At 32.7% G+C, this 114,130-nt stretch overlaps 3 protein-coding genes across 10 annotated transcripts; 2 read left to right on the forward strand and 1 right to left on the reverse strand.

The window, feature by feature from the left end:
- Positions 1 to 21,926: 21,926 nt before the first annotated feature.
- On the reverse strand, positions 21,927 to 102,899 carry LOC132727883 (uncharacterized). Of its 8 annotated transcripts, none has more exons than XM_060713474.1 (46): positions 102,740 to 102,899; positions 82,503 to 82,648; positions 82,035 to 82,106; positions 81,480 to 81,545; positions 80,932 to 80,991; positions 80,399 to 80,557; positions 79,584 to 79,646; positions 78,468 to 78,527; positions 78,015 to 78,116; positions 76,552 to 76,644; positions 76,239 to 76,301; positions 69,664 to 69,729; positions 68,538 to 68,642; positions 67,660 to 67,746; positions 67,339 to 67,401; positions 64,169 to 64,234; positions 63,100 to 63,204; positions 62,346 to 62,441; positions 61,448 to 61,510; positions 61,057 to 61,116; positions 60,315 to 60,503; positions 59,549 to 59,711; positions 59,097 to 59,185; positions 49,970 to 50,177; positions 49,254 to 49,342; positions 47,969 to 48,215; positions 46,635 to 46,723; positions 45,424 to 45,676; positions 44,832 to 44,914; positions 42,742 to 42,973; positions 41,694 to 41,785; positions 40,168 to 40,387; positions 38,512 to 38,597; positions 38,008 to 38,191; positions 36,675 to 36,760; positions 35,954 to 36,164; positions 34,109 to 34,194; positions 33,388 to 33,598; positions 31,004 to 31,098; positions 29,708 to 29,927; positions 28,247 to 28,338; positions 27,692 to 27,911; positions 26,504 to 26,643; positions 25,403 to 25,483; positions 24,811 to 24,957; positions 21,927 to 24,248 (listed from the first exon to the last, which is right to left on the reverse strand). In XM_060713474.1, exons 1-46 carry the CDS (start codon positions 102,774 to 102,776, stop codon positions 24,213 to 24,215), a joined length of 5,481 nt encoding a protein of 1,826 aa, XP_060569457.1. In that variant the 5' UTR covers positions 102,777 to 102,899; the 3' UTR covers positions 21,927 to 24,212. The 8 variants fall into 8 exon arrangements, with proteins under 8 accessions (XP_060569457.1, XP_060569458.1, XP_060569460.1 ...); XM_060713475.1 differs by lacking the exon at positions 69,664 to 69,729 and adding an exon at positions 71,149 to 71,214; XM_060713477.1 differs by lacking the exons at positions 29,708 to 29,927; positions 31,004 to 31,098.
- LOC132727885 (FMRFamide receptor-like) lies at positions 53,603 to 57,269 on the forward strand. Its single transcript, XM_060713482.1, has 5 exons — positions 53,603 to 53,909; positions 54,753 to 55,205; positions 55,625 to 55,899; positions 56,259 to 56,415; positions 56,743 to 57,269. The coding sequence occupies exons 2-5, from the start codon at positions 54,759 to 54,761 to the stop codon at positions 57,028 to 57,030; spliced, it is 1,167 nt and encodes a 388-aa protein (XP_060569465.1). The 5' UTR covers positions 53,603 to 53,909; positions 54,753 to 54,758; the 3' UTR covers positions 57,031 to 57,269.
- LOC132727864 (uncharacterized) lies at positions 91,501 to 96,992 on the forward strand. Its single transcript, XM_060713453.1, has 4 exons — positions 91,501 to 92,293; positions 92,846 to 92,905; positions 93,352 to 93,535; positions 96,265 to 96,992. The coding sequence occupies exons 1-4, from the start codon at positions 92,243 to 92,245 to the stop codon at positions 96,294 to 96,296; spliced, it is 327 nt and encodes a 108-aa protein (XP_060569436.1). The 5' UTR covers positions 91,501 to 92,242; the 3' UTR covers positions 96,297 to 96,992.
- Positions 102,900 to 114,130: the final 11,231 nt, after the last annotated feature.

Here is a 114,130-nt window from a genome sequence, read left to right on the forward strand (position 1 = left end):
AGTTTGTAGAAATCTTGATGAAAGATCAATCGCTTGTTCAAGCAGAGAGCCCGGCCATGTCACCAAATTTGCCTTTAAATAATTTTGAATCCGTAGATTTAATAATCTAGTTGAAGAAGTTTGTCGGTTACGTTGCTTTTTACACAGACCGCTGTTAATTCTGTCGCCATGAAGGAACTTCACCTTCGTCCCAGTGATGTCAATATATCTATGGCCATTCTCTTGAACGTTAACAATGGCATCGGTAGCTTCCAGGAACTGTGGAACGCGCATATAACGAAATTCAGGAAGGAAAATAGAAATCCTTTCTAAAATGCTGCAAATCTTATATCGCTGACCGATGTCTTCTAAAAAGCTCAGAGAGAATATGATTTATAAATAGATAATTAAGAAAAGTATTTTTCTCTGTTTCTTTTATGGACAGAACAAGCAATTAAGCTTGTATGTTATACAATTAGTAACTAGAGGTGAATCAATAAATCAAACTGTAAACGGTAAGGTACATGCATCTTTCGCATGTAACATTTCTTTATGTTTATAAACAGTTCGACACTTTCAAAACAGCAGTAAGTTAATCAATTTAACGCTGTCTAGCTTTTCAATAAAATATTTTCTTTCATGTTTTTAAATCTATTCAACCACACAGACTTATATCTGAATTAAAGTATTATACATTTTAATGATAGGGTGGTTAATTACACACAAAATATGAAAAGATACAAATCAACATATTACTTTAAAGTGTTTTCCACACAAGTATTAGACGTATAATTAAGAATGAGATGTAACTTGTCAACAGATATTTGAGCCGTATCACGACAAAACCAACATAATGGGTTTGCGACCAGCATGGATCCAGACCAGCCTGCGCATCCGCGCAGTCTGATCAGGATCCATGCTGTTCGCTTATAAAGTGTTCCAGACAAGTATTACGAACGTATAATTAAGAATGAGATGTACCATCTGTCAAACATTATGATTTGTGATAGTATTTACACTTTTAAAAATGCGTATGACGTATTATCATACATCGACTGTTTTGTGCACACTTCATCATTTTGTACAGTCTAGACAAGTGGGTGTCGTTAATAAATATTGATACGTTATAATGATTTAGATATTATTTGCGGTAATGAAATACATGTAGATATAGATGTATGAATGTGTATTCTGATTAATGCGGATCTATCCTCCGTTTAAGACACGAAAGTCTTATCCTTAATTGGCATTTTTGAGCAAATGTATGCGATTTCAATACAGTACACTACAGTAAGCCAAAAGTATGTTTTATACCAAAGTAGGTCATTTTGTAGCGGACTTAGGAAAGTGTTATTATAAAGGAATTTCCTACTATAAAAAGTAAGACCTTACAAGGGCTGTCGGCACTCTAGACAATTTCGGGACTCTGGTAATAAATCATTAGGCAACTACTATAGAGCGTAATTTATTCTGCTTATTAATTCCCTACAGTTGTCCCTGTGACGCACAATCTTTTAATGCTATGAAAAGTTTAGTGTGATATACGTTTATTTAAATGGCATACGGGTGATTCGCTTCAGAATAGTTAAATTATTTTAGGATGTTAATGTAGCCGTTCCAGTTGTGGCCAATCATAAATGTTAATCACAAATACACGGGACCTCGGTTTATATTCTCATCAGATAGACTGTAAGAAGTTTTGGCTGATGAAGCGACCGATTTTACTGGCCATCCCTGGATATGTAGTCCAACATTGTTACCACTTATTATTTAATGTGCATAGATGTTAACCACCACCGATAAACTGTTTGAAGTTTTGGCTGATGTAGAGGCCGATTTTAATGGCCATCCCTGGATATGTAGTGCAACACCGGACCATTGCATTGCACCCTCTTTGAGCATGTTTTACGTACATTGTTTACAACTTCGCATTATCCAATCACTTAATTCAAAAAGCTTCCGAAATAAAGGCACTCTATTGACGGATGCTTTCAGTCGACAAAATAATGACATGTGAATATGTCACTGGAATTAATTGAAAATAACATCGGAAATAAAAAAATGGAAATTGCAGTACAAAATACGACACTAGTTCTAAATAGAATGTATTATTCTTCATAGCTATCAATTTTCGATTGATACACTTGTCTACGTTCCTCGATACACAGTCAAATCAAACAATTATGCTATTAGCCGATTACTAGAATGTCAAAAAATGTGGACTATACAGCTTTAAAATACGTGTGTTATATTTATTCCATTACTGACAATTAAATTAAGTTCGAAAAAGCACATTAACCTCTGTGATTTAGTCTGAGGTTTTGTGTATAGAGCTACATGTGCAGTTCAATTTAACTATTTAGAGCCCATGTTCTCATTGATAAAGCTGTCAGAATCTGTCACATGCTCCACTACACCACATACAGCATCTTTCACAGTTTCTTTAACATATTAAAAAGTCGTTTATTTATTACATCAGCGCCGCTGACTATATTATACTTTAAAATGCGTTTGAATGTATAAATACATAATAGCTACCCGTATGTCGTACAATTAAACTGAGCTTAACATCAAAAATCAATGTAATAGAGGTAGTATATAGGAGATATCTCACCACGGCCCATCATCTTGTCAATGTGTTAAAAGCACAGAAATATGTTTGAATTTCAAATCTTTAAATTGGTTTAACACATGTAACTAAATTTCAAACTGAAATGAAATGTCTGAGGAAAATAACAAAAATCACATAAATATAATATATACGTCTTGCATACATTTGGATGCAAGAAACTGTTTCTCATAAATATATACATGGCGTTTCAGTTATACCATTGTTAAACCTGTGCGAGAGACATACTGGAGGTATTTAATCACATTATACATGTATATTAGATATGCATGTACTTAGTTTGTTTTGGACTACATTTTTAATTCAAAGCTACATTATAAATATAAAGAAAGTAAAAAGGACGTTTTATTTAAGCAACTTGTTTGTGGTCGGAGATTATCAGGGTCGACACTGCCTATACAGCATCTTAAAGCAGGTACAGTATTACAATATTCAAATGAAATAAGACACGTTATGTCGGTGAATGGAAATAAATTACTTCACTACGGTTGATAACCGCACATAGCTATATATAAATCAGTTTTATGTGTTTTATTCGTTATGAAATCAATTCAAATTAAATACGACCCGGATGCACGTAACTTAGGCAGTGGTTCCTCTTACCGCGCTGTTACGTTATCATCGCCGGAAACCGCCGGTACACATTCCGTATACACACCATTAGTATTGGTGATGAGTTATAGCCTGGGTTACCGTGGCTGTTACGTTACTCGCCGACGCGCTTACGTATGTTCTAAAACATTATTCTACAATTACAAAACCAATATAACTGAAATGTATCAAATAAATGTCTAGTTCAAAACATTTTAGCACTTAATGTGGGCCACCATTTGTCGTGATTATATTGAATTACATTAATTAGACGGTGGCTCATGCTATATGCATTCCAACCGAGTTTCCTCCATTGTTTTAGAACATATTTTATAATTTCTTGTCATATGAAACATCATTAGATTCTATATATGATTTAGTCTTACGTTAGTTTTAAGTGTGACTGATGCCTTTGATAATGAGTCTTTATACATGTAAGTCTTATATGACTTTTGAGAATTCAGCAATAAGTATAGCTTGTAAAATCTTCATAACTTTGTTTGTGTATTAAAAATTGATATTATGGTTTAATATACCACACGAAACATTGGCTTATTGTAATTGTCTAAATAATTTTGAGTTTTATCTTATCTGTAGCAAAATATGTACTTTTAGTCTAGTATACGCTAACAAAGTGTATTTTATCGTATTATATCTTGTATTCTATTGCATTTTAATTTGTATCTTATCGTACTTTAACTTGTTTCTTTATCTATTTTAACTTGTATTTTATCTATTTTAACTTATATCTTATCGTATTTTAACTTGTATTTCATCCAATGATAATAAATGTTCAAACTCGTCATCCCGACATATCATAATGTATTCAAACTGAGATTTGCAAATGTTTTTTTTATAACTCTATCATTGTTTAATCTGGCGAGATATCATCATTTATAAAGATAAGGGATAATTGATATGCTGTTCATTACCGCTCGAAATTATCATTTAATGTATAATTCTATACGCTAATGTAAAAGTACTTATTTTCTAACAGTCATGTGATATTTGTCAGTGAAAAAAAAAAATAAAACATGGAACTTTGAAGGTGTCAATACGTATTATAAGAAACGTATAATTTTACAGTATATGAAAAGAACGATTTACTACATATACAATTTACTGGTAGTTACTATTAACTTCTCTGCAATGAAAAATACGTTGTCAAAGAAGGTACCCTCGTAGTGGAAACATCATGAGATTGTCAGTACGGTCCCAGGTCCTAGTATAATTATATGAGAGAGATTATGTTTGTACATACAGCTAGCAAAAGCGTAAATGTCCAGTGCTCCTGAGCTTGTGTCCGACATTTTCAAATGAATGTTAAATCTTTTTAATGGACAACAGTGTAATGCTGTAACTCAGATACTTTAAGGCAATAATTGAGCCGCGTCACGACAAAACCAACATAATGGGTTTGCGACCAGCATGGATCCAGACCAGCCTGCGCATCCGCGCAGTCTGATCAGGATCCATGCTGTTCGCTATCAGTTTCTTTACTTGTTATAGGGTCTGTAAGCGAACAGCATGGATCCTGATCAGACTGCGCGGATGCGCAGGCTGGTCTGGATCCATGCTGGTCGCAAACCTATTATGTTGGTTTTGTCGTGACGCGGCTCAATTATAGGTATATCACAAGATGAAAAGTTCACAAATATCACTACAGCTCTATCGTATACTCTCGTAAATGGGAAGAAACTCCTCACTCTTTTCTTTTAAATTCCGTTAGTTATTGAAATTTTAAGCAATTTTATTCTCTTCAATGAACATCCATTCTAGATCAGTTTAATACATTTTCTTACCAACTTTTCTGACAGACATGCAACCACATATAAATTGGACACCAAGGTTTAATGTTAGTAGTAGTGAAGAACTTTGCATAATAGTTAAAAACATTTCACTTTTCTATTGTTTTTACCAAACACAAATATATCACTTTTCCTCAAGTGAATTAATCTTACCATATACTCTTTCCGTTTCTGTATAGAGCTGGAACACGAGCAGAGTAAAACATAGGAGTAGCAAAGTCCTGTGAAATTGAGTTGTGATAACATAGAACAGAACAGAACAGAACAGAGTATTTATTTTGACATACGCATATAAAGCTTATCAACAATTTATCAACAATCGAGAAAATATGATACATACAATCGCATGCAAATGAAAATGGCAAAATGTGTTATAAGCTGCATAGAAGGCAAAACATAGGATATGTAAACATCAAATAAAATTTTCCAAATATATGGTACATGTACACACCAGATAACATAATTATGTCACCATATGTAATATAACATTCACCAATACGCTTACAATGGTGTTGTTTCTTGAGATGGAAAAGGCCTGTATATTAGACTTTATTTTCTTAAAGAAATATTAACTCAGACATTCACTACATCGACTGAAATAACAACAACATTTGTGATGTTTTTGGTATATGCCATTGGGTGCTTTTTACAATATACATAAAGCATATAGCATAACCCAATCACATAACCAGGAACTAAACAAAGTATCTAACATGTTAGATGATTACCATGTCTCTATAAAGTATACTTACTGATTATTTGGTAAGTCCCATCTATTGTATAGATAAACAATAAGCTGCTTGGTGTGGTCGGGTACAAATTTTAAGGTTCACGAAAAATCAGTGGTTTCAAAAACGACACATTTCAAGAGTACACGTTACAAAATGAAATAAATGTTCATCAAAAGTAACATACACACGTATAAGTTGCTGAGTATTGTAAGGAGCGATGCCATACAGGCAACACCCGATGGGAACGTGCTTCTTTAAGTCGAAGGCGCTTATGGACATGTGAAGGAGTACATTTTAATGACGTCAGTGTCTTATGGATATGACATGAACCGGTAATTTTGTACCAATAATCATGACCTCATGGCACTGAGTACTTCCCTGTCATTAATGTAGTAACGACACAGTGAAAATGGTCCGGAACAAAAGGTGTTTCACGTGTTTATTCAAGTAATGCTTGTGCAATGTTATGTTACACCAATGGTTATATTTTTATAGTAGAGTCTTTGTGTTACATATCTGTGACAATGAAATATCATAACTCTCATCTTTGTCTCGTCATATAACATTGAAACTAATGCAAACGTTTGTTTCCTGAAACTCGAGTGCGCCTCATCCGTTTAGATGTCTGGTGATGGTAAAAATAGTTTGTTGACATATGGCCATACCTAAATGTGCAATCTTTTTCTTGAAAGCACAGCGAGATCTAAATGCAATCTATCCATTTTGCCGCATTAAAACGTCTCATATTTTTCAAATAGTTCGCTAAATGAGCGATCAGATCACTAGAACATGTCTGACCTTTGATGCGAGCCTGCAAGAGAACTGCAACTTGGAAGAACTCGAACACAAAGCAGCAAAGAGCGTTTGACTTGTCAAGCATAAGGCATGCTCTTGAACTTTAGACCTCAGTTAGCGCACATTGAAGTTGATTATAGCCCTTAACAGCAGGTATTAGTTGCACAAGGTCTGCGAGCTTTGTTGCTTATCAGCAGTGATTGGCAGGTTGGCTTCATTTTAGGCGTCTGAGAGGCTACGCGCTGCGTTTGTCGGCAACGCACGTGCGCATGTCGTGCATTCACGTCTGCACGATTCTTATCTAACAAGAACTCTTATAAATTGATTGCAAACGCACTATGGAGCATCGAGTAGTTGTAGAAAAATATCCAAGGTTAATAAATTTGTCTCACAAACAGCGTTAACATTGTAAAATGTCTTCTTTTTTCATGCAGGTGGGCATGGCAAAGCGCCTCTGAAGCCAGACCTTGCATGATTAATTCATCAGTTTCATCTCAATTACGTATAGAATTTAATAGATGGGCATATTGAACTTCGAAAGCTTTGAAACAAATGTGAAAAATTGAACCAGGTGTCGGTTTTTAGAGAAACAAACACATAAAAGAATCCTGATGCTAGCTAGATCAGCTTCGCCTGCATATGCTGCGCTTTTCACAGAAAATTCAGCGAAATAAATTAGTACAAACCACAATGGTGCACGCAAATAAGACCCTTTGTGTTTAAAATTAACAAATTTATGACAAAATGCATTTATAGGGCTAATTAAACGAACGAAAATCGCTTTGAAATGCAGAAAACGCACTTGCGTTATTTCAAATTTCCCGCCGCAGAGAGTTTTTCACGCATGCGCAGATTCATCGATATTTTCTCGACATAGTGCAAAGAGCGTTTGAATAAAGCGAATGCACGCAGATGCACCACTTTGCATAACTCAGTTGTGAATAGTATACTTTTTGTAGTTGCAAATTGAAGAAAATCAAATACTGATATGATATTTTAATCATTTGTATACAAAATAAACAGAAAAAAGTCAATAAAGGCGCGTTTAAGCTATAGAAATTTTAATGTCATAATATTTGTGCAGTCTTGTTGAGCGCCTAAACGCGGTGAATGCACACTGTGCAGATGTATTTAGCAAAGACATTTACCTTGGGTTGCAATCGGAGACTTGCCTTTTATTGTCAACAACACATTGTCAAAATGGTTTTCAGTTTATACATACTTCCTTTAAACATTCTCTAAGTAATTAATCTGTTATCACAAAAATTTCAGAAAGTACATTGTTAAACATTTACCATGTATTATTAAAGTACATATGAAACCTAGAAAACTTCCACGTGGTAATACTTAGTTTTTAAATGTAAAAAAATTCCAAAATAATGACCAAATCTCTAACAAAAAGTGCACAATGTGTTTAATGTAATCCTTCACTAAAATACAAAAATATCTACATCAAATTGATTTATGAAAGTGTTTGGGAAAAGTTAAAAATGATATATACATAAAAGGTGCACACTTTTACTTTGACAAATGTGTACTTTCACTTGTAGTCTTATTTGCATTGTTGTTGTTTTCTTATTTCAAATACGTCTATGGATAAAAAAGTCATTATTCTTTTTGTTATATTCATGCATATTAACCCACTATTTGATATAAAATATATGTGTATGTTGCTATTGGTTATAGCTATTATACTATATGGACTGACTACCTTGTAAATATAGACCATTTAAGTAGGCAGCATTTTGAAAAAATGTTATATAAAATTATGAAATCTTTATTCACAGTCTATTGAGCATATAAAGCAATAGATATTCAAAATTGAACAAAAAAAACTAGTGAAATATCCATTTACTTTCAAATCACAGTTACCATTAGTGGTGGTGTGCGCCTTCACGTGGTGAGCTTCATTTTTTATTTTTATTTCTTTATTTATCTCCACAATACCGGTTATACTGCTTAGTATTAGTGAAAATATTTGTTCCGTTTGTATCTATGGAAAAGGTTTATTATCTCCATAGAAACCGTTTCACCAACTGTATAACCATATGTTTCTTTTATTTCCGTTGCTTGCTACTTTATACCATTTTCACTCAAGAAATCTTAAAACTGAGGACACGATCTGGTTGTTTTGGTTAAGAACAGAGATGTTGTCGAACTAAATATTTTCACTACATGTAAACAGTAAAGCGAAACGTCTCTTTTGCTAATTAGCTATCAACATTAACTTTTAACACGTCTATGATTTTAAAACAACATTCTAACTTTATGTTATACTAACATCGTGTAAACATAAACATGCATGTATACCTCGATAGCTGCACGTGATTTATATTGTAAATAAAACATTGAAATATTAATCAACAAATCAAAAAGAAATGTTTTTGTTGCTCACGGATAAAACCTTTGTATAATTGCTTCTCTATAATGTTTTATCCACATGCATAGTTATTTGAACCAACACACGCATTTATATGTTTTGATAAGAAAATAGGCAAAATCTATCGTAGATTTTGAATATCTTCAAAAATGAAGATATTGACTTCATCTCCTGTGCACGTGATGTGAATATTGTTTATTAAACATACAATATTGGGTGTGAAATAAAAACATTAGTTGTAATGCATACATGATGACTAGTGACTCATTTAGTGTGTAGGCAGCATTGCACGAGGATAAACTTATGTTTTTAGTTTTATAACTATATTTCTTGTAAATCTTTTCTGTTATTTAAACAATAACCGTTATAAACATATGTATATATTCACTGTAATTATTACAAAATGATACTTATGATGTTTACTTGATGGAAATAAATTTCGAAGTTTGAAGGTTAAATTTAAAAGAAGAAGAAACCCCTGATAAGAAAGACTCATCACCCCGCACTTCCCGCCCACAAAAATATTTAATAATAAAATGAAAAAGTGATAAACAGAAGATAATATACGGAAGGTAAAATCAGAAAGAAAATAACAAAATCACATCTCTCATTCATCTATCAACGGACAACAGCACAATACAAACATTATAATATTATCAAAATGTCAATATAATTTTCCGCTATTTATAGAAAGGAGTTATTATTTCATGATTTCACACAGGTAACACTTTGAATACAAGTTTTAAATCGGTCATAATTAAACACCCACTCAATCCTTTTTTGTTAATTTTTATTGTAAATAAAGAGATTTTACTGGATATTTTGAGAGAAAATGTATTTTTTTAATGACGTTTACATTAACCGTGCGCAAATAGAACAGAGAGATCTCCGTACATCAACAATGATAAAATATCTCTTTAAAGTCAGCCTCATATAGTATTATTTTTGTTCCATTTTAAAACATAATTCAAGACAAATTTAAAGATGTAATCTGAAACACAATTTCTCCTTTTAACACTGGCTTAGCATTGTGTGCATTTTTTTATTGGGATAATAAAACATGATAAAAATGCTCACGTGAGCCGGGTGAGGCAATAAAAATACGACATTTGACTTTTATTCTGTTTTCATATTTGCAATAATATCATATACCATTTTCCGTATGCCGCCTTTTGTCAAAATTCTTTAAAATGGCGAACTTTCCGGGGTTAGCTAATTAATAAAGATTTCTTGAAAAATTATCAACATTTTTAATTGTTCACCTGTCACGTGTTTAGGTAAAGTCCTCAGTTTCGTTACTAGGATTAATTTTTTCATAAATTTACGATCACTTTTTATAAAAAATATGCCAATCATCGACTCATATATCATAATAGCAGGGACACAAAAAATATCGTTGAATAGTAATTTATTACTCGCTATAAAAACATCTATTAAAAATGTCACACGCTTCTTCTTTAAAAAAATCAATTAAAATTACTTCTAATAAAAAAAGGTTACGACATCGCGTATGTGACGGTAGCGGACGGGTTCACGTCTTGTAACCGGATCTTACGCAGATAACAGGATAGCAACGGGGTTTTTGTGACGTGCAACAGAAGATATCGAAATAAAAATTAAAGACACGCGTGACCTGGGCGAGATGAAAAATATTTCCCTACTGGTGTTACAGGTCTCCACACGTTAAAGTATTCACCAGAAACAATCGTAAAAAATTGCTTTTCAATCCTCATATTAAATGAATAGTTTCAATTTCTTTATTTCCTCGTCAAAAAACAAAGAATATTTGTAATTAATGGAGAAAAAACTTCTGCTAGCGTTATATGAGGCCGATTTTTCAGACTGCTAGACAATATCAAACTTGTCACGTGACTGCTAAATTATAATATTACAAAAACGCTAAAATTTCTTCGCAAAGGGACACAGCATTTTGCAAAACTACATGGCATATTCAAAACTGTATAACGTTTATGACAGATCAACTTTCTACTATTCTTCATACTCAACCCTTTTGTCCAAGCTATTATCCTATATATTACTGTATTTTATAATTATATATTTTAAAATATGTAGAGGGCACTGATTTTGTCATAAATGACAGTTTAAGAATAACATGTATTCAGATCAGTAACTTTATTTAAGCCGCGCAATGACAAAACCAACATAATATGTTTGCGACCAGCATGGATCCAGACCAGTCTGCGCAAACCGTATAACAAGTAGAGAAACTTCTAGCGGACAGCATGGATCTTGATCAGACTGCGCGGACGCGCAGGCTGGTCTGAATCCATGCTGTTCGCAAACCCGTTATTTTGGTTTTGTCATGGCGCGGCCTCAAAATTTTGATGACTTTTAGTTTCATTAACCTCCTCGAGAAAAATATCATTATAAAACTGCATCATTTGTAACTTCGATTTTCAAACGTGACGTTAAATATTTCCTATATACCATGTATACAACGCTACTGGCAATTTAATTCAACATTTTTTATTTTAAACAGTGAAACCAGGCAGTACTATACATTCGTTATAAAAATTCCTGGCAAGTTACATGGCTGTGTAAAACTGGTTGTTTTCTGTATATTCAAATTATTATACTTAGAACCATTAATTATACTGGGCCTAGCCTGGGTTCCAGTCTGTCGATTTTTATGTGCTTCTGTTCGGCAAATCGTATAAACTGTCAAAACTAATATAACGTAGCGATGGGAAATTCTTCTGGCCTCAAAACAGTTTTTAGGCTCTTGAAATAATTTCACACTAAAGGGATCTCGACTTGAGAGTTTTTCATTCTTGACAAAATTGACAGTTTATGTTTAATTCAATTAGTTTAAGAAGGAACAAATCTGGCCTGTTAATGTTCAAATGTTTTGTTAATTTGACATTTTCAATACATTAAATGAAGCTAATTTGGTGTCAGAACACCAAGACTTGACCACAGGTTACAGTTACCATTTTTTAAAAAGGTGACATAAAGAAGCTCTTGTGTTCACAGTCAAGTGGTTATTATGATTAGTTAATTGTATGAGGTGCACCGCCCAGTTGCACAACTGCGCATGACACCCGGGCAATTAACATTTTGGCGTTTCAAGGGTCACTCATATTCACGTGTCAGACGGTGTCGATTTCTGGACTGGACAAACTCTTTTAATTGAAAAATCAACTAATTTCAAGTATCCATTTGAATTTTGTTTGTTATGTTTTGTAACTTTGACAACGTGTCGGTTTGTGTGCAAATATGGCGTGCATGTCATGCCAATACGTGAACAAAACTAGCCATCAAGATGGCAATATTCTTAACCAAGATGATAGAAAATTAGAATAACTCCAGGGCTTACAAGACCTTCTGCTGTTCAACAATTAATGCATGTATGACTAATCCAAGTTTGTCTCAAATGATTATATCCCCCCTGCCTATATTAATCGAAAGCTATGAAAGATTTTAGACAAATAAATGAAAAAAAAGTGTTACGAGTGTCATATTCTGTTAGACTCCGGTAGGTGAGAACTATGACAGTTTTATGGATATATCATACAAACACTATTATCATTAATCTTCATATTTTATAAAACTAAAATTATCACTTTGAACGACATATACCAGCTATATTTGTAATCGGAAATATCAGAGATTCGTATCACAGAAATGTATCTCTATGGAAATATGCGAAAGTACTTTACGCCTTATTATGAATGTGACGATAATGGTTTTTAAATTTTTCTAAATGTAAAATCTTAACCCCCCTGAACTATTTACCATGACAATCTTCTTCTCTACATCGAGTATAAGCTTCTGGAAATTTTCTTTAAGAAAAATTATTTTCTATGAATACAGAAGGAATGTAACAAAGATGGGGTCTTCTCTTATACCATCAGAGCGTACACGTCGGAGAGAGGTACATGGCATCGACATTTGATTTGCAGCACTTAATTTAGATCCTCCGAGCTCTGGTATCAACCAAACTTCGTGACCTGAGAATAACCGAGATGTTCTGACTGATGTCGTGTAATGGTGTTTTACACGTTATAGAACCAGTCGTTTCTCCTGGAAGGAAAAATTTATGTATCTCTCGTACTAGTCAAAAATAATTATAATATACAATACAATAAAAAAGAATGACATACTAAGTCTTCTGGAATGAATAACTCCTAGGTTTTGTGTCTAAATTACGACATGTCGCCTTTTTGCTTTATTTCCACGAAAAAGCGAAAACATAAAGTTTGCTTACTGTATTTTCGTATTTTTGTATTTTCGCATTGTTTGTTTTCATGCAAAATGTTACACATATGTATGGTGGCTGATTAACGCCATATCTTCTCGACTTTTCGCCTCGCATTTTCACCAGCTTGAAGCGAAAAAAGCGTTTTCGCCTCCTTTCTTTGTGTCGTGTTCGCATTTATTTTGTAAAGGTGCTTTTAAGAAAGCAAATATTACCTCCCAAATTCGCCATTTTGTGGGTTAATCCCAATATATTACTAGTATATGCCTAAGATAAGATAAATATCTTTCATAAATTCATAATTCTATCATAAAAAAACTGATAATAATCGTTTACATATTGTTACTCTTTTAACATTTTTCCTTCATTCACCTAAATGGCAACCAGCATGGGAGGTGGAAATTGTAAAAATCGGGAACTGTCTATTCCCTTTTTTTTCTCATAAATGCATTTTTACATTTTCGCATTGTATTTTTCTATGCGTTCCGCTTACGCATGTGCATATTTATTACACATATGCATTATGCCACGGCACGGGAACATTTGAGTCAAATTTAACGTTGGTTAAAGTAATATAAACATTTTTTAACAATTAAATGTTATGACAATTTGAAGCTCTCTCCAATTTTATTGATGCGCATGCAATGTGACAATTCAAAGCGAAAATGCAATAATGCAAAAAAGTGACAATGCAAAAATGCGAAAATACAACAATCCATAAAAGCGAAAAGACGACAGAATTTCACTATTTCGTTTCCCGGTGTTTTCGTTTCTTTTCTTCTTGTTGTTGTTGTTGCTGTGTGTGTATATTTTATTTGTTTTGTATTTTCGCCGCGAAACTGTGTACGAAACACGACCAAATTATATGTACTACTGAACTTAATGCACTTCTCATAACTAAATAACACATTAATATAGGACATTGTAAGGCAATAACGAATAAGATATACAATATACTTTAAGACCACAATTTCTAAATTTCGAATAATTTGTACAAGATACTAAAATCAGGAGTATGCATACGACTGTAACAACTCATCCATTGCAACAAGTCCGTTAATTTAGCATGCACATGTTACAATGCACCGAGATTCTTTATACTTCATACAGGAAATTAATTCCTCACATAATGCATAGCGGTTTCCCTTTATTTTTCTCCTCATTTAATAGCATAATTAGGTGTGATTAAATTGATAATATCTTTTGATTTTTTTTGTCCATGATTTTGTCATTAATATTATGTCATTTTAAGTTTTGATATTTTAGTATTGATTTTTTTCAAACAGTTTTTCCATATCAGGAGTATTTTTGAGAGAACAAAACTGGTCGCGCAATGAGATCAAACATAAATTACAAATTAGATCACACAAAAATCAGGCGTGAACAGTCAAATGATCATCTGCTGATTTTTTTGTTTGGGTCCGCGGAAATTCTGCTACCCGACTGTAGTAGTCCGATTTCATAAACGGCTAAACTGTCATACATAATACTTATAGATATACGAGAACGAAACTTATACGTGCACTTAAAGAAATAACTGTAGTCGAAAATTTACAAAAGTTACGCATTCAAAATAAATGGCGGCAAACTGGACAAATCTCTATCAAAATTTTAAAGCAATCATTCAAAATAAGACTGCGTCCATGCACTTTGCATATCTCGACAAGTGCACACTTTAAGTGTCACATTTTCAATTGCAAAATACACAGCATGCTAGTTTTATTACAGTAATTAAGTTTAAAGTGTAATTTAATGAACGCCATTATTTCTGCCAGTTTTAAGGACAAATTGACCGCAGTGGCCTCGCAGGAAACATGACACCTGCAGAAAGCGTCCATCATTATATTTCTTTTTTTCTTTTCACTTTATAATTTCAATGATTCTGTTATCATCGGTATTAAGTTTAGAACTTAACTTCATGTATCTTGAGAAGTTTTTTTTAACAGGAAGGCTTTCTACTATTTATTAAGTCTGTAAGGATGATTCATACGGCAAGAAACGTATACTCATATATACCTACATATTCTGAGACGACCGACTTAGGATGTAAGCTAGGAGAAGTGACTCTTTATTCTTGTCATTTAGAAGAGCCAATAGATAGGAGCTCCCCAGTTGTAAGTCAACTACACTGGTGACAATGGGATAGGTGCATGTGTGTAATGTGGGGTTCAAATAAGCAACTGTATGAAAATAAGCAAAAGAATCCAAGCAACCACTTCCATTAAAGCTTCATGCCTCCTAAAAATATTTAAAGGACAATCAAACATGAAAAAATATACTGAGATTTTAAGAAAAAGTAAAAAGATTCTGAGAGATAAAATTAAACACTTACATGTTATGTGCGATTTATGACCGATTTTGCAGTATTTTCACCGTTACTTACGCAGTTAGGACTATTTTTTTGTGTGCATATTTTGACCTCATTTTGGTAATTTACATGGGTAGTAAAAATTAATGATGTTTGCAATGTGATAAGTACTTTCTTTGTTCACTTCACAATATTTTACTCTATAATACATTTTCAAAAGTTTCATGAAAATAAGCATGAATCTGGAGGCGTGCTGCTTTAAAAGAAATACCCATGCAATTATAAGTGCCATATCTATATACACATATAGTTTAATCATAATTTCAAACATGCCTTGATGGCTCGTACGATAAATACAAATATGACCGTTGTTTTTCTGTTCAATTAGTTGTTATAACCAGTTGCCTTGGTTTAATAAAAATTGAAACTGAACGTATCGTCCCCTAGCGCAGTAGCGTGTTAATAAAACAATTGTCCAAATCAGTTAACTTTTGTTATGTCATATTATAATGGTTTCAAGCGAAAATTTCCCTTTCTCTTAAAAATCACAAATACAGATATTTCTTTGCAACGGTAGATGCACATTATGCAAACCATGTTCACTGCATTAGTTAGGAAGAAAGATATTTTTTAATCTAAAAATAAATGCATTTTTCTTCTTAAAAAACATTGTTTTTATGACTGACATGATGTATTTTATTTGAACAATAATCGTATGTGTATTTATTTATTTATTCATATATTCAATCATCTAGTGACGACGGTTAAAAATACGATGAAAAAGGAAAGAAAGTCATCTGTCCGTGTTATGTAAGCACGTGCTTTTATTATAGAGAAAAATTTTTTATTTCATTAGATACGAGCGTTGTGGAAGTATTTGAAATATCGGGAAAGTGTCAGATAATTTACACTAAAACGAGAAGAGTTAAATTATGCAATATGATATATGCGCTTGTATCAATTCAGTTATAAAACACTTAAATTATTAATATTTAAACATGTCTAACATTGTTTACCATGCACGTGCAATATTCTATATACCATTCATTTATTTTAGTACGTTTCCTTTCTTCTTTCTTTTTTGAATTAAGATAAAAAATTAATTCAGCGATTTACAGTCTGAAAGAGACGAACAGAAGACTATCAAAGCATGCTTCAAATTAATTTTTCACAATTTCCATTTTGTTCCAGTTTTATTTTGGGCCTATTTTACGGTGCGACATTTTTAATAAACACATATCCGTTTACTTTGCCTTATTTACACACCCATGCGCGTGCCAATTTATAATTATATTTTGTAAGTGACCTTAAGGTCACTGCTTCACAAAAGGGTCCATATTTGGCCGGAGTTGACCACATCTGGACGTTGGGTCAATCGGACATACGAGGTGGACACAACCTAGAAATCGTTTAACCCTAAATGACTTCACATGGCGCGTACTATACAAGTTGAGCCTATTTATTTGAAAAATTAATAATTAAAGGGAATAAAAAGGTTTTATAAAAACTAAATTTAATTGAGCGAAAACAGCATTGCTATTAAAAATTACTAAAATGACTAGTGCTCAACAACTTGAGGGATAATTTTTACCACGTGATCTTTATTTACAAAAACCGAAGACCCCGTTATCGTTAGATGTTAAAAGTCCTTGTATATAATTATTAAAAAAACAGCACATGTCTTTTAATTATGAACTTCGAACTTCAGCTACTTTTTCAGATCATGTACACAGGCTTAAAAAATGGGACAACAACAAAGTTCGCTGTTACGTTAAATAATATGAATTAACAGAAACTCATGGAAAATTTTCTTTCAAGTTTTTCATTTCAAAACTCGAGTACATGTATAATAATATATTATGAAATATGGAGAATATAAACAACATCATCTGGTTTTACAATAGAAACGGGGCAGGTTTAATTTCAAAATAAAGAAATCTCCCACACTTAATAGATCATACCATGCGATCCCCTATCTTTAAAGGACTTTGACATAGGGATTATACTTGGTTGCTCAGTTTTGTTTACATAGAAAACAAAAAAGTCATTTATGATGGTGATCCACTGTTATTGTGCCCCGGGGTGACAATTTATGAACAAGAAGCCGTTGAATTTTCTATCTAATTATATTCATATTGGCGCGTGTATTCTGACCCTGGTTAACAAAACGTTATCATACTGGCTGTATGTAACACTATCCTGATGCGACCTTATGAATAAAATTGAATTTTTATCTTCAAAGAATGACAACAGTTATTCTAGTCCTTGAATCAATGGACACATTTGACACGTGATACAGGGTAATCAAATCTCCTTGTCTTTCAATTAAGGATTTTATATTGACCTCGAGCGACCAGTTTAGAACCTTGACCGCGGATTGGTCGTGTGTCCAAAATTAAATAGCCGTATAAAATAAAGCGGTAACAATTGTTTCAACGCAAATTGCCATGCAGTATTAGCATACAGTGATTGTTGAAAATACAATCAATTGTCGTTTATATTAATTTAGTGTCATTTACGACACCATGGCAAACTATGGCGCAACTTCACTTGCCCGTGAGCGTGGACATTACATCTTGTCCGTACTGAAAGCACGGCGGTCACTCTAGGCTATAAACGTGTTGCTTTTTGCAACATTTTATCTGGAATATTTCTAGATAAAAACGATAGCAAGACGACAAAAGAAAGAACAGCCGTGGTCCAGCGTATGAATACATCGCACATGCTCGTGGTGAATGGTTTTCATGTTAAGCGCGTGTGGTAAAAAAGGAACATATTTATTATCTCCATAAAATTGAGCAGGTCCTCATTTGAGATAAGATAAATAAAACTAAAATTGATAAGAGCTAGTTTTGTAAATGTTAGACACATCAAGTGAATCATGTATCCTGAACAACAAAGGAAACACCAAGGAAAACACATTTTTGTGTTAAAACCGAAAAAAAGGAAAATACACAACTTCATTCTAAATTTCTGTTTGTTGAATGACATTCTAGTAAGCTAGTAAATAAAAGTAGCTTCTTTGTTGAAGCTATTACATAAACAGTCTTCACGTCTACTTTCTGGACTGACAAAACTTTGCTCCTGAATGGTGTTCGAACCCACGATCCCGGGTTGACGGACACTTTAACCAATAGGAAACTGCTTATTGTAAGTACAGCATGTGTATATTTGAAAGGCCCTGACGATATCAATTACGATATTATTAGCGACAAAAATTTGTAAGCTTGTATTAAAAAGTATTCACTGCAATTTTACAGACATTGTATTGAAACTTTACCATGCTCCACATTGGGCGGGAAGTATACGCCCAGTGGTAAATTTACAATAAGGCATCAAGGACAAAAATGCACCATGGCTGAGATTATGACTTTTCCATAAAATGTAAAAGAAAAATATAATATATTTTTCCTAGGTAACAAGTTATATAAACACATTTAAACCTATACACATAATTTCAGTTTTTCCTGGGAAAAATGTAACGAGCCATTTGTTAAATCGTCCAAAACTTGTGTTTTGATATACATGTAACATAAAATTATTATTTGCATGTCAGATATCAACAGTGTGATTGAAATCCACTCTGCTAAAACCAATATTATTCTATTGATAATGAGTTGACTACATCAAATGCTTCCATTTTAATTTCATATTTCCAAAAAATGATATTCAATAAGAGATTTCACACCGAGAGCGTTAGAAAGGCAAAATATGTCCATATTGACAGGCGGGATCTTGGTATTTCATATGTATAACTATTTTGATGGAATATTAATACACAAGTACTCCTGTTAAAATTCAACAATATACACTGGTTCAGATGAATGCTTTGTTTCTGATATTGTGAGTTCTTTAGAAATTGCATCTAGAGGAGTTTCTAAAATTCCGCTAATAGATTCATCTGACTGCAAAAGCACAAACATTGAAATATTTCAGAAGTTATTCTGTGGAAACTAATATCTCAACCATAAATTTGCTTTAAAAGGAGCATAACTTTATACTTGTTGATTTCAGCCAAAATCGAACTTTACCAGAGCTTCGACATCACAAACTTTAAAGCCAAATATAAACACAGTTACTGAAATCCTTCAAAAGTTATGCTGCGGAAACCAATAATTTCACTTAAAATTTACCTAAGAAGGGGCATAACTCTATTAACAATAAGTTGATTACTTATTGATATAGCATACTTACATGCCAAATATAAACACACTCACTGACATTCTTCAGAATTTATGCTGCGGAATTCAAATGTCTACGGACAGAAGGACGGACAACGCCATACTACTATATACGTCCCAAAGGTCTTCGGCGTTTAATAAAGCAAAGTAGAACAAAAAAATGTTAAGAAAATATTTTTATTAATGAAAAGAAGCAAACAACGAAGCTGAAAAATATATACATATAAAAAGTGGACAACAATTTGTTTCGGTGCAACTTTTGTGACATCATACAAATGACGTCATACTGGATATTGATAATGTTGTTATCATAATGTTTCAAGCTTTAATACCATTATAAATATATTTAGAAAGGTAAACGTCATGAAGCTTGACAGAAAGTTAAAAAAGAACTCTTTCATTATCACTTCAAAACTACACATAAAAATCTTTCCTTTTTTCCGGATTTCTTTAATAATACATGTTTATTTTATAAGGCAAGAGTAGAGTAAAACAGTATCCACCACCTAGCTACTGGACAATACTTTACTCCTTATGTCGGAGGTTTATTCTCTTTTATTTCATATTTGACCTTGCCTGAAAACACTGTACACATGTTTATAGATATAAACAGTATCATATAACAGTATGCAAATATTTTTTAATTTTTTTTTATACAAAATACACTCACACATTCCCATTACACTTACTTTCACCAGGGACATAAATATATATAAATCATGTTCCTGCAATTACTCTTGATCTAACCTAGGACATACTATAATATCACAATATAGTATGATCCAGTCCGAACCAGCCATGTAAGAAGCGAACCTTATCCTCACAGCCAAACCTTTCATCAATAAATCAATCTTGCATACACAATCTATCAGTCAACATTCCTTCAATATTTAATCGTTTTTTCATGGTTTTGATATAATAACTTATAATAAAAACAAGAAACATGGCAATGCCATGAAACCAGGTTTTCAATTATCACCATTGTAGATAAATATGTTGTATTTGAAATACAAATACAAGCAACAAACAATGTAACTATGTGCAATGTAAAACATGAATAATGTAGGAGGAATTGCCACTGAAGAAGTGTTCATATAAATATTAGTATAAGGAAAAAAACAAAGTGCCATAATTAGGTCAAAAAACTATCCAATCACAAAACCCCGACAATATGTGCCAGGGTGCTTGATGACAAAGCTTCTGTGAAAGTTTGAACAAAATCCGTTGAGAAATGTAGGACGAGTTCAGCACAGAAGAATTTGTTCACTATAATTATATTGATAATTCTGTATAATGAAAAACAAGTTACAAAGTAGACATGAAATAATATATCATATCTTTTTTAAATTACCTCCAAAGATGATATGACCTTTGACTGCCAAATCAAGTTAAAATCATGTAAACAGGATTTTCAATGTTAATGTCACTGTGACCTTGACCTTGGAGCCAGCCATGCGGAACATGCGTTCTGCACGTCATCTTGATGTGGTAAAAACATTTGTCTGAAGTTTCATCAAAATTCTTCAAAGGGTTGAAGAGTTACAGAGCGGACAGGATTTTCAATGTTAATGTCACTGTGACCTTGACCTTGGAGCCAGCCATGCGGAACATGCGTTCTGCACGTCATCTTGATGTGGTAAACATTTGTCTGAAGTTTCATCAAAATTCTTCAAAGGGTTGAAGAGTTACAGAGCGGACACAATTTCAAGTTAAAATCATGTAAACAGGATTTTTAAAATGTTAATGTCACTGTGACCTTGACCTTGGAGCCAGCCATGCGGAACATGCGTTCCTGCACGTCATCTTGATGTGGTAAACATTTGTCTGAAGTTTTTTTCATCAAAATTCTTCAAAGGGTTGAAGAGTTACAGAGCGGACAGGATTTTCAATGTTAATGTCACTGTGACCTTGACTTGGAGCCAGCCATGCGGAACATGCGTTCTGCACGTCATCTTGATGTGGTAAACATTTGTCTGAAGTTTCATAAAATTCTTCAAAGGGTTGAAGAGTTACAGAGCGGACAGGATTTTCAATTGTTAATGTCACTGTGACCTTGACCTTGGAGCCAGCCATGCGGAACATGCGTTCTGCACGTCATCTTGATGTGGTAAACATTTGTCTGAAGTTTCATCAAAATTCTTCAAAGGGTTGAAGAGTTACAGAGCGGACACAATTTCGTTTGACGCCCGCCCATCCGCCCATCCGCCCGCCATACCCCAATCTAATAACCAGGATTTTCAAAATTGAAAACCTGGTTAAAAATCTTAAACCATTTAAATATAATTATTTACAATTGTCATTAAAGAAATTTTACACAGCTATTTTACATATTAATCTCTTCTTGGTTATCTATATTGTAATCAAAGAGTTTATTGAACTCCATGTACAAAAATCTGAGAAAAGGAACAAAATATACAAAAAGAAAAAAAAATGAGAGAAAAGATCGTCAATGTACCGGTTATAAATTGTAAAATAATTTTAACACCCATACCTCTGCAAAGCTGTTAACTTGATCATATTACATGTTTAATTCCCTTTATTTGTAACTTCTATATAAATCTTAAAACCACACTGTTACACAGGGTTAAAATTTAGAAAATGAACATGTTTCCATACAGACTAACATTTTAACATCAGATGTATTAATGCAACATTGTCTTTCTTCATCATAAATACAAAGAAATAAAAAATGAACAACAACAAAGATACATTAGTATTTTTTTCATCTCGAATCTTCAGATCCCATCAGCTGTTTACATGCTTATAAATTCTAATGCCATTTTATAAACTCAGAAAACAAAGTCTGCAAGCTTTTGACACAATCAATTAAAATTTACAAAAAAAATCAACAAATTTTCATCTTGATCTATTTTTGTCATGTCATATTGAGCAGTTTAATGTGTTAATGTTTATCTAATTAACATTATAACTGAACATAACAGGTTCCTATTCTCATATCATACGTTTTTAATTAAAATATTTTCAAAACTCTCGCTATTATTTTTTTACAACATTTAAATGGTATTGCCCATTATCGTTTAAAGAGAATAAAATTTATAATTCAATATGACAATGCTATTAAACTTTGACGTACATTAGCAAATTTACAAAAGCAAATGACATTATAAATATTTAATGTCAATTTTAAAGATTATTTTAATAGCATGTAAAGAAAGAGTGTTTAATACATTATCATCTTGTTTCATGATTTGCGAAAATTTCAGCTACATTTCTTGCTATTTAATGTGTTCTGCCAATTATGATAACTACATTAGCCGTATAAATGAAACTGGAAAAAATATCTACGTCTTATAAACTTAAATGAGGTATTTTGAACTGTGATTCTGAAAATAATATTTCAATATTTTTTTTTGAAATTTTTCTTTAAAAAAAATTGTTGTAGTAGAAAAAAGAGCAAAAAATCATGCTGGTTCTATCAATTCAATAACAACATAAATGTTACATAACATGTATTACAGACAACATAGAACATTACATGTATATATCATGAACTTATATTAGTCATACAAGTTATCTCAGTAAAATATCACATATATGCCTATATGTTCAAACACAATATCAAATATATCATTTAACCATTTACTGTTAATATCCAATTTTGAAGTATGTTAGAATAAACTGTGCACATATATCACATACCAGTTTTAAACTATTTTTAACTACTATAAATAAAACAAGCTAGTGACATATATAAATCAAATATTTCATTTTTCAAAAAATTATGCAGAACAAAATGTATACAGCTCATGAGGAAACTAAAATAAAATATTCAAATTGCACATTTAGAAGCTTTTCTATAAGGAATCAAATTAAATTATCCCTTGATACTTCTTTTTTTTTTAGACATAGTAAGTAGTTAAACACTAAATTTCATACAACAATCTTACAACTAAGCAGACATAAAATCATTTCTAAGTCAGACCTAAAATTTCTGATTGAACATTCATTACAGTATGTCTTTAAACAAGTATCAAGGTTTAACTGGTGCCAATTGTTCCACTTTATCAATATTATAAAGAATCAAAGCTATTTAAAACTAAATTTCTCTAAATCACACTTGGCTAACTTTGATGGCAATAACCTGATGTTTAAATTGAATGTCTACATTTCAATCAAGAAAATGATGCCATGAAACCCTAAAGATTTTTTGTTTGTTTTCTAATGTTGACATACAAACTAATATTCTGCATTGAAAATAAATCAAAGCATACTTATGTATCCTATCTACATGATGATATATAACAAACCTTTACAATCAACCTTTATATTGCTTCATGAGAATTGTAATATAAATATTTTGTACACTTATGGAATGATAATAAAACACAATCCTGACAAATGAAACAAAAAATGAAGAAAAAATCAAACTTGTCTTTTTTTCTGATAAATCATTGGTTACCATATACTTTTATTATTTAGGAACATAAATATTTTGATAACAATTTTTATTCTATGTTTTATTTTGCTTTTTCCCTTTCATATAATGTGACAACCTAGGTGAATACTTCAAAGTAAGTTAGTTATGCTGGAATAATGTGGAGAATCTTCAAAATACAAATATTGATGGACTTTAGTTCCACACATGTCTCAAACAGTGCTCCATTGCCTGCAAGAAAAAACGCAAACATTTCTATACAAGTAAAAAATACTGATATAAATTTTGCTAAAAATATTTAACACTCTACCCACTTTACCTGCTGGATTTCTTAAATGGACTTGTCCAGCTTCCCTTTTGGGAATAGTCCATTATCAATATTGTATTCGACACAATCAATTTCGGATATGTATATGTCAAAGAGATATATTGGAACAAATGTTGTAAAAACAAATATTTGAATATGGAAAACGAATATGGTAAAAGAATATTCAAACATCAAATTACTTATTCGTTCCCAGCCCTAATTTGTATCGACCCTTCACATACTGAATTTATGTAATACATTTGCCATCTGTTTTTTTTGGAACTGTCCATTTGTATTTTCATGAATAACATCAACAAAATACTAAAATTGAGCTACAAGGTTGGACTGGATCTATACAGATGGCAAGGGCTCATCATTTTCTGTTCCAGCAGAGTAATAGTTCAACAAAAGGACAATATGGCTCATTATGTTCTGTTCCATAAGATTAGAAATTAAACAAAAGGACAATATATACATTATACTTACATTACATTCGGCAGCATTGTCTTTATTAGCACACCAATAGGCAGGTCCGTATGTGCATTTGTTTGTCCCAACCAGTTTGTGAGATTTAAAGAACAAAGTTTTGTCATCCTTCTTCTGGGCTACTGTGGCATTACAGAATCCAAGTTGCTGTAAAATAGTTAATCATTAGCATGCTAACATTTTTTTTATATTTACACCAGCTTTACTGTTGGACAAGGACCTCAGGCACTCATCCATGAAATATTTTAGGCAAAAGCAGACTTCAAAGTAGTGCCATATTCCCGTGATTAAAAAGCTTGCAAGCTTGGCCCAAGAATTCTTAACCATATAACAGACCACTAACCATCTTCTTTAACTTCATCTTTCTTTACCCTCAACTTGCAACAAACTGTTACTTACTACTTTAAAGTATTTAATGCATTTATTTCATTGTATCAGATCGTGATTTATGTTTTTATAAAAATCTAAGCTTAAGTTATTAAAATGTTCTAAATATCTAAATTTCCGTATCTCTCTCCTTTAAATTTTGAAAACAATTTATAACATAATATTTGTATAATTATCGTTTAAACAAAAGTATACAATATTTTACCTTGCATATTTCTTCTGGTTTAAGATTTTGTCCAATGAGATCCAGTATGGCTGGAATGTACTGGTCTACAACATCATGGCACTGTAAAATTGTTAGCAGTTATGTACGTAAAAGCAATGTTTTGTTAATGTTAGTTCACATACCATACTGACATTCAAGACCTCTTGAATACAACTATATTCAACAGACAGAATTGATAGATCCCTACTTTGACCTTTTATTTGAATAACGATAGATTTAACCACAAATATGTAAATGTGCTCTTTTGTTAACAAATATGTTGTGGTGAAATATTTATTGAGTCCACTAATCTGATAATCAGAATCAGACAGGATCTATACATAATCAAACTTAAAGAGAATAAAAATGAAGGGTACTATCTTAATTCAAAATATAAAAATCAAACATTTGTCTCCATTTTTTCTTATCCTTTATGCATATATACACATTTATTTAATTTTACCCATGAAATATGGTGCTATATCAGTCAAATATATTTCATATTTTTTAAAAATAAATATGAAATATAAATATGAAAGTGGGTGGAGTCAAAACTCATATTTATTTTAAGGGACTTCTTTCGCCGTTTTGTTTGAAAAATCTGATAAATACAAAACAACTTTTTCTTGAATATTGTTTTGAAAACTATCTAGCATGATAGAAAATGGTCTAACTAAGAAAATTAATCTGAACACCAATATCTTTAATTCAGTAATTAACGCTGTACAGACGTGTAAAGAGTTGTTTACATGACATCACAATGTAGCCCCAAACAGCGCGTGCTTACGCATAAATTACTGCGCGCTGTACAATTGCAGTTGGTAGCAAGCAAGGGGATTCGTTACCATTTTCTTTGATAATGAAATTAAATAAAAAGGTTATTTTTTTGTTTTTTTGTGAAATATGGTATATATTTTCACTCAACATGATAAAATGCCACAAATTTTCACTCGCCGTACCGGCTCGTGAAAATATGTGGCATTTTATCATGTTTCATGAAAATATATTCCATATTTCACGCAAACGAAAAAATATCCTCTTAATATTTATAGCAAAATAACAAACATAAACCTTGATGTATATATAAAACAAGAATTTTACCTGTGCTGTAACAGTATCTGGTAATATATCACAAAGTTTACGCATATATTCTTCAATTTCTTTAGCTGTTCTATTCTCCTTCAAAAACTCTTGCAATTGATCCACCAAAAACTTACATGGCCCACAAAAATCTGACTTTGCTGCAAGTATATTCAATTTTGTATCAAAGGGAGACAAATCAATTTATGTTACTGCAACAACTTAACTGAGAGTTGTCTAAACATAAAAAGAGTACAGGCATATAACATTGTATAAAATCACGATTTCAAACTAATGAGGAAATTAAAGAAATGACAAAACTCTTAATGTCATATTCAAAACTAATGAGGAAATTAAAGAAATGACAAAACTTTAATGTCATATTCAAAGTTTTAATGCATCAAAGCTGTATTACATTGTTGAAAAGATCAATGAAATTTTCGTTTTCTTAGTATAAGTCATGTACATATATAAAGACTTTAAATATTGTACTAATTTATAACAGAGGAACTATTCTCCATCTTTTGTATCATGTTTATGTGACACAGACCTTGGTCAAACTTTTATTTTCCAATTGGGAAAATGTTACTGCACAGTAATTTCAAAAGCCATCAAATTTTACTTTGAAGATCAGTCAACATAAATACACCCATATTTTATCAATGTGACCTTTGACCTGCAGTCTTGTGTGTAACATAAAATTTAGATTGTTAGCACCAAAACATTCATACACATAGACTGGGAAAAAACTGTATTATTATAAAGGTTAATACTAAAATTACCTCCTGAAGTTTTAATAAAATATAGTATAATCAACTGTTTTCATGCTTTTTTTCACTGACTTCGGATATATAATTAGTTAAAAAGATTTATGACAGGTTATATGACCCTACATAAATGGCCATTTGGAAATACATGTATAACCCAATACACTAGACGAGGGTTATATCGCAAACAACCGTTTATATATGAATTAATAACAAATTTATAATACACCAAACTGCCTTTTTCAAAGTAAAGACTGAGTTTTTTTTAATAAATTGACAGCAGCCATGTGTATATCAATCTATATAAACATCACGATTATCCAATGAAAAGTAATGTCACAAACATGCAGTATTATAAGAACGTTAAAACCCATGACCTTATGTGTTGCCCACATCAGGTTTGTAAAATCAAAATTAAATCTCTACAATAAAGATACCATACCTTTCTGTTTATCAGGAAGAATTTTAACAAATGCTCCCCAATGGGATTTTTTCCCCGATGAACACAGTCCAATAACAGTGCATACTTGGTCTGGGGAGACATCATTGGCTATAAGCTTAACAACTAGATCTGTGTACTCGTTCACAAAAGATGTACACTCATTTGTAATTGATGCAGGGAGATAACTGCATACTTTGTCCAGAGCTTCTTGAACTGCAGCCTGTCAAATAAATAAATTGAGCCATGTCACGAAAAAACCAACATAGTGTGTTTGCAACCAGCATGGATCCAGACCAGCCTGTGCATCCGTGCAGTCTGATCAGAATCCATGCTGTTCGCTTTTAGTTTCTCTACTTGTAATAGGGTTTGTAAGCGAACAGCATGGATCCTGATCAGACTGCGCGGATGCCAAGTGCTTGGATATATCCCCAGCACTGCTGACTTCTCAAATTTCAATATTTTAATATAGTATCCCTTAAAATTGCTAATAAGAATTCAAAGCAGAACAAAGGCTTTAAATATTTTAAAATATTGTATTTTATACTTCATACAAACCTCAGTCTTGTTGTCTTTTAGTATATCCTTCAACTTGGACATCACAAACTCACAGATCACACATTTTATACTTGACTGCAGCTTTCCATTTTCTAAATTAACAAATACATGTATCAATCTATATATTAAATATTCTAATTTTGTATAGTTACATTATCAAAGGTCATATGATCAGATTCTAGCTACAATAAACGAAAGATATCCTGTTAGCCAATCTTAAATCTAGCCATGTTAAAAAGTGGTTAGACCTATAATATATTTTAGTCATATCCAATACCTAGGTAGACTGCTTCAGGCCCTATAAATACTTAGGTAGATTGTTTCAGGCCGTATAAAATACCTCGTGAGACTGTTTCAGGCCATATAAAATACCTTGATAGACTGTTTCAGGCCATATAAAAAAAATACTTTGATAGACTGTTTCAGGCCATATAAAATACCTTGATAGACTGTTTCAGGCCGTATAAGATACCTAAGTAGACTGTTTCAGACCATATAAAATACCTTGGTAGACTGTTTCAGGCCGTATAAAATACCTTGATAGACTGTTTAAGGCCCTATAAAATACCTAAGTAGACTGTTTCAGGCCCTATAAAATACCTAAGTAGACTGTTTCAGGCTGGATCAATGACCTTTTGTAACAAGCTCAGGCCATATAAACATCTGGGTAAAATTAATGACCTTCCATAACCATTTCAGGCCATAAAGTACCTGGATAGTCTAAGTGACCTTTCATAACCATGTCAAGCCATTATCAACAGCTAGGTAAATTCCTTACCTTCTCATAATTATTTCAAGCCACAATAATATGAAGGTAGAATAAATGACGTCAAATAACTATTTCAGGCTATATAAAACACCTGGGTAGAATTCATGACTTACCATTAACATTTCAAGACATATTAGTAATAAGGTAGAATAAATGATCTTCCAGAAACTAACTGGATAACATCCCATAAAGCCATATGGGAGATTTAGACATACAGTGGTTATGGCAAGTTACACATGGTAGATGGCAATAACTAAATGGTAATTTAATTTTGCTTCTCCTTTAAATAATTAAACCAGTTAACAATACTACAAATGTTACCTAGTTATTAAGTATTATAAATATGCTACTGTATTATTAGTTATAAAGGCCATACAGTATAACGAAATATATACAAAAGAAAACAAAAAAATTGTTCTCTTCAGATTACCCATTAACCTGCATATACTGAGAACAAATTTCCCATGTATGCCCCAAACCTTCTTTCAATTTTACTACATTGTATATCTCAAGTTTTTGTTCATGGACCAAGTTTGAATGAGGGTAATCTATGGCACATTTCAATGAAGTTTTGATCATAATCACCCAGTGTAAAATTTATATGGAGAAGTCATTTAAAGAACAGTGTAGAGGAGTGTACTGCAATAAAGACCAGTGTTGTGCTCTTGTCAGCTAAAACAAAGATACCATACCTTTCTGTTTATCAGGAAGGATTTTAACAAATGCTCCCCACTGAGATTTTTTCCCTGATGAACACAGTCCAATAGCAGTGCACACTTGGTCAGGGGAGACATCATTGGCTATAAGCTGAACAACCATATCTGTGTACTCGTTCACAAAAGCTGTACACTGATCTGATATTTGTGCAGGGAGATAACTGCATACTTTGTCCAGAGCTTCTTGAACTGCAGCCTGCCAAACAAAGGAATACGTTTTACTATAAACTGAGCCACGTCAAGACAAAACCAACATAGTGGGTTTGCGCCAGCATGGATCCAGACCAGCCTGCGCATCTGTGCAGTCTGATCAGGATCCATGCTGTTCGCTTACAAACCCTATAACAAGTAGAGAAACTAATAACGAACAGCATGGATCCTGATCAGACTGTGCTGATGCTGGTCGCAAACCCATTATGCTGCTTTTGTTGTGACCTGGCTCATATGTATAACAATTGCATTTATACATGATATATTTACAAATAAAGAGCTATGTCTCACACGCACAGAATGATGTTATATAATAAACAATGCCAATTCTTGGAATATATGCGAAAATTGTTTTTAAGACTTTTAAGCATTTTTGGACCAATGTGTGAAAAAAGAAGAAGAAAAAAATCTCTCTATGGTTTTCTTGCAAACTGTTTCATACTTACATGTAAAGAAAGTGATCATATTCTCAAAATATTTTTGTTATCAGTTTTTTCCCGGCAAGATTCCAATGAAACAATAATTTCTATGTTGAATCTCTATCACAGATATATTAACTATATTGCTTTTTCAAGTAAAACAAATGTTTAGTTTGAAATTAGAACATGACTGCATATATTACAATCAGTACTGAATATTACATTTTTGTTGGAATTTCTATTTTAATAATTATAATAACACCATTGAGTATATTTATAAAATCAGGTGTTTAGTCAAACAAACACATTTCAAGTACATGTATACAAAGTTTTCACATATAAAACAATTTTTGTATTTAGACTAGCTACATGAAACAGGTTGTGCTCAATCTTAACCCTGAACATGCTGAATATCTTAAATGGACTTGTCCCACTTCCATTTTTGGGACTGTCCATTATCAATTTTAGGGATATCAATTTGAATATTTAAAATTTGTAAGCCAACAGTATAGAGCCTGGTCAGACTGCACGGAAGCGCAGGCTGGCCTGGCTCTATACTGGTCGCAAAGACTTAATGCTTTCGGGTCCAGCACTTAAAGGGTTAATCACAAATATATAAACAATATCACTATTAAATACACACCTCTGTTTTGTTGTCCTTCAGTAAAGTCTTCACATAGCTCATAATATATTTACATGTTTCACATGTAACTACACTTGATTTCAGGTTGCCCAGCACTAAATTAATAACAAATAATATTCATCATTTACATTTGACAAATATATTGAATATAAAATTAAGAAAAACAAGATATGTTTGTAAAACATGTATGCCCCCTATCTGCAGCCAGTTTAGTCATGTGATAAGGTTATTATGCATGACTTCTGACCCAGTGATCAAACAATTAATAAGGGTTATCAAGTATCTACTGGTCATGACCTTAACCTTTGACCCCTTGACCCAAAACTCAATAGGGGTCATCTGCTGGTCATGACCAATCACCATAACAAGTTTGAAGTTCCTAGGCCTAAGGGTCCTTTAGTTATTGATCAGAAACTGTTTTAACATACAAGGTCAATGTGACCTTGACCTTTGACCCCAAAATCAATAGGGGTCATCTGCTGGTCATGACCAATCACCATGCCAAGTTTGAAGTTCCTAGGCCGAAGCGTTCTTAAGTTATTGATCAGAAACCGTTTTTACTTACAATGTCAATGTGACCTTGACCTTTGACCCCTTGATCCCAAAATCAATAGGGGTAATCTGCTGGTCATGACAAATCACCATACCAAGTTTGAAGTTCCTAGGCCTAAGCGTTCTTAAGTTTTTAATCAGAAACCATTTTTACTTTCAAGGTCAATGTGACCTTGACCTTTGACCCCTTGACCCAAAACTCAATAGGGGTCATCTGCTGGTCACGACCAATCATCATACAAAGTTTGAAGTTCCTAGGCCTAAGCGTTTTTAGTTAATTGATCGGAAACCATTTTTACCTACAAGGTCAATGTGACCTTGACCTTTGACCCCTTGACCCCAAAATCAATAGGTCATCTGCTGGTCATGACCAATCACCATACCAAGTTTGAAGTTCCTTAGCAGAAGGGTTCTTAAGTTATTGATTGTAAAGCATTTTTACCTACAAGGTCAATATAACCTTGCCCTTTGACCCCTTAACCCCAAAATCAATAGGGGTCATCTGCTGGTCATGACCAATCACCATACCAAGTTTGAAGTTCATAGGCCTAAGGGTTCTTTAGTTATTGATCGGAAACCGTTTTAACCTAAGAGGTCAATGTGACCTTGACCTTTGACCCCTTGACCCCAAAATCAATAGGGGTCATCTACTGATCATGATCAATCACCATATCAAGTTTGAAGTTCCTAGGCCTAACGGTTCTTTCGTTTTTGATCGGAAACCTTTTTACCTACAAGGTCAATGTGACCTTGACCTTTGACCCCTTAACCCCAAAATCAATAGGGGTCATCTGCTGGTCATAACCAATCACCATACCAAGTTTGAAGTTCCTAGGCCTAAGGGTTCTTTTGTTATTTGTCAGAAACCGTTTTTACCCAAGAGGTCAATGTGACCTTGACCTTTGACCCCTTGACCCCAAAATCAATAGGGGTCATCTACTGATCATGACCAATCACCATACCAAGTTTGAAGTTCCTAGGCCTTAAGGTTCTTTAGTTATTGATCGGAAACCGTTTTTGCTTACAAGGTCAATGTGACCTTGACCTTTGACCCCTTGACCCCAAAATCAAAAGGGGTCATCTACTGATCATGACCAATCACCATACCAAGTTTGAAGTTCCTAGGCCTTATGGTTCTTTAGTTATTGATTGGAAACCGTTTTTGCTTACAAGGTCAATGTGACCTTGACCTTTGACCCCTTGACCCCAAAATCAATAGGGGTCATCTACTGGTCATGACCAATCACCATACCAAGTTTGAAGTTCCTAGGCCTAAGGGTTCTTTAGTTATCACTCGGAAACCATTTGGTCTACGGACCGACGGACCGACAGACCGACGGACCGACGGACCGACAAGTGCAAAGCAATATACCCCCTTTTCTTCAAAATGGGGGCATAATAAATAATTATACATTAAGAAAAGTTACCAGAGGGACAGCACAATTCTTGGTGCTTGATTATAAAACAAGAGCATTGATAATTATGCATTCAAACATAGAAAATGTACATCTAAGAGAAAGATTTCAATAAAAATACACACAAGAGTCATACATTTCTATGTTCACAAAGCACTTAACATTGTTTCACCCAGTTTCAATTGAATACACTCAGCAGTTTTGGAAAATGATCTTGCTATGAGGAATTTTTCCAAGTTAATAAAGGGAAATAATTAAACCATATTTTGGGCTAGAGTTACGGATCTTTGACAGTGAACTGTAATAACCTTTATAAGATGTGTGAAGTTTAAAGTGAATTATAAGCACTAGTTGCCAAGTAGAATATAAGATACTGATATACCTAAAAGAAACAAAAAAATCGTTTCTAATACCTACCCTTTGTTTTCAGTGGTATTATATTCTCTAACGAAGAGACAGATTTTCCTGTACACAGTCCAATTCTAGTACAGATTGTTGTAGGATCTATATTCTGTACAAGCAGACTGATGATTACTTTACTGTATTTTTCAACAAATTCTTTACATTCTGTCGTTATAGTGTCAGGCATCAATGAGCACACTTCCTCTAAAGCTGTTGTTATAGCAGCCTGAAATTATAACAAGTTCCTTACTTTTTATTAAAATACTGAGTATGCTATTTTGTTTAAACAACTTTTTCTTGAATAAGAAAATCTCAATAACTATTCTTTACAATCTTTTAGAGGGGAGTGTTCAAAGTCTCATCAATTTTCATTATTCACTGCTTAATTAAAGAAGACTGTACATGCCTGGTTGTGCAATATTAAAGGCATGCCCATGGAATAACTGAGTGACCTTATGTAAACAAGATGGATAGCCTATGTTTAATATCTTTATGTACAATCAATCAGCATAGGGGTCTGTTAGTAAATACAATAATAGAGTTAAAGCTACAGTGAGTATATAACAACTTTTAAGTAATTTAGAAATCAGTAGCCTTCTAATAAATGACATGACTTTTGTATTCTCTTCAGAATTTACACCTTCTAATGTAACACATATATCACATTTAACAACAAAATTATAGCAGATACAAGTTATTAAAACATGTCAGCATTTATAATTTATTCTATACTCACCACAGATCTGTTCCCTTTGAGATAATCATCTATTTCTTTGAGAGCAAATTCACATATCACACATGTAACACTTGCTTTTATAGTGCCTAAAAATAAAATAAAGTAATTAAAATAGTATGTATAACATGTCATCTTCTTTGTTTGTTTTTACAACAGATTTACCCACTCAGTGCCTTGTTTTAGGTACATTACACAGGGAAAAACTATGAGCTGCATAAAGTAGGAAAGAATCAATTTCCCTGGTGGGTAAATTTTATGTCATATTTGCCACATATTTCTTGTCAGTAGTGCATGAACTAAGGCACCGAGAGTGCATGACCTCTGACCTTTTGGTTTGACCACCAACTTTCTGTAATGACACAGGATAGCTCCATAAAATGTAACAATTCAATACAAACTGGATACAAACCCACACAAAAATGTGTGACAGTTGTTTGTTTTAAATCAGCAACCTTGTTAATATGTGGCAGTTGTTTGTTTTGAATCAGTAACATTGTTAATACAGATTTGAATATATATAGTGATTGATTTAATATCTTTGTCATATATGAAGGGTGTTTCAGTGAGTATAATAATGCTTACCTGTATGAATACATAAAATTGTCGGAAAAGGTACAAACCCTTCAGTAGTTATGGAGATGCCAGCTTACAAGCAAAAATTTACATAGAATTTCTAAGTAGAAAAGGGGCATAATTATGCAAAAAAGCAAATCAGATTTATGGGATTTGTGCCAATCATCTTAGATAATCACAGAGAACAAGTGTGTGAAGATTCAATCCTTTCCCTACAGTACTTATGGAGATACCAGCTTACAAGCAAAAACATAACCAAGAATTTCTTAGTCGAAAAAGGGGCATAATTATGTAAAAAAGCAAATCAGAGTTATGGGACTTGTGCCAATCATCTAAGATAATCACAGAGAACAAATGTGTTAAGTTTCAATCCATTCCCTTTAGTAGTTATGGAGATACCAGTTTACACGCAAAAACTTAACCAAGAATTTCTAAGTCGAAAAAGGGGCATAATTATGTAAAAAAGCAATCAGAGTTATGGGACTTGTGCCAATCATCCTAGATAATCACAGAGAACAAGTGTGTGAAGTTTCAATCCATTCCCTTCAGTAGTTATGGAGAAACCAGCTTACACACAAACACTTAACCAAGAATTTCTAAGTCGAAAAAGGGGCATAATTATGTAAATAAGCAAATCAGAGTTATGACATTTGTGCCAATCATCTTAGATAATCACAGAGAACAAATGTGTGAAGTTTCAATCCATTCCCTTCAGTACTTATGGAGATACCAGCTTACACACAAAAACTTAACCAAGAATTTCTAAGTCGAAAAAGGGGCATAATTATGTAAAAAAGCAAATCAGAGTTATGGGACTTGTGCCAATCATCTTAGATAATCACAGAGAACAAGTGTGTGAAGTTTCAATCCATTCCCTTCAGTACTTATGGAGATACCAGCTTACATGCAAAAACTTAACCACAGGGACGCCGACAAATGGGTGACTGCATTAGCTTGATTATTCTGCGAATAGTCGAGCTAAAAATACACACAGAGTCATAAATGTCTATGTTCACAAAGCAAGTTTTGGAAACTGATCTTGCTGAAAATAAATTAATCAGGAATTTTTCCAAGTTTATAAAGGAAAATAATTTAACCATATTCTGGGCTAGAGTTAGGGATCTTTGGCAGTGAACTGTAATAACCTTTATAAGATGTGTGAAGTTTAAAGTGAATTATTAGCACTAGTTGCAAAGTTCAAAGAAAATGTATTAGAAGGATATAAGATACTATGTACCTAAAAGAAACAAAAAAATCGTTTCTAATACCTACCCTTTGTTTTCAGTGGTATTATATTCTCTAACGAAGAGACAGATTTTCCTGTACACAGTCCAATTCTAGTACAGATTGTTGTAGGATCTATATTCTGTACAAGCAGACTGATGATTACTTTACTGTATTTGTCAACAAATTCTTTACATTCTGTCGTTATAGTGTCAGGCATCAATGAGCACACTTCCTCTAAAGCTGTTGTAATAGCAGCCTGAAATTATAACAAGTTCCTTACTTTTTATTAAAATACTGAGTATGCTATTTTGTTTAAACAACTTTTTCTTGAATAAGAAAATCTCAATAACTATTCTTTACAATCTTTTAGAGGGGAATATTCAAAGTCTCATCAATTTTCATTATTCACTGCTTAATTAAAGAAGACTGTACATGCCTGGTTGTGCAATATTAAAGGCATGTCCATGGAATAACTGAGTGACCTTATGTAAACTAGATGGATAGCCTATGTTTAATATCTTTATGTACAATCAATCAGCATAGGGATCTGTTAGTAAATACAATAATAGAGTTAAAGCTACAGTGAGTATATAACAACTTTTAAGTAATTTAGAAATCAGTAGCCTTCTAATAAATGACATGATTTTTGTATACTCTTCAGAATTTACACCTTCTAATGTAACACATATATCACATTTAACAACAAAATTATAGCAGATACATGTTATTAAAACATGTCAGCATTTATAATTTATTCTATACTCACCACAGATCTGTTCCCTTTGAGATAATCATCTATTTCTTTGAGAGCAAATTCACATATCACACATGTAACACTTGCTTTTATAGTGCCTAAAAAATAAAATAAAGTAATTAAAATAGTACATGTATGTATAACATGTCATCTTCTTTGTTTGTCTTTACAACAGATTTACCCACTCAGTGCCTTGTTTTAGGTACATTACACAGGGAAAAACTATGAGCTGCATAAAGTAGGAAAGAATCAATTTCCCTGGTGGGTAAATTTTATGTCATATTTGCCACATATTTCTTGTCAGTAGTGCAGGAACTAAGGCACTGAGAGTGCATGACCTCTGACCTTTTGGTTTGACCACCAACTTTCTGTAATATATCTCTGGATACTGCCAACCCCTCTTACAAGTGTTAAAGGCAGGAATTTAGTGCACGTCGGATTGTCAGTAAAAGGTAAAAAGAAAAGCTAAAAAGAAAAGTCCAAACATTGACATGCTTGGAAGGTGAGACTGAAAATGTATTCTAGTCATGGTTAAAATGTTAATAGTGAAACAAGATGATAAGAGATAAAATAGTTTTAAAACACTGGGAGTAAGACTAGTACTGCAAACCCACCACTGCCTGTTTGAACTGACTCAGGTTGGGCAGGGTGGCAATGTTACTAGGAAGTTTATCCCATAGTATAATGCTATGAGGGAAGAAAGAGTACTTCTGGTAGTCAGAGGATACCTGTATTTGGCGTAGGGATAAGGGATGCATATGTCTGGTTAATCTATGTGGGGTTTGAACATAAGTTGGGAGATTTATTGCAACTAGGTTATGGTATATCTTATAAAACATTATCAGTCTACAGTCCAATCTGCGATGTTCAAGTGATCACCTGTAATGACACAGGATAGCTCCATAAAATGTAACAATTCAATACAAACTGGATACAAACCCATACAAAAATGTGTGACAGTTGTTTGATTTAAATCAGCAACCTTGTTAATATGTGGCAGTTGTTTGTTTTGAATCAGTAACATTGTTAATACAGATTTGAATATATATAGTGATTGATTTTATATCTTTGTCCATCTTTAAAGATGTTAAATATTTAGAAATGCAACACAGTTTTCATTTTATACTTATGACAAACATCTTTTTATCTGTTTATCTATATGACAATGCTATTAGCATTAGCAACATATACAGCAAGTTTATCTACCTTAACAAGTCTTGTACATAAAATGCATGACAGCATTCAACTCATAAACCCATTGTTTGTAGAACTAATTCTCGTTCTGTTTAAATTAAGCAGGCATACCGATATACATGACAAAATCAAAGTGACTGACTGTGTTTACCTTCTGTTTTCCTTGTCTGTGCTGTACATAGTTTTATCTGTTTACAGATGGTTTCAGGGTCTAAGTTTTGTAACAACAATTTAATCAACACATCACTATATGTGTTCACTAGTTGTTCACATTCACTGCTGATTGTATCTGGGAGAGCACTACATACTCTGTCAAGTACTTCTTTGATAGATGCCTGAAATTTAAAGCCTGTTTATAAGACAATTGAATAAAATAGTTTAGTTTTTTTTAAGTTCAATAGTTCATTTAATCTACTACCATGGAAGTACCTTTTAGTGATTAATAAAAGATAAGTTATTTTTTCATGAATCAAATACAACCAGTGTTAGATTTACTTGCACAAAATAATAAAAAAATAACCAGTGTTAGATTTACTTGCACAAGATATATATTTTAATTTTCTTCACACCTTTCAAACTACCCAGACTATGCTATAGTTTGTTTTGCTTTTTTGGAAAATAAATACACAGATCAATAAAACAATTTTTTTTTTACCTCTGTTCGATTTTCTCCAAGGAAGGTGTCAACAACTTTCAAAACAATTTTACAAACTTCACACTCTGTTGGGCCAGCAACAGCTCCTTTAAAGTAAAAAAAAACAACATACGTCTGGTATTAAAGTAAAAATCTTTGGTCTGGGAAATAATTAGCTCCCAATTAAATAACTTAGTGTGACTTTTTTATTTCTTAGTATTTCAATAGGAGCTTACAAGTACTGATTAATAGAAAAATTGAAAATTTTCATATGAATTCTGGAAAAAGTCAAGAGATCAATATATCAACTTCTAAAAACTGAATTTTTTCTTTTTTTCAAATCATTTTCAGAAATAATATTTGTACAGCTTTACTGGACTAAGTTATGCTAAATGACGATGCATGGCAACATAGGAAATACATATACCAACTTCATTTTTAATTCAACCTGTACATTTACTAGACAGACAAATAAATATTGATTGATATGATGTGTGATGTCATGCGTCTTCTATAAAAGTGAATATGATGTCATGTTTCTTCCATAAATGTCACATGCCTTCCATAAATGTAAATATCGTGTCACAAGTTTTCTATAAATGAGAATATGATGTCATGTTTCTACTATAAATGAGAATATGATGTCATGTTTCTACTATAAATGAGAATATGATGTCATGTTTCTACTATAAATGAGAATATGATGTCCTGTTTCTACTATAAATGAGAATATGATGTCATGTTTCTACTATAAATGAGAATATGATGTCCTGTTTCTACTATAAATGAGAATATGATGTCATGTTTCTACTATAAATGAGAATATGATGTCATGTTTCTACTATAAATGAGAATATGATGTCCTGTTTCTACTATAAATGAGAATATGATGTCCTGTTTCTACTATAAATGAGAATATGATGTCATGTTTCTACTATAAATGAGAATATGATGTCCTGTTTCTACTATAAATGAGAATATGATGTCCTGTTTCTACTATAAATGAGAGTATGATGTCCTGTTTCTACTATAAATGAGAATATGATGTCCTGTTTCTACTATAAATGAGAATATGATGTCATGTTTCTACTATAAATGAGAATATGATGTCATGTTTCTACTATAAATGAGAATATGATGTCCTGTTTCTACTATAAATGAGAATATGATGTCCTGTTTCTACTATAAATGAGAATATGATGTCCTGTTTCTACTATAAATGAGAATATGATGTCCTGTTTCTACTATAAATGAGAATATGATGTCCTGTTTCTACTATAAATGAGAATATGATGTCATGTTTCTACTATAAATGAGAATATGATGTCATGTTTCTACTATAAATGAGAATATGATGTCATGTTTCTACTATAAATGAGAATATGATGTCATGTTTCTACTATAAATGAGAATATGATGTCATGTTTCTACTATAAATGAGAATATGATGTCATGTTTCTACTATAAAAGTGAATATGATGTCATGTTTCTACTATAAATGAGATTATGATGTGTCAAGTATCAACACATCCAATGATGTAACAATGATCTTAAGAATCTTTTTTTCGATGACTATATGAATCTTTCATAAATAAGAATTTGATGCAAAAGCCTTCCATATATGTAAATATGATGCAATAAATCTTCCATGTATTTGTATATAGTAACAATTATTACCTTTGGCATCTTTCAGTAATTTAACATGTACTGGTTTAGGAAGCTGTTTAACTTTAGAATCACAGAGGCTTAAAGCCTTGCATATTTCATCTGGGCTCATATCCATTATCAGAAAGTTGATTACTGCTTGGGCATACTGATCAACAAGCTTTGTACACTGGTCTTTTATCTCGCTGGGCATCTTAGAACAGATCTCTTTCAATGCTGCTTTAATGTTTTCCTGTATGCAAAAGAGTCAATGCTTTAAATGTTAAATAAATAGTATGGGGCAATGTTTAGGAGGGGAGGGGTGGGGGGTGGTTGGGATTAAGTCACATTAACATTGTTTCAGTCGTGTAGCACCATTCAAGGTATACTTGTAGCATACAACCTTGAGTGGCATTTAGTGGCATCACAAAGAGTACCGGCATAAAAGCACTGACTTACTACAAGCTATCTGGATAGGTTTCTTACATATGAGAATTCAACACCTTGAACAGACTCGAACTAATAGCAGTAAAGGGCATTTGATAGAGAATTGCTCAAGTTTTCGGCTTATTTGGTTTGGTTTTAAGTCACTACAAACTGTTAAATTCATGCAGCAAATTTCTGGGTTTACTGGTGGAGTGCATCTCCATGCATGAATTCAGGCACAAGCATTATGTAGAATGAGTGGCCGCATGGCCGAGTGGTTAACACCTCAGACTAGTTATCTAAGAATTGCTGACCGCGTGGGTTCAAATCCCGTCAGGGGCAGTTGTTTCCTTGAGCAAGAAACTTTACATTCATTGCATAGTACTGGTTGGTTCCAGGAGTGGATTCGAGAGTGTTTCAATAAGCTTATAGCTTCTAACGCAATAGAACTATACTGGTTGGGGACCGCCAAAACCGGACAACCACCAAATCCGGATGGCCCCGAAAATGCTTAATTTAGTATTTTCTTTTATCAGTGGATGTCAGTCACTATTTTATCAACAATAAATGCATGTTTCTTCTAAAATTAAGTAAATAAATTTATTTCAACCTCCGTAAATGGTAATATTTTAATGTCTATTTCAAAAATGTTGACATTGAAATTTGGGGGTCAAGAAAGTAATGCCTGACCTCATATACCAGCTGTAATCATTTGCAGAGTAAACAATAGAATACCCAAAACTTCAGCATTTGTTGCTGAAATATTGTACATCATGTTAAAAATCAAAAATCAAAACACCCAAGTTTTTATCTGAATTAAATCATGTCATGTACATATCTGTCCGGACACTCTCTAGGTTAAAAATTATGAAATCTGTACGGAAAAATGTTCAAAAAGTGTCCGGTTGTTGGTCTCCGACCAGTAGAATAAATTTCTATAAACTAAAGGAATTCAAAAAATCAAGTTCAACTTTCAGTTTCTGTTAATTAGCCGGTAAGAAACAATAAGAAAATATGTACTGACAATTGGTGTAACTTAATCATGCCACTGGAACTATGGAAATAGGGTATATATTTCACAAAATACACATTTTAATTATAAATGTAGCAGATAACACTAAGTGTTTACTTACCTCAGTTTTATTATTCTGTAACTCCTTATCTAAGAAGTTCATGACGTATTTACAGGCCTCACATTCTACCACATTACCTGCTTTCTCTGACACTGAAAATACAAGAAATAATGCATTTTATATTAAATTATTCAAATGAGTGGATACTACTTTTATTTAATTGTAGTAGCAATTGTATCTGATGATACATGGTAATAAGGAATGGTACCTGGATATAAGGGCAGTTTTTGGTTGTATCAAGTAATATTTGGTTTAGAGGTGGGGCACTTAGTTTTAAAGGGTGGTACTTGGTTGTCAAGGTGGTACTCAGGTGTAAAGGATAAACTTGGTTCTATGGGGTGGCACTGAGATGTTGAGGATGGTACTTGAGAATTTAATGGGTGGTATTTGAATGCAAAAGAGGTATTGGTTATAAGGAGTGGTACTCTGATGTAAGAGATGGTTTTATGGGATGGTGCTTGGTTGTACGGGTTTGCCGTGATTGTTAGGGGTGATACTTGGTTGTACGGGTGGTATTTGTTTGTAAGGAGTGGTACTCAGATGTAAGAGATTATATATTTAGTTGTAAAGGGGGGTACTTGTTGTATGGAGAGGTACTTATATGTAAAGGATGGCACTTGGTTGAAAGGGGTGATGCTTGGTTCTAATAAAATAGTACTTGATTGTAAAGGGTGGTACCCAGAAGTTAGGGACGGTACTTGCTTGCAAGTTGTAAAAGGTAGAACATTGTTGTAAGGGGAAGGACTTAATAATAAGGGTGGCACACCATTGTCAAAAATTTGTACTTGTACAGTTTGTATTTGACTGTATGGGATAACACTTGTTTAAAAGATGTGGTACTTGGCAGTTTTGGGTGATACTTGGTTTTAAAGGGTGGTACATATTTAATGATAAATACTCAGTAACATATTTCAAAGTAGCAGGATATCATAATATGAAGAAATATTCAAATCAGTAATACCTGAGGTACTGTAATCTGGTAAATAGAAGTTAAGGTTGAGTAATTAGGTTTAAAAAAATTAATACATAAGAAAGAGTATAATTTTACCTTTATCATTACTGACAGGTTGTACAATAGGAAGTGTATCATATGGTGACATAATGTCAGATATAGATGCAACACATTGTTTAATTTCTTCACAGATCTTTTCAGCATCAGCCTCTTGTACCAGTAAGTTAATGATAATATCTCCATATTGTTGTATCAGATTATCACACTTTGATTTAAATACAGACGGAACTTTCGTACAGAATGTTTCTACAACCTTCTTAATTTCCTCCTACAATAAAATGAAGCAGATCTACATTATTTAATCATAAACAATTATTCTGATCAATATTATTTCATCATAAACAACTATTTTATACAAATTTACATAACAAAACTGAATATCCACAGATGCCCTTGTATTATTACCTCCCATGACTCGATGATATTTTTTATTTTTTAAGGTCTCATAAGATGTCTTTAATTGCAGGAAAGTATTTAAGTCCCCATTAAAATTTACATTGCAGCAATCTTCAAAAAACCAACAAGGGTTAAACTTGTACTATCACAAAGACATTAAATGAATAATACTAAATAGTGTATTAATTAAATTTTTAGTACTGTAGATTCATTTGCTTTGTTTACAGTTTTGAGCAATAAAAGTCACAAGTTGTATGTAAAGTAGTTAAAGTGGAAATTACGAAAAATAGATGCTCATTGGCATACTCAGATTTGGAGCCATTAAAAATGGCAAATAGATATGAGAGTGATCTTTATACTATCATACATTACATTACTTTGAATGACTTAGAATTTTTTTAGTGAAATAGTTGGCCGATAATCAGAAAGGGAAATTAATAAATTAACAAGTAAGTGATTGCTGTTTTATTTTTATATCATTTTAAAATATTCTTTTTTAATTCAAATGCTAAAGGTAACAATACATGACTGCTGAGGAGTATCATGAATTGCAAAACATTCGTAAAAGGCTATTTGAGCCTTAATCACTACAAACCACCAAAACATTAATGGCGTTTGCGAACAAGTATGGGATCAGAAAAGCCTGTCGCATCCGCGCATCTGATTAGATATTGGGAAGTGTTCGCTATCAGTTTACTTATTTAATAAGGGTCTTAATAAGCGCAATACAATGGAATTCATGAATCATACTGCAAATGCGCAGAATTCTGAATTCCACTGTTGTGGCAAACCATTATGTTGGTTTTGTCGTGGCGCGGCTCATTTTAGTTATAAAAGATTGCTTCATTGAGCTTTAATTCTTAAAATTACTACATCAACCACCATATATTATTCAATTCAATCATTTTGACGTATTGTTTACATAAGGATAAAAGTGAGTTGGGGTAAATAAGTTGAAAGAAGAGAACAATTTAAACAATGCTTTAACTTTCACGGTCTAATGCTATTAGATATTTGGGAAAAGTGCTAATAAAAAGTCATATACATTTTAGCAATTATTTAAGTGAAGAGGTCTATAATGAAAGGTCTGTAATACAATGAATTAATAGTAAATAATACTCTTAATAGTATTTAGAAAGAAATCATAAAAGAATTATACACTGAAGTTGTTGGCAAGACAGAGATACATAATCCATTATAATACTGCACGTTTGTAACGTCATTTTTCATTGGATAGTCGTGACATTTATATAGTTTTATATACACGGCTGATGGCGATTCATGAAGTAATCTTACTTTTTTCTCTAAAAATGATGCTTGCTGTATTATTAATTTGTTATAAAGATTGTTGACAGGTTATATGGCGTATATAAACGGCTGTTTGCAATATATCCCTCGCCTAACGGCTCGGGTTATATTTACAAATACCCGTTTATATAGGGCCATATAACCTGTCAACGATCTTTATAACTAATAATATTACATTCATTTATATAGCAGATAATTTTTTTTTAAACAATATATTATTATTCATCACATAAATTTACATCAAGTAGAACTTGACTGACATTTTTTTTCCAGCAGCATTTCATGAGAATATCCAAATGATACATTTCTATTGTTTTTATCAATATTTAAAACAATATATATATTATGGAATTTGTGCCCATTGTAGACCTTTCCACTTTAAATATTTCTATTACAAGTGTATGAATACAAAACATGTATACCCTTGTTGATTTTTTCGTGATGTAGGACTTCATCATGTTGATAGCCTCTTTACATAACTCACACTGTTCTGATGTCTGTACAACTGAAAACCAAACAACCCTTTGTAAAAAAACTTCAGCTTTCAAAAAATAGTTCCTAACTTTAAGTTCAGAATTTGCGGGATACAAAGGTGACAAGCCTTTGCCACCAGTATAGAGCCCGGCCAGCCCTCTGCACATCCATGCAGTTTAACTAGTCTCTATGCTATTAAATAAGTAACTTCAAATTTTCATCTCAATATCCTTGCATTGAAAATTGACAAATCCAAAAATAGAAGCTGGAAAAGTCCATTTAGGAAAGTCAGCATGTAAAAGCTTACATAAGTCATTCATATATATATTCCATATAAAAAATACATATTCAGTCACCTATAACAATTATCATCATGATACACATTATAGAGATTGAGGCAGAATCTTCATTTTTATACTAAAAAAACAACTTTGTTATGTAGAAACATACCACATTACATTGATAAATGTAACATCTGAATGAACATAACCCAAATTACTTCAACACGATTAAAAAGCAAATTAATTAATATAGAAATACCTGGTTTATTTTCCACTGGATTTACAATTGGAAGAGTATCATAAGGGGACATAATCACTGATACAGCAGACACCTGTTTTGTTAGAGCTTTGCAAAAGCCCAACTTTGTACAAATATATGTAGCATTCAACTCTTTTCGTAGTAGCTCAATAATCTGAAATGCATACTGATCCACCAGGGACTTGCATAATCCTGAAATCTCTTCGGCAGGAATCTCCCCACATAATGCCTCCATTGCAGCCTTGATTTCATCCTTGAAGAAAATGCAACAGGTCATAATTAAAGCAATCCTCAAATGAAAATCTTAACATCTTAAATATCTAAAATAAAATTTATCATATCATTATTGTTTATTGTTTTATACTATACACTATATGACCTAAATTGTGTCAGTGTGCTGTAAAACCAAACCAAAAAATTCAGCAAAAAAAAAACTAACAAACTATACTAGCAGTCTATAAGCTTTCTTCATATACATCAAACTTAAATATGATTAAAATATATTCAATACTTGCTTAAAGTATAATATATACAGATGTAATATTCAAATGTGATCATAGGAAAGGCTTATAACAAGCTATGAGTAAAACAGTTCAGCTATCTCTGTATGTATCATGTATACCATAAACTTAACATGTATATGTATACTGAAACAAAAAAGAAACTTTCTCCAAGTTTGAATGTAGATAATTATGTTAGTACAGTTTGTTTTCAATCCTTTTGAAACTCGATTTTTATGTTGAATAAACATATCGGGCTTTTATACGGGGATAACCTGACAGATTTTGTAAACAAAACGAGTTTTACAAGCTACTACATGTATATAAGTGTGTACATCTAAGTGGTACCCTTGAACAACTTGCACATACTTTGAGAAAGTTTCTTTTTTGGTTCAGTATATTTATACACTGACATACATGTATGCTGGAATTAATTATCACTAAATTTTAAAACATTATAAATCATATACGGAGCTGACATCTCTACAGTGTAAGCATCTCCCCATAAAATCCTACTTATGCCTTAGTAAAGAACCATTTTAGTAAATTTTGAAGAAGGTCTATAAAGCCCATTCCTGTACAGTATGGTAACAATCCAGCTATCACAATTGCTCATCTCTGATTACTTTGTGTTTAAGTAAGCTAGAAATACATCAGCATTCATATGAAGTCTTGTTTAAACGAAAGGTAAAACTTGCAGGTAAAACTTACGTCTGTTTGATTTGAGTTCAAGTAATATTTTATCATAACAACTACAGTATCACACAATTCACATTCCTTTGATGGGACCTTCACAGATGCTGTAATAAGAAAGTACACTGGTAATGTCCTCACACACATTATAAAAGATTGTCTATACTGTTAGTCTGCTACATTATCTTAACATGTTTTCATATTTCTGTAACATAAAACCCTTGTTTTTGTTTTTAAAAAAATCTGTTCTGAAACAAAATGTTTAACATTAACAAATGATACTTGATGTTAATTTGACAATGTGAAAAATATGGCCTAACTATGATCAAAAATAGAAATTTTGAAATCTAATTTAGCCTTAGTGACCTTGACACAATCAACCTGAAACTTTTCTTTATGGTAGAAGTCCATGAAAAAAGAACCAACACATTAATTATCTGAAATTCCTTTAAGAAAATGAAGGTGTTTTGAGTAACCTGAAGCAAGTGTGATACAACAGTGGAAGAAATTACCAAGCAACAACTATCAGAATAATACACAAGTTTTTGGTGAGCATGGCATTCTTATCTGGTAGGAGTTTTTTTTTAAAGGGATACTCAGGCAAATAAATGACAAAAATATCAAAATGATTTAAAGTACTCAAATCACACTAAAATAACTTTTTCTAAAGTCCCAGCATGAAATTCTGTATAAATTCTATATATTTTGGGTCTGAAGCGTAAATATATCTAGATGTATTGAACGAAATTTAGACGCCGACAGAATCACCGAATAGTTTTAAAACAAGCCATGTGACTTGAAGAAACCTTGGAAGTTACAATAACAGATTTTGTGGATATTGAATGATTGAAACAAGTCTAAGTCATTCATTTGATATGTTCTTTAACGTTACCATAGTTCACTGTGGGAACTTATGTGATATCTTAACGCTCTAACCTGACCCACGCGGGTCAAGTTAGGAAACCACCATTTTATTCTTTATAAGAAGTAAAGTTTTGTTCCTATGACTGCCTAGTGTATTTATTTTGAGGACATTTATAGAAAAATGAATGAAAAAATCAAAACGAAGAAATGTAAATTTTGCCTGTGTCTCCCTTTAACAAAAGACTAAAACTTTAATGTAAAATGTTCATTTTCATATCATTACATTATGCATTGAAGTAATAAAATCTGTAAGCTCATACAGTTCATGTACAAGTCCATCAATGCACTCTTACATTCTACGATATCTTTTATACATGTATAAATTGTTCAGATTCGGTACATGTGTAACTACAGAGCTGTCTAAAACGGAAATTTCAACAAAATATTGATAAATGACAGATACACTAAATTTAAGAAATATTACAAACCTTTTTCATTCTCTACAACTTTTCCCACTGGGAGTATATCATAAGGGGACATAATTGCTGACAGAGCTGGGGCCTGTTTCTTCATTTCCGTGCAAAGTCTAAGTGTACTACATATTTCATTGGCATTCAATTCGCTGATCACCAAGGCAATAATCTTGTCTCCATAAAGTGCCACAAGACTTGTACATACTGGTGCCAGCGAAGATGCATATTTACATAGTCCATCCAAAGCCTTTTCTAATTCAGCCTGAAAATAGATATACAAATTGTATTAAAATGCAGTTCATATAAGAATCATTATGTGACTCACAAATCTTCAAGAGTCTCCAAGATGAGGAATAGGCATATTTACAAAGACCATCCATAATCTTCTATGAAAATACAAATTTCCAATATCTATAAGGTGATTTTTAATTTTGATAAACATCTTCATGCTTCAATGTTTATATTACTTTGGAAGCATATGATTACAACTGTTAGAGCTTTTTTCAATATTTTAATATCATTAGTTTGAATAGTGAAAAAATAAATCACAAATATTTTTCTGTTATCAGGATTTTCATTTTTACCTGAGATAACAGATGTGCCAAAACAACCAATCAGCGAGGTCTAAAGGTGGGTATTTTTATCAACAGTCTTCAGCATTTTAAACAATGATAAGGATCACCAATGTGTTGTTAATGAAAATCCTGCGTTCTCTGTTTATCAATAACCTTTATGCTAAATTAACATTGAATTTGTTAGCCTAATACATTCTATATTTAAAAGCCATTATTCTCATACCTGTATACATCTTTATTAAACTGAATTGATTTCTTAACAAGCAATTATAATTAAGAAATAATATATCCCAAACTGTGATTTTATTGCTCAATAACATCACTGTTTGGAGTTCGGATGCGGGGAATTATATCACGAGGGCGTAGCCCGAGTTATATAATGATGCGCATCCGAACGACAAACAGTGATGTTATCAAGCAATAAAATCACCAATTTGGATATATTATTTCGATTCTAACACGACATCAACAAATAAATGCTGCCGTACATGATAATTAGATAAACTGCACCTGATTTGTTTCCGTACTTATTTTCAGCGCGTCACATTTTTAGTGGTTACGTCATGTGTATAACGATTACGTCACATATCTAAATATAGAACTTCAAACAGTGATTTTATAGCATAATAATACACACTTTCGGTTCTTCTATGTTCAATAGGGAAAAATGCGGGTCGTGTTAGAACAATTAATAGGACACAAAGAAATAATACATAAATTCTTACCTCAGTTGCCTTGTTTTCCAGTAAATATTTTACCATAACAACAGCTGTGTCACAGAATTCACACTCTTTTGAAGGAGCTTTCAATGCAGCTGAAATTAACAAATATTAGCAAAATTATTAAAAATTATTAAGTAAAACTTCATTTAGTGATAAAAATCATGTTTTTTTTTACACTTTACATATGAAAGGACTGTCAAAATCCTATGCCCCTTGTCTTACAATTCTCTTATACATGTAAACACCTATCTAGCTAGCTCACGGAACGTCGGTGGTTCTACTCAGTTGCCCCTTCGTGCCTGAAATAATGCACGGAAGGGCATCTGAGGTCTTCCTCCACCAGTAAAGCTGGAACGTTGCGATATGACCTATACTGTGTCGATGTGACGTAAAACCCAAAACAAACAAACATGTAAACACCATTTCTTATAGACAAAATGATACCCTTTCACAATGATCAACAAGAAAAAATAGCAGAGTGTGTGTGCTTGACAGGAAGAGAAAATGATGCCACTTTAATGTCTAGTTCTTTGTCCCTATCATACTTTATTCTAGGTTAAATTTAGGAGTACATTGCTAATTTGCAAGATATAAAAAATCAAACTACCCATACAGACAAAATGGTCCAATGTTTTTCTTTTATTAAATAATTTATTATAAAATGCACAACTAAAGTCACTAACACACTATTTCATGTAAGGTAAACAACAATCACTTACGTAATGTTTCCGGAATTGGTTTAGTCATGTAAGGTAGGTGTTTTGCTGGGCATGCAGTCATAAGTTGACATAGTGTCTTTGGATCTTCTTTTGTCTTCAAAGCACTGATTACCAAAGGTCCATAAACATTTACATAATTCAAACATGTCGCTGAAAAATTTCCTGGTATAACGCTACACAGTCCTCTAAGGTCGTTCAAAATTACATCCTGTAATAAACAAAGAATCATCTTATACTAGTGCGACAGCTTTTTTACACAATTAAAGAAATACACCAGTTTTATCTTTTCTAAGCATTTGTTAATAATTTAAATACACAAACATTAACCACTATACAAGAGCTGTCGGTAGGACAGCAACGCTCGACTATTCTTAGTGCTTGATTGTAAAAAAAAAAATGCTTGATACAGTTACCTCCTCCTGTTTACAGGTTGGGGTAATGATGGTGAACAAGTGTGCAAAGTTTCAAAGCCATATGTCAATGGACTTTGAAAATATTTGAGGTATTACAAAAACTTTAACATAAATTCTAAGTCCAAAAATGGGCATTATTCTGTCAAAATGCTTGATACAATTACCTCCTCCTGTTTACAGGTTGGGGTAATGATGGTGAACAAGTGTGCAAAGTTTCAAAGCCATATGTCAATGGACTTTGAAAATATTTGAACTATTACAAAAACTTTAACATAAATTCTAAGTCGAAAAAAGGGGCATAATTCTGTCAAAATGATTGATACAGTTACCTCCTCCTACTTATGGGTTGGGGTAATGATGGTGAACAAGTGTGCAAAGTTTAAAAGCCATAGGTCAATGGACTTTGAAAATATTTGAACTATTACAAAAACTTTTACGTAAATTCTAAGTCGAAAAAGGGGTGTTATTCTGTCAAAATGCTTGATACAGTTACCTCCTCCTGTTTACAGGTTGGGGTAATGATGGTGAACAAGTGTGCAAAGTTTCAAAGCCATATGTCAATGGACTTTGAAAATATTTAAACTATTACAAAAACTTTAAGATAAGTGGTTACGCAGACGCGGACGCCGACGCTCGGGTGACTACAATAGCTCTACTTATTCTTATCGAATAGTCGAGCTAAAAATAGTAATGACTGCACTCAATCAGACAAAATAAAACAATATTTGGCATCAATTGTCACAGAGAACATTCACCTTGCCTGTGGATCCAACCATCCTTAGATGACAAATAAAATGCTTTCCCTACTGAGCTAAGAGGGTGGTATTTCCATTATTCAATCACGATTGCTTTATACAATAGATGACTTCTCCTGATGTGCCTGTTATTTGTGATTTTTTTACTTTGATTAGAGAGACAATTATAATTGAAACCAGTATATAAGGAACAAATTAATAAACACTTTCATTGGTTGTTGAGATAAAATAATTGCATCAAAATCCCCATCACATACATAGGTAACAACCAAAGGAAAAAGGAGGGATGGGCAGTAGAATACATTCAGCAGTATCAGTCGTGAACATGCTCAACCAAACTGGCCCCGGGCCTGCAACATTTTCTATTTCCCTGTTTAGGTTTCCATTTTACTCTAATTTACTTATCAGTCTGCTTTTTTATTAGGCACATACAAATGCTATCCTGCTTAATATACAAATATGTGAACAGAACCACATTTATAATACAATACAAAATACCATAAACTGTCTCATTTGAACCATATATAAAAACACTTCACGACATTTCCAGACCATTAAATTGGAAAGAAATAACATTAGATTTGCAGGTGCCCTGTAGGGGCTTCAATCAGGTGAAATATTAGAACATTACATAAATCAGCATGTCCATTATTCATAAAAGAATAACTTGTGCTTACTTTCAATATTTACATTGACTTGATAATAAAACTATTGATCTGACAAAAGCCATGACATTTAAGAATATTCATGGAAAAAGATGGTCATACTGGTCTTAAGTTGCTCACTTTAAGTAAACTCTTGAATGTATCACATCTTCTTGTAACTTGATAACAATGAAAGATGGGGGACATGAAAAATCACTTTGTGTCTATTTGCTAGACTAACCAGTACTGGACAGTTGTCATATGAGGAACAATGGTGGTTGTGACCTTAGTAAGGGTAACAGTAAGGTAACAACACAATGTCCCTGGATTCAGATGCAGCTATCTTAACCAGTGGGCCATCTCTCTCATTGTAAACGATATATGAAACAATTTTACTTCTGAGCTGACCATCTCAGATAATACATACAACCTTTGGTGAAGATCTCTTTAAGGATCCTTATGAAATATTTTGTATTTCTAATGTTGGTAGCCTCTGAAATAAGGTAAAACCAGTTTATGTAATTAAACTGAAGATAGAACCATTTTAGTTGACTTTATATATCACGTTGGCCAAGTATTCATCAATTAATTCGTGGGCAGATTTCCTATTTGTTGCTTTGCTTGTGGTCTTATGGATCAAGGTTATTTAAATAAAGGTATGCAATACAATCAAACTCTGTGTGAAGGACGTAATCTCTAATTTTGTTAAAACCTGTGGTCCAACTCTTTTACTTTTTTTAATCTACAGCGTCCATGTTAATACTGTAAACTTTTTCAACAATTGTTTATCTTATGTATGTGTGTGAAATTGTATCTGTTTTGTATGGAAAGAAAAGAAATTACTAGCCATAACAGTTAATATGTTGGTTGTAGTAAACAAAAATTTGTGGTAGACAATTGATTTGAATTAGAGGAAAATATATTGCATTTTATGTGAATAATTTATGAAACATAATCTTACATTCATCATCTATAAAATAGTTATTTTAACCTTTACCTTGATGAATTTATATAACATATAATATAGTTTTGTCATGCTTGGCTCAAACAAAACAACTGAATGTGTCAATATTTGGTGATAACTTTCCGCCAGTTAACATTCAATTATCTACAAACTTGTAAATGATGATAATTGGTGAAGTATATTATTGATGAAGTGTAAAAACAAATCACGATATTAACAAATTTATCTTAATTTGGAGATTATATCAACCCACATAATATTTGTAACACAGTACAAAATTTGACCCTTACCATGCTGAAGTTATATAATAATGGAATAGCCCTGCTCTAAATTTGGAACATACCATTCCTGGTTTTGATTGATTATAAATATTGCATGTACTAAAATCCAGATGACTACAGTCTGGCCCTGTGGTAATGTACTGGACTAGTGATACAGTGGTTGCTATAAATATGAACAGTTCTTTATAATTCTTAACCCTTAACCTGTTGAATTTCTTAAATGGACTTTTCCATTTTCATTTTGGAACAGTCCATGATTGATTTTAGGTACATCAAGGTGAGAATTTGAAGTTTTCCAGCCAACAGTATAGAGCCAGGTCAGACTGCACAGATTTGCAGGCTGGCCTGGCTCTATACTGGTGGAAAAGACTTAAATCACTTTTGGCTTCAGCAGGGTAAAGTTAACAAAATTTTTAATGTACCTCAAGTCAAACTAAAACCAGAGTTAAAATACACAACTCCATTTAAGATATTTAGTGTGGTAAGGTTACATAATTATACACAGGTAATTCTATATTTTATAATTTTGAAGCATAAACATCTTAAATGAACAACATTTTACAATTAAGGCAATTTCAAAACACACTGCAAATTATCTTTGTAGTTAATGCTACAGCATTTTGTCTAGTGGAGCTTCAGATATTAAGTCTATAGTTAAAATAAGGTAATTTTCAGCCCAGATATTTTATTGTCCATATATGTAAAAGTAACATATGTAATTATCACCCTAAGAGACCTGAATTATCACTAAATTATAAGGTATCAACTGACCGAGAGATGCTATGCTATAATGAAAAACATCACATTTCAAGAAAAACTTTCCAGGAAAGAGGTTGTTTGAGCAGTAAATTATAATCTATCTAAGAGGGAATTAGTAACTAAAGTAAGTTTGATATTTTTATGTCACACTTAATTTTATGAAAAAAAAAAAAAAAATACCCAAAAAAAAATACCAAAAAAAAGATTACATAATGTTTATTGTTGATAAATATAAGTAAATTTGTTTATTTATATAACAATGTAATCAATAATGGATAAAAACAACAAAGATTTCAGCATCTATATTTTACAGTTTTTTCTTTATCATTTTGAAATAAAAACTAAACAAATAAATACCATGTATATCTATTTTTTTTTAAATGAAATATTTAACCAAATAATTTAAGAGTGTGTCAAGGCATGAACAGTGTTAGGCTAATCAAACCCTACAATTGAATACTACAATGTATATTATATTATTTTGTATTTTAATATTGAAATTTTTTTCAAATTATAACAGAGTACCAAAATAAGAGCATCTTTAGTCTCAATTCTCAACAGCTCCACTTTTGTTTCAATTTTATTCTTAAATTGAGTTTCTAAATAATTAAAAATCTCAAAAGAAGTAAAAAAGAAAAAAGAATTTTATAATTAAAGATGGAAATGATCCAGGAACTAGTGTAACCCTTTCCACACTAAATACATTAAATGGACTTGTCCATTTGTAAAGCAGGACCAAACAATTTATCATTTTTAGGGAAAATTTCAAAATATGTATACACTGAATAGCAAACAGTGCAGACCATGATCAGATGACACAGCTGAGCCGGCTGATCTTTGTCTGCACTGGTTGTACAGGTAGAATCTGTTGTTACTAGCAGGCTAGGAGCATAAAATCTCTCACTATTTTAGAACAAAATAATTTCAACACTGTATTAGTACCAGGGTAATTATTCAATTTTTGAAGGCGGTAATGATGAATGCTACTGGGGACAATGTAACAGACATGGTGAATGGTTCTACTGCCATTAAAGATCAAAGCTATGTGAACGAGGTGATTGAAACAGCGGAGAAAATGCACTACATCAGTAGTGGAATCTGTGTCCCTATCTTCATGGTGATAGGCATCATTGGAAACCTGCTTTCCATTATCGTCTGGCGGAAGAAACCACTTCGCTCATCGACTGGATTGTATTTGATTGCACAAGCCATTAATGATATCGGAGTTCTTGTGTTCGTATTTCTGTCCGACAGCTTGGTGATGCTATTCCCAACACTCAAGAGTAGATATCAGTTTGGAGTGTTCCACTCTTACATCGGGTTCCCAATCTTCTACTTCTTTGTTGTCAACAGTATATGGACACTGGTTGGTGTCACTGTCGACAGGTACATCCAGGTATGCTGGATCACTCAGGCTAAGGTGAGTTCTCTCCCTTTGAATTGTAATTTATTTTTTCAAGAAAAAGTGATATTTAAACAATAAATATTTATCATCAATGTAGATGTAACTTGTAAGATATCTTTGGCAACAACTCCAAAATTGTGAAAATGCTTTGAAAGTTTCAAGTGGCTAATTGGCATTACCACTTACTTTCTTAACACTTAATGATAGAAAATAAAATCTTATAACATATGAACACCTTTTGACCTGTTTATTCCACTCGTTTTGAAACAGAAATATACATTTTTGTATATCAAAGTCAGAAGCTAAGAGTGTATATAAACTTAAGGACAGGCCAATGTATAATGCATATCAGCATTTATTACAAGTTACTATTTTTGTCAACAAAAGGTGTCTTTTATTTTTGTCAACAAAAGGTATGTTTTATTTCAAAACAGGTATTGTGTACTGACAAGGCTGCTAAGACAGGCATTTTCCTGATAACAACGTTGTGTTTCATAATCAACACCCCACACTTCAACACATACTACCCTATCAACACCATTGACCGTAAACCAGGGGAACCAGCCTACCGCTATACAGAATTTGGTGCAGGAACAGGAAGCCAGATGTATGAATTCTGGGTACACTGCATGTTCCTGGTACTGGCTCCCTGGCTTACTATTCTCATTCTCAACATGGCCATCTTACGCCGGGTAACAAGCCTAAACAAGTAAATACTTTAAATTCATTACCTGTGTGTTATCTTTAAGTATTTCTTTATTTTATGATCTTTCCCTACAACAGGTCTCTACTTGTAGCAGTATGCCCAATAGAAGTTAGTGCTGATAGTAAATACTAATACAAGACTAAACATTCAAAAGAAAATGTTTCTTAATCACAACAATAATGTTATTGCGGGAAAAAAATCAAACATAGTTAATAATCTAAATGACTTGTCGACATATGACAATATTTAAAATCTGAATGAAAGTATGTTAATAATAATATTCTGAATTATATATATTGAAATACATAAGTAATGTTTACGTCTGTCAAACAATTTGAAATACTATCTCATATATCATATAGGACAATGCTGCAGAACCGTGGTGAGATTGCTCAGATGAAAGCCCAGCGCAGAGAAAATCAGCTGACTAAACTCCTTCTGACCGTGACCTTCACCTTTCTTGCCTTGATTGCACTTCAGTGTATCACACAGTGCTTCTTCATGATGAAGCCAGAATTTGTAAGTGATATATAAATGTGATACAAAATCAGTTTATTTGTTCTTTTAAGAATGAGATAATGGTTTATAAACTATTTACAAAACTATGGAATTTTATAATCTTTTTCATCTTCAGAAATGCAAACAAAGTAAAACCTTTATCATAAACACAAGGGGAATGATGTAAAAATAATACTTTAATGGTATGAATAAAGATTTCCATCTCATCCCATAGAAATCTTTAACACCTTTATAAATGCAAATGTATATTTTGTTATTATATATATTACATTTTCGAACATGAAAGAAAACAATTATCATCCTATAACATTGTATATGTATTTCTAGGCGGACACCAATGTTGTCAGCGAGTCATACGCCATTGCCAAGCTTGGCATTGTCATCAACTCCTCCATCAATGTGTTTCTCTACTGCGTGTCTGGAAAAAGGTTTCGCCGTGAAATGCTACTGTTCCTGTACAGCATTATGGGCTGTAGGTTCATGGTTCCAATGCCAGACACCAGCGAGCTGTATTCAGTAGAGAGGCGCAAGGCCAGTCAGCTGAGTGATGCTGAGAGTCAGAAAAGCTGTGACATGCAAACAACCATCAAGAGGATGGATACACCTCTTGAATGATTACAACAGGGTATTTGTCAGTCAACTTTTGTCACTAGCTTTGATTCTTCACCCTCAAAGATTTTAATGACTTCTTAAACTTTCATAACTCATTTAAGAAACTTGAACAACTTTAGTCTTTGTATTTACTATGTGTTGTTTCCTCACCATATGCCTTAAAAGCTTTCTTACTAATTACATGTTCTTATACCATCAACATAAAACCAAAATTTCCTTTTCAGTATTTGAGGCTTTATGATTACATTAATTGAAGTTAATCTTACATTACTTGAAGTTCTTCTGCCTATGTTTTCTTGATCTTAATTTACTAAAGCCAAAATTGTTCACGGAAATATCAGCCAAGTCATATTTTTATTTGTAAATCAAAACCTAGTTGATTAAGAATAATCCCTTGCTTGTCGATGAATCCAAGTTAGTAATTCAAAAAGTTCAACATTAGCACTTCTGAAAGTCTTCAACTATGTTATGTAAAAGTCAAAATAATCTTAAAACAGTTTACTATTTTTATGATAGGCATTTTCCTTCTTTGTACATTGTTAAGGAACTTACAGTTTATCAGATTCCAATATCAAGATACTAAAATTGTGAACACCATTCTGTAAAGCATGGTTCTACAGAGACATGGTTCTATAAAGACATGTTTTATTAGGTTATGGTTTAGACATGCTCTATTACGTTATAGTTCTATAAGTGCATGGTTCTACAGAGACATGGTTCTATAAAGACATGTTCTATTAGGTTATGGTTCAGACATGTTCTGTTAGGTTATGGTTCTATAAAGACATGTTCTATTAGGTTATGGTTCAGACATGTTCTGTTAGGTTATGGTTCTATAAAGACATGTTCTATTAGGTTATGGTTCAGACATGTTCTGTTAGGTTATGGTTCTATAAAGACATGTTCTATTAGGTTATGGTTCAGACATGTTCTGTTAGGTTATGGTTCTATAAAGACATGTTCTATTAGGTTATGGTTCAGACATGTTCTGTTAGGTTATGGTTCTATAAAGGTATGTTCTATTAGGTTATGGTTCAGACATGTTCTGTTAGGTTATGGTTCTAAAAGTACATGGTTCAATAAAGGCATGTATTATACAAACATCGTTCTATCAAGTTTAATAAAAGAACTATTGTCACGTATTCAGTGGTAAAGAACTTCTCTTATACACTTAGTGCTACAAGAAATAAAATTTCTGAAATATTGATGAAAAATATAATTAGCTGTGTAAAAATCAAACATTTCATGTCTTCATTTCCTGACAACCTTTATTTAGTGATACATTTCATTAAAGATCTTAGTGATACAAACTTTAACTTTTAGAATTTCTTGAAAAATGGTTATCAAAAATTGTTTAAAATCTAGAAAACTCCTACTTGTTGAATTGAAATTTGTATTTTGGACAATAAAACATCACTAAAAAAAAAATCTGTTTTATTTTCTTTCAAATTCTGCCAAGAAAGTGTTAATATTTGAACAGATTGGAAGTTCAACATTACCAAAACCATGGCAGACCCTCAACTAGGCCAATAACAAAAATAAGAAATTATCTGTTCAAAAGTCATAATTATTAGGCATTTATGTGTTAAACTACAAATAACGAAGGGAAATGGATGCAACAATAGACACAACATCAAAAGATTTGACTTTTGTATGATTATTTAAGAAAAACTAAAGATTAAAAATTTTTTCCATGACTAGTGGCATAAGCCACAATATGATACAACATACAATATAATAGACCCTAGATCATGACTTATTTGTGACTGAATATGAAGTGCCAACATATTATAGGCCATATGGGAAGTTTTCAGCTTTCATGATGGATAAAGACCTAAAGATTCCCTCTATAAATTATTCCACAGAAAATCAGACATTTATGTAGACACAATTAACCTTTGTAGATCAACTAGAATGACGTTCTCACAAGCTGCATATTCCAAAACATAGAAGAAGTCTGACAAGTGTTTCAGAACTTTCCACCAGCATATGATTGGTTGGATCTGTTTTCGTCTATTTTTAGTAACAAACTGGAAACAACTTTGCACAAATCTTGATGAACAACTTACCTCAGACACGTTGGCCACCAAGGATTCTGATACAGAAACAAACAACTGACACAGCTCGCATTTCCCATCTGATATCTTCTTTACTTGCGCTATAAAAAAATCATACAAAATATCATATGAAAATTACTTCACAACAAATTTATGAAAATGAAATATACATATTGCATTTATAGTTTATAAACTACAAGCTTATAAACACACTTTAGAATCCATGTGTAGCTAGTGATCTGTCATCAATAGAATACTAATCTGACGGATTAACAACTTGGCCATGCCACTCATATAATGATATTATGATATGTTGGATTTGCAGATACAAATGAGATTTTTAACTTATTTTACCCTATAGAATAATAGATTGTGTTTGTAAATGTCCTTTCTCTTCTGTCATTGTCATATGCAGATATCAAAAAATATACTAATAGATAAACCAATATAATATATGACAATACCTTTTTGTTTAGGGCAGACATCAATTAGTTGACACACATTCTCTTTGGAGAGTTTATCAATCATTTCATGTCCAAATTTCTGAACAAAATCTTCACAATGTTCATCCAGTAACTTGGTTGGCAGCCTTTTACACACCTTGTCCAGTAAATCATCAATTGTTTTCTGTAATCAGAGTAATATTTTACTTTAAATATATCATCTATTTTTCTAGTATTAAATCTAGAACTCTTAAATTATAGTGTGGCAAACCACTTTAAGTGAATCCTGCTTGAACAAAGTGCTTTAACAAAGTATGAATATCAAGATGGATTTAGTAGATACATTTTATGTTTTTACTTTTCTTTATTTATCTTTACTTTTTTATTCTTTTTTCCATTCCAAGCTCTAAGCATCTGTAATGAATGTGAAAATTAAAACACTTGAAAATTAGAATATTAAAGTGCCATGTTTATAAATAAAGTACGATAAATAAAGAAAAAACACAATTTTTGTTCAATGCATTCAGAAATGATTCATTTCATTTGAACCATAATTAAAGTAATTTTCATTAGAAGTAATTTCCACACTGGTTTCCTTCAAAAACCACTTTTAATAATAACTCTATCTAAGATAAGATGCACATACAACCTGGTTGGTGCCCATCTCATTATTAACCAGTGGACATATAACTAGAACCATTTAACATAGGGTAAGTCCATATCATATAGTTAAAGGGGTAATAGTGATTTTAACTCACAATAAAGTATATATATATAGTATACTCACAACAGTGTCATTCTTCTTAAGAAGATTATCCACGTATGTCTGAATGGTTAGACAAATGGTACATTCCTCTGACTGTTTCACATAGCCTGCTCCTACCATACCTGCTGGTTCCTCAACCTTTGTTAGTTCAACAGTAGTTACACTGGGAACCGGGCAAAAACCAACTTCTTCACAGAAAGTTGATGGGTCCTAAAACAAGCCACATAACTAACATTAATAGAGGATATGGAATATGTGTAGATTCAATGCTAAATTTATTGAACAATATGAATTATACTATACAAACCTGAGAAGTAAATTAAAGAACCCTTGAAAAAACAAATTCTCTGAACAATGATAAATAATGAGGCATAAATAACATGCACAACTTATTAGATTAGCATAGCTTACCTTGAAAAAAATATGAATTTAACAAGTTTGAATATTGTTCTTATTACACATTAACAAAACAGTTATGCTTAAATCTATAAACAGAAAGTTTTTATGATTGTCATTTGAAGAAGGTGCTAAACAAAATTAAACAGCAACACTCTCTGAGGTAAACTGTCAAATGATGATGTTAAGAGATAAGCAATTCTTTAAATATATTTTACATCAAATAGGACACTTAACATGTCCCCTTGAAATATAACAACAAAATGAGGAAAAACTTCATTCTGGCACATTTTACACTTTTGGGATTTTCTACAAACAACAACAAATCAACAAAACAACAATGATCATAATAAAGTATAAGTCATACCAGTTCATTCACAAGAAGTTCAAACAACATAGGGGCATACTCATCAACAAGTTCTTTACACTGAAAGAAAAAAAAAACAACAACATGTAAATTTTACATCAAATTTCTTAGAAAAACTTATTTGAAATATAATAAAAAAATCAAAAGGCATAAACATGTATTATACAAACAACTAATAACTTCTATGGTAATAACAATATAAATTGCAGTATGTGTGAATTATTGTAATCTCAGGGGCTAAAACTCTGTAAAATATTTAATTCAGATACTCTTTCTTACAATATGGTCATTAAACATAAATTAATCTTTTAAAGTATCAATTAATGAAGCCAGTTTCAACAATTACAGTTACATGCAGGCATAAGTTAAATAATTGTTTTAAAAAACTCACTTGATCTTGTAAAGTGCCAAGTTCTGGACAGACAACGTTCTTCACCTCATAAATAAACTTGTCCTGAAATATACATATAGATACTATGTAACAATTTGGACACCAACAGCGATAAATACTTGTCTCTGCCACCAAAAGTTCACCAGGTAAGTCTTCATATGTGTGTAGTATGACTGGAATCATCTTAACTAGTATTAACATATTTATTATAGCATGATTGTAAAAATCTTTCTGTTAATGCATGCTTTTTTTCTCTGTCAATGAACATTATTCAGAAACAAAAATAACACACAGCAATTCATTCTGTTACCTTTATTCTAACATGCATCACACTATTCCCCTATCAAACAGATAGAGCTGTCAAGTGCATAATTACATGATATATGCACAGCACAAAAAAACAAATGCTTACACACCACATGAAGTAAATTATGACATCAATAAACCAAACCATGTCAGGAAAATCACTTCTACACTCAATGTAGTTCAACATATTTTCATCAATTCTCTTTTTATCCGCATGTTAGAATGGAAATAGATATCGAAGTTTCTTGCATGTTAGTATAATAATGCATGGGTTTATTATTCAAATGCTTTGTAATTACTCACTCAGGCCTCAGTGACTATATTCATTTAAACTTGAACAGTGCATTTTTCTTCAACAATGCACTTCAAACTGATATTTATTCCTAAATCTGCAGGATTTCTATGAAAGAGTTCTTCAGCTTCTATTTTTGAAACAATATGTTAACAGTATGGGGAAATCAATATTAAAATTTAAAATAAGTTGGCCAACAGTATTGATGCTGATCTGGCTGTCCTGACTCTATACTGGTGGCAAGGGCCAATCATTTTCAGTGGGCTAAGGGCCATACACAGTAAAAGATTACAAAGTTACCTGATTAGCTTTATCTCTGATCAGTTCATCAACCTGATTAATTAAATCTTTACATACATCACATTCCTCATCTCCAACCTTGTTCCCAACTACACCCTACAAATAAATATATTGATATTTATAGCATTTCTTTAAATTCCCAATATCATGAGTTAAAAAAAGATTTGCTTTTAATAGTCATAAATTTCCTACTGCTGGCTTTTAAGCCACACCAATACTGTAAAGACCATGTGGCCATTTTTCCAACTTTATATATTGGAGAAGGAGACCTCAGGTGCCCCTTTATAAAACATTTCAGACATAAACATGCAGCCAAGTAGAACCACAATCCTGCTGTTATAACATTAACTGAGTTTTCTTTATTCTATACAAGTATTACCATGATCATTATGAACATATACTTGTATATCACATATATATGATTTTATTTCAAATTAAAACAAACATTGTCTAATTGTCTCTATTTCATTGAGCAAGAAACTAAAAAAACAGATTCAAGAGTTCCAATAAGCTTATAGCTTCCAAAACAATTTTAGTGTAATTTAATAATTCCAGTTAAAACATTTCTGTAGCAGATTTAAGCAGATTTTCTGTCCGATATTAAAAATAATTACATAACAAGCATGTATCAGAGAAATATGAGTTTTTTCCCTGCAAGAAATTGTAAATTTTGTTACAAAATGAATTGATTCAGCATTTAAAAGTAATCATATTTTACAAAATATAACACAGCAATAGTACAAATGTTATGTACCTTGGATTTTCTAATGGTAAACATTTTCTTCATCATCTGCATCATATCAACCTTGGTGTCAGCTGAGGCACACAGACCAACAATCTTACATGTGATTGTTGGATCCTACATCATATAATATAAATAATCATAAATCATTTAAACCGATTATATTATCATCTTTCATACTTAACCCTTATAAATACTTTTATTCATACTTAACCCTTATAAATACTTTTATTCATACTTTTTTATTCATACTTAACCCTTATAAATACTTTTAAATTTTGACATATATTTTCATTCTTGGTATTAATCTTCATGAAAATAATCAATGCAAAATGAGACAATAGTTTCTTTTTTTTAAAAATAAATGTAGTTCTCAATATGATTATATACGGACAATGTGGGAAGGAAATAATTGATACAAATAGAGCAACCAAGCCTAATTTTCCAAACACTCAAGTCATAACTCATCTTCACATGAATCATGTATTCATCAAAATTGAGAAAAGAAAATTTCTAGTAAATTGCATTCTAAATTATTATCTTCCCCTTAAAAGCTCATACATGAGCAATAATTGTCAGTTTGAATGCTAGTGGTTATACAATATTGTCTATACCATCAGTCTACAGTCAGGCCAACAGGCACATCTGTGCAATCAAACAAGACCATTATACAGCTGATTGCTCAAGCTCAGTATCTTGATATTAAAATCCCTTAAAATAACAATGGAGTGTTCCAATTTAAAGAAATGTACGTCCATTTTACAAACCTAGAGGAGTAAAGATTGAACAATTTCATTGTTAAAAATTTTTCCTCACAATAATGTTTCAAGAAACATAACTTACTCTAACCCTGAACTTGTTGGAAATGAAAGTGATAAGCTTTTGCCACAAGTATGGAACCTGGCTAGCTTGTACATCCATGCAGTCTGACCAGGCTCTATACTGTTAGAAACTCGTTTTTTGTATTATGATATTAAAATCCCTTAAACTTTAAAGTGCTCCAGTTTAAAGTAGGTTGAATCCATTTCACACATTAGGCAGGTGAAATAAATGAGTTTAACACAATTGTCATGAATCTTACCATTTGTAATTTATTGGCTAGCATTGTAATCAATGGACGAATATACGCATCTGCCAATTGGTGACACTGAAAACAAACTTTTTCTTTTTAAAATAAACTAGAACTGCCACTATGATGGCGTGAATACCCCCGCATACCACTTTGTCAGAATCAACAGTGGCCATTTAGAGCTCAAGGACAATCTCCCTGCCAAATCTGAGGTTACTAAGCCAGTGCATTGCTAAGTTATGTATTCTACATGCTTCAAATGTGAAAATGTCAAAATCAATACATTGCGGACAGGACATTTACTTTAGCAATTGAGAAGAAAAGCTTTTTTTTTTGTCAAGGTCCCTGTGACCTTGACCTTTGACCCAGTGACCTCAAAATCAATAGGGGTCACCTTATAGTCATGATCAACATCCATGCCAAATATGAAGACTGTGGGTCATAGGAATCTAAAGTTATTGGGCAGACAAACTTTTTGAAGTCAAAGTCCCTGTGACCTTGACCTTTGACCTGGTGACCTTAAATCAATAGGGGTCATCTACTTATCATGACTAACCTCCATTCCAAATATGAAGACTGTGGGTCAAAGGAATCTCAAGTTATTGGGCGGACAAGCTTTTTCAAGTCAAGGCCCCTGTGACCTTGACCTTTGACCTGGTGACCTCAAAATCAATAGGGGTCATCTACTAATCATGACTAACCTCCATGCCAAATATGAAGACTGTGGGTCAAAGGAATCTTAGTTATTGGGCGGACAAGCTTTTTGAAGTCAAGGCCCCTGTGACCTTGACCTTTGACCTGGTGACCTCAAAATCAATAGGGGTCATCTACTAATCATGACTAACCTCGATGCCAAATATGAAGACTTTGGGTCAAATGAATCTTAAGTTATTGGGCGGACAAGCTTTTTGAAGTCAAGGCCCCTGTGACCTTGACCTTTGACCTAGTGACCTCAAAATCAATAGGGGTCATCTACTAATCATGACTAACCTCCATGCCAAATATGAAGACTAAGGGTCAAAGGAATCTTAAGTTATTGGGCGGACAAGAAAAAACCGACGGACGGCCGGACAAGGTGATTCCAGTATACCCCCCTTACAACTTTGTTGTGCGGGGGTATAAATATCATATCAAAGAGGTCAGTTCATACTGCAATTACCTTTCCTGTAATGCTTGTTCAGGTTTGTACAAGATCATATACTAAGATATTTAAAATACACTATAACCTATAACCTCTGCAGATAAACATCCTTTGGGAGATTGATTTTAGTTGTTCCTGAGCCCGTTTAGTAACAAAATTTAATTACGCAGGTTTTCTAACAATTTGAGTCATTCACCAACAGGCAATTGTCAAACTACCAGCAGTGTTCTTTCACAGTCATCCATTTATTTTGGAAAAGGACCCTGGCATAAATTGGAAGAAATTACGCACAGAATTTGGGTAAAAATGTTTTTGTTTGTAACTGAGTAAAATAACAATTGCCTCTTCAATTTTTTATTACAATTACATTTGATTACTATAAGTTTTCCTTAGTAATTGACTGAATTACATTACTTTTACACTGCTTAAATGATTATGATTACTATGGTTACTTCTGATTACTTTCTATTTCTAGTAAACTCTATTCATGTGTGTGATCATGTATCCAATAATTTTATTCAAGCAACAAATCCCCGTGGGTTTTTTTTTAAATTGGGGGAAAGATTAGGTTATATTTTTTATTGGGAATAAGGTCCCTAATTATAACCCAAAAATATCCTGTCGTTTCTGTATTTGTACTAATCTACTTTATTTTGGGAAAGTTACAGCTACTTTCTCTTTAAAACTCTTTAATCAAAGATGGAGGACACCATGGAAATCTATTACAAAACATTCAGATAAAATCACAATCAATGTCTAGGATAAGAACTTCTGACCTGAGACTTACAAATCTAATACATGTACAATCTTGAACAAGGTTATATGATTATATAAAGTAAAAACAGAAACAAAAGGACTATTACTCTAGCTAAGGCATATATGAGCTGTGCCATGACAAAACCAACATAATGGGTTTGCGACCAGCATGGATCCAGACCAGCCTGCGCATCCGCACAGTCTGATCAGGATCCATGCTGTTCGCTTACCAACCCTATTACAAGTAGAGAAACTGATAGCGAACAGCATGGATCCTGATCAGACTGTGCAGATGCGCAGGCTGGTCTGGATCCGTGCTGGTCGCAAACGCACTTTGTTGGTTTTGTCATGACGCGGCTCATATGTTATAGATTTTAGACAAACCCTCACAAGCTTTACCATTAGGTAACATTTAAAATGATCAACCCATAATGACAATATTCAACTATATCATAATTATTATACTACATGTAATTATATAAATCATAAGGCAAAAATTACCTACATCATATGCAAATGTGAAAATTTGAAAACTTTCTATGTTACAATACTTTTACTATAATTTCTGAACACTGTATAAATATTCATTTTTTTTTACCTGCATACTAGGAAAACAATTGAAATAGTTTGTATATGTAGTCAGAGCTTTATTTCATTTTATAACAGAGGCCTTATAAAAGCCTGTTTGCAATTTCAAAAAGACCCCTTCACAATTTCAAATTGCCAGCTTCAAAATTAAATGAAATACCAAGTAGGGTTTGAACTGCTGCTCTTGTAAAATTTTGGAAAGTAAAATGTAACAGAATACCCCAAATATTGGACTAGTAATCTGTTCTAAAAATAGACAGTAATAAATAAGGTATTCACTCTTTATTAAATACTTGAATAATGAGCTAGGAGTAAATGGAACAAAAATTAGCTAACTGACAAACATGTGATCAACATTACATTACATGTTTGAAATTCTTTAGTTTACATTAACTCTGTGACACAAAGTTTGTAGAAATATCTTGAGAAATGTCGGAGGAGTTGTGCATAGAAGGATATTTCTCTATATATAACATATGTGAAATAACAAAACAAAGGGCCATAAATAGGTCAAAAATAATAAAATCACAAAATCTTGATAATACGCACTGGTTCACTCCCATGAAAATACATCTTAGAAAGTTTGGTTCAAATCTGTTGAAAAGTTTTAAACAAAGAGTAACTAGAAACTGAAATAAATTCATAATTATATCACAATAAATAATACACATGACTACATCAGGTGCTTTTATCATACCTGACTACCGAATGACCCAGTCTTGGAACAGAAATATTTCCTTATCAAGGTATACAGCTCCGTCTGAAAAGTATTTATACAATTTTATTTTAATAATTTTCCTATCAATCAACAAAATTTAGAACAGATAATTAAGAAGGGAAATATTCCCTCAACATTTGACATGTTTATTTCTCTAACTTTGTTACATAAAGTTCAGTATGATGATACCAGTATCATAACTTAAGTCGCCACATTTTTCAATATTCTATACACCACAATACATACATCCCACATACTGGATATCTTTATTTTTTGTAAGATAAATACAGTATATAATACCTGTTTTGCTGAATCTTCCATTAAGGTGTCTAATTCCTTGACAAAATCTTGGCAAAGTACACACTCCTCATCAGATGTTATAACACCCTGTATGTACATGAAATACACATAAATATATTTATTTATTTCACACCTTATAGAATATATCAACAACGCACATTCAGCATTTGCATCACATGATGTTCCCAATAGAAATCTTTATTGGATCTCTTCCTATCAATTTTGCCTCGTTTTCATTTACAGAGTACAAAAAGCCTGTATCAAATCCTCTCACACCCATATAGACTTATTTTCATTTCAGGAGTCCATCAGGTTCATATAACATCTCTATCACACCCCATATTGCCTCGTTTTCATTTACAGAGTCCAAAAGGTTCATATCAATTCCACATCACACACCATCTAAATTTTACATTTCAGGCATAAACATGCAGCCAAGTAGAACCACAATCCTGCTGTTATAACATTAACTGAGTTTTCTTTATTCTATACAAGTATTACCATGATAATTATGAACATATACTTGTATATCACATATATATGATTTTATTTCAAATTAAAAAAACATTGTCTAATTGTCTCTATTTTTCTTTGAGCAAGAAACTAAAAAAACAGATTCAAGAGTTCCAATAAGCTTATAGCTTCCAAAACAATTTTAGTATAATCTTATAGTTCAAGTTAAAACATTTCTGTAGCAGATTTAAGGAGATTTTCTGTCTTGATACTAAAAATAATTACATAACAAGCCTATATTGTAGAAATATGAGTTTTTTCCCTGCAAGAAACTGTAAATTTTGTTACAAAATGAATTGATTCAGCATTTAAAAGTAATCATAATTTACAAAATATAACACAGCAATAGTACAAATGTTATGTACCTTGGATTTTCTAACTGTAAACATTTTCTTCATCATCTGCTGCATATCATCCTTGACGTCAGCTGAGGCACACAGACCAACAATCTTACATGTGATCGTTGGATCCTACATCATATAATATAAATAATCATAAATCATTTAAACACATATGTATAGTATCATCTTTCATACTTAACCCTTATAAATACTTTTATTCATACTTAACCCTTATAAATACTTTTATTCATACTTAACCCTTATAAATACTTTTATTCATACTTAACCCTTATAAATACTTTTATTCATACTTAACCCTTATAAATACTTTTAAATTTTGACACATATCATTTTCAATTTTGGTATTAATCTTCAATGCAAAATAATCAATGCAAAATTAGACAACTGTTTCTTTTTTTTTTAAATAAATGTAATTCTAAATATGATAATATACTGACAATGTGGGAAGGAAATAATTGGTACAAATAGAGCAACCAAGCCTAATTTTCCAAACACTCAAGTCATAACTCATCTTCACAAGTATCATATATTCATCAAAATTGAGAAAAGAAAATTTCTAGTAAATTGCATTCTTAATTATTATCTTCCACTTGAAAGCTCATACATGAGCAATAATTGTCTGTTTGAATGCTAGTGGTTATACAATCTTGCCTACACCATCAGTCTAGTCAGGCCAACCGGCACATCTGTGCAATCAAACCAGACCATTATACAACTGACTGCTCAAGTTCAGTATCTTTACACTAAAATCCCTCAAAATAACAATGGAGTGTTCCAAATTCAAAGAAATGTAAACCAATTTTACAAACCTAGAGGAGTAAAGATTGAACAATTTCATTTTTCAAAATTTTCCCTCACAATGTTTCAAGTGACATAACTTACTCTAACCCGAACCTGTTTGGAAACAAAAAAGATAAGCTTTTACCACAAGTATGGAACCTGGCTAGCCTGTACATCTGTGCAGTCTGACCAGGCTCTATACTGTTAGAAACTCCTTTTTTTTGTATTATGATATCAAAATCCCTTAAACTTCAAAAATGGACTGCTCAAGTTTAAAGTAGGTTAAATCCATTTCACACATTAGGCAGGTTAAATAAACTTGTTTAAGACAATAGTCAATAAATCTTACCATTTGTAATTTATTGGCTATGATTGTAATCAATGGACGGATATATCCATCTGCCAAATGGTGACACTGAAAACAAACCTTTTCTTTTTAAAATAAAATATCATATCAAAGAGGTCAGTTCATACTGCAATTACCTTTCCTGTAATGCTTGTTCAGGTTTGTCCAAGATCACATACTAAGATATTTAAAAAACACTATAACCTGTAACCTATGGAGATAAAAGACAAAGATTTTAGTTGTTCCTGAGCTGTTTAGTAACGACATTTAATTACGCAGGTTTTCAAACAATTTGAGTCATTCACCAACAGGCAGTTGTCGAACTACCAGCTTCTTTCACGGTCTTATCCATTTATTTTGGAAAAGGACCCTGGTATAAATTGGAATAAAATATGCACCAACTTTGGGTAAACTACTTTTGCCTGTAACTGAGTAAAATTACAATTGCCTCTTCAATTTTTCATTACAATTACATTTGATTACCATAAGTTTCTCTTAGTAATTGATTGAATTGGATTACTTTTACCATTATTTGGTTAAATGATTACTATTATTACTTCTGATAACTTTATATTTTCTTGTAAACTCTTTTCAATTGTTTGATCATGTATCAAATCATTTCATTTAAGAAGCCAATCAGAACAATTTAATCTATCTCAGAAGTTGGACCAATTTGATTCTTTGCACCCATTGGGATTATTTTTTGAAATTGGGGGAAAGATTAGCTTATATTTTTGATTGGGAATAAGGTTCCTGGTTATAACCCACCAATGTTCTGTCACTGTTTCTGTACTTGTTTTTATCTATGTTATTCTGGGTAAAGTTACAGCTACTTTCTCTTTAAAACTCTTTAATCAAAGATGGAGGACACAATGGAAATCTATTACCAAACATTCAGATACAATCACAATCAATGTCTAGGATAAGAACTCCTGACCTGAGACTTACAAATCTAATACATGCACAATCTTGAACAAGGTTATATGATTATGTAAAGATATAACAGAAACTGAAGGACTATTACTCTAGCTATAAAGCATATCTATATGTTATAGATTTTAGACAAACCCTCACAAGCTTTACTGTAAAATAATCAACCCATAATGACAATATTCAACTATCATGTGTACCATTCAAACACTACATTGAGGTGCATGAAAACTTGCACCAATCAAATGGATAAATTACAAAAATAAAAGAAACCACTGACACGTTATTTGTATATTGTCATTATGGATGGGTCAATTTTATTCTATGTTGTTTTCAGTGCATTGCCTTGTTCTGAATTTTCAGTGAAACCATGTTCAGCAGATGGATAGCTCCCAGTTTTCTAAAAAGAAATCTTGTTATAAAATTGAGGTTTGTGATCTTTTGTAAAAAGTGATTGTTTTTGTTCACAAGTGATTTTTTTAACCAAGATAAAAACAAAACATTTACAGGGGTTAAATTAAATGGTGAGTTAGTAAAAACATTAACTTCTGATCTTACCATTTGAAATTTATTAGCAAGGAATTTAATAATCTCTCGTGCATAGGTCATAGTGAACTGGTGGCACTGAAAAAACAGATAGACAGTGCAGAGTAATATCCCAGCTACCAGGGCAAAAATAATATACCTCAATAATATAGGTAGATTTCAACTCAAATTTACTGTATAAATACATTTCTAAGCTCATATCTTACTTTAAAACTTATTCAAATGTCATATTTTTAGAAGAAATAGAACACAATTAAAATAATTGATTATTATCTTTTAGTTATTAAGCAAGAAGTCAGGTAAGTTTATTTGTGAGACTTCATATACAATGTTAGTATAAGCAAGCATATTATTGGTACATGTGTATAAACACTATTTTAATCATATTTAATAATAGGTCAAATTTCATTGCATAAACACCTCATCATAACAACTCTTAACCTGCTGGAACCTTTGCCTTTAGCCTTTAGCATGAAGCCAGGAGGCATGGCCAAGTAGTTGTAATCTAATGATTGCTAGTTGCATGGGTTCAAAACCTGTCAGGGGCAAAGTCAATGTCTCCTTGAGCTTGAAACTTTACACTTATTGCTTAGTACTGGTTGGTTCCAGGAAAGGATTTGAAAGTGAATCCATAAGCTTAAAGTTTCCTACACAATCAAACTAAAACAAATTCAATATAAACCAAACATTAGCCTTTGCAACCAGTGTATAAATAGGATAACCTGCACTTTCATAGTCTGACTAGGCTCTATACTGTGAGCAGCTCAATATGATTCAATGTTTACTGTCTCAAATTTAAAGCAGGACAGATAAGGTTACACACATTCTGCAGGTTAAGGGTTAAAGATGGGTATTTTTCTGTTATTTAAAGTAGCATACCTCCAGATTCATGCTAATTTTCATGAAAATTTTGAAAATGTATTGAAAAGTAAAATAAAGACAAGTGCACAAAAACAAAATATGTGCACATTGCAAGAGCACATAAAATCAACGTAAACAAGATATGTTTGTAAAACATGTATGCCCCCTATCGGCAGCCAATTAGTCATGTGATCAGGTTATTATGCACGACTTCTGACCCACTGAACAAACAATTAATAAGGGTTATCTAGTATCTACTGGTCATGACTAGTCACAAGGTAATAATTATTGTGACCCCATAGGTTGTGTGCAGCAATTTAAGTTATTACAAATCTTACCAAATAATATATGCATAAATTTTATGAATCATGTAGGCCTCATTATTGACAGCCAAGTTGTTATGTTACATAAGACCTTCAAATGTGAATACCAAAAGCATTTTTAGTTTAATATAAAAATATCAACCAAGGCAACTTGAGTTGTTGAGTTATTGGACAGAAACCGTCATTAAGTACAAGGTCAATATGACATTGACCCCTTGACCCCAAAATCAATAGGGGTCATCTACTGGTCATGACCAATCATCATACAAAGTTTGAAGTTCCTATGCCTAAGCGTTCTTTAGTTATTGATCGGAAACCGTTTTTACCTACAGGGTCAATGTGACCTTGACCTTGGACCCCTTGACCCCAAAATCAATAGGGGTCATCTGCTGGCAATGACCAATCATCATACCAAGTTTGAAGTTTCTAGGCCTAAGCGTTCTTTAGTTATTGATCAGAAACCATTTTTACTTACAAGGTCAATGTGACCTTGACCTTTGACCACTTGATCCCAAAATCATTAGGGGTCATCTGCTGGTCACGACCAATCATCATACCAAGTTTGACGTTCCTAGGCCTAAGCGTTCTTTAGTTATTGATCAGAAACCGTTTTTACTTACAAGGTCAATGTGACCTTGACCTTTGGCACCTTGACCCAAAACGCAATAGGGGTCATCTGCTGGTCACGGCCAATCATCATACAAAGTTTGCAGTTCTTAGGCCTAAGCGTTTTTAGTTAATTGATCAGAAACCATTTTTACCTACAAGGTCAATGTGACCTTGACCTTTGACCCCTTGACCCCAAAATCAATAGGGGTCATCTGCTGGTCATGACCAATCACCATACCAAGTTTGAAGTTCCTAGGCCTAAGGATTCTTTAGTTGTTGATCGGAAACTGTTTTTTACCTTCAAGGTCAATGTGACCTTGACCTTTGACCCCTAAACCCCAAAATCAATAGGGGTCATCTGCTGGTCATGACCAGTCACCATACCAAGTTTGAAGTTCCTAGGCCTAAGGGTTCTTTAGTTATTGATCAGAAACTGTTTTTACCTAAGAGGTCAATGTGACCTTGACCTTTGACCCCAAAATCAATAGGGGTCATCTGCTGGTCATGACCAATCACCATACCAAGTTTGAAGTTCCTAGGCCTAAGGGTTCTTTAGTTATTGATCGGAAACCGTTTTTACCTAAGAGGTCAATGTGACCTTGACCTTTGACCCCTTGACCCCAAAATCAATAGGGGTCATCTACTGATCATGACCAATCACCATATCAAGTTTGAAGTCCCTAGGCCTAAGGGTTCTTTAGTTATTGATCAGAAACCATTTTTACCCAAGTGGTCAATGTGACCTTGACCTTTGACCCCAAAATCAATAGGGGTCATATACTGATCATGACCAATCACCATACCAAGTTTAAAGTTCCTAGGCCTTAAGGTTCTTTAGTTATTGATCGGAAACCGTTTTTGCTTACAAGGTCAATATGACCTTGACCTTTGACCCCTTGACCCCAAAATCAATAGGGGTCATCTACTGGTCATGACCAATCACCATACCAAGTTTGAAGTTCGTAGGTCTAAGGGTTCTTTAGTTATCACTCGGAAACCATTTGGTCTACGGACCGACGGACCGACAAGTGCAAAGCAATATACCCCCTCTTCTTCGAAGTGGGGGCATAATTACCAAAAAGAGGTCAAAAGATGCAAAAAAAGATGCCCTTACTGTGTTAGTCACATAGAAACATGGTGATAATACAACAAAATCAGTCATTTATCACACATAACATGTAATTTATACTAGTATCTTTATCTTTTCTTAAAATCTTTGTACATTTTTCTCAAGTTTGATTTTCTTGAAATATTTTGGCTCACCTGGAGGCATGCAGCTTTTAACACAACAATTCTCAAATACAAATTATACTAGATGTACTTATATAAACCGTAAGTCAAAGATTACCTACATCATAAGCAAATGTGAAAAGTTGAAAACTTTCTGACTTTCAATTGTTTTTATATAATTTCCAGACACTGTATAAATATCTATTTTTTTCTACCTACATACCTACATACTAGTAAAACAATTGAAATAGTTTGTATATGTAGTCAAAGCTTTATTTCATTTTATAACAGGGACCTTACAAAAGCCCCTTTGCAATTTCAAAAAGACCCTTTCACAATCCCAAAATGTCAGCTTCACAACTAATAGAAATACCAAGTATAATTTGAACTGCTGGTATCATGTAAGATTTTGGATAGTAACTGTAACAGAATACTCCACAGTATATAGTACTAGTAATCTGTTCTAAAAATAGACAGTAATAAAAAAACAAGAGGGCCATGATGGCCCTGAGGTCGCTCACCTGTATATAGCTCCCCCCCCCCCCCCCCAAGGGCCAATTTTAACCCAAGGGCTTTTATTTGTTTATTTGAACAGACTTGGTAGACATCCATAAGAAGATATTTCAAGCTAAACATCAAAGTTCTAGCTCATTGTGTTTTTTAAAAGAAGATTTTTTAAGTTTTTACTATACACATATAGTTAAAAACAATGACACCCCTGGGGCAGGGCCAGTTTTGACCCCCGGGCTTTTATTTGAACAAACTTTGTAGATATTTACTTAAAGATGTTTCATGCTTAATATCTAAACTCTAGCTATTTGGGTTTTTTCAAAGAAGATTTTTAAGTTTTTGCCATACACATATAAGGAAAATCAATGACCCCTGGTGCGGGGCCAATTTTGACCCCGGGGCTATTATTTGAACAAACTTTGTAGACACTGATTAGAAGATGTTTCATGCTTAATATCTAAACTCTAGCTATATGGGTTTTTTCAAAAAAGATTTTTTAAGTTTTGGCCATACACATATAAGGAAAATCAATGACCCCCGGGGCGGGGCCAATTTTGACCCCAGGGGTTTTATTTGAACAAAATTGGTAGACACCCATTAGAACATGTTTCATGCTAAATATCTTAGCTGTAGCTCTTTGAGTTCTTTAAAAGAAGATTTTTTAGGTTTTTACTATATGCATATAGGGAAAATCAATGACCCCCTAGGGCGGGGCCAATTTTGACCCCAGGGGTTTTATTTGAACAAACTTGGTAGACACTCACTAGAAGATGTTTCATGCCAAATATCTTAGCTCTAGCTCTTTGGGTTCTTTAAAAGAAGTTTTTTTTTAAGTTTTTACTATATACATATAGGGAAAATCAATGACCCCCTAATATCTAAGCTCTAGCTCTTAGGGTTGTTTAAAAGAAGATATTTAAAGATTTTTCTTTTGGTTGCCATGGCAACCAGAGTTCTGCATGGAATTAAATTCTTTGAACAATTTTTAAAGGTGACCACCAAAGGGACATTCCTGTGAAGTTTGGATGAAATTGGCTTAGTGGTTTATGAGGAGATGTCATTTAAAGCAAAAGTTTACGGACGGACGGATGCCGGACGAAAAGCGATCACAAAAGCTCACCCTGTCACTTTGTGACAGGTGAGCTAAAAAGGTATTCACTCTTTATTAAACACTTGAATAATGAGTTAGGAAGAGTAGATGGAACAAAACAGCTAACTGACAAACAGACAAGCAACGATACATTATATGTTTGAAATTCTTTAGTTCACAATAACTCTGTTAAAGTTGGGAAGAAATATCCTGAGAAATTTTGGAAGAGTTAAGCACAGAAGGATATTTCTCTATACATATGAGAAATAACAAAACAAAGGGCCTTAATTTGGTAAAAAAAGATAAAATCACAAAACTATCATAATATGCACAGGTTCATTTCATGACAATAGATCTTAGAAAGTTTGGTTCAAATCTTTTGAAAAGCTTCAGTAAAACAGTAACTAGAAACTGAAATAAATTCATAATTACACCACAATAAATAATACACTTGACTACATCAGGTGCTTTTATCATACCTGAATAATAAATGATCCAGTCTCGGCACAGAAATTGTTCTTGATCAAGTTAAACAGCTTCGTCTGAAAAGTATTTACTATATATATTTTTTTTTATAATTTTTCTATCAATCGACAAAATTTAGAACAGATAATTAAGGGAAATATTCCTTAATATTCCTTATTTCTATAACTTTGTAAATAAAATTCAGTATGATGATAACAGTATCATAACTTAAGTCGCCACATTTTTCAATATTCTATGCACCACAATACATACATCCCACATACTGGATATCTTTATTTTTTGAAAGATGACTACAGTCTATAATACCTGTTTTGCTGGATCTTCCATTAAGGTGTCTAATTCCTTGACAAAATCTTGGCAAAGTACACACTCCTCATCAGATCTGTACTTTATAACATCCTGTATGTACATCAAATACATGTAAATATTATATGTTATTTTGGTTTTGGAGTGATATATGTGGATATATTACCTGTTAAGATTTTATATCACCCGAGCCGTTAGGCGAGGGTGATATTTTATCTTGGCAGGTAATATATCCACATATATCACTCCAAAACCAAAATAATAATTTTATTACCCTTCCCCTGCCGAGTTTAGAAGATTTTTTAAATAATCATTGCTGTTTCAAATGAAACGTCGAAATAAGATTCCCTTTAGGATACCTCTTCGTCACAACATGACGTCACATAAATGCATGACGTATTTTTCCCATACCTTACAAATTTTAAGTAAACAAGAGAAAAGGAGTAGTCTATTGAACGCACATTTTTGTTATTAATATCAAGCTTTCACAAGGTCATATTTGTTTTCAATACTGATGGTTATATGTATCATAACTCTACTTTGGTAAATATTTATCATTTGACAGTTAAAAAGTGCTTTTAAATCGGAATTTACACCGCGTAAAATCGAACCGTACGCGCATCATCTCCACGCATGTTGTTTACAACGTTGGGTACCAAACGGGGAAATTTAGTGTGTATATTACCCGTCTGGCTCGGTTATATCAATTTCTTTCGGGTGATCAATATCCAATCAAAAAGGCGGAAAAAATCTGGAAGGGTAATAAACATATATAACACCCTGTATATACATCAAATACATGTAAATATACATATATAACACTCTGTATGTACATGAAATACATGTAAATATATTTATTTCACACCTTATAAAATATATCAACAATGCACATTCAGCATTTGCATCATAAGATGTTCCCAATAGAAATCTTTTTTGGATCTTATCTTATCAATTTAGCCTCATTTTCATTTACAGAGTACAAAAAGCCCATATCAAATCCATTACACACCCCATACAGACTTATTTTTCTTTCCAGAGTCCATAAGGTTCATATCAAACCTTTATCTCACCACATATAGCCTCATTTTCGTTTCCAGAGTCCAAAAGATTCATATCAAATCCATATTGCACACAATCTAAATAATCATTTTTTGAGAGTCCAAAATCCATACAAAATAGTTATTGCAACCACCAAGTATGACAGAGTAAGTATTTAGTTATAGAAATCAGACATCCAGAATAGTTCAAGTATGCTTCACTCTTACATCACACTAGAGCTATTATTAACATGTTTAAACAAAGACCACCTACACTCCTCTATATGATAAAAGTAGCAGATACCTATTAACCAACTGGTTAAACACTCAAAATGTCCCGTGATTTAATGAGAAATTGTCTTGAATTGTATATTACATTCTATATTAAGTAAGCATTGAATCTTATACTAAATAAGTATTTTTTACCTTTGAAGATCTTTCATTGAAGATATTCTTCATCATGATAGCCTGGTCTATTTCACTATTAGTTGAACAAAAGCCAAATATCCTACACACGATGTTTGGGTCCTAAAATACAATTTACCAATAAATACACTGTACTGTACACTAAACACAGTGACATGTGAAAAATGAAACTCATTTTAATATATACATGTACAATAATCTCTAGATATCCCATGTTTTATATTAACAAGGTTTTCATCTCATGACCTAATTTTTTACCAAAGATGCCTCAAATTCGTCCAAACTATTATTAAAAGGAACATACTGACAAAGTTTCATGAAGATCAAATAAAAATGTGACCTCTGGAGTGTTGTTAAACTAAAAATGTGGACGCAAAACCTCAAATGACGAGACAATACTCCCTTAAAGCTGCTTTAAAGATTACCTCCCCTGAATAATAAAACATCACTTACAAGTTGACTGGCTAAAGTCTGTAAGGCAACAGGCAGATATTGCTTGGCAAGATCTATACACTGAAATAAACAACATGTGTTGTTTTTTTTAATTGACAATATACAAACTTATGAAATTATGCTAAATTATTGAATTTGTAAGCTATAGAAATTCACAATTTTATAAGAAATTTATATAGTGCAACATAGCATCCTTTGATGTTCCAGAAAATGAATTCACCATGGTTTAGGGTTTATTCTTAAAAGATTTTCTGTACATAGAAGTGTTTCAATGCAACATTTGTTTTTTATTTTAGTTGGGTTTAACATCGCATCAACACAGCATAGGTCATACAGCTTTACTGGTGAGGGAATACCCCAATATTTCAGGCACCCGAGAAAAACCACCAATGTTCAGTAAGCTAGCTGGACAGGTTTCTAACATGCAAAATCCTGAGGCTGGTGCTACTCAAACCTACAGCGGTGAGAGGAAAGTGGCTTGAAGTCAAGACCAAAGCCACTCAACCAAGGGCATAATTCTTTTAAACAATCTTAATATAAAACTATATAAAAATCATCATGTTGAAAATATTACAATTCCCATTAATATTTTGACAAATTTATAGCAAAATTATGTTCATTAGTTGCTGTGCCATGGCAAAAGAATTGAACCTAAGATCATCCAAAAATAATTTCATGCCATTAGTGAAAAGTTTGTTCATGCTTTCACTTCAGCTAAATTTGTCCCCCTCCCCCTCTTATATGGCTAAGGGGTTGCCTTCAAGTGTTGAGGCATCAGAATTGCAGCCACCATTTATCCCTGGGTGATTGTAAGAGACAACTAAATGGGTTCGAATTACTGGAGAGTCTATTCATCTCTTAACTCCAGCAGGTGAGATAATTCTGACCCCTGGTGTTGCTTAAAGTTTGTATCATCCGAGGTAAGCCAGTATCATCTTTCCTATTTCGGCACCATATGACATAAATTGTGTTAGTTTGATGTTAACCAAACAAAACAAAGCTACAGCTTAAAGTTTATTTCATTCAATCTGAATCAGAGAGTCAAAGCTAACTTGATCATTTTTTATTTTGTCAAGACATAAATTTTCTGTAAACATCACTGGTCACAGTACTTACTGTTTCACTGAAGACACCAAGTTCATTGCATAATGTTTGATTCAGTAGCTGTAATAACTGATTCTGTAAAGGTAAAATAATGTGTGTCATTATATTTCCTGTTAAAGGATAAACATAAACTCTAACAATGTACATCTTTGTAACAACAAACATCCACCACAAAACAAACAACAACAACAACATAAATCAGCACAACATAGCTAATTACTCATTTTAAAACAATAGCAGCCATTCCTTTTTTAATTAAAATTCAGATACTTAAAGGACATAAAGGTGTAACTTACTAGTGAAACACTAGTACACTTTGTATACTATAACAATATCAAGAAATATACAATCACATTGTTTTATATTCTTATGACCATATCGCGATCTAAATTTTTTTTCCTCCATCTAAAATTAACAAAAATGTTTTTCTGTTTTCAACAAAGTATTAAAGTGCTATATAAGAAGGTTTAGAAATGCTTTGGAAACATGCCACCATCTTTATCAAAACTTTACAAGCATCATTTAATTTTCATAATACTGTATGATTTTAATTCAGATACAAGAGAGTAATTAAAGGAGTATCTTGATCTGTATTTGACTCGAGTGTATTTAACTAGGCTTGGATCGCATGAGTCACCTCAGTGGAGTGATAAACTTTATTCCAGATCACACTTGAGTGTAATACAGGTTTTTTTTCTGACAGGCCATATCTGGCATTTGATACATGCATTGAGTGTAGAAAAATATATACAGGTATATAATACAAACAAATTCCAGATTTATAACCTTTATAAAGAACAATATAATAAATAAAGGTTAATGTTTACCAATGTTTCATTAGATGTAATACTCTGCTGTACATCTGTGAAGAACCTGGTACAATCACTACAGTAGTCTGTACTGTTGGAGGCTTTAACTCCAAATGGACTCCATCTATCCTCCAGACCCGAGCATAAACCAAGTGTCGCACAGATCATGTCTGTTGTCTACAAAACATACAAATATATGAAATCATCCAATCCTTCCAAACAAGACTTAAATGATTTCATTTAAGTAAATCTTCACAACACACACTGTCTGATAAAGAAAAGTAATGTTTTGCTTATAATAAAGTGTGTATTAAGTTGAAGAATATACCTATGAGTTATATTGTTGTTGAAGTTAACACATTAAACAATTCATGGCTATAAAATGTGTAAACATGTAAGAATATAGAATTCTATAATCACATGAGACAATTTTTATATGAAAGTTTTGTCATTCTAAGTATACATTGAAACATCATCAAATGAAATATGATAAATTCAAAAAAAACAAAAAAAAAACAAAAAACAAAACAAACAAAACTTCAAAGACTTACAATATCATTTTCAAACATCTGTATCAGCTCTGGGACATATTCCTTAATTATTCCTTGACACTGAAAAAAAAACATAATAAAAGAATACTTATTTTATTTAGATACAGAAATTTTCAATAACATCTGGATATGCATAAAAGATCAAGAAAATAGACTAAACAATTTATCAAACAAGTTGAATATTCATAAAAAATATTTAATGCATCTTTATGTTATCATTTCTTTAGAGCTAAATAATAGTAAATATCTCTTAGAAATAAATCACTTTTTATGCATTTATAATAGTCAAGAAGAAATAGTTATTTACACTGGTTTGTAATACTTTTTATCCAGCTATATTGATTGATTCCTTTCAGGTCAACTTCTCGGACAAGCCAGCTCTGGTGTCATATATATAAAGAAATAGCAAAGTTAACCAAGCAAGGCTTAGACCCAAAAGTTCCTGGGTTGAGGGGGAAGCAATCTTAAGCTACTAAACAACCTTTATTTTTTTACTTGGATTGAAAAGAAACTGCTTTGAAAACAGAACATAGTAAAATTAAATTTACCATATCTCTGGTGTCAGAATCTGGGAGAATAGCACACACATTGGCCAACACAGCCTCAATCTGAGTCTGAAATATACAATAAATTGAGATAAATGAGTGAAATATACAATAATCTGAATTGAGATAAATCAGTCTGAAATATACAATAATCTGAGACTGAAATATACAATAATCTGAGTTTGAAATATACAATAATCTGAGTTTGAAATATACAATAATCTGAGTCTGAAATATACAATAATCTGAGACTGAAATACACAATAAGCCAGATACAAAATGTATTTACAATAATCAAAGTGTTAAAATAGGAAATATGGTCAATTTCATCAGACAGTTCAAGATTATTTAGGTACAATGATATTTTTTACAAGACCTATGGACAATTTCTTTATTGTTAAAATGTTTATCACGGACAATCGGACATCATCTACATAATGGCTTACTATAAAATTTCCCTTTTTAATCTTGATTACTTGTAGTTGGGGAAGCATGGGATTTACTTGAAATTTCCAATTGTAGGAGCAGGCCAGAGTTTATGTAAAAATAAAGCATTACCTGTGTTGGTGGCTGCTGTATGGCATCTCTAAAGGCATTCACAATAAGTTCACAATACGTACACGTCTTAATCTGAAACATAAAAACAATTATATTTCACTCAATGTTCCTTTCTAGCAATGAAATGCAAAACATACACATTTTGTACCTTAATGTATTAATTTATTAAAGTCTAAAGAAGTTCTAAATCTCTTTCAGTAAAATCATTTCTTATTTCAATTGTAAGGTTAAGTACATTTACTCAGTAGTGTAAGAGCCTACTTTACAGAAAGCTCAGCTTATAAAATATTCAGCAGACTGTCAATTTTGTATCAATATATCCGGATATCGTAATATCCGAGAAGCAACCAATTAGAAAATGTGTCGCACCATGGCAACATCATTATAGGGGGTATATCATTATAATAGATATTATTGTGAGGTTTACTGTACATGTATATGACAATAGAGAAAACATTATACACTTACAGATTCAGGTTTGATGATCTGATTTTTCCATACAGTCTGTAGACAATGTTGTGTAGCTCCACATTCTCGTGCATGTGTCACATGACTACACCAGTATGGAGGTCCCCATACACATTTCTCCTTTCCTGGAATAGCTCCACCAAGTACTGAAAATAAATAGAAAAAAAAAATTGATTAAGATTATACATATCAGCAGTTTTTGAACAGGCTTGGTTTTTATTCTACATTTGCTTTTGATGCCAAAGGTTCCTGACTAAGTGTATGGAAGTTGAAAGCCAAGGGCTTTTATTTTCCAGAAATCTTGGAATTGATATTTCTAATAATAAACTTCCAATTTAAAACCTTGTTGACTTTTTCCAGCGGGTTTATGACTATAGAAACATTTTGGAAGACAAGTAATCACTATGTTGACAAGTCTAGATATCCAGGTATTAGCTTACCCATTATGAAAACTGAAGCAGTTTTATGACTACAATGTTTATATGAGTGTTCATATACATCTCAAGGGTAACATTAAAATTTTACCCATATTTATAAAGGCTTCTTTTAAGGTTTCTTCAAGTCTGCTGCAAGAGTACTCGTACATGATAATAATCAATATTTATTTATGATTGCGAACAAAAGCCTGTAAGACAGTACATTTTGGAATTCTGATATGCTTGAAGATAGGACTATTGCCTAATTGCATATGGAAAAAATATGAACTAAAGTGGGAAAAAAGCTAGCTATATATTTATATACTTTCATCATATAATTACAACTACTATATTTGATATCTAATCATTATAACATTGTATAGAAGAAAATTAGAGTTAAATATTTGGCATTATTATTGTGTGAGATATTATACATAATTTTATGTAACTAAATTAAAGACAGGGTTAACCCTTTCCCCCATGAGCATATTGTGAAAAATGGCCATTTTCACTGAAAAGCCTCCTCTTACAAGTTCAAACTGCTATGAAACTATGAAAAATACTTCAATACTAATCAAACTTGGCACAAATGTTGACTGGACCATTGCCTTTGTAACGACATGCTCAGTCTTAAATTTCCTGTTACCATGGCAACGAGGGGACATCTCAAAATTGCCAAAAATCATTGAGATAGAGTCAAAGGCTTTTCAGCGTTGGTTACACATTACCTTATGATCGACCTGGGGTCAATTTAAGCCTCTCACAAGTCCAAAATTTTCTTGGCGATGAGGGGGACAGAGTCCCCCTTCAGACCCCCCGAACAGAAGGGGGCACATCCCCCTTCTGGCAACCCCCTGATGTATCTTTTGGATGGGGGACGGCGCCGAAAAAGTGCTCACTTTTCTTAGCAACATTTCTCAAACTAAAACATGTGTTTCGGGCCAAAATAGGACATTTTTTCACTATTTCAGGCCTAAAAAAAGGGGGGGGGGGTAGAAAGTGCGTTGATTCGCATATATATGAGGTAAAGGGTTATACTGTTATATATAACAGTTCCTGTTTAACCATGATTTAAACACATGTTTTTAGACATTATCTTAACTGGCTTTCCTGAACAACCAACTACATGTGAACATTTTTTGATGATCAAGTGGGAGATTTTTCTTCAAAATGAGGGAGATTTCAGAATTTGCACAAAAAGAAAAAGAAAGTTCTGATATCAAAAAATAGTGAGATTTCTTTAATCAACAGTGAGAGACATTCACCATTCAACTCAATGTACTAAATCAATTGTAATAGAGAATCATACCAGCAACCCCTGAATTACTACTCCTTGAAAGCCTTCCTTAGGTAGGCTCAAGAGTTATAATATAACTTGTTTTGTGAAATCATATCATTGAAAGCTTGAATACTGAACTTAGTCTAAGACTAACGCCTTTCTTGTGACCACTGGCATGCAATGTTAATAATTTGTTGAATCATTGGAGGGCTTTTATCATTTTATTATTTTCCTTGATAACATATATTTTCTTTTGAAAAGTTAGTCATTTAAAAGTTTTGTTCTTTTATTGCATATTATCATTGTTTAAACCAAAATATATTTCTTCCTGCATTTTTAGAAAACATTGAACCCATCATTTTAAACAATAATACTCCTTTGTATGATGTTTATTTACAGGCAGATATAATAAATTTACTACATGCAACTGTTTATATAAAAGCTATAACGTAAATTCATGATTTATATCTAAAACAAAATCTTATGGCAAGTTGTTAATTCATCCATGTATAGAGAATGGTTTCAAAGTAGATTTCATTTTTTTGTCATTTAGTTTAATACATCATCTGATCTGTAATAACTAGTTTAATCTTCATTTGATTCAATGGTTCAGTGAACATAAACTTGCAAAACAAATCTAGGACATACATGATTATTTAACAAAAGAGTATACTAAATTTACGCAGGTGAAATACCCCAACGTGACAAGGTATATGTTTCGTTACTATAAATAGCACTCATTACAATAATATATTGAAACTTAATAATAATTCAAATAGAAAAGTGAACATATGATGAAATGAAATACATGTATTATTTTGGCTTCTCTTAGATACTGTTTTATCTGGTTGGTTGGAAAATGAATTCATTTCTTAATATTATATAAATATTATTGTTCTGACCAAACAAAACATCAATAACAATAATGATACATGATAAGAGTATAATGCAATTAACATTCTTGACACTGATTATTATCATCACATGATGCACTAGTTTGTCTTTGATGTTCCTCAGTAACAGCTGTAACATGTTTTATATTGGTTTAAATAATAGCCAGTTAGATATAATATCAAATAAAGTAAATTCTGTTATTTCAAATCATTAGCACTATAATAAAGTCATATCTGTGAATGTTGTCAGTCAGTTGGCTGTTACATGTACATAAATCAATCCTGGAAATAATTTTAGTAGAAAATAAATTCAGATTTGGGATGGACCTATCAGCTAAGAAGCACTTTTTTCTAGAGCAATCTACGAATTTCTACGAATAATTTTATTTCACCAATCAAGGGTCATACTATATGACATATATAATCACAAGCATAAAACACAAGGCATAAAACAAAATATATCAACCAACAAATTGTGTATTGTATGGTAGAAATGAAGACAATAAAGTAACTAAGGCTTAATTCGTATTATTGGAAAAACAAATAACACAGAGCATGTCACAAAATCACTTTTCCCCCAATAATTAGGTATTATCAAGGAATAATGCCTTATTATTGGGAAAAAATAGTGATTTTGTGAAGTGCTGGATGGATATCATTTTATGCAGTATATATGTACATATTTCTATGAATGTATCACCATTCTGATCCATTAAAAACCATGCTATTCTACAACACATACTATCACTTGTCTTAAAAGTTTTATATTACCGATAATTTCATGCTTTTTCATAAAGTATTATATCTAAGCATAGACTTATACATGTTTAAAATGACTCTTGAATAAAACTAGTCTCAAGTCCAGAAGTCAACCTCCTGTCTAACTTCTTAAAGATGCATACTTAAGTAAGGTCAAATTTTAACCTCTCACATGATTCTTTGTTGCTAAATCTAACATGTGAAAGTTCAATAAAACTTCCCGTTGAGATCATCTCCACATGTAATACAAATATTCAGTATCAACAGGAAGTAAACATCAAGTCTACAATGACACTTTGAAACTGCTTTATCAATAAAATCTGGAAAATAATTCCTGTTTTTTTCATTACACATATTATCTACAGTTACTAATAACTTTACATTTTAATACTGTTTCAATATGTAAAATAAACTAGAAATGTGTCCATAGGACACGGGTGCCCCCACCGCGCCACTGTTCTCTCAATCTTTTTACTAAGTCAAGGGAAATAACTCTACAAATACTGGATAAATCCACAAGCGAAACCCCAGGTGCAAATCTAAAATATGCTGAGCAACCTGCCCATAAGGTTTAATGACTATGTCAAATCCTTCTTGAGAAACTTGCGACACAAGTTGAAAATTGCAAAAATTTTCAAAGTGAAGGGCAATAACTCTAAAAATACGTAATAAATCCAGACGAAAATACCTGGTGCACAACTGCACATGCTGATCAATATTCCTGTAAAGTTACATGACTCTAGGTCAAATACTTTTTGAGTTACGTGCGACACATGTTGAAAATTGCCAAATTTTTCTAAGTCAAGGGCAATAACTCTGAAAATACTAAAAATATCCAGATGAAAATACCCAGGTGCACAACTACACATGCTGATCAACATTCCTGTAAAGTTTCATGACTGTAGGTCAAATACTTTTTGAGTAACAAGCGACACAAGTTGAAAATTGCAAAATTTTACTAAGTCAAGGGCAATAACTCTGAAAATGCTAAAAATATCCAGACGAAAATACCCAGGTGCACAACTACACATGCTGATCAACATTCCTGTAAAGTTTCATGACTGTAGGTCAAATACTTTTTGAGTTACATGCAACACAAGTTGAAAATTGCAAAATTTTACAAAGTCAAGGGCAATAACTCTGAAAATACTAAAAATATCCAGACGAAAATACCCAGGTGCACAACTACACATGCTGATCAACATTCCTGTAAAGTTTCATGACTCTAGGTTAAATACTTTTTGAGTTACGTGCGACACAAAAGTGAACGGACGGACGGAAGGACGGACGGAAGGACGGACGGACAGACGGACGGACAAGGGTAAATCTAAATGCCCGCCACTAACGTGGGGGCACAAAAAGATATGAAAATGCAATGAATGTGCCATATAAAGCAGACAAGAGGCATTTACTATAATAAAAGTCTATGAAATGCTTAAGAACACTGCATCAACACAGTTGAAGCATTTGTATAGTGTGACATGGCCACGGGGGTTAATAATAAACTTAGATATACTAAGTAAGACTCTAAAAGGAGTCATTTAAATACACAGTACACATTTAATAGCCATTTATCACTCTTGACAACCTTAAAAATACAAGCTCAATGTATTATATTAAACAAGAGCTGTCTGTAGGACAGCACGCTCGACTATTCTAAGTGCTTGAAAGTAAAAGAGCCTTTATATTGTTTAATTTTTTAAGTTCACAAAAGGGCTAATTTTTTTTTATAAATTCATGTTATAGGCTTAAGAGAGAGTCTAATTATACAGTATTGGCTAGACTATTCGGAAGGTAATGTCACAAGGGTGTTTTATTGAGTATAATAATACTAATTACCTATGAATAAATAAATTTGACAGAAAAGGTACAAAGGCTTGTTATTAAGATGTTTTATCAAGTAAATCACTGCTTTATTATTATGAATGCATAAAATTGTGTCTCGAAAAAGGCACAATCCCTTCAGTAGTTATTGAGATAACAACTTACATGAAAAACTTAACCATGAATTTCTAAGTTGAAAAAGGGGAGAAAAATCAGCCTAAATGCAAGATAGAATTAAGGATCTTTGTCAGTGACCTACAATTATGACCCTAAATGCATATGTGAAGTTTTTAATAAATATCTTTAATAGTTATTGAGATATGTAAAACTTGCATGCAAACATTAACCAAGAGACTAAGTAGAAAAGGGGATATGAATCAGCCTTAATGCAAGATAGAGTTATGGAACTTGGTCAGTGACATACAATTATGACCCTCCAATTATGACCCTAAGTGCATGTGTAAAGTTTCAAGAAAATATCTTTGGAAGACCTTTAATCTTTAACCAAAATTTCTAAGTTTCAAAGGGGCGAATTATTCTGCAAATATTGCAGGCAGAGTTATGCAATTTTGCAAACTGATGTACATTGTTACTATAAAAAAGTATTTTCAATTTCAATTGAATATCTCAAGCAATAATTGTGATATTTGACTTTACAAAAAAACTTTAACCAAAATTTCTAAGTTCCAAAGGGGCATAATTCTGTTAATATTGTAGGCAGAGTTATCCAACTTGTCAATCTGATGCACCTTGTTACTTTAAATAAGTATTGTAAGTTTCAATTGAATATCTCAAGCAATAATTGAGATATTTGACTTTACAAAAAACTTTAAGCAAAATTTGTAAGTTAAAAAGGGGCATAATTCTGTCAATATTGTAGGCAGAGTTATCCAACTTGTCAATCTGATGTACCTTGTTACTATAAATAAGTATTGTAAGTTTCAATTGAATATCTCAAGTAATAATTGAGATATTTGACTTTACAAAAAACTTTAACCAACGCAGACGCCGACGCGGACGCTGACGCCGACGCCGACGCCAGGGCAACTACAATAGCTCTCATATTCTTCGAATAGTCGAGCTAAAAACTATTTCTTACAAATATAAATGTCTATATCGTAATTTGTGTAGCATTAATGCTAATTTGGTTATATCATAAAACAATTACCAAAGAATTTAAAGTTGCCTTTCTTTAATAATATAAAACTTAAACAGAAATAAAGTCCTACAAAGCAAGATAATTATGAGAAACATAAAATCATTGCAAGTCACAACAAAGTGTTATTAAACAAATACATGTAGACAATACATTTCACTTACTGATATCACATACCAAAACAGTTACTGTTTTGCTGAAAAGTGGTCATACAGAATAACTAAGACAAGAAAACAGGAAATGAGACTCACTGATAACCAAACATCTTTTGAAGTATTCACATGACTGTAAGAAGAGTCATATTTGGTTATTGATTATAAAACATATCCACATAGGGATTTACTGTTTTTCATTTGTGCTATACTACTGAGTATTTAATAACTAAGATATCATGCCCAACAATCACCATTCGACCATAAACTTCCACCATTGCCATGCTTGCCTTCTGAAAGGTCAGTCTAATCAGGAATCTTGTGAATGCATGCAGTGTACAATCAGAAATTTAAAACTTGATGATGATGTGATGTCAATGTGATTAAAACTTTACAGTGAATGTGAAAATGATTTTGTTAATATGTGCCATAATGTCAGAGATTATCCTGGAAATCAGGCAAATGTTCCGAGAAGCTTTATGTTCAGATAAAAATAGAAATTTGAAGTACATTTTGTAACCTACTTTGCAACAAGAACTTTTACAATTTTATGTCATCTTATTTTCAAGGTAATTTCTTTACCCCTGTGGTTTACCTGGTGTAGTGTCAGCTGCTGAAATTAACAACTAGCCAGCATAGAAATTTGGTTTGTCTTCAAGCATTGATTTACTATGTACAATTAATGCTAGAACACAGGTCAGCATGAGGTCATCAAATCTTCAGAAATCAGCAAATGTTTATAAATGCTATTTTGAACAAAGAAATGGTAAATGTCACACTAAACATAGCTTTACACTATTCTGTTGATATAATTGAATATATGGACCCTTATCATTTAAAATAAGATAGATAAATTGCAGATTATCTTGACTTTTTGGACTTATCATGATATTTCAATTCCAATTTGTAAATATTTTATGCAGCATGCTACCATGTAAATTTTAAAAACAATTTGCTTGCTAATCTCCATGAAAAATGTCATGGAAAGCTGCTTAAAATTATGGCCTGTATGTATTTAATTGATACTTAATACATGTCTCTGCTCAGTGTTGCATTTCTGTTATTATCAGTAAACATTAATTGCTGATCAGGACATTGGATCACTACATGCATTTTTTATGATTTTATCTTAAAGGGACTCCACTGAGGTTTAAAAGCCAAAAAAACATAACATTGAATTTCTTTCATAACCCGTCCCTAGATTTGCCACTACTTGCCAGCTATTTCCACTGAAAAGGGTGGCATTAAGTGTAAAAAAGGTGGCATTAACTGGAAAATGACAAAATTCCACTCTTTTTCCACTGTAGTGGCAAAATTGCCACCAAATGCCACTATCCTTTGGTGGCATTTAGGTGGCATTGAGTGGAAATTTGAACATAGACTTTTTTTATGGTGGCAAAAGGGTGAAAATTGGTGAAAAATGAAACTTAGTTAATTTTGAAGGTGGAAAATGAGTGGCTTTTAGTGGAAAAGTGAAACTCTAACTATTTTCTGGGTGGCAAAATAGTGGAAAAAAACTTAGAAAATTTTGTGAATAACTTTTAGTCGAAAAGGGAAACTCTTAACTATTTCTGGGTTGTATAAAAATTGGTTGAAAAAACTGAGAAATCTAATAATTGTGCATTGCAGGGTTTAAGATTTATTTAAGTCAAAGCTCCAAACTGAAATAAATCTGTTTATAGTTTGTACTCTACCAAAGCATCAAGTGAACTTTTTATCAAAAATATAATTTATTGAAGTTGAACAGTTAGAAAATTTTATCAGAAACTCATATTTCTTAAACATACTAGAATGCCATGAACACAATTCTGATACAAAGTCACTGCCTCACAGTAACGGTATGATAATTCCAGCTGTAAAGTAGCAGGAAAAGACACAGAAATTGGACGTAAAATCACTTTTCCAGGCGTTAAACACATATAATTATGATCAGGAAAAATTAGAAAAGTATGGGGTTACTTAACTTCCCATTTTTTATGGCAGTACTTTTCTTTAGGGATGTAAAATTTGACTTTCAAGTCAAAATGTTTATGTTCCATTCTATGCTTGTAAAATAAAATTACGGCTTTTAAAGTGTACTTTGTTCTTTAGTTATAATCTGTACATTAATTAAATAGTTGAAATGTTCTTCTATGCCCAGAAAAATGCATATCTCTGCATAAAGTTTGTTGCTTCTTCTATGATATTTAATGTCAATCTTGAATAAAGTTTGACTTTTGTCTTTTCTTCTAATTGACATAATAAATTGTCTCTTCAATATTACTTTAAACTGATATCTGGTGAGTACTAACACTTTTCATGTAATGCTAACAATAATTAAAGTGAAAAATGCAAAGGGCAATAACTCCAAAAGTATGCAAAGAGTTATGGTTCTTAAACACAGCACATTACTCAAAAAGATCTATATCTGTGAAGTTTCAAATTAATATCTCCAGTACTTTTTAAGCTTAATGATCAAGACAAAAATTAAGCATAGAGAAGTAAAAAATGGCAATAAACCCCAAATCATGCAGTAAAAAGTTATGGTTCCTTGGCATTGTAACTTCTCATAAATGAGATTTAGTTATATGTGGAGTTTAAAATTATTGTCTCTAACATCTTTTGTGCTATGCTTTCAGAGGCTTTAAATCTATTGTAAAAATTAATGTGTGAAAAGTAAATAAGTCATAATGTCTGATAAATTTCTTACAATCAGGATAAGTAAATACTAGCTAGTAAATACTGCATCCTCTAAGATTTAACAACACAGCATACATCTCAGATCTGATAAAACTACTGCCCTCTTATCTAGTAATCTATGAATGGGGGTTAATAGTTTACTCATGCTGACCAGAATGTTCCATTTGATTATTTTGGGAGAGGCAACATTATACATGTTTTTTATGTAGAATTTGTCTTAAAATAGCATGCTAAATTATCTTTCAAAAGCTTATTTCTACTCAATCTATTTAGGTATTAGATATAGTTATACATTCAAATGAATGTAAAAAATAAAATGATGGGTGCTATGGTTTTTGGAAAATCCCTCACAATTTAAAATTATAATGGACTGTCCATGCAGTTACACCGTTGTAAAGTTTGAATTCAAAGGAATTGAGGTCAGTTAAAGCTTGCAAACACAAAGGAAATTATTGATTTTGTAGCAATTCTGGAGATATTTTGTTTAAAATGTAAGGGTGCATATTTTTGATTTCTCAAAGAAAACAGTTAAAGTCTTATTAATGTGGTAAATAGAAATGAGAAGTTTTAACTGAAGTGTGAATGTGTAGACAAGAAGATAAACAGCAGAATCATTCCCAGTCAAAGTTTCAGGTAAACAACTTTTACATACAATAATTATTGTTATTTATGCAGAAACGGTTTAGTTTTTTGACAGTAAAAATATGAAGTGGTATTGTATAAAATTGTGTTTTATATTTGTTTTGTTTGTAACTTGACTAAAAAGAAAGCTGCATGTACAATGTACATATAAAGAATGTAGGAATATAAAGAATGTAGGAAGATCTTCATCATTTCTTAAATACAATATGTTAGAAATTTTAAGTTTGAGAAAAAAATTATAGAAATTAATCAGTAAGTACAATATCATTATGTACAATATTACATCAATCAAACTATAGATAACCTGAGGTACCTATTACTACAACTTTCATGCTATAAACAATTTTCCTTGTGTGTCGCATGTGGAGCAGATTAACAGTAACTGATTTATTAGTAAGTTTCATTCCTTCATTGTTGTAATTCAGCTTTCATGGTGCAGTAGATAATTATATAACCATAACTAGACAGTCTAGAGTAACATGCTACTAGGAGAATGACAGTTCATAACAGAAACAGCATTAAATAAGAATTATTATTTTGCAGACACAAAGCAATGAGGAGCAGCCTGGAGCAACACATTTGATCTTCAGTGGCTTTACAAAGGTATCTTGTTAATTCAAAGTTATTTTAGAATTAATAGGAAAGAAGTGTCACAGTACCCAATAAGACACTTTTCAGTTTCTTGATAAATATAGCTATTAGTCACTATTTACAAACCTACTTTAATTCAAACTCTTTATGACACTTTAATTTGCATTTACATTTTGTTTTACAAATTTTAGAGTTTTTGTACATTTTAGCTTGAAAATTTTATCAAATATTTATCCTGATGAAGGTTCGTTAAGAACTGAAACTGGAAGATTATTAATTACTCAACCTGCACTGGTGTTGATGTGTTGTATTTCTTTATTTCTTTCTTATTTTAAAATTTTAGAGTTGTATACATATACCAAGGTCTTATAAAAGTGTTTCATTTTCTGTCTTTACATATTAGATATTGATAATCATTTTCTGTCTTTACTTATTTGATATTGTTAATCATATTTTAGGACCAAGTGATGGCAGAACTGAAGCCATATGCCTCAAAAGAGAAAGGTACAGCAAAGCTCTTCAGAATGCTATTCAATATAGAAGAGATTAAAGGCCGCTCATTGTTTGGTATGAGGAAAGGGAACAGAGAGTCTGATGCCAGACCTTCTTGTGCAGACAAGGCAAAACTTAAGTTCTTGGAAGGTAACTAATGAACTGAATGAAAATATCATTTTTGATTCTGCGTATATTTTCTGCCTTGGAGTAAATAAGAAAAGTCTGATTCTTCCACGTCTGCAGTGCTGTTTTTTAAAGTGTTTTAATCATATCTATGCACTCAAATTGAATATAGAAATATCCAATAGTCATATAAAAATGTAAGCTTATGTTTTTAATTATTGTATTAATCATTCATAATTATGCCCCCATTTTGAAAAAAAGGGGGTATATTGCTTTGCACTTGTCGGTCCGTCGGTCCGTCGGTCCGTAGACCAAATGGTTTCCGAGTGATAACTAAAAGAACCCTTAGGCCTAGGAACTTCAAACTTGGTATGGTGATTGGTCATGACCAGTAGATGACCCCTATTGATTTTGGGGTCAAGGGGTCAAAGGTCAAGGTCACATTGACCTTGAAAGCAAAAAAACGGTTTCCGATCAATAACTAAAGAACCTTAAGGCCTAGGAACTTCAAACTTGGTATGGTGATTGGTCATGACCAGTAGATGACCCCTATTGATTTTGGGGTCAAGGGGTCAAAGGTCAAGGTCACATTGACCTTGAAAGCAAAAACGGTTTCCGATCAATAACTAAAGAACCTTAAGGCCTAGGAACTTCAAACTTGGTATGGTGATTGGTCATGACCAGTAGATGACCCCTATTGATTTTGGAGTCAAGGGGTCAAAGGTCAAGGTCACATTGACCTTAAAAGCAAAAAACGGTTTCCGATCAATAACTAAAGAACCTTAAGGCCTAGGAACTTCAAACTTGGTATGGTGATTGGTCATGATCAGTAGATGACCCCTATTGATTTTGGGGTCAAGGGGTCAAAGGTCAAGGTCACATTGACCTTGTAGGTAAAAACGGTTTCCGATCAATACTAAAGAACCTAAGGCTTAGGACATTAAACTTGGTATGGTGATTGGTCATGATCAGTAGATGAACCCCCTATTGATTTTGGGGTCAAGGGGTCCAAAGGTCAAGGTCACATTGACCTTGTAGGTAAAAACGGTTTCCGATCAATAACTAAAGAACTTTAAGGCCTAGGAACTTCAAACTTGGTATGGTGATTTGGTCATGATCAGTAGATGACCCGTATAGATTTTGGGGTCAGGGGTCAAAGGTCAAGGTCACATTGACCTTTTAATTATAAACGGTTTCTGATCAATAACAAAAGAACCCTTAGGCCTAGGAACTTCAAACTTTGGTATGGTGATTGGTTATGACCAATCAGATGACCCCTATTGATTTTGGCGTTAAGGGGTCCAAAGGTCAAGGTCACATTGACCTTGTAGGTAAAAACGGTTTCCGATCAATAATGAAAGAACCCTTAGGCCTAGGGACTTCAAACTTGAGATGGTGATTGGTCATGATCAGTAGATGACCCCTATTGATTTGGGGTCTAGGGGTCAAAGGTCAAGGTCACATTGACCTTGTAGGTAAAAATGCTTTCGGATCAATAACTTAAGAACCCTTATGCCTAGGAACTTCAAACTTGGTATGGTGATTGGTCATGACCAGCAGATGGCCTATTGATTTTGGGGTCACAAGGGGTCAAAGGTCAAGGTCACATTGACCTTGTAGGTAAAAACGGTTTCTGATCAATTAACTAAAAAAACGCTTAGGCCTAGGAACTTCAAACTTTGTTTTGATGATTGGTCATGACCAGCAGATGACCCCTATTGAGTTTTAGGTGAAGGGGTCAAAGGTCAAGGTCACATTGACCTTTTAAGTAAAAACGGTTTCTGATCAATAACTCAAGAACGCTTAGGCCTAGGAACTTTCAAACTTGGTATGGTGATTTGTCATGACCAGCAGATTACTCCTATTGATTTTGGGATCAAGGGGTCAAAGGTCAAGGTCACAATGACCTTGTAAGTAAAAACGGTTTCTGATTTCAATAACTAAAGAACGCTTCGGCCTAGAAACTTCAAACTTGGCATGGTGATTGGTCATGACCAGCAGATGACCCCTATTGATTTTTTGGGGTCAAAGGTCAAGGTCACATTGACCTTTTAAGTAAAAACGGTTTCTGATCAATAACTCAAGAACGCTTAGGCCTAGGAACTTCAAACTTGTATGGTGAATTTGTCATGACCAGCAGATTACTCCTATTGATTTTGGGATCAAGGGGTCAAAGGTCAAGGTCACAATGACCTTGTAAGTAAAAACGGTTTCTGATCAATAACTAAAGAACGCTTCGGCCTAGAAACTTCAAACTTGGCATGGTGATTGGTCATGACCAGCAGATGACCCCTATTGATTTTGGGGACAAAGGTCAAGGTCACATTGACCTTGTATGTTAAAACGGTTTCCGATCAATAATAAGAGAACCCTTAGGCCTAAGAACTTCAAACTTGGCATGGTGATTGGTCATGACCAGCAGATGACCCCTATTGATTTTGGGGTCAAGGGGTCAAAGGTCAAGGTCACATTCTTGTAGGTAAAAACGGTTTCTGATCAATTTACTAAAAACGCCTAGGCCTAGGAACTTCAAACTTTGTATGATGATTGGTCGTGACCAGCAGATGACCCCTATTGAGTTTTGGGTCAAGGGGTCAAAGGTCAAGGTCATGACCAGTAGATACTTTATAACCCTTATTAATTGTTTGATCACTGGGTCAGACGTCATGCATAATAACCTTATCACATGACTAATTGGCTGCTGATAGGGGGCATACATGTTTTACAAACATATCTTGTTTTTTTTGTTTTAGATTGTGCGCTCGAAAAGTTGCCGACAACCTAAAGGACTGAACTCAAACCGTCCAGGAATAGCAAGATAAACTGAAGAAAATAAATGGCCTAATGTTTTGCTATTTTTTGAGACAATATATAATTTCATATGGAAACATTAAAAAGGATTATTTTTAAAATTTGTTTGTTTCCAATTTAGGGTACAGGGTGACTTTCAAGCAGTTTCCAGCTATTGCCACCCACAAGGTGGAAAATTTCTGAAAGGGTGAAAATAGGTGGCATTTAGTGGAAACTGAATTTGCCACTATCTGGTGGCAAAAATTGGTGGAAAAGTGTCTAAATACTCCACCAATTTTCCACCCTTATGGTGGCAAAAGGTGGAAATAAGTGGCATTTTGGTGGAAAATAAGTTTGCCACTCAATGGTGGAAATTTGTCTAAATACTCCACCAATTTTCCACCATTATGGTGGCAATAAGTGGAAACAAGTGGCATCTAGTGGAAAATGAGTTTGCCACCCTAAGGTGGCATAATGGTGGCATTATGGTGAAAGTTTGTCTAAATACTCCACCAATTTTCCACTCATTGGTGGCATTTAGTGTAAAAAAGGTGGAATTAACTGGAAAATTATATAACATCAGTCCTGCTCAAATTTTTCACCATTTTCATGATTTGGGTGGCGTTTTGGTGGCGTTTTGGTGGCATTATTGGTGGAAAATTGTCTAAATACTCCACCATTGAAAAGGGTGGCATTTTAGTGGCAAATCTAGGGACGGGAAATGAGCTGGGGCACTTTAAACAGAAATATATGCAAAGAAAGTTAAGAAATATACTTTGAAATAAACTGAAAATCTTATTTTAATGCTTTTCTTAGCCCAATTTGAGTGAAAAGTGTTTAAACGCTTTTCATTTTGGGTCATCTTTTTACAATTTGAATAATTATTCTGGAAAAACAAAGTGTGCAAATGATCTGAAATTTTGCACAAAGATTAGAGGACTAAACCTACATCAAATGGTAGATTTATCTGGAAAAAATATTTTCAGCCCCATCATGTCAAAAAACCTCAGTGGAGTCCCTTTAATGTGTACAGTTTAGTTCGCTCTGTAATCTGAATTTTTTTATATTTCTGAGTAGGGTAGGCAGCTGTTTATTACACATTTGCTTCAATATTGTTGAATTGAGTGTAACAGCTATAACTTGCATAGTTTTTATTGGACTGTGGCTTTCACTGAATATTGCAATATTGTTATATCATTGATATTCACCATTGGCATTTGATAAATAATTAATACTGATTTAAAATTAAGAATATCAAAACAATCTAAAAGCTATTTCTTCATGTCTTGTTTAATATTGATCATTTTTTTCAAGAGAACTCACTTCTTTCCATTTTATTGCAAGACTGAAACCTTTAATTCAAATTTCATATGTCTGTGATAAAAAAATAACTGGAAAATTTACTTTTTTTGAGATTGTTGTACTTGTGAGGTCTTAAACAAGAAAGCATAGCACCAAAGGTTCATGAAACATATTAAAATAATTTTCTTTGTTCTTACTATTTAATTCAATATATAATCAATAAATTGTTGACATCATATATTTATACAAAATTTACCATTAATGACAGTTCTCCTTTTAATGTGTTTAAATGTTTTACATCTCGAGTGTTCATACCAAATAACATCTGGAGTGTTAGTACCAATCGTTTATTAAGGTATGCTTTTTTCACAGTTCAGAACTCTTCACTTATCAGGAGAGAAGATGTGCAAGAGGATGAATAGCTCAATTGATAGAGTCACTGAACCATAGGTATTTGGCACGTTGATTGGTCACTACCCGCCCAACCCCCCTCACCCACTCTACAACCCTCCTACCTCTCAAAACCTTGTAAACTGCTGTAATTTCCATTTGAACATGTTTTAATATTTGGTATTTGCTTTTAATTCAATTACCTTCATTTCCCACAAAAAGTAAAAAATTGTTATATATATATTTAGTAAAGGTATGCAACTCGCAGCTCATTTTTCAGCACTCATCTTAATATGAACTCCAAAACTCCAACATTTTTTCACCAATTTTCAATATCTTGGTACCAAAAGGTAGGGAATTGATTACTCTTAAAGAAAATAAAGCTGCCATTACAATCATTTCAAGTTATAAGAAGATATGTAATCTCGAAAAAATAGGGAAAATAAGAATGCCTAAAGAAAGCCCAACACGGCAAAATTGAAAATGTTGCAGGCTCGGTTTGACTGAGCCTTTTCATGGACAGTAATGGAAAGTTCAAGGTAACGTCCACGCCCCCTAGCACCGGCCTTAAGCAGAATTCAACATTTAACATGAACTGGTACAATTTTGAAACATCCGCAGATGTGTTCATATGGCGGTTATCATGGAACCTTCAATGTGACACTTCCGTGTCATTCCATGAAAAGCGGCATATGGTCCCCAAGTAAAAAATGCGTGTGCCCTAAACGAGAAAACAATGGGCGAAACTAAATAGAATGGAATTTAGAATGGGGATCAGAGGTTATGAAGCCTGCATGTCACAGGTAAGACGTCAAAGACAAATTGAAAAAGCAGGCCACATATTCTAAGGGTGATTCAACAGTATTCAAGTGAGGAATACTGGAACTACCCAACAGGAAAATAGCCAAATAGAAAAAACTAAATTACCACAAGCACAACAATAATGTCATGCTGAACGATCTTTAAGGATCGGTAATAACTGTTCAATCAAAACATCATATAAAATTATAACAAACTGTTTTTCCGATTTGCCAAATTTTCCATCCAAAATGAAAGTACACATGTATAAATGGATGCATTCGTATGGAGTATTTTCATTGGTCGTGTGAAAACTTTAGACCAATGAAAATACTCCGTACAAAAAAATAAAGAGGAGAGTCCTCTGCAGAACCATTACTTGCATTACGATTTGGAATCTGACATATCGAAAAAAAAGTTTGTTATAGTTTTATATGATGTTTTGATTGAACAGTTATTACAGTTATTGTAGGAGCAGTAGTCCAGTGGTAGGACGCGCGCTTAGGGATCGAGAGGTCCCGGGTTCGAACCCCACCAGGGGTACTGCTAATTTCCTTGAGCAAGAAATTTACCTGCGATTGCTTCACTTCACCCAGGTGTAAATGGGTACCTGCGAGGGTGGTATAATTCCGTTGCGCCAAAGTGTCGGCTGCACTAAGCGGAGTTAAAAGACTCCCCAGGGAGATTGATAGATAGATACCAGTAGCCCGATGACCAGGGGTAATAGCTGTAAAGTCGGTGAACGTGCATAAGCATGAAACTTAGACTATAAAATGCCATTACTTTATTACAAAAAATAATATAAATTGATCATATTTATATGAGCAATACAAAAAAATATTCATTCATTTTGAATAAACTGCCGTTTAGTCGGGTAATTTTTACAAAAACCCAGCTGTCAGGTCTCTGTCGACTTACACTTGCAGTGACTTCGAGATTACATATCTTCTTATAATTTGAAATGAATGAAATGACAGCTTTATTTCCTTTAAGAGTAATCAATTCCCTACCGTTTGGTACCAAGATTTTGAAAAATAGTGAAAAAATGTTGAAGTGATCGAGTTCATATTAAGATGAGTGCTGAAAAATGAGCGGCGAGTTGCATCAATTATTTATTTTTTGTGGGAAATGAGGGAAGTTGAATTAAAAGCATATACCAAATATTAAAACATGTTTCAAATGAAAAATACAGCAGTTTACATGGTTTTGAGAGGTAGGAGGGTTGTAGAGTGGGTGAGGGGGGCCCGGGGGTAGTGACCAATCAACGTGCCGAACACCCATGCACTGAAAGGTATTCAGAGAGTCAAAAGTTCACGTCCTGGTCAGACTGCACATTTTCTCACCCTTTGACATATTGAATTCAAAATTTGAACTTTTAAATCTTGCATTTCCTTATTACAGACTGTCAGTGACATATTTTCACAAAATGGTGAAAATTTATTATACTTAGTTCACAGTACTTAACGCTTTGAAACAGGAAAGAAAACAACAAATGAAACTTATGGTACAAAAACTGTCATAAGCTATAACATTAAGGTATTTTCCGCTGTATGACACAAGGAAACAACAATATATTCAGCCAAAGTCAGTTTTAATGGACCAAACGTAGACCATATGTCGGCCATTTTGAAAATAATATGTCATCATTTAAATCACGGTAATGGTGTTACATTTCAGTTTTTTAATGTTTCAGTTAACATTTCTACATGTTATTTTGCTTAATTTTAAATATTAAAACTATCTTTACTTTGTATTTTAAAATTTATTTTTTTAACAAACAAGAACATTTAGAAAATGATGATTGTTTCAGACATACGCACAAATTTAATGGACTATTGTTGCTTTTTGCAGAAATTTGTAAAATGTTGTTCTGTTTTACATTAAAATCTAGAGATTTAAAATATTTTGCACAAAAATTTCGTTGTTTAGATGTTAGAATAAAATAATTTATGTCAATTCTGACCAATTTTAAAGCTGGTCACATAAAAATATGCCATTACCGTGAAATAAGTGATGACGTGTAATTAGTGATGTTGAGTATAGCATGCACAATTCACGAATTCGAAAACCTAGCTAAACGCCGTATTCCGGTACCTTCTGTACATAGCTCTGGGGAATTCACCTAATGGAGTGTAATAGCGAACTCGATGTTTTCGGCCTTTTTTTAAAATTAAATTGAAATAAAACAATTATTTCTTTATTAAAATTGTCACGGGTCGTTTTATTTATTATGTTAATTGTTCATTTTGCCGTGCACTGTTCGTCATTTAGTCGCGGGAAAAGTATTCTTAATGTCCGCGCATGCGTCGATCATCGTTTGTCTCCGTGGCGTCTGTTATCGTCTGCTATTGTATTGTATCGGATAGTTCCGTAACGTACGCTTATGAGCGGAAATTCACGGAAACGGCCGAAACAATTCAACTATGTCTGTTTCTCGTGCAATTTTGTGAACTGTTTTTGAATGTCCAATCGTTTTGTACGTTGTATGAAAGAGTTTTGAGAGAAAGTTTTAGATTGGTTTTTAACATTTCCTTTCTTCCAAATTCCCGTGAACTTTCCTTCTTCACTTCACTTCGTCTTTATTCTCTTACGAGTTAAGATACATTGTATAGAGCTACTATTCTACTTAGTACATAAATTCTTTAAGTTTATTTAAAAGAATTTTTGGAAATAATTTATTATTAAGTTATTTATTGAGACGCTGTGGTAAGATTATTTTCATTTGATTCATTTACTTGAAATAATTCTTATTTACATCGTTCAATTGTTGTATTGTTGTATTTTATGTATGTTTTGATTAACTTGTATTATAATCATGTATTTATGTTTTTAGGCTTTATCTTCATATTAAATATTAAATTGACGAACCTACGCCAGGAGTTGATTATTAATTCTACCCTGTGACAAAATAATAATTAAAATTTAAATATCATTGTATGAATAATTCCATACAAAAAATAAAGTAAATACACAAGTTTACGCAGAAAATAACATTATTTATTACGGAAGATTCCACTACGTCTATTTAAATTTTATTGATTTTCATAATAAACAATTTATTTTTTGAAAAATTTGCAATAGATATTATTAAAGGAACATTGATCATTTTCAAATACATCAAGTTTTTCCACCTAAAACGGTAAAATAAAGATAGAAAAACAGAAATATCATGTTAGAGTGTTATGTACTTTATTATGTGTAATTCCCCAGAGCTAAATCCGTAACGTACCGGAAAACAGAGTTTAGCTAGGTTTTCGAAAAGGTCAATAGTCCTATAACATAAGACGTTTCCGTTAGTACTATGTACACTCCAACGTCTTATCGACTTCTTCATAAGTTCCTTTAGCAAAACGCGCCCACATGTATACAGGTAATATGGCAGAATGTATATAGCGGTGAAAGTGGTATAAATTGTATTGGATTGAATTTATTTACATTTGAATGTGAGTCATTTTTTTTTTTTTTGCTGCACATTAATGCAAAAATGTTTAAATTTACTGTCTGCATATCTTTTGACTCAAAATATTGTTTTTGTAGTAAATTACGACGGTTTATATAGCGCTTCAAAATCCCTGGTTTTGCAAAAGGAACTTATGAAGAAGTCGATAAGACGTTGGAGACGTAGTACTAACAGAAACGTCTTATGTTATAGGACTACATGCACAAGATAGATTTTTTTATTCATTTGACCTTACATACTGGTTTAATTTCTTTGTCCAAGTTTAAACTAATCAGGACATTGGATAACCTGGTTAACATCGAAATAGAAGTACATTGTGTCAACAAAACTGTTCAAATAAAAGCAACTTCAAAATCAAAACAACATGATTCATTGTCACCTGATCATCCTCGAAATTCATCATTTCATGCCAAGTTACTGTCATAAATCGCCGTCATAGATAAATTAATTTCATAAATTAAAAGATGATGTTACAAAGTTATACTTACCAAACGGCAAAATCAACGAAAACAAAAGAAGCCGCATGACAAAACAAGTTTCAGTTTTTACTAAATTGTTTGTGTAGTCTTCCTTCGAAAATCATGTGATTATATCACGTGACCGTTTATAATCTAGAAACTCAAAGTGATAAAACTACCAACACGATTCATCACTCAACTACCAAAAAGATCATTTATTTGATAAATTGCAGAAAATCTATAAAAAGAGGGAAGCGTCGGTGGGTTTATCATTATTACATGTAAGTAATGCAAATATATGTCTCGAATTTTGATTGGCTTAAAATTTTTGTACAATGTGACGTTCATGCCAAGAAGATTGTACAGGTACATTTGTTTTCTTGTGAAACAAAATATTTATTACATGCTTTTCTGTGGTTTATAGATATATCAGTGATATAAAATTGGTTATTTCACTGTTTGAAACAGTGAAATTACCACTTTGATAATTTCACTGTTTTGAATTTAAGCCCCTTACGTTGTTTCAGTGAAATACCAGCGTGCACAGTACTGGGTACCAACTTAATGACGTGACGTCGTAAATGACGTCACGTTGTATTATTATTTGCCGCGCTTTTCATTTAGTATTAGGTTTAATGTCTTTTTAAAACGTTTCTTTGTATGTAATAAAAAGAAAATTTGTTTAGTTTAGTGTAAGATCGAAATATATTTCACCTTGTGAACACCAAAAGTTCAAATACCTTTTGGTGCTCACTCGATGAAATATTATAAGAATCTTACACCGGCTGCCGGTACAGACCGGAATATCTAGCTCGAGGGTAACTGTTTACAGCGGTAACGAGGCTCTGCCGAGTTTCCGCTAAACAGTTACCCGAGAGCTAGATATTCCCGTCTGTACCAATTGCCGGTGTTTGATTCTTTTTCTTGCATATTACATGTCAATTATTTTCGGAACAGAAATTATGAAAACTGATATTCTCATTACGCACTTTTTTTCTTATAGTAGCGTATGAACATACAACTTCATTCATAACGGAAAAATGACGTCATCATAAGAACGCGATTCATTCATAAAAGGCGCGCGTCAATGACGTCATTTAAAGCACGCGACTTGTCTTACATGGGGGGTGAAAGACAGACTTTTCTAGCACCGGTGTAAACGGTAGATAATCCTGTCTGATATGCAAGAAATTCCGATCTTACACTGAACTAAACAAATATCCTCTATATAATGAAGTTCAATTATTTCCATTGATACAATTGATTTTTAGACTAGGTGCATAAATTTAAATATCATAAAATTATAATTTTATCTTGAAATGAAGGCAGACATATTAAATTAACAATATGAGTCTATCTTCTCCCACCCCAATCATTAAGTCTTCCCCATTCATGTAAACAACTGCTCAGTCCACAAAACTATCCAAAAATGCCAAATGTCAATATAACAGAGGACGGAATAAAGAAACTCCTTAAAAGGTCTAAATCCAAGCACAGCCTCTGGCCCGCAAGGCAAGGTCATTTATATGTTCTCACTCAACAACCTGCTCTTGATTGTCAAAACTCCAACACTTTACATGTTCTCTCTGGTGTCCCTCAAGACTCGGTCTTTAGACAATCAACCAAAGATGCCAAAAGCCTAACAGCATTGAAAACGAGGAATCTGATTGGGCCATGGAGTTTAATCCAGATAAATGCGAAGGTCCTGAAAATCAGCCGCAAGAAACACCCATTATTTCCTTATAAAGTACATATGGTCAGCAACTAAAATCCACTGAGGCTGCAAAATATTTAGGTGTAAAAATAAGTAAAGATCTATCTTTGACCGATCATATAAATAATATAACAACAAAAGCAAATGACTCACTCCGATTTATAAATAGAAATGTCAAAACGTACAACAAATAGGTCAAAGAAACTGCCTATAAAACATATAGAATACTTTTCCACGGTTTGGGATTATGGCAAAAATATCTGGTTTACAAATAAGAACAAGTTCAAAGTTATGCAGGCAGATATCTACATATTGACTACAATTACAACAGTAGTGTATTTAACATGTTAAAAAGTCTTAATTGAAATACTCTAGAGTAAAGACGCAGCATGAGCTCTACAAATCCAACACAATCGTGTAAGGGTCGACCATCACTATTCGACATCCACTAGAAACCTGAACAATCTGAAACCATACTCAACGACACAGCATCACTCCTATTCATATTGCCCAAGAATAGAAATATTCATCTGTCGAATGGCCTACCGTATCCCACTTTAGATCTCTTTACTGGACAGCTGCATCCTTTCTACAAGTTTTATGTCTGTTTTGTTTCCATCTTTTTACTTCAGTCTTGTAGTTTTTTTTTTAAATTGGCCTTTATCTTCTACTTATAAATTTGCACTAAATACATTTGTTTTAACAGCTATTCCCAAATAACACGGGGGAGAATCACGCCGTTCGTTACCCAAACAAACAAGATGGCGGATGCAGCCATAAAGTAGGTTTTTTTTCCTTTTTTCTCTGAAATTAGTGATGTTCTAATGTAAAAGTACATATAACAACCTTCTCCACAATTTTCCTGTCACACAGGATTTTATTTCATGATGTTTCGACGCGTACTTCATCTGAAATGCGCGTCACAAGATTCGAAGCGAGAGAATTTTCCACCGGTTTGATCGTGGTAACGTACGGCTTTTTCTCTAAAATTCACTGTTTCGTTTACATATTTGTCAATTTACTGAAACCACTGACCCTAAAAAGTTGTAATATGTCGTCATCTAAGCATTCATGCCCATTCTGGCTAGAATAACCGCTGAAAATGTTAATATCGGGGCATTTTCTGGAAATGATAACGTATGGCGCCCAAAATATCAATGATAACGTACGGCGCATTTTTTTCTGATTAATTGATGTTCTATGTATATGTTAGTATTCATCCGTGCAACGGATGAATGCTAACATATTTAGTGTTAAACTTTATTTGACCTCATAATCACTCACTTTATAACGTCACTATGCTGTTCTATGAAGAACTATGTAAAATAGAAGTCGACTATGAACTAAATTCGATATAGTATCGACTTCTGTTCTTCTATGAAAATTAGCGCACAAGATTTTTAAAAAAATACAGCGTTTCTATTGATGACAAATAAAGTTGGACACTAAGTCATCATCGGCTTTAAAGCCTATTGGAATAAAATAAAATGTCTACTGTCCACTATAATAAATCAAAGCACAGAAGGCGCTGAATTTGTTTGGGTCTCAGAATGTCAGAAAGGTGAGGGTTGTAAGATTATAAACCAATTTGTTTTTGTAAAGTGTCACCAATGCTTTCCAGTGATTTATCTGTATTAATTGGCTATAAGACTTATTGCAACACTGATAGTCAATTCAATATTTATTTGACTTAAAAGATGAAAAGAAAATGAGTTGCCTCAACTGGGATTTGAACTCCAGACCTCTCGATTCACTAGCGAGCGTGCAAACCACTCGGCCACGGTGAAGTTTTATGTCATCGGCCTGAAGAAAACCATATTATTCTAAATTAGGGTTTGTAACTCTTATTATTTCGACGCTAAACCTGTTGTTTAACACAGATGTAAATAATCATGGAGCTTACTGTAAGCATGTATATCTATAAAGAATGAAACAATATTAAAAATCTTCGACCATTCGGGAACTACTTTGCTTGAAAATTAATGCGCCTGTCATTTGATAATCTTTACGCATTGATCTCCCCTGAAATTTTCGGCGTTAGTGTACATATAAAGGGAAGTAACCGCTTCAAAAAAGTGGACTACTTTAGGCATTAGCAATTAACAGCATTAGACTCTGAAATTTCGCTACCATTTTTTGTTTGGTCTGACGAACCAACCAAATAAAAACTGTAAGGCTATGTCACGTAAATATATCTGACGTCATAGTGGCACAACGTCACGCTAAATGGTAGCGTTTCAATATTAACCGCCCGTCAAATAAACAGAAAATTTCTTATTTAGTAATAGTTATAGTACATGAAACGAGTTAGTTACGAGGATATAACACTGGCTAGGGCGACATCAAGGGATGTTTCTGCTAAAAAAATTGCTGGAACATCCCGAGATGTCGCTCAGCCAGTGTTATATCCTCGTAACTAACGAGTTTCATGTACTATAACTCTTTTATCGGAATGGCATAATGTTTTCTTTTTTGTATTAGAAATAAAAAATAAAATAAATAAATAAATCGTTGGCTACATTATACTTATTTATGATAAGGCAGTTTTTTTCAAGTTGTTTTCGCTGCCGCAAAAAAAAATATACAAAAGACATCCAATGTTAGAGGTGGATTGTAAAATGTTATCAATATTGATTCAAGATTAAGGGGCTTTTTTCAGTGAAAATAATTCATTTAGCGGATATACCTTTTGATTAAATGAGAGTAAATTTCATTTCATTAATATCTTTGTTTATTTCATCATTGTATATATTTATTTTATTTTATTGATTCCACTTATTTGCTACTGAGAATGTTCGTTACCACTGCCCCATTGGAGCCTCTGTGAAAAAAACTACATTGATATATACAATGTGCGAAAAAAACTCAAACACTATATAACAGTCGAGTTTTTTTCCTATACAGGTATGAATCAATGAAAAATCTGTACTGCTATATATCAATTCAGTTTTCAAAAGCTCATTGAAGTGCACTGAGTATTTATAAAGGGTTAGTAAGAGCAAAGGAAAAGTTCCAAACCATGCGATAACTAATTTCATTGAAGTTTTTCGGATAACATTATTTTCTAACTCATTCAATAAATTCAATATAGAACCTACACTCCTTCATTATTGTCTGTTATGTATTTTTCTTTCAATGAGCGACCAGATTGAATAAACACATGCAGGCTCATCTCAAGCTAGTCGCAACCACTTTGTTTATGTTTGACGGGTTTCCTTATCAGAAATTTGTAAGGAATGATTAAGACTTTTTCTTTGGAAAAGAAAATACATGTATCTCAAGCCGTCCGTACCTTTTTAACGTTTTTGCTCTGCTGAATGTGTTTCTTCTTTCTGATAAGGGGATAAGCACAACACTGGTGAAATTTAATGTGAAGACAACACTACAGAAATGTTTCCTGAAAGTGGAGGCTTTCCTTCCGTTCTGCATTTTATACAAAATATTCTCAAACTATACACGTGTGTTTTAATTGGTATATTAACAACGAATATCTATTATGCCACCAGCTAGAAAGATATTTATATCCGATGGTGCAGCATTGTCCAATTAATTATTTCTGACCTGACCAACACTTTTTTCAGATATCTATCATTTCCTACATAAAAATAATTCATTATCAGCTGATTAGACAAATGGAAATCCACCAAGTAGTAAAATGCGCCGTACGTTATCATTGATATTTTGTGCGCCATACGTTATCATTTCCAGAAAATGCCCCGATATTAATATTTACAGCAGTAAATCTAGCCAGAATGGGCATGATTGCTTACTTGACAATATATTACAACTTTATGAAGTCAGTGGTTTCAGTAAATATACATATATGTAAAAGAAACAGTGAATTTGAGAGAAAAAGCCGTACGTTACCACGATCAAACCGGTGGAAAATTCTCTCGCTTCGAATCTGGTGACGCGCATTTCAGATGAAGTACGGGACGAAACATCATGAAATAAAATCCTGTGTGCCAGGAAAATTGTGGAGAAGGTTGTTATTTGTACCTTTACATTAGAACATCACGATTTACAGAGAAAAAAGGGAAAACCCTACTTCTTGGCTGCATCCGCCATCTTGTTTGTTTGGGTAACGAACGGCGTGATTCTCCCCCTTGGATTATACAAGGGTTGTTACTAAGAGTCTTGTCTTCATATTCCATTAAATCTAGAATATGTACATATGTAGGGCAATTTTTTTTTCTGCAGTTTTAGCTTTAGTTTATCTAATTATCGTGCTAAACGCGTCTTCCCTGTAATATTGAATAACCATGGTAACATGCACCCGGCGCAGCGTACCAAAACAGTTTTTGAAGGTAAGTTGTACTTATTGTTTATTCATAATTTGTTTTATGTTTTTCACCGTTTTATTATATTTAATTGACATTATATCAAAATCTGACGTCATTCAGACATTTAATCTATTTTGATTAACTAGATATACTCAATGAATTTTAACGATGATTATACTTTGTTAAGATTAAAATCATTTTCTCCGATTTTGTTGAACAATGATAGCCTGTGCTCAGTAGAAAATAATACTCTTCAATTAATAAACAATTTTAATTCAATGTATACAATCACTTTTTTGAACATGATAACTACAAGCCCGTTGAACTCCCACCTTACTAAAGAATCACGAGAAAAAGCGGAGAGTGGCCGGGTACGCGGCAATTGTTTCGTAGAATGGAACGAGAATGTATCTCATTGTCGCTTCATCACCACAAATAAGGCCTGGTTAGATTCCTAGAGCATTGTGAGAATACTTTTAAAAAGAATGACGCTTGTTACATTTTGAATTTATTTTGCGCGTACCCCTTGTCATTTGTAATATTCACAGATTTGGTATATGTAAACATATTGCATTGAAGAGGAAATGTTCCAACATTTGTTTAAAATAAAAAAAATGAGAAAGTAGCGCTGTATAATCCTATTACTTTTTGGACAATATTCTTAGCTAGCCTATAGTGTACAAGAACAAAGATGAACAAGACAATGCGACGTTCACTGAACACAGACACTGACGAAACCATGCAACACACGACAATCAGCTGACAAGGTACAATCGAATTAAAGAATGAGAGGGAGTCTTTTGTGAGTTTAGCAATTTTGAGAATTTCGCAGGAAATCATTAATTAATATTGTTAATTACGGAACATTGCGTGGTTTAGAGTGAAGTTTGTTGCATCTTTATCCGGCTTAAACTCTCCAATAATGCATTGCTTTTGACTGCCTCTCCGTGGTCTGTCATGCATGTCTTGTCGTTTGTTAAATGTGCGTTGTAATGTTGTAGTGACAGCCTTATTTGCTTATTTTATATGTTTTATCATGCAAATCGCTGTTTTGACAGGTATTTCCATTTCCCCTTTATGGTCACAATAATTTCCTTTTTTACCTTCACCTGAAGTATTCACTACTGTAAATAACACTTTAGGTTCTTTGTGGTTGTAATAATTGATCGATAACCATTTGAAAACTTGCACTCCACTCTCAAACACCAACTATATCATTTGCATTGTTCCTCTTTTGCGCTCCTATGAGTGCTCTGTGCGATAGGAAATTGTAGCCTACAATAGGGGCTGTGTTGGGTGAACGGTTCCCTCTCTCTCTTGTTGTTAGTTACTATGCTTTACCACTGAATCGCTCCCTCTCTCTCATATTAGCATCTAAATTCTATATATATAGTCATATTAAATTTAAGAATATTAAATGCATAATAATATTAATATGCACTCAAAACTAATAACGAAATGAAACTTTCCTAATATTTGCCCAAAACTACCTACCTTGTTGATAATGGTTTGTGTGGTATATACTTAACATACAATGTATACTATTTTTGTATAAGTCTAGTTTTTTTCTCATGTATGGGGGTGGGTGGGGGTGGGGAGGCGTTGGTGAGCGTAGGGGGCCTTTTATGGGGACGTATCAGTCGACCACAAATGCGAACGAATACAGTAACTTTCACCTTTTGGTGTCGGTAAAAAGGTAAACTTTTGGCGATTTTTATATGAAATAATTTATGTAATTATAAGCACACCGTCCACCTCACATCGGCATTTTTCTTTTGGTATATCACATGTTGTCAATTGTTTTGTAGTTTTTGAGAGCATTCAAGCACGGAATTCGAAGTGGGGAAGTGTACGGACCTCGTTGATATTGAATATTGTCAATTAAATGCTTATTTACACGTTAACTCTATATTTTTTCAAACATAAGTATGTATATGGAACAAACAAAAACACATGTATAATTCACATATTCTAAGAAAGAAAGAGAAGAAAATGAAAACATTATTTAAAACGAACGAACGCACTACGAATGGAAGCGAACATACACTTCCGTTGCTAGAATATGCAAACGTACAAAGAATGATACAAAATAACGTAGACTTTTGCTGTAAATGTTATAGAGATCATTCTGTCGTTTACAATTAGAATAACATCGTCGTGATCAAAATATATCCTGCATATTTTTACAAAATATTAGAAAAAATGACCAGTCATACAAATAGGTCACTTTACATATGCTTCAGATTAGTTCGTATTTATATGAATCGTCTCTTTAGGAGCCTAGGTTATGATAATAAGTGAAGTTGGTTAATCAGAGGTTAGAGGCTAAATGTAAGGAACGTAACTGCCCATTCATCCATTCATTTCGACCCTTTTTCCATGGTGGGAAGCCCATTTCTGATTTATTTGCAGTCAGAGATGGTGGGTTACACTTAAATTTTGAAGGAACTCGGTTTTTGCGTAGGTTCTTTATAAACACTATTTCTCATTTATTGAAGGGTAAATTTGCCATGTAAATTGAATAAATTAACCTTGTTACCAGCAGGTAGTGCAGATCTGTCGTTTATAAAGAAAGCTTTGTTATAGTGGATAAGCATATTTCTAGTATCTACTAGGTTGCTTTTAAGTCGCTGTTGTTATTTTTTTAAGGGTTTGAAATGCCTTTGGGATATGTTTGTATATTTGATGTGCGTTTAGTGTTTTTGTATTTTATTGTTATTGTTGAACATTGTGATATTGGTCTTTTGGGTTAATTTCATTAATTAAGGTCTGGATTTGAAGGAAGTATATTATTCCTTTAATTCTTTTGTGGTAATCTATGGTGGAAGTATCTGTATTTCATCTAGGTCTGATCCCTTTTAAAGAAGGTATTATACTTCTTTGAGGGTTTTAGAACACATGATAATGGTATCTGTACGTTATCTTTGTTCTTTTGGTATTTTGAGATTAATATCACAATGTTTCATTTTGTTCAACTTGATTCTTGTCATTGTTATTAGCCTGTTTTGTTTAATGTTGTAATTTGTTTATTTAAAGCTGCATACCTACAATTGATGCTATGTTTCGAAAGTTACCTTCGGTAAGAGATTGGTTTGTTGTTTCCAATTACATTTTGTCATAGCAATAGCATTCCGAATATTTTTAAAGGTGTGCCGCTTTAAAGTTTGTATATATCTGTATATATGTTTAAAGTAATGTTTTAATTTCATTTGCTTTCGTTTTTGTTAGTTTATCTATTTTTTGCTCTTTTTTTGGCCGGGAGTTGGCGGATTTGTAGTATTCATATTAGTTATTTAGCTGTTAATGGTCACTGTTACTTAATCGATGAAGTAATGTTATTCATCATGTGACTATCTGTTATACCGTAATAGAATTGTCGTAACTAGTATGAATTATTTAGGATAATCATTTTGTGTATTATTCATTTTATGCCTTTGTGAATTAATAACGTGTCTTCCTGCTCTATTAAAACTGATTATTTCTTACTTCGAGTTTCTGGTTATGACATAATTACTATATATACATGTATATACATAAGGGTGGTTGTATGTACCATCTTTTCAGATGCTATCTGCAAAGACACTGAAAGTTGGGCAACTGCGCATGAGAAGTTCAATTTGAAGGAACCATTTATACGCATACAAATTAATAGAAAGTAAAAGTGTTAATGTAACTTGTGATTTGATCAAAAACAAAAATGACTATTATTATATTCGCGAGTCGCGACATAGCGTTGCAATATTATCAGCGGCTTTACATATTAGATGGACCCAAATATGTTTAATGTTGGTTTATATATGTTTAACTCACAATTAGCATTGGCAAATAAATCGCAGTTAATATCTTAATCATGTCCATAGATGGCATAATTTGATTCAATGAATTTAATTATTTAAACAAACATATGCATGGCTTCTCTACACTTGAAAACAACAAAAAATTACAATACCATTTACAACTTTATCATCGGTTTCTTTTTAAACAATGTTTTATAAGTACATGTATGTAAAAAGTATACATTTCTATTGTTTTTTTATCAACATTTGTTATACTAATGGAAAATGAGGCCACTGTAGACAAACCCACTTTAATTAAATAATGGATTCGTTTAAAGAAAAAGATTGTTTTGAACAGTATTTAAATACCCCATGTCTATCTGTTTGTTATTACGTATTTTAATTTGCATTTTTTTATGTATATTACATACAATACCGCCAGGTACACTAACGACAAAAGGAGTGCTGTTTATGAATTTAAATCAATAGACTCCTGGATAGAAATATAGGCATTCTTCCAATAAAAAATCCTTGTAAAATTCAGATAAGGTTATAATATATATATATGCGGGTAGATCAGGAAGTCGAACGTATAGAGGTTCGATACTATTTTAAGATGGTGAAATGTTACGATACGGAGTAATGGCGGTTTTTATAATGTAAACACACGTCAGAGTGAGTTTATTTGTATAAAAATGTTAAAATTGTGTACTATTAAAATTGCATTTTTGTGGATTATGTGGAGCTTTGACCTACACATATTTCCTTGAAATCATAGAAGTTAAGGTTAAATAGTACGGCTTTGACCTACACATATTTCCTTGAAACCATACAAGTTAAGGTTCAATAGTGAAAAAAGTTATTGAAGATATGTTGGCAGTAACTGATTTTGTGTCGGTGAAAAAGTCATGACATCAAAGCCCATATCGTAAATATTAGTTTCTATTTCTGCTTACAACTTATTTAGATATTCATTATTGAGTTGCACAGCAAATAATTTTGTGCAAAGATATATATTGACGTCATGTTGTCCAAATATTTATGTGTACGATGAGTTTTCGTGCGATAAGATAACTGTACGCTACAAACGGATAGATAATTTTGACATTGCAAATGACTACTTAAAACTGTATACCATGAATAATCTTCTTTTACTGACAGAGCTTTTTTTGTTTCTGTTTTATTTACCTTGCTTACACATGTAGATACTCACATAATTCGGCCATCTTAATTTCAATAAATATCTCTGATTTTCTTTCCTTTCTGTTTTATTACGTTACTGAAGAAATTTACTTTAAATTCTATGCAGTTTGTCAAAAGTTCAAAACAGAGATTTCATTTCACAAACTATATTTCACTCCCATTGTTTCTGTCTAACACTTGAACTTTCTTCGTATTGAATAAGTAAAATATTTATCATAACTGAATTTTTATTTTTCTGAACTAAAATGTTTTTTCTTTTATAAAATGTTTAAGAATCCATAACTTGATGACAGAGCACCAGGAAAATGAAAATATGAAAGGAGTTCTGAGGCAGTTTTATCACTCTTGTATATTTATTAATACAAACAAGAGGGCCATGATGGCCCTGGATCGCTCACCTGACACAACCGCATCCAAGCAATGTCTTAAACAAGCATCATGACCA

The sequence above is a fragment of the Ruditapes philippinarum genome, unplaced genomic scaffold (genome assembly GCF_026571515.1).
Source record: "Ruditapes philippinarum isolate M1 unplaced genomic scaffold, ASM2657151v2 ctg84_1_1_1_1, whole genome shotgun sequence".
Lineage (NCBI taxonomy): Eukaryota > Metazoa > Mollusca > Bivalvia > Venerida > Veneridae > Ruditapes > Ruditapes philippinarum.

What these genes read in the sequence shown, in the direction of transcription:
- LOC132727885 (XM_060713482.1), top strand. Translation starts at nt 54,759, where the DNA reads ATGATGAATGCTACTGGGGACAATGTAACAGACATGGTGAATGGTTCT. An exon ending in GCTGGATCACTCAGGCTAAG is followed by an intron (nt 55,206 to 55,624) that starts GTGAGTTCTCTC and finishes ATTTCAAAACAG; the next exon opens with GTATTGTGTACTGACAAGGC. An exon ending in CGGGTAACAAGCCTAAACAA is followed by an intron (nt 55,900 to 56,258) that starts GTAAATACTTTA and finishes TATATCATATAG; the next exon opens with GACAATGCTGCAGAACCGTG.
- LOC132727864 (XM_060713453.1), top strand. Translation starts at nt 92,243, where the DNA reads ATGTGTAGACAAGAAGATAAACAGCAGAATCATTCCCAGTCAAAGTTT. An exon ending in TCTTCAGTGGCTTTACAAAG is followed by an intron (nt 92,906 to 93,351) that starts GTATCTTGTTAA and finishes ATCATATTTTAG; the next exon opens with GACCAAGTGATGGCAGAACT. An exon ending in AAAACTTAAGTTCTTGGAAG is followed by an intron (nt 93,536 to 96,264) that starts GTAACTAATGAA and finishes TTTTTGTTTTAG; the next exon opens with ATTGTGCGCTCGAAAAGTTG.
- LOC132727883 (XM_060713474.1), bottom strand. Translation starts at nt 102,776, where the DNA reads ATGCGGCTTCTTTTGTTTTCGTTGATTTTGCCGTTTG. An exon ending in TACAGAATAATAAAACTGAG is followed by an intron (nt 40,388 to 41,693) that starts GTAAGTAAACAC and finishes TTTTGCATACAG; the next exon opens with GAAAACATTAAAGCAGCATT. An exon ending in AACCAGAAGAAATATGCAAG is followed by an intron (nt 24,958 to 25,402) that starts GTAAAATATTGT and finishes ACTATTTTACAG; the next exon opens with CAACTTGGATTCTGTAATGC.